The following is a 144,179-nucleotide window of genomic DNA, read 5'->3' on the forward strand; positions in this document are numbered from 1 at the left end:
CAAAACCCAGTGATCGTTAAGCTCGCGGAGACTCTTCACTTATCCCAGAAGGCACTGGGAATATGCAAATGATCTCCTCAAGACTCTTCCCCTGGTTTTCCGAGTTCCTCTTTTCAGCTGCAACTGCCAAAACCCAGTGATCGTTGAGCTCGCGGAGACTCTTCACTTATCCCAGAAGGCACTGGGAATATGCAAATGATCTCCTCAAGACTCTTCCCCTGGTTTTCCGATTTCCTCTTTTCAGCTGCAACGGCCAAAACCCAGTGATCGTTGAGCTCGCGGAGACTCTTCACTTATCCCAGAAGGCACTGGGAATATGCAAATGATCTCCTCAAGACTCTTCCCCTGGTTTTTTATACATATACATATGTAGTATGTATATATGTTGTATGAATGTTGTATATATGTAGCATGTATGTAGCATGTATGTAGTATGTATATATGTAGTATGTATGTTTGTATGTAGTATATATGTATGTTGTATGAATGTAGTATGTATACATGTAGTATGTATGTAGTATGTATATACAGTGGGGAAAAAAAGTATTTAGTCAGTCAGCAATAGTGCAAGTTCCACCACTTAAAAAAGATGAGAGGCGTCTGTAATTTACATCATAGGTAGACCTCAACTATGGGAGACAAACTGAGAAAAAAAAATCCAGAAAATCACATTGTCTGTTTTTTTTCATTTTATTTGCATATTATGGTGGAAAATAAGTATTTGGTCAGAAACAAAATTTCATCTCAATACTTTGTGATATATCCTTTGTTGGCAATGACAGAGGTCAAACGTTTTCTGTAAGTCTTCACAAGGTTGCCACACACTGTTGTTGGTATGTTGGCCCATTCCTCCATGCAGATCTCCTCTAGAGCAGTGATGTTTTTGGCTTTTCGCTTGGCAACACGGACTTTCAACTCCCTCCAAAGGTTTTCTATAGGGTTGAGATCTGGAGACTGGCTAGGCCACTCCAGGACCTTGAAATGCTTCTGATGAAGCCACTCCTTCGTTGCCCTGGCGGTGTGCTTTGGATCATTGTCATGTTGAAAGACCCAGCCACGTTTCATCTTCAATGCCCTTGCTGATGGAAGGAGGTTTGCACTCAAAATCTCACGATACATGGCCCCATTCATTCTTTCATGTACCCGGATCAGTCGTCCTGGCCCCTTTGCAGAGAAACAGCCCCAAAGCATGATGTTTCCACCACCATGCTTTACAGTAGCTATGGTGTTTGATGGATGCAACTCAGTATTCTTTTTCCTCCAAACACGACAAGTTGTGTTTCTACCAAACAGTTCCAGTTTGGTTTCATCAGACCATAGGACATTCTCCCAAAACTCCTCTGGACCATCCAAATGCTCTCTAGCAAACTTCAGACGGGCCCGGACATGTACAGGCTTAAGCAGTGGGACACGTCTGGCACTGCAGGATCTGAGTCCATGGTGGCGTAGTGTGTTACTTATGGTAGGCCTTGTTACATTGGTCCCAGCGCTCTGCAGTTCATTCACTAGGTCCCCCCGCGTGGTTCTGGGATTTTTGCTCACCGTTCTTGTGATCATTCTGACCCCACGGGGTGGGATTTTGCGTGGAGCCCCAGATCGAGGGAGATTATCAGTGGTCTTGTATGTCTTCCATTTTCTAATTATTGCTCCCACAGTTGATTTCTTCACTCCAAGCTGGTTGGCTATTGCAGATTCAGTCTTCCCAGCCTGGTGCAGGGCTACAATTTTGTTTCTGGTGTCCTTTGACAGCTCTTTGGTCTTCACCATAGTGGAGTTTGGAGTCAGACTGTTTGAGGGTGTGCACAGGTGTCTTTTTATACTGATAACAAGTTTAAACAGGTGCCATTACTACAGGTAATGAGTGGAGGAAAGAGGAGACTCTTAAAGAAGAAGTTACAGGTCTGTGAGAGCCAGAAATCTTGATTGCTTGTTTCTGACCAAATACTTATTTTCCACCATAATATGCAAATAAAATGAAAAAAAAAAAGACAATGTGATTTTCTGGATTTTTTTTTCTCAGTTTGTCTCCCATAGTTGAGGTCTACCTATGATGTAAATTACAGACGCCTCTCATCTTTTTAAGTGGTGGAACTTGCACTATTGCTGACTGACTAAATACTTTTTTTCCCCACTGTATGTAGTATGTATGTAGTATGTATGTAGTATGTATGTATGTAGTATATATGTAGCATGTATGTAGTATGTATATATGTAGTATGTATGTATGTAGTATGTATATATGTAGTATGTATGTAGCATGTATATATGTAGTATGTATATATGTAGTATATATGTAGTACGTATATATGTAGTATGTACAGTGGGTACGGAAAGTATTCAGACCCCATTAAATTGTTCACTCTTTGTTTCATTGCAGCCATTTGGTAAATTCAAAAAAGTTCATTTTTTTCTCATTAATGTACACTCTGCACCCCATCTTGATAGGAAAAAAAAAACAAATGTAGAAATTTTTGCAAATTTATTAAAAAAGAAAAACCAAAATATTACATGGTCATAAGTATTCAGACCCTTTGCTCAGACACTTATATTTAAGTCACATGCTGTCCATTTCCTTGTGATCCTCCTTGAGATGGTTCTACTCCTTCAGTGGAGTCCAGCTGTGTTTAATTAAACTGATAGGACTTGATTTGTAAAGGCACATACTTGTCTATATAAGGCCTCACAGTTCACAGTGCATGTCAGACCAAATGAGAATCATGAGGTCAAAGGAACTGGCCACGGGGCTCAGAGACTGAATTATGGCAAGGCACAGATCTGGCCAATGTTACAAAAGAATTTCTGCAGTACTCAAGGTTCCTAAAAGCACAGTGGCCTCCATAATCCTTAAATGGAAGAAGTTAGGGACCACCAGAAGTCTTCCTAGACCTGGCCGTCCAACAAACTGAGCAATTGTGAGAGAACAGCCTTGGTGAGAGAGGTAAAGAAGAACCTCAAGATCACTGTGGCTGAGCTCCACAGATGCAGTAGGGAGATGAGAGAAAGTTCCACAAAGTCAACTATCACTGCAGCCCTCCACCAGTTAGGTCTTTATGGCAGAGTGGCCTAACGGAACCCTCTTCTCAGTATATAAAAGCCCACTAAAAAACACATGAAGGACTCCCAGACTATGGCAAACAAGATTCTCTGTTCTGATGAGACGAAGATAGACCTTTTTGGTGATAATTCTAAGCGGTATGTGTGGAGAAAACCAGGCACTGCTCATCACCTGCCCAATACAATCCCAACATACAATCCCAACAGTGAAACATGGTGGTGGCAGCATCATGCTATGGGGGTGTTTTTCAACTGCAGGGACAGGTCGACTGGTTTCCATTCAAAGAAACATGAATGCGGCCAAGTACAGCAATATCCTGGATAAAAACCTCTTCCAGAGTGCTCTGGATCTGACTTGGCCGAAGGTTCACCTTCCAACAAGACAATGACCCTAAGCACACAGCTAAAATAGCAAAGGAGTGCCTTCAGAACAACTCTATGACCAATTCAAGACTGGTCCAGCCAGAGCCCTGACCTAAACCCAATTGAGCATCTCTGGAGAGATCTTAAAATGGCTGTCCACCAACGTACACCATCCAACCTGACGGAACTGGAAAGGATCTGCAAGTAAGAATGGCAGAGGATACCCAAATCCAGGTGTGAAAAACTTGTATCATTCCCAAGAAGAATCATGGCTGTACTAGCTCAAAAGGGTGCTTCTACTCAATACTAAGCACAGGGTCTGAATACTTATGACCATGTGATATTTCAGTTTTTCTTTTTTAATAAATTTGCAAAAATGTCTACATTTCTGGGTTTTTTCAATCAAGATGGGGTGCAGAGTGGTACATTAATGAGAAAAAAAATGAACTTTTTTGAATTTACCAAATGGCTACAATGAAACAAAGAGTGAAAAATTTAAAGGGGTCTGAATACTTTCCAAACCCACTGTATATATGTAGTATATATGTAGTATATATATGTAGTATGTATGTAGTATGTATGTATGGAGTATGTTTTGGGTTTTTTTACATTCAACACATTAGCCGGATGATGGGACTACTACTGTCCCATCATTGGCTAATGTGTCAATCACTGTCAGTGTAGCAGGCATCGCCCGATGGGACTTGTAGTCCCATCGGACGATGCCTGCACACACACAAGACCCCCGGCAGTCCCGTACAGACCACCGACAGCCGGCACAGGCCCCCGAGAGGCCCATACAGACCACCGGCAGCCGGCACAGGCCCCCCGAGAGGCCCATACAGACCACCGACAGCCGCACAGGCCCCCCGAGAGGCCCGTGCAGACCACCGAGAGGCCCATACAGACCCCGCCCGCACACACAGACCCGCACAGTGTCCGCCCACGCACCGCCCACACTCTTCCCCCCTCCCGAACAGGCTGTACAAGGCAAGAGAGGGTTTTTTTCACTTCCGATATTTCTGTCCCATTGACTTGAATGGGACTTCCGGGATCGGCGATACCCGATACTTTTTTTTTTTAGATCGGCCGATCCATTCCGATAAGATATTTTTCAGTATCGGCTGGTATCACTCAACACTAATCTAGATAAGTTCCTTGGGGGGGTCTAGGTTCCAAAATGGTGTCATTTGTGGGGGGTTTCCACTGTTTTGGCACATCAGGGGCTTTCCAAACGCGACATGGCGTCCGATCTCAATTCCAGCCAAAAAAGTCAAATGGCGCTGCTTCCCTTCTAAGGTCTACCTTGCGCCCAAATAGTCTTTTACACCCACATATGGGGTATCAGCGTACTCAGGACAAATTGCACAATAACTATTGGGGTCCTGTTACCTTTGGGAAAATAAAAATTGGGGGTGAAAAGATCATTTTTGTGGAAAAAATGATTTTTTAATTGTACGGCTGTACGTTTTAAACTTCTGTGAAGTCCCTGGGGGTTCAAAGTTCTCACCACATATCTAGATAAGTTCCTTGGGGGTCTACTTTCTAAAATGGGGTCACTTGTGCGGAGTTTCCACTGTTTAGGCACATCAAGGCCTCTCCAAACATGACACGGCGTCCGATCTGAATTCCAGCCAATTTTGCATTGAAAAAGTCAAACGGCGCTCCTTCCCTTCTGAGCTCTGCCATGCGCCGAAACAGTGGCTCCCCCCCCACATATCAGGTATCAGCGTACTCAGGACAACTTGCACAATAACTTTTGCAGTCCAATTTCTCCTGTTACCGTTGGTAAAATAAAAAACTTGGACATGAAGTAAATTTTTTTGTGAAAAAAAGTTAAATATTCATTTTTTTATGCAAATTGCCTCTTCAGAGAGGAAGAGGACTTGAACTCTATAGCGCCACATGTTGGTAGTAGCGATGCTACAAGTCACAATCAACCCTTTAACGAGTCTTGCAATATGACTTAGGGTACCGTTACACTAAGCGATGCACCAGCGATCCCGACAAAGATATGGATTGCTGGTGCATCGCTAAGTGGTCGCTCGTGAGCTGCCACACAGGTAGATCTCGCAGCGATGCAGCAGTGATGCAGTGGTCGCTACTTACCTGTCAGATGCGGCGATCCTGACGTCCTCCGCCCGCGTCAACGAGTCGATCGTCGGCGCCACAGGAAGCCCAGCAGGAAGCGCCTGATGAGAAATGGTCCAGGACGTTCTCGCACGATCAGCGACAGACAGCGGGGGAGCCGGTCGGAGGTAAGTATCACATGTAGCGATATCGCTAGCAATATCGCTGCTGCGTCACAAAACCAGTGACGTTACAGCGATATTGCTAGCGATATCGCTATGTGTAATGGGTCCTTTAGGATAAAGGGATGATTGTGACTTGTAGGATCGCTGCTATCAACAGGTGGTGCTATAGAGTTCAAGTCCTCTTCCTCTCTGAAGAGGCAATTTGCATATTATTTTCCCAGAGGAGCATTGCACGGCGAATAAGCCTCCTTACTTTGACAAGCCAGAGCTGGTATGTCACTCTCCAAAAGGAGAAACCTTACCCCCTTTTTTTTTTAAACATTCAAAAAATTCCTGTGAAGCACCTGAAGGGTTAATAAACTTCTTGAATGTGGTTTTGAAAACCTTGAGGGGTGCAATTGTCACTTTTGGGTATTTTCTAGCATATAGACCCCTCAAAGTGACTTCAAATGTGAGGTGGTCCCTAAAAATGGTGTTGTAAAAATGAGAAATCGCTGGTCAACTTTTAACCCTTATAACTTCCTAACAAAAAAAAAATTTTGGTTCCAAAATTGTGCTGATGTAAAGTAAACATGTGGGAAATGTTATTAAGTTTTTTTGTGTGCCATATCTCTGTGATTTAAGGGCATAAAAATTCAAAGTTGGAAAATTGCTAAATTTTCGCCAAATTTCCATTTTTTTCACAAGTTAACGCAAGTTATATGAATGAAATTTTACCACTAACGTGAAGTACAATATGTCACGAGAAAACATGTCAGAATCACCGGGATCCATGGGACCGTTCCAGAGTTATTACCTCATAAAGGGACAGTGGTAAGAATTGTAAAAATTGGTCCGGTCATTAATGTGCAAACCACTCTTGGGGGTAAAGTGGTTAATGACCAAGCCAATTTTTAGAATTCTGACCACTGTCACTTTATGAGGTTATAGCTCTAGAATGCTTTAACGAATCCCACTGATTCTGAGACTGTTTTTTCGTGACATATTGTACTTTGCTAGTGGTAAAATGTATTCGATATATTTGGGGGGGGGGGATGATAGGTTGGAGCTGCAGGACAGTGAAGCAGCTAGCTGGGTGACAGTTAAAAGGTGGGGTAGAAGGAAGAGAGCCAGGGAGGCTAGTCCTGATCTGGCACACCCCAATAAGTTTGCTAAGTTGGCAGATGAGGGGGGTGTCAGTACAGGGGTAGCACTGCTGCAGCAAGGCATGCCCTCTGAAAGCCGGAGGAGTGTCTGCTCTAGTAAGGGGGGAAATAGGAGAGCAGGGCAGGCCAGACAGGTGCTGGTAGTGGGGGACTCGATTACTGTCACGGCCACGTGTGTCTGGACGCAGCAGTTACCGCAAGGCGAACCCATACACACGTGACCCAGGATACAGCGCCTCCAGTGGGGCTAATTTAAATAATAAAACGTGCAGATGGATACGCCGCCTCCACCTGGCGAATTTAGGAATTACACGTTATACATATATTCTGGAAACCCCGCCTCCAGTAAGGCGAATTTAAATAATAAGGGGGACCTGTGTAACATTAACAATGGTGGGCCCTGCGATAGGGAATAGGGAAGTGGAGACCTCCTGAACTCCCCTGAGCCAGTGTCCTTGCACTCCTAACGTTCCCTATGCCGGTTCCACACCGGGAGCCGCACGCGTACCTTAAAACCCTTGCTCGCCCTGACCCTAAACCCTCACTAGGGAATTGGTCAGTGCGGAAACTAATCCCACCATTGCACTAAACACACATGAGGAAAGACGACAATACAGGGGAAACACCACTTAGCTTTGCTCTGTTGCGTACGCGCCTAGCAACAGAGCCCACCACCTGCGTGCATTTTCTCCTCCACCTGGATCCATCACCATAACAGGATCCTTCACCATAGTGCAGCCTTGGAGCAGAGTCCATCACCAATTGCAGCAGTCCAGTAACAGAGTCCCAAAGATGAGTCAGCCTCTGCCAAGAAGTCAAGCATGCTTGAGTCCAGCTGTTCGACAACATAGTCCCGCATGCTGAGTGTGACTCTCTTCATAGTCGCCACTCCACCAAGCCATGCAAGCACCTCCTGTGACAATAAACTGCGACTCCACCATGCCATGCCAGCCCTTCTTGCAGACCACATAGCTGCCACTCGTCCCCTCTGGCTGGGCCCCGCAGGACTCATGTTCAGCTCCATCTTCACCCAGGCTTGCTTTCAAAATGACACAATATCACCAGCAGTGATTGAACCCACCTGACACTCTTTTATAGAGCGTCACACCTGAATACTAATTACGTGCATATTAAACCTAAACTATCGTGTGATACCACTAACCACCACCGGGCAACTTAGAATGAATCACCACGTGTAGTAATTCTAATGGCCACCGGGGGCAATCACGTCACTTTGGCACCCAAAGGAAAAAAAGTTCAACTTATCCATTTAAACTGTCAGATCCAAAACTGGATCATGACAATTATTAGGGGAACAGATGGGGCAATCTGTCACAGGGATCGTCGAACAGTGTGCTGCCTACCTGGCGCTCGAATCCGACACATCCCTGATCGGGTTGCCAGATTACTGGGAGGGTCTGGTGAAGATCCAGCGGTCATGCTGCACATTGGCACAAATGACAAAGTTGGAGGTAGGTGGAATGTCCTTAAAGATGATTTCAGGGAATTAGGCTGTAAGCTTAAAGCAAGGACCTCCAAGGTGATGTTTTCGGAAATACCGTACTTCCTGTACCACGTGCCACACCAGAGAGGCAACGGGAGATTATGGAGGTTAATAAGTGGCTCAGGAATTGGTGTAGGAAGGAGAGGTTTGGGTTCCTGGAGAACTGGGCCGACTTCTCAGTTGGCTACAGGTTCTATGCTAGGGACGGACTGCACCTCAGTGGGGAGGGTGCAGCTGTGCTGGGGGAGAAAATGGCTAGAAGGTTGGAGGAGTGTTTAAACTAGGGACTGGGGGGAGGGTATTCCTTTTATAGGAGGGGAAGACAGTGCAGATAGAGACCTGGGGTGGGGTTAGAACAGTTAATAATTTAAGAAAGACTAGAGGTACAGAGAGATACATAAAGTGCATGTATACTAATGCCAGAAGCCTCGCCAACAAAATGGAGGAATTAGAATTAATTTTATTGGAACATAATTATGACATGGTGGGGATATCGGAGACATGGCTGGACGAGAGCCATGACTAGGCTGTTAATTTACAGGGCTATAGTCTGTTCATAAATGACCGTACAAATAAGCGAGGGTGTGATGTACTGTGTACAATTCATATGGCATCTTGTGCTTGGGTGCGAGGAAAAACACAGGAGACACAGGTGTGATTAGAAAGGACTTGTATTACTTCATACAAGTAGCCAAAAGGGTTCACACAGTTTGCAGATACAGAGGCAGGAGACACAGCAGGCCAGAGTAAACATTAAGCACAGCAGAACTTCCACAACAGGTTCATGGTCTCTCTCTGTTACTTCCATTGCAACTGTGGATTTATCAGGCAGCAGGTTTCCAGTGTCCACAAGTGTTCAAAAGTTCCTCAGCAGGAGATGGCTGGAGTACCAAGTCCAAGACTTCCAGGAGCAGGTCACAGGGTAACTGCAGACTTGATTCTGAAGCACTGATTGCTCAACTGAGGCTGCAGAGGCAAGAGGGAGAGAATCAGGGCGGGAACATGAAAGCTGGAAACTCCATATTAACTGAGGGCAAGATAGCTGCAGCAGGACAGAAAGCAAAATGGCCGACGGAAAAAACTGAATTTCAAAAAACATGACAAAAAAGACTGAGAACCTTACATTACTCCCCCCTTAGGGACAGCCTCCGGATTACCTCAGACCAGGCTTGACTGGGTACCTCTGATGAAACTGGCGGAGTAAGCGAGGAGCATTAATGTTGTTGACTGGTTCCCATGAGTTGTCCTCCACTGGGTAGCCCTGCCATTTAATCAAGTATTGTAACTGATTTCTGTACAACCTGGAATCTAGAATTCTTTCCACCACAAATTCTTCCTGACCATCGACCAGCACTGGGTCAGGGCGAGGAGAAGAACGTGGAGGAAACGTGTTAGGTGTTGCAGCCTTTAGTAGGGAAACATGAAAGACAGGGTGGATTCTCATAGTTCTGAGCAGTTGAAGATGACAAGCAACGGCACTTATGATTTTACTGATCTTGTAGGGTCCAATGTACTTATGTCCCAATTTAGATGATGGAATTTTTAAGTTAAGATTTCTGGTTGACAGCCAGACCAAGTCTCCTACCTTGAAAGCTGGTGCAGGTTTACGAAATTTATCTGCTGCTTTCTTATACCTTCGCTGAACCAATTCCAGATTTTCCTTTAGAAGAGCAATATTCTTTTGTAAAGACGTGATTCTTTCAGCCACTGCCGGCAAAGTTGTATCTATTGGAAATCGAGGAAGAATGTTAGGATGGTAGCCTAGATTGGCGTAAAAAGGAGACTGCTTAGTGGAGGTGCTCTGAGAGTTGTTATAGGAGAACCCAGCCAGTGGAAGTAGATCCACCCAGTCATCCTGTAGATGACTGATAAAACAACGGAGATACTGCTCCAGGGTCTGATTGGTCCGTTCTGTCTGTCCATTAGTCTGGGGATGAAAAGCAGAAGAAATGTTTACTTTAATATCAAATGCGGCAAAGAAATTCTGCCAAAACCTTGACGTGAATTGCACCCCTCGATCCAAAATGACCTCATCCGGTAGTCCATGCAAGTGAAACACATTCTGAATCATCAAATCTGATGTCTGTTTTGCAGTGGGTAAGCCGACACAGGGAATAAAATGAGCTGCCTTTGTTAACCGATCCACCACCACTAGAATGGTGTTCTTCCCTTGAGAGGTTGGTAACTCCACAATGAAATCCATAGAAATGGATCCCCACGGGCAGGATGGGAAGTGGTTGCAATAGACCCATTGGCGAGGAGCGTGATGTTTTGTATCTTGCACAGATTTCACATGAAGTGACATAGTTTAAAACATCCTTTCTGTAAGTGGGCCACCAAAAGAAACGAGAAAGAAATTCTTGTGTCTTTAGAACTCCTCTATGCCCAGCTACCTTAGAATCGTGGATGAGTTGCAATACTCTCAATCTGACTGTTTCGGGTATATACAAGCATTGTCCCTTTATCCACACACCATTCTTAGGCCTCTTTCACACATCAGGTTTTCGCCGTCAGGCGCGATCCGGCGCTTTTGACAGAAACCGGATCCGGCGAAATGCAATGCCGGATCCGGTTTCCCCCCCATTGACTTGAATTTGCGCCGGATCACGCCGGATGGCCATGCGTTTCATCCGGTTTTCGCCGGATCCGGCAATGTGTCGCGATCCGGCGTCTGGAAAAAACGGCTACTGTAACGTTTTTTGTCTCTGGCAAAAAAGCCGGACACGCCGGATCCGGCGCGTCCGGCTTTTTCACACAATGAAACCAATTTTTTTGGTCTGAGCATGCTCAGTAGCTCTGCCCACAAGACATATATAAAAGCAAGACAGTGGGACCCACAGCCAGACCCAACATGCCACCCAAGAAAGCAACCAAGCGCAGCAGGAGAAGGCAGGAGACCACTGCAGCACCATCAGCACCACCACCACCCCAAATGGAGCAGCAAATGGAACATGCTGAGGAGGGGAGGCCAGCAGCAGATGAGAGACGGTAATTATCAAATCCCCCATTCCTCCAAACTAGGGCTATTGAATATCAAGATATTCATTGGCCCTTTGTTTCTCTTTATTCAACAGCCGCCCAATAGATGCAGCAGCAGCAGCAATGGCAGCAGCTGGAACACCACCCACAGGCATGGAGTGTGGCCACCAGGAAGACAGCACATCATCTTCTGGGAGCCCTCCCTCGCATCGTCAGCGTTTGACGGTAAGTTTTTATTTCCAAAATCCATCATCTCTGTAATATATGTCTATTCATTGCCTTTTATTTCAAAACAGGATTCCCAAGATGAAGAGGAGCTCCCAGAAGAAGAAGGAAGGGGTGGACAGACACTTGGAGTGGGCTCACAATTGGTAAGTTTTTTGCATCAAACACAACATCACACTACACACAACACATAGAAAACAATGTTCTGCAGACCACACACAGCAAACAAATGCCTACATCCAAAGACATAACATTTTTTGTTTTCTTCTCTAGTCTTCCCAATCTGGTGCTCGGCCAAGAGGTCCTCGCAGTGCCTCCCAGGGTCGTCGGCGACAGCAACGCGGCGGTCACCAGCGTGTAAGTATAAATATTTTTGCTTTGTTTTTTTGCACTTTTTATTTCATTTCTTTTGTGGAGGCTAATTCTGTTATTTTTGTCTTTTTCTTTAACAGCCTTCACAGCGTGCTCCCGACTCTGACGGTGAGGATGGAGGACTCGATGTGGACCACCTCATCGATCTCGTCAGAGAAAGGGAGCCGCTCTGGAATATGGCTGACCGCCGCCATGCTGACCTTATCGTTACCCGACGACTCTGGGAGGAAATCTGTTCGCTCCTTGTGGGCCGCTGGGAGGACCTCGATGTTCGGGCCCAGATTAAAGAGCGTAAGTATATACAGTACCGGTTGCTTGATGTAAACCAGTGTTTCCCGAACTCCAGTCCTCGTGGTCCCCACGGATCATGTGTTCAGGATTTCTATTTACTATGGAAATCCTGAAAACATGACCCCTGGGGACCATGAGGACTGGAGTTTGGGAAACACTGATGTTGTATACTAACCACTCCTTTCTCGTTTCAGGGAACAGAATTGTGAATCGGTGGCGGTCTGTGAGGGATCGTTTCAAGAAGGAGTTCAATAAAGAGATGCGGGCCCCGAGTGGATCTGGAGGACGCAGGAGCAAGTACAAGTACGCACAAGCCCTGTCGTTCCTCCGGGAAACAATGGTCACTAGAAGGTAAATATTACACACCACATGTGAAAAAAAATGTTAGATGTAACTTTTTTTTTTTTCAGCCAGGGCCATACCATGTCAGTATTTTAATTGTTTTTTTTTCTCTTTATTCCACAGCACGGTGAGCAGCACTCGGGAGCCTGCACGATTGGACCCTTCTGAGGCGATCCCTGAGGAGACCGGCACCGAGGGACACTTCGACCGCCCCGGTACATCTGCACCTTCCCAGCCTTCCCACACATTCGACCCATCTGTCCCATCCACCAGCACAGGAGCATCGTGGCCGCCTACATTACATGAAGCTGCTGGTGAGGAGATCGCTTTCCCTTTACCCCACCCTTCTGCCCCTGCCACCTCTAGTACACCTGCGGGTACTGGGCGGCAGCGGCAGAGGGGTCAGGAAAAGAGTTATGCGCCAGAGTTCTTGCATCTGAATGCATCTTTCCAGAACTGTCTAAAAGTCTTGTCAGAGCAAATCTCCGCAGGCTTTCAGCAGATCAACTCCAGCATTCTGGAGGTGAAGACACTTCTGCAAACCATGCATTCAGAAGCAAGATCTTCGCCAAACCACACCTTTTTCAGGTCTGTTGTGGAGCGCATGGCAACACTATCTCCTACCCAGCAGATGCATGTAATGCATTCGTGCCACGGTGCTCTACAGCAGGTTACATCCCAACCTCCACCTCCCACCACTGTAGTTCCTCCACCTGCACCCCCTCCAGCCACTTTCCATCCTCCCCCTCCTATTACATCTGCACCCCCTCCAGCCACTTTCCATCCTCCCCCTCCTATTACATCTGCACCCCCTCCAGCCACTTTCCATCTTCCCCCTCCTATTACATCTGCACCCCCTCCAGCCACTTTCCATCCTCCCCCTCCTATTACATACCAGCAACCTCACCAGTACCAGCAACCTTCCCAGTACCAGCAACCTCCCCATTACCAGACATCTCCCCACTTCCAGCAACCTGCCCCGTACCAAACTCCTTCCCCGTACCAAACTCCTTCCCCGTACCAAACTCCTTCCCCATACAACTTTCCATCAACATCATCTGCTCCTACAGTCCCTGCCCAACCCTCCACTCCACCGCCCACCACCTCTTCTGCCTCCCACATGTCCACCCATTCTGTAGCTTTTTCCACACCATCACCTCTAACTGTTCCTTCCCCACCATGATCCCAGTCCTCTCTCCACACTCCCATTGTCTTAGTGTCCCGCAGCCCCTCCAGCAGTATTTCCACCCCACACTACACCGAGTTATAATGTTTTTTTTGTAATAAAAATGCCCATTTGGTTGGTTTCAAACCTTTATTAAAAAAGTTTTTTTAACTTTAAAAACAGTTTACACAAAAAACAATATTTTAAATAAAAGTTAAATTATTGTTTACACTGGTTGTCTGTCATTTCTTTCTGCGGCGAAATATGTTTAAAAAAAAGGTTAAATACAGGGTATTTAAAAGGTAAAAAGGTATTCAAAACCAGGTATATAACTGTGGGTAAATTTTAGCTTTTTGCCACAGTTGTGTTCCTGGTTGTGTTTGAAGCAAAGTATTTCACCTGAAAAGTTGTGTTTATTGTTGGTGATTTCCTAACAATGAACACAACTTTTGTTAAAAGGTGAAATACTTTGCATAAAACACAACCAAGGAACACACCTGTGGCCTAAAGCTAAAAATAGTAAGACCATGACAAGATAGCCAACTTTGGTTGGCAAAGGTATATACTGTTGGTACAGAAGGTACACAAGTTTGGTTAGGGCACAAATCTTTCACACTCTGTCATCCTGCCAGTGTACTCTGCCTTGAGGTGACATAAAGTATAGTGCAAAATTGTCCCTCATTACTGAAACCGTCACAGAACTTCTAGTGGTAATATTTCCAATGACAACATCCATCTTCGCCAGTAACTTGCTCTTCTCTCCAACCTGCACTTTCTCCTCTACAACCTGTCAAAGAAGGGCTGTAGGAACATGCTATATATAGTTTTCCAGTAGCCAATCCCGTTCGGAAGGCCACAAGGGTCAATTTTAAAAACCAGATCCGGCGTAATCCGTCGAAAAACGGATGAACCGGATGAGACGGATCCGGTTTTGTCTGTCAAGAACAAGACGGATCTGGCAGAAAACCGGATCCGGCACATCAGGTTTTACAAAACATTTGCCGGATCCGGCATTCCGGCACGACGCCGGATCGCGCCTGACGCCGAAAACCTGATGTGTGAAAGTAGCCTTAAAGACGAGACTTACGTCCCTTGGAGGTTGTGCCAACAAACAATCCGAATGGTATGCTTCCGTGATGTCCTTAAGTAGGTCTTGATTATGAATCACTCCCAGGAAGAATAGTCTTAGGAGGAGTTAGTGGATGGGTCTCTGTTGAATGAATCCTAGAGAGTGCATCATTCTTTCCATTGCGCGATCCTGGCCTATAAGAAATTACAAAATTAAATTGGTTTAGGAAGAGATTCCAACGAACCTGGCGAGGAGTCAGGCACTTAGCCGACCTTATAAATTCAAGGTTGCGATGGTCTGTCAAGATGACTATTTGCTGTGCAGCTCCCTGCAGAAGGTGTCTCCGTTCCTTGAAGGCAGCAATAATAGCCAGCAATTTTTTAGTGCTCACATCGTAGTTCATCTCAGCCGAAGACAACTGCTGGGAAAAGAAAGCCCAAGGATGCAAGACATTCTTCTCACCTGTTCTCTGAGAGAGTATAGCTCCGACGGCACAGTCTGAAGCATCCACCTCTATTATGAAGGCAAGTTCAGGGTTGGGATGCACTAGGATAGGTGCCGTGGTAAATTTATCCTTTAGACGGGAAAATGCTTCTTGGGCTTGAGGGGTCCAGGAGAACCTAGACTCTTTCCGGGTAAGTTGTGTGATAGGTGACACTACCTCAGAGAAATTCCTAATAAAACGTCTATAGAAATTGGCAAACCCAATGAAGCGCTGCACCTCCTTCACATTCCTAGGAACTGGCCAATCTTTTATGGCTTGGGTCTTGCTTCCATCCATACTAATTCCTTGTGTAGACATTACATACCCCAGAAATTGAATTTCAGTCCTATGGAATTCACACTTTTCAAGTTTGATGTAAAGATGGTTCTGTCTTAGGCATTCTAAGACCATTCTCACATGTCCATGATGTTCCTCTGTGGAGTTAGAAAAAAATTAAATCATCATCCAGATAAATCACCACAAACGTATCTAGGAGATCCCTGAAGATGTCATTCACCAAGTGTTGGAAAGTGACTGGGGCGTTACACATACGAAATGGCATGACTAGATATTGAAAGTGTCCGTAGCGTGACCTGTTCGCAGTCTTCCATTCATCCTCAGGTCTAATATGGACCAAGTTATAGGCCCCACGGAGATCTAGTTTAGAGAAAATTTTGGCATGCCTCACTCTCTCCAATAACTCCGGGATCAAATGCAATGGATAATGGTTTCTAACAGTAACCTTATTGAGCTCCCGATAGTCTATGCAGGGTCTCAGAGAACCATCCTTCTTCTTCACAAAGAAGATGTTTGCACCTACAGGAGATGAAGAGTGGCGTATGAAGCCCTTGGCTAGATTTTCATCTATATAGTCCTTCAAAGCTTTTAGCTCTGGCCCCGCCACGCGGTAGATCTTACCAAAAGGGATCTCTGCTCCAGGCAATAATTCAATTGGACAATCATATGGACGGTGAGGGGGAAGCTGGTCAGTGTTCTTCTTGTCACACACATCCGCATAGTCCTGGTATACAGCTGGTAGTTCCGGGACTTCCGGGAGTTCCTTTAGGAACAGAGCAAGCTGAAACTTCTGGACTCATCTGTTTCTCCAGAAAGTGTAGTTCCTTGGTCTCCCAATTAATTGTAGGGTTCTGAGCCTGCAGCCATGGTAGCCCTAGAATAATGGGAAAGTGGGGAGAAGAAATAAGCATAAAAGACAGTTTTTCCTGATGATCTTTACCCATAAAGACCTTCAAAGGTTCCGTTTCCTGATCCACTGGTCCAGAGGTCAGCAGGGAGCCATCCACGGTCTCCATCTGTACTGGAGTAGTCTTCTTCACTGAACGTACCCCATGTTTCAGAGCAAAGGAGATATCCATAAAATTGCCGCTTGCCCCTGAGTCGATCATAGCAGAGCTAGACACCCAGACAGAGTCAACCAAGAGTTTGATGGAAAGGAAGCAATGAGAATTGTTCTTCTTACAGCTCAGCTGGGACACCACTGAGGAAACTTGAAAAATTGCAGCATTGACACAGTCATCAGCCTCAGAACTAACGAAGTTTAAGTCTGAGAAATCAATATCTATAGCTGCAGATCTCTCTGGAGCCTGAGGCTCGGACATGACAGACCTCCTCTCGCAACACACACAGTGAGTGACTGCCGCAGTAGTCTTACGAGAGTGGCTGGGGCAGTTTATAATGAAGTGCCCTGACTTACCGCAGTAGAAACATAGATTTTCTTTTAGGCGATGTTCTTTGCGTGCATCACTAACCCGTTGTTGTACCGAGTCCACCTGCATGGGTTCAGGTTCTGGTTCCCGTGTGATCCTACTCAAAGGTTCCTTAGCTGGGGAGGAAGGTAGGAAGAAGTTACTGCGATTACTTTCGAACCATCTCTCCTGTCGGAGTTCAGTAAGACGAGCATCGATACGGATGCAGTAGTTAATAAAGTCACCTAACACAGTGGGAGGGTCTGCACGAGCAAGTTCATCCTTTATCAGAGGAGACAACCCTTTCTGAAAAATAGATTTTTTGGCGGAAGTGTCCCAAGTGGTATCGAGAGCCCATCTCCTGAAATCCAAGGCATATTCAGCTACTGAGCGCTTACCCTGGCGCAAGGTTAACATGGCTGCTTCAGCTGTTTCACTTCGGTTGGGGTCATCAAACACCTGCTCCACGGCTGAAATGAAAGCATCAAGGTGATTCAAACATTCATCCTCAGTTTCAATCAGAGGGTTTGCCCACATCAGAGCCTTGTTGGTAAGCAGCATGATTATAGTAAGTACTTTGGATCGTTCAGTGTGAAATTGTGAAGCATGTGCAGAGAAAGACAGGTTGCATTGGTTATTAAATCCCCTGAATTTTTCACGTTCACCGCCAAAATGAAAAGGGGGTAAATTGGGGATCCCAGAACTCGGGGTTATGGCCGGAGCCTGGACTCGTTCCTCTAAAGCCTCAATCCTGACTCGTAACTCCTGAGTAGTTTGTCCAAAAGCCTGAAAATTGCGATTAGTAAGTTCCTGCAGGTTTGCAAAGCGGGTTTTTAAAGTCTGTATATCTGCAAGGATTGTATCAGTCACTCCGCACAACTCCTTGATGCGAGCCTCCATCTTCCAGATCCTTTAAGGCAAAAGTACTGGAAAGGAAAAAAAAAAGCTCACAATAGTGTTTACCTGTGGTAACACTCCAGAGTAAAAAGAAGGGAATGTGCTCACCTGTAATGGTTGTGAGAAGTCACAACCACTGTCATCACAGAAGATATAAACAGATATCTGAAATCCAAGGTCAGGGCAGACACGGCCTTCCCAGACCCAGCAGACACCAACGTTGGCTTCAGAATCTTGTGATGTACTGTTTACAATTCATATGGCATGTTGTGCTTGGGTGCGAGGAAAAAGACAGGAGACACAGGTGTGATTACAAAAGACTTGTATTACTTCATACAAGTAGCCAAAAGGGTTCACACAGTTTGCAGATACAGAGGCAGGAGACACAGCAGGCCAGAGTAAACATTAAACACAGCAGAACTTCCACAACAGGTTCATGGTCTCTCTCTGTTACTTCCCTTGCAACTGTGGATTTATCAGGCAGCAGGTTTCCAGTGTCCACAAGTGTTCAAAAGTTCCTCAGCAGGAGATGGCTGGAGTACGAAGTCCAAGACTTCCAGGAGCAGGTCAAAGGGTAACTGCAGACTTGATTCTGAAGCACTGATTGCTCAAATGAGGCTGCTTAAAAGGCAAGAAGGAGCGAATCAGGGCGGGAACATGAAAGCTGGAATCTCCATATTAACTGAGGGCAAGATAGCTGCAGCAGGACAGAAAGCAAAATGGCCGACGGAAAAAAATGAATTTCAAAAACATGACAAAAAAGACTGAGAACCTTACAGAGGGGGAGGTGTGTGTTTATATGTAAAATCATCCTTAAAACCCATCCTGCGTGATAATATATATGAATCTAATGAAAATGTAGAGTCCCTGTGGGTGGAGATAAAGGGAGGGGGAAAAAATAGTAAATTACTGATAGGGGTTTGTTATAAGTCTCCAAAAATAACGGAAGCAACGGAGAATATCCTCATAAAGCAAATAGATGAAGCAGCGACTCAAGGAGAAGTCATTATTATGGGGGACTTCAACTACCCTGAAATACATTGGGGAACCGAAACCTGCAGTTCCAGCAAAGGTAATGGGTTTTTGACAACTATGAGAGACAATTACCTTTCACAACTGGTTCAGGACCCAACAAGAGGGGGGGCACATGCACATTGCACAAAAAAGAAATAAAAATTTGACATGTAATTGAAAACTGCATGCATCTTGAAAAAATTGTATCTATGTGAATTTTACTGTTGTGAATGGTTGCAACATTGAGATCTGTTATGTTTCTCTTCTATTTCAGAAGTTTGCTTCATTTTTTCATGGATAATAACAAGGGAATAATGAATAAAAATTAAGAAATAAAAAAAGATAAAATATTATCGCCTTCAGTAGTATTTTATCTTAATGAATCAAATTGTTATATTTAATTGTGATTGTTAGTTTTCTCTCTATTTGTTTTATATTTGTTTTAATTATTTAACCGGATAGAGTATATAAGATCTACCCATGGACAAAGCTGCGTATCATGATTAAGAGTGCTTAGCCACTCAAAACGCATAGACCGATCGCATGCCTTGTAACTCATGCTGGCTTTTAAACCTCATTTCTATTGAGTGAATAAAGAATATTTTTCACTACATCGTGGAGCTGGACAAAGTTTTTTCTCATTGCCTTGGATTGTGCGCTTTGACACAGCGGTCTCATGCTCCGATGTTGGAATGCTATGTCTGGTGAGCTGGATTTGTATCCTGGGCACTGCTAGACCTAATATTAACCGACAGGCCAGACCGCATATCAAATGTAAGGGTTGAGGGTCACTTGGATAATGGTGATCACAAAATAATAAGTTTTCATGTATCCTTTAATAAGATGTGTAGTAGAGGGGTTACAAGGACACTAAACTTCAGGAAGGCAAATTTCCAACGGATGAGAGATGATCTTGGTGCAATTACATAGTAACATAGTTATTAAGGTTGAAGGGAGACTTTAAGTCCATCTAGTTCAACCCATATCCTATCCTAACTTGCCCTAACATGTTGATCCAGAGGAAGGCAAAAAAAAACCATGTGGCAACAGTAAGCTTCACATTGGGGAAAAAAATTCCTTCCCGACTCCACATACGGCAATCAGACTAGCTCCCTGGATCAACGCAATATTAAGGAGACTAGTGTATATACCCTGTAATATTATACTTTTCAAGAAAGGCATCCAGTCCCTTCTTAAATTTTAGTAGTGAATCAATCATTACAACATCATATGGCAGAGAGTTCCATAGTCTCACTGCTCTTACAGTAAAGAATCCGCGTCTGTGAGTATGCTTAAACCTTCTTTCCTCCAGACGTAGAGGATGCCCCCTTGTCCCCGTCACAGGTCTAAGAGTATCAAGTAGTTCACACAGAAACCTGTGAAAGAAAAAATACTGCAGATCTGGTGTTAGATCCAGGTCCGCCTCCTACAGACACTACACTGTAGCATACACCCCAGATACTTGGGGTGTATGCTACAGAGGAGGCGCCAGTCTTCTCACTCCACCTGCACAGCGCCAGCCCCCCATCGACAGCAGCACACACCCCACGGCCACCTGCGTCCCCCAATTAACTGGGACGATATCCTGAGACATAAAAATACACAAAGAAAATGGGAGACGTTTATTAGCATCCTGAATGGAACCTGTGCACAATATATACCGTATGGGAATAAACATACTAGAAATAGGAGGAAGCCACTATGGTTAAATAGAGCTGTAAGGGGCGCAATAAGTGACAAAAAGAAAGCATTTAGAGAATTAAAGCAAGTAGGTAGTGATGAGGCATTAAATAAATGCAGAAAATTAAATTCTGTAAAAAGTAAATCAAGACAGTAAAGACTGAGACAGAGAGACTCATTGCCAGAGAAAGTAAAAATAATCCCAAAATATTCTTTAACTACATAAATAGTAAGAAACTAAAAAATGATAGTGTTGGCCCCCTTAAAAATAGTCTGGGTGAAATGGTGGATGAGGATGAGGAAAAAGCCAATATGCTAAATGACTTTTTTTCAACAGTATTTACACAAGAAAATCCCATGACGGATAACATGATCAGTGATAAAAATTCTCCATTAAATGTCACCTGCTTAACCCAGCAGGAAGTACGGCGTCTAAAAATCACTAAATTTGACAAATCCCCGGGCCCAGATGGGATACACCCCCAAGTACTGCAGGAATTAAGTACAGTCATAGACCATTATTTTTAATCTTTAAAGATTTCATATTAACAGGGTCTGTACCACAGGACTGGCGTATGGCAAATGTGGTGCCAATATTCAAAAAGGGGACTAAAACTGAACTTGGAAATTATATGCCAGTTAGCTTAACCTCAACTGTGGGTAAAATCCTGGAAGGTTTTCTAAGAGATACTATACTGGAGTATCTGAAGAATAACCTCATGACCCAATATATCAGCATTGGTTTACGAGGGACCTTTCTTGTCAGACTAATCTGATAAGTTTTTATGAAGAGGTAAGTTCCTGATTGGACCAAGGGAATGAAGTGGACATGGTGTACATGGACTTTTCAAAAGCTTTTGCTCCGGTACCACACAAAAGGTTGATACATAAAATGAGAACAATGGGGATAGGGGAAAATATGTGTAAGTGGGTTAAGAGCTGGCTCGGGGATAGGAAACAAAGGGTGGTTATTAATGGAGCACACTCAGACTGGGTCATGGTTAGCAGTGGGGTACCACAGGGGTCCGTATTGGGCCCGCTTCTTTTTAACATATTTATTAATGACCTTGAAGGGGGCATAGAGAGTAGAATTTCAATATTTGCAGATGACACTAAACTCTGCAGGGTAATCAATACAGAGGAGGACAATTTTATATTACAGGAGGATTTATGTAAACTAGAAGCTTGGGCTGATAAATGGCAAATGAGCTTTAATGGGGATAAATGTAAGGTCATGCACTTGGGTAGAACAAACAAGATGTATAATTATGTGCTTAATTGTAAAACACTGGGCAAAACTGTCACTGAAAAAGACCTGGGTGTATGGGTGGACGACAAACTCACATTTAGTCGCCAGCGTCAGGCAGCTGCTGCAAAGGCAAATAAAATAATGGGATGCATTAAAAGAGGCATAGATGCTCATCAGAAGAACATAATTTTACCTCTATATAAGTTACTAGTGCGACCACACTTGGAATACTGTGTACAGTTCTGGTCTCCGGTGTATAAGAAAGACATAGCTGAATTGGAGCGGGTGCAGAGAAGAGCGACCAAGGTTATTAGAGAACTGGGGGGTCTGCAATACCAAGACAGGTTATTACATTTGGGGTTATTTAGTTTGGAAAATCGAAGGGTTCGGGGTGATCTTATTACAATGTATAAATATATGCGGGGACAATACAAAGACCTTTCTAATGATCTTTTTACTCTTAGATCTGTGACGGGGACAAGGGGGCATCCTCTACGTCTGGAGGAAAGAAGGTTTAAGCATACTCACAGACGCGGATTCTTTACTATAAGAGCAGTGAGACTATGGAACTCTCTGCCATATGATGTTGTAATGAGTGATTCCCTACTAAAATTTAAGAAGGGACTGGATGCCTTTCTTGAAAAGTATAATATTACAGGGTATATACACTAGTTTCCTTAAAATTTTCAAACTTTCCATTTTTGTACCCTTAAATCAGAGTGGTGTCACACAAAATAGTTAATAAATAACATTTCCCACATGTCCAGTTTACATCAGCACAATTTTGGAAACATAATTTTATTTTGTTAGGACGTTATAAGGTTTAAAATTTAACCAGCGATTTCTCATTTTTCAAACAAAATTTACAAAACCATTTTTTTTACGGACCACCTCACATTTGTAGTGAGCAAAAAGCAAAAATGCGATGACGCAGCTCAGGTCCTTGAGCGCGTCTATTAAGAACCCGGAAGTTCATACACAGACCACGCATCCTCCACTACAGCGGTGGGCACTAACACAAGTATTGTTCTATATGACAGCCCTTGCCATATATCACACAGCAGCAACTGTGAACCACTGTGATTTTTCCACACAGCGTTTTTCAACGGCAACGATAGCCACCATATATGGACACGCTGCCTGTAATCTTTCCTCCATACTCAGTAACCAGGTAATGTTGGACATATAGCTATATTGAGCACGTACAAACGCATGGATACACATTACTAGCCATCTTTCTTTCCCCACATCATTTTACAATAGCGACAATTATCGCTAATAAGGGACGCCCTTCATTGAATCATGACTCCTCTCTTAGCTTTCAGGTAATACTGGGCACAAGTTAAACTGATAGTATGTACGTATGGTATATATGGAGCACGAATGTACAAAACTTCCCACATACTTTTTACTTCACAGCGCTTTACTGTAGCGTCGTTAGTCACCATATGCTAATTATGCAAATTGTCTCTTCAGAGAGGAAGAGGACTAGAACTCTAGTGCCACCTATTGGAAGTAGCAATCCTAAAAGTCAATGTCAACCCTTTAACGAGCCTTGTTACATGACTTAGGATAAAAGCCAAGCCAGAATCTCAATTTGCAGACACTGTGTTTCGGGGCATGTAAGTCATGTAACAAGGCTCGTTAAAGGGTCGACATTGACTTTTAGGATTGCTACTTCCAATAGGTGGCACTAGAGTTCTAGTCCTCTTCCTCTCTGAAGAGACAATTTGCATAATTAGCATATTTCCCAGATGAGCATTGCGGCTTTAAGTCTCCTCATCTCGACTTGCTTAGGCTGGTTTCACATTAGTGTTTTATCGCGCAGCGTGTCGTGCGCTATCGGGCGTATGCACAATGCTCCCCTATCTTTAACATGGCGGGCACATGGTCTAGCGCTTGCACGCATTCATCAGCGTTTTCCTGCACTGCGCTTTTTCCAGGTGTGCGCCCAGACGCTACATGTTGCATTCTTTGTTCCGCCCAACTTCGTCAAAAAAGCGCATTTGCACGGAATGCGCCAAAAAATCACATTACAGTCTATGGGGTCGCTGGCGTGCACTTGGTAATACGCACGGCAGAGCTTTTGAGCGCGTGCGATTTTTGAGTAAACAATGTCTAGACACTTGTTTAAACCACCCCTACACAAGAAACATTGGGAGGAGTGTAGATAAAAGAAGGGGTCTGCACTGTCAGACCACTACTCTACAGACAGCCTGCAAGAGACCAGAGCCACAGTAGCGTAGCTACGGGGGGGGCAGAGGGGGCAGTTGCCCCGGGCCCCGTGCTCTGAGGGGGCCCACCCAGGCTACGCTGTTGTAACTGTGTCTGTGGCAGAGCAAGGAGAATCAATCATCTCCCTGCTCTGCCGCGCTATGTTTTCTCTGCCACAGGACCTGTGATGAGGTCACAGAAGGGGAGGAGTCGAGGTCACATGATCAGGGCCTCTCAGTGTATGCAGGACTCTGCCGTGCTGGATGAAGGGGAGTTTCTGTGTGAGGTCAGGAGGAGTTTTACAGGGTGGATGTAGCAGAGCCGTGTGTGTACGGGGTGCACGGAGCAGAGTCACGTGTGTACGAGGTGTACGGGGTGGAGCCGCATGTGTACGAGGCACAGAAAGCGGAACCGTGTGTGTATGAGGTGTGCGGAGCCATGCGTGTACAAGGTGTATGGTGGGGAGCATTCATACCTCCCAACCATCTCGATTTTGAGAGAGAGTCTGCCCTGGGCCGGAGCTTACTTTTCCCGCGGACACAGGAATGCACGGCAGAGCCCTGAGGAGCACTTTAAAATTTGCATGTGACGTTCCACCGGAAGTGACGTGCTGGAAGCTGACCGGAAATTAGGTAATTTCGGGAGGAGATTGTGACGGAACCGTGGAGGTACCTGAGGGAATGCTTCAGATCCATCACTGCATCCTCCGACAGCGCGGACAGCAGGATCGTCTTGGACTCGGAGATGTCAGCCATGTGAGCGGATCATGATATGTCCTGCACTGGGAGGCTAAGGTGGGCACTACAATGGGAGCCGGGCTGCTATAGTATATTTATAGAATCTTTCTTTCTCTCTTTGTTTCTTTCTCTCTCTCTGTTCTTTCTCTCTCTCTGTTCTTTCTCTCTCTCTGTTCTTTCTTTCTCTGTTCTTTCTTCCTCTCTGTTCTTTCTTTCCCCTCTTTCTTTCTCTCACTCTCTGTTCTTTCTTTCTTTCTAATCTTTCTCTCTCTCTAATCTTTCTTTCTCTCTTTAATCTTTCTTTCTCTCTCTCTCTGTTCTTTCTTTCTCTCTGTTCTTTCTTCTCTCTCTGTTCTTTTTTTATCTCTGTTCTTTCTTTCTTTATAATGTAGTCCCCTTCATATGGTATAATACAGCCCCCCCAAAGAATGTAATGCAGCCCCCCTCATAGGGTGTCATGCTGCCCTCCCTTATATGGGGTATCATGCTGCCGCCCCCCCTCCGTATGGGGTATCATAATCATGCAACCAGGACTCGCCATATAAATTTAGAAAAAAACACTATACTCACCTCTCCTCGCTCCCACGCTGATTTTGGTGGCGGCTCTGCTCTGATGTCAGGAGCTGCACTGCAGTCAGACCGGCACACAGCGGGGACGCGATGAAGTGATGTCATCGCGCACCCGCTGTGTGTCAGAGGAAGAGGGTAATGATGGGAGAGGGAGCGTCATGTGACACTCTCTCTTCCATTATTGCGGCGTGCACTGAGGGGCCACGCTGACGCCGCAATAATGGAATATATATATATTATTTTTGGCAACAGCACGGTCATCTGCTGAGGTTCTCTGGTTAGGGGCCCACTCAGAAGTTTCGCCCCCCCTGAACCAAAACCCTAGCTATGCCTCTGCAGAGCCATGTTTGGATCAGAGCTGCTTCATCAAGAATGTGAGTATTCTTAAATCTAATGTCTGCCTGTCCTTTCAAATGTATTATGTACTAATGCTTTGTATTTTTTTTAATTGCAGCATGTCTTCTGGATCGGAATACTCACCATCCCAGCAAGAACTGGCCCAAGCAGAGCGTGAGGTGAGTAAGCAGAGCGTGTGGTGAGTATCTTCCTGCCTTTGGGTAAGTATAGCTGCTGCCTCTACAAATGTGTAATAATTTGTGTTCTTTTTCAGACATCATCGGACATGGCAAGTGAGGCTGAACAGCAGGAGCAGCCAAGTCCCGGCGAGGAGACGGAATGTAAGTATATAGACTTGAATGTCTTTTTTTTTCTTTTTTTTAAATTTATGTTTTCTCTTCTTTTTTTCTGTCCTGTTTTTCATCCTCTATCTTTCTTCTTTTCTGTAGCTATTTCTATCTTTTTCATTCCCAAATATTACCAAGATTCTAATTTTTTTTTTTTCTAGGTTCCAAAACGGGATGAAGACAATATCTATCTGGACAATGACGCCCTGATCCTACTTTTCCAGGAGCATGTCCCGTTGTGGGATAGCCGTGACCAGCAGCACAAGGACCTTGTGGTGACCCGGAGGCTCTGGAATGAGGTGGCCGCAGTGATGATGGATGGCTGGGACAGCACCTCTCAAGATCAAAAAAGGCATTTAGTAAGTATTTCCATGCTCTATGATGCTGCAGTGACTATTGTCCCTGATGACACTGTTGTGTTTCCTGCTAGATTGCTGTATTGATATATAGAATATATCTAACAGGAAACACAATTGTGTTATCATGATCAACAATCAGTGCATTGTCCATTGAATTGTTTTGTGATGACGTATTGAATGGTGTGTGATGATACAAATTTTGCCATCAGTGCATTCTATATTGTTTTTTGTTTTTTTTTCAAACAGTGAGCAAAGTCCGAACACATTGGCGCTTGATGAAGAATCGCTTCAGCAGTGATGGTCGTGCTGAGGGACAGGTTCGTTCGCAGTGGTTCAGCGGCAAGGACCAAAAGAAAATACCGGTATCATTGGGAGTTGGCATTCCTAAGACCGGTCCTTGCCACCAGAGCGTAAGTATTTTCTTTTTCAAGTTTTATTTTAATCTGTTTCTATTCCACAGCTGTTGCTTCTTGTAATTGCATGATAGTAATGTTTTTCTTCTCTTTCCACAGCACCCTGCAACCTGTCCCTGGAGCGGTCCTTCATCGGACGACCTCGGACCCGTCCCAGCCATCCAACAGTCAGGAAGCAACTTGCAGGTCAGCAACACGGACAGCTGGTGACCAGGAAGCTGGTCAATCAGGTGTTCCCCTGTCCCAGGTCTCTGCCATTGGTTATGCGGGCACTTCCCGCCAGCGGAAGAGGGCCTCGGACAGGAATGTCTTGCCCGAGTTCATGCACTTGAGCGAGGCCTTTCATGCCAGCCTCAAGTCGCTGTCAGAGTGGAAAGCGGTTTTTCCCTCATGGAACGCAGTTTTAATCACATGAAACACCACTTCTGCTCTGTCGACCAGCGCCTTGACCGTCTGGAGGCCGACCTCAACAGACCAGCGCACCATTTTTTCAGTAAAATTGAACGGGGCATGGCGGAAACCTTAGTCCTGAGCAACAGCTGAATGTGTTGCAGGCCTGCAACACTGCTTACTTGCAGGCTATGCAGCAGAATCAGTATGTGCAGCAGTCAGTGGTGGCATTTCCACCTGTGCCACCACTGACTTGCTTCACCTCACTACTGACTTCTGCTGCATACCACTGCATGGCCACCTGCATTAAAAGCCAAGCTGGACTCCACTACACCATACCAATGTTGAGTGCTGCTGGACACTCCACCGCTGCCACCACTATGGCAAGCACTGCTCCTGTCTGGAGCACCACCGCCACCACCTCTCCTCCTGCTTGTAGCACCGCCACCACTCCACCTGCTCCACCTGCTTGGACCACGGCACAACCTGCTTGGACCACCACCACCGCACAACCTGCTTGGACCACCGACAACAATCCTCCTGCTCGGAGCACCGACAACACTCCTAGGAGCACCACCACCGCTCCACCTGCTTGGAGCACAGAAAACAATCCTCCTGCTAAGAGCACCGCCAACACTCCTCCTAGGAGCACCACCACCACCACCGCGATCCTGCTAGGAGCACCTCCAGCGCTCCTCCTCGGAGCACTGCCACCACTCCTCCTAGGAGCACCGCCACCACTCCTTCTAGGAGCACCGACAGCGCTCCTCCTGGTAGGAGCACCACCCCCCGCCACCACAGAGCATCATCAGCAGAGGGGTGATCCCCATTCCCTCTTTGTGCAAAATCAACCAAGTTCTACCTGGTTCAGCCGGTCAAAAAGGTCACACACTGTCAAAAGGTCCAGGCAGGAGACTCCAGGACAAAGAAAGAAGAAAATAACAAAAACTTTGTCTGTCCCTCCCCTCTCCTCCTACTGTGTCTGACCCTGCCTCCAGTTCCATCCCTGATCTCCCTTCCCCCACTACTTTCATCGCCCCTTCCCCTAGAATCCCTTTATCGCCTTCCAGCCGTTCCTCGTCTCTCCACACCCCCAGAGTAGCCCAATCTTCCCCAAATGTTGTTCTCAATAAAAATGTTTTTTTTTTAAATAAATGTGAAATTATGGTTTCCCCTAATACAATTTGATTAATGTGTCTTTCGCTGCCTACACACACGGAGCCGTACACACACTGCGCCGTACACTTTGCATTTTTGACACAACATAGCTCCATTACTGACACATGTTTCTTGTGTCAGTCAAGGAGATATGTGTTATCAAAAACACAAATATATGACTTGTATTTTCACCACCAGTCTTTTCAGTCTGCTAATATTGCACAGACTGAATGGAGGATGGTGTTGAGTGCAAGGCATATCTATTGTTACCTTGCCAGGTATCAGAAAAAGTTAATTGAGGATGGTGTGCTTTTACCATCATCATTTAACTATTTGTGACACAAGGCCAGGGGATTCTAGATATACCTTGTAATTAAACACATCCTCTATTCAGTGTGTGGTTAATAAACTGAGGAGATGATGGGGAAAATACACGTCATATCTACAATACCCTGGCCTCGTATCATAACTATTTATCACACCTGGCCAGGTGAATACACATATGAGTTAATGTGCAGCGTCGCTTCAGTCTGCATTATCTATTTCATGCAGAATGGAGCGATGCTGCAGTTTAACTTGTATGTGTATTCACCTGGCCATGTGTGATTATTTTCTGAAGTTAGGATGCATTATTTTGGGCATCCTCACTTCAGCATGACACCAGGCCTGGGTATTGTAGAAGCTGTATAACCTTTATTATCTCTCCAGTCTGCGTTCAAACTCAAGCCACAGTGGTGATCCTACAAATAATATTTAGAGTCACATGGTCAGGTGTCATAAAGAGTGACGGATGCTAGTTCATCCCCAAATCACTATTTGTAACATGAGGCCAGGTGACACAAATATTAGTTGTATTATCTCCACCATCACTGTAGATTGAACACAAACTGTAGAGATGATAAAGGTCATACAACTTGTGTGTGTGTGTGTATGTATAGTCACCTGGTCAGGAGTACTAGTAAATTAATGATGCATAAAACACAGCATCATGAATTCACTGGTACACCTGGCCAGATGATTATTGTATTGGAGTGTAAAAACACAGTGCACTCGGTACAGGTATCAAAACAGGTTTTTTATTAACATACACACAAGGAAAATGTTTACACCATTTGATCTTGCCATTTCACCTGTCCTACATCTGAGATGAAGTAAGCTGCAAATTGGTTCCTCATTTGGCCAACTTCAACAGATGACCTGAGAGGGTGCTGAGTGAATTCAGGCAATGGGTTAGGAGCTGCATCATCGAGTTCAAAGGTCGGGTACTCTTTAGCCATCACAAAATTATGCAGAACCACACACGCCTTCACCACCTCATCCACAGTTTCCAGTTTCAGATTAATGGCTGTGCTGAGAATGCGCCATCTGGAGACAAGTATACCAAAGGCACACTACAGTTCTTCTGGCACTGGTCAGTCTGTAATTGAAGATTTTTTTGGTGTGGTCCAAATCCCGGCTGGAGTATGGTTTCATCAGGTTTTGGCACATTTGAAATGCCTCATCCCCAACCATTACAAATGGCAGTGGCGGACCTTTGGTGTGGGGAAGAGGCCATGGCATGGGGAAATTGAAATGGTTGCCATACAACCTCCAGCCCATGTCCGAGTTCTTAAAAGCCTGGGAGTTATTCCCACGGCCAAATGCCCCAATGTCCACTGCAACAAACATACAGTCTGCATCCGCAATGGCCATGAGTACTTTAGAAAAGTACTTTTTGTAGTTATAGTACTCAGAACCAGTTCTTTCCATCAACCGCTCCCAAACAGTTGGGGAAATTGCAGACTGTCCAGAATTTTTCTGCTATTTCCATCCACTTTTCGGCGGTGGGCAGGGGCATAAATTCAGGACAGAGAATGCTCCACAAAGCCCGGCAGGTGTCCGCAACAATTCCCGACAAGGTGGATATTCCAATCCGGTACTGGAAGTGGAGTGAAGAGAGGCTCTCTCCAGTAGCCAGGAATCTGGGAAGCCGAGAGAGAGCAAAAATTAATATTTATGTATATGGTTTTTTAAACCCCCCCCCAAAAAAAAAATACATGGCATAAAAATAATTCTGCAGACTTTTGTTTACTACATGGCATAAAAATAATTCTGCACGTTTTTGTTTACTACATGGCAGAACAATAATTCAGCCAGCTTTGGAATAGTACATGTCAGAACAAAAAATTATGCAGGCATTGGTTTTGCAATACGTACCGTAATGTGACCAGGAGCCGTTCCTCCAGAGTAATCGCACGACGGAGCTGTGTGTCCTGTCTCCGGATGGATTGTTGAACACGAGCAAGTAAATCCCTGAAGCTTTGTTGGGACATGTGGGTATAATCAGTAAATTTCTCCGGGTTTGCCTGGAGCTCGCTGTAGAGGGTGTGGTACGCTCCACGGCTCTCCCGGAGTTCAATAATTAGATGTATCCACAAACGCCGCCGCGGCCGTCTTCGCTGTCTCTCTCTCTCCCTTTGTTGATGGCAAGCAACTGCATAAGCCTGAGCCATCGCGATGTCCAGATCCAAGTTGTGAAGTGAAAACTCTTCCAGCGCAGATCAATGTTGACAAGAGAAAAAGCAAGCAAATGTGATGAATTCGGCTGTAAACAGGGTCTATATAAAGTATTCCCATAACACACGCCCACTGATGTCTCATTGGTGGAGTCTGTTGCAAGAATTTTTCAAGGATTTTTCTCCTGTGAAATGTGACAACCCACGCGCATAAAAACACTAACGCATGGATAAACGCTTGAAATCGCATACAAACGCTTTTTTGTCGTCATGCGCACGCTGATGCGACAAAATATCACAGCGTTTACAAGTGTTTGCAAGAGTTTTTTTCATGCGTCTTATGTGCGCTGGAAATGCTGCGCAAAACAGCGCAAATGTGAACTTAGCCATAGCATGTCATTCTCCGCAAGGAGAAATGATACTTCTTGGATATCAGTCAGACGCCTCTCTCACAGCCAAACCAGATCTCACACTTTCCACCGACGAGGGGCAGTACCCCGAAACAAAGTGTCTGCAAATTAAGATTCTGGCTTGGCTTTTATCCTAAGTCATGTAACAAGGCTCGTTAAAGGGTCAACATTGACTTTTAGGATTGCTACTTCCAATAGGTGGCGCTAGAGTTCTAGTCCTCTTCCTCTCTGAAGAGACAATTTGCATAATTAGCATATTTCCCAGAGGAGCATTCATTCAGGACACAACTGACCTATTGAATAAACTAGCAGCAATAGGTCCTCTACCAGAAGGAACCATCCTGGCCACCATGGATGTGGAATCTTTCTACTCTAATATCCCACACCAAGATGGATTAAATGCCTGCAAATTCTTCATGGAAAACACAGGGACTGATGCTGATGCTGTGGTGAAACTTCATCCTCACCCTCACCTCACCTTCTAAAATTCATCCTCACCCACAATTACTTTGAATTTGACAACAAGATCTATCTACAGGAGACTGGCACAGCTATGGGAAGTAAAATGGCTCCACAGTATGCAAATCTGTTCATGGCAAAGCTTGAAAGCGACTTTTTGTCCTCAGGCCCCTGGCCTACTACCGCTTCATTGATGATATTTTAATCATCTGGACGGAGTCTGAGCAACAGCTAAAGATGTTCCACGAAGAGTTTAATCAATTTCATCCCACCATCAATTTAACACTCAACTACTCCAGCACTGAGATTAACTTTTTGGACACCATCATTAGGTTAAAAATCAATGAAATAGAGACATCCCTGTATCAGAAGCCAATCGACCGTCCAACATACCTTAAATGGGACAGTTTACATCCAAAACACATAAAGAACTCTTATCTATAGCCAAGCCATCAGATACAATCGTATATGTTCCAACCCCATGGATAGAGACAAACACCTTGGTCGCCTCAAAAAGACCTTTTTGAATCAGGGCTACCATCCAAGAACAATTGAAAACCAAATTACAAGAGCCGCCAGAATGTCAAGGAATCACCTGCTACATTACAAAGCTAAAGAAGAAAATAACCAGGTGCCTCTAGTAGTCACCTACAACCCAAATCTGGAAGTGCTAAGGGGAGCTGCACGGAAATTACAACCTTTACTACAAAAAGATGCCCGATTACAATCCATTTTTCCAGATCCCCCACTACTGTGCTTTAGGCAGCCCCCAAATCTAAGAAGCATCATTGTCAGAAGCTCCCTGTCCTCTCCTACAGCTGGAGGAACCTTTCCTTGCAACCAGAAAAAATGTAAAACCTGTCCATTTATAATGACCACGGACACGATAAAGATCCCCAATTCACATCAGGACTACAAGATCCCAGATACTTTCAGCTGCATTACATCTAATGTGGTGTACTTAATTATTTGTACTAAATGTCCAACTGGGGGTCTCGATGTGGGGGAGACAGGGCAAAAGCTTAGAACAAGGATGAATGCTCATCGTCACACAATGAGAAAAAAGAATGGATCTACCTGTGGCAAAACATTTTTGTATGCCTGATCACAGCACCAGGGATATGAAATTACTGGTATTGAAAGGTAACTTCACATCTCAGAGAGAGAGAAGAGTCTGTGAGTATAAATTTATGACGACCTTTGACACGCTCAATGCTGGAATGAATGTGTCGCATGGATTTGTCTTTTTACATCAATTAAGGAATTTGCTCCAAAGACCTTGTGGGGGCATCACAACACATTAGGAGACCCCAATCAGAGGACAATAAAACATCCTGACTCCTTAACTATGAACTGGTCCAATATTTATGTTTCTCCCTCTCCCATAATCATAATTCTGCTTCACGTCACTTGTCTCATCTATTGCATTTTTTCTGTGCTGTATTGTGCATAAATATGTGACTCTTCAGATTTTGTATTAGTCTATGCCTGATGAAGAGACCTGAGTAGTCTCGAAAGCTTGCAATGTGTTACCATCTTTTCAGTTAGCTATTAAAAGGTATCAACCACTGAGGACTCTCAATTATGAATATTTTTCTGTCTACTGGCTAACACGGTACAAAGATATACATCTTTCCTGTATCAGATCCTACTGAACCAGGTGCCACTTGGAATTTCTCTTACTTTAAAATCACTGAGAATCACCCATATCTTTTATAGTCATATTGATTAAGTAGTATCATGAGCACTGCTGTCTGTATACTTCTTTCCTTAATAATACTATATACTCATACTCCCATCTTCTATGGACCAAAATGCTCACGTTGTGAAAAGATTCTCCGCAGCAGCAATATTGATATGTTTCCTTATGACAGCGTGTTATTTAATGTGTTTGTCTTATACAAAAAATGCATCGTATGACCTGTTTTTCATTTCACTTTATTTATTATTGTATTTTTATCTAGTATATTGTAGTAAAATACCAAGCAATACTCTGATGAATGTCCAGTGTAGGACCGAAAACGTTCAGTAATTTCTTTTTTTTGTCTGGATGCAAAATAAATGGAATTTTCTCTTTTTTCACCAATTTGAGTGCCAAGTTCTTTTTTGCTTATATTACGGGTTGGATACCCTACTTGAGCACCATCCACAAGCTAATTTGTTGAGTGCCTTGTTGTTTTCTATTTTTTTCACATTTGAAGTGAGTTTGGGGGGTCAATATAACAGAAAATACCTAAAAGTGACACCATTCTAAAAACTGCACTCCTCAAGGTGCTCAAAACCACATTCAAGAAGTTTATTAACCCTTCAGGTGCTTCACGAGAATTAAACCAATGTTGAAGGAAAAACTAAACATTTTACTTTTTCACAAAAAATTTACATTGGAACCTTTTTTTTTTTAAATGTAAATTTTTATTGGATTTTTTCACTTAACATTAACAATAATAGCAAAAGCAACAAAAGTTAGATAGATTTCCTGCTCTAGTTCAGAGTAGCCGGGGGTAGCCTCAAGTACTGGAGAGGAGGCAGAAGTCCTGTCAAGCGTGGCTGATTGAGTCGCGAAGTAGAGTCTCTCAGCCATCCTGAACAGTGGAGTGCAGTGTTGTGCCTACAGCAGCAGCCAGTGAGCAGGGTCACTGGGGTTCCTTCAGTTAGAGACTGGGAGCTGAAGGATTAGGGAGGCTAACGGAAGAGCCTCAGAAGTCAAATCAGCTAGACGCAGAGAGCTGAAGTGACAGCAATGCCAGTCTGTGGAAACCAGCCCGTGTCTGGAATAGATCAAGCCAGGGAGACCAGTGGGTGAGCCCCCTGTGGAAGTGACAGCTGGAATGCGGGAGCTGTGTTAAGAGTCTAGTGAGCCACAAGCCTAAGAGACGTGCAGGAGCAACAGTGCTGTAAAGGGGTGAACTTTAACGGACTAGACAGGTACCTTCGTGGGCTGAAATCGGTCACAGGAAGAAGGGTCGAAGTGCCGTGTTCACCATGTTCCTTGTGGCGTGCTCTCTTGTTTGTGTGTTCCCACTGTGTGTAACAGAAGAGAAGTAGTGTGCTGCTGTAGATGAAGATGTATTACTGGTACCGTGAAAAGAGTCCTGAAGCTGTTGTGGACGTGCTGTGCCCTGAAGAGAATAAAGTTTAACTGTTTAAGTTGTTTCCAGCCTCTGTCTGCAGTCATTTGAGTCTCAAAGGTGAACAGCATACTGGAGATGGAACAGCCTCCAGCACAGTGAGTACCGTAGCGACCGAGGAGGCTACCCCCCGGCGGCCGTGGTATCACACAATTTGGAGACAACCCAGATTATTTTTAAGATTCTCCGTTAAGTACCACTTTGTCAAAGTGAATGGTATAACGATTTTCTGTGTCATTTCTTCATTACAGAATTTACCAATAAATTGTTTCCACTTCAGTAAAAACTTCCCAGCTAATGTCTCTTTATTTAATAATGCGTCACCCTGTTCTATTAACAGATTGTAATGCAACTGGGTCATCAAATCAGAGAGCGACGGAACAGAGGAGCAGAGCCAATTCTTGAGAATCAGTTTCTTAGCCAAAATCAAAACAGTATGTATAGGTTTTGGAAATTTCTTTTCCTTACCAGCCTCCACTCTCGATTCATCCCAGAAAAGTAGAATTGCTGTCATTAGAGTCAACGGTTTTATGTAATTCCACAGTTTTGATATTAACCCTGATATTGAGTCCCAAAAAGGGTTGATGTAAGGGCATGACCACTATCCATGGGATAAGTCTGATTTTGAGAGTTGACATCTGGGACATGCAGTGAGTTTATCAGAGTTAGGATCTGGTCTATGGATATTAAATGCGTATATAGCTCCATGCATTATTTTGAATTGAGTCTCCCTCCAGGATTCACTTATTATATGTTTCCTAAAAGTGGAGCATCCTTTCCTAATCCTCGGGGGAGCATCAACGTCACCCAGCTGTGATCTCCAGTATTTATAAAAGGTATCTGGGTGGGGGGGTGATAAAATTCAATTGCATTGCAGAGTAAATTATAGATATCGAAGGAGTACCACCTGAATATTGAATTTGGCTATCCAACTCATTGTGACTTGACTCAAAAGTGACATCTTGCAGATTTGATATTATCGAGATTTTGATCTGTCTACAGTCATGGCCAAAAGTTTTGAGAATGACACAAATATTAAATTTTACAAAGTCTACAGCTTCATTTTCTCTAATGGCAATTTGCATATACTCCAGAATGTTATAAAGAGTGATCAGCTTAACAGCAATTACTTGCAAAGTCAATATTTGCCTAGAAAATGAACTTTATCCCCCAAAACACATTTCAACATCATTGCAGCCCTGCATTAAAAGGACCAGCTAACATCGTTTCAGTGATTGCTCCATTAACACAGGTGTGGGTGTTGATGAGGACAGGGCTGGAGATCAATCTGTCATGATTAAGTAAGAATGACACCAGTGGACACTTTAAAAGGAGGCTGGTGCTTGGCATCATTGTTTCTCTTCTGTTAACCATGGTTATCTCTACAGAAGCACGTGCAGTCATCATTGCACTGCACAAAAATGGCCTAACAGGGAAGAGTATCGCAGCTAGAAAGATTGCACCTCAGTCAACAATCTATCGCATCATCAAGAACTTCAAGGAGAGAGGTTCCCTTGTTGCCAAAAAGGCTCCAGGGCGCCCAAGAAAGACCAGCAAGCGCCAGGACCGTCTCTTTAAAGTGTTTCAGCTGCGGGATTGGCTACCAGCAGTGCAGAGCTTGCTCAGGAATGGCAGCAGGCAGGTGTGAGTGCATCTGCAGGCACTGTGAGGCGGAGACTCTTGGAGCAAGGCCTGGTCTCAAGGAGGGCAGCAAAGAAGACACTTCTCTCCAGGAAAAACATCATGGACAGACTGATATTCTGCAAGAGGTACAGGGAGTGGACTGCTGAGGACTGGGGTAAAGTCATTTTCTCTGATGAATCCCCTTTTCGATTGTTTGGGACATCTGGAAAACGGCTTATTCGGAGAAGACCAGGTGAGCGCTACCACCAGTCTTGTCTCATGCCAACTGTCAAGCATCCTGAAACCATTCATGTGTGGAGTTGCTTCTCAGCCAAGGGAATGGGCTCTCTCTGTCTTGCCTAAAAACACAGCCATGAATAAAGAATGGTACCAGAATGTCCTCCAAGAGCAACTTCTCCCAACCGTCCAAGAGCAGTTTGGCGATCAACAATGCCTTTTTCAACATGATGGAGCACCTTGCCATAAAGCAAAGGTGATAACTAAATGGCTCAGGGAACAAAACAGAGATTTTGGGACCATGGCCTGGAAACTCCCCAGATCTTAATCCCATTGAGAACTTGTGGTCAATCATCAAGAGACGGGTGGACAAACAAAAACCTTCAAATTCAGACAAAATAAAAGCATTGATTTTGCAAGAATGGACTGCTATCAGTCAGGATTTGATCCAGAAGTTGATTGAGAGCATGCCAGGGAGAATTGCTGAGGTCCTGAAGAAGGGTCAACACTGCAAATATTGACTTGCTGCATTAACTCATTCTAACTGTCAATATAACCTTTTGTTACTCATAATATGATTGCAATTATATTTCTGTATGTGATAAAAACATCTGACAAACACACATAAAAACCAGAGGCCAGCAGATCATGTGAAAATATAATATTTGTGTCATTCTCAAAACTTTTGGCCATGACTGTATATTGAAAGGAGTGCGAAGGATGGAGTTGAAATTTTTCAAGCGTTTCTGCACAGGTTAGCCATCTGGATGCCGAGTGGTGGAGAAGGTGTGAAATATTAGATATGCCCCTTTGTTGCCATGCCATATACAATTTGTTTTTCATACCCTGAGGGAATTCAGGGTTGGCCCACAGTGTTAAATATTTGGAAACTTTAAATGAGAGGCTATATCCTTTTCGCACTGCCTTCCTCGCCTATGTCGTGTCACTAAAAGTAGCTGAGTGTTTTATGACCGGAGGTAGGGACGAAATACGGGCATGTAGTATCACTTTCAGGTCTAGGGGATAGGCATAATCTGATTCAAGGGTGGAGTTAGCATACGAATGTCTGTTATGCAACCAATCTATGGCATATCTCATAAGACAAGCTACTGTAGATTGTAAGTTCTGATGCTAGGGAAATTTAAACCACCTTCCTGCTTAGAGGACACTAACTTTGTCAGGCTGAATCTAGGGCGTTTTTCCTCCAGATAAATTGGGTAAATTGTTCATTGAGAAAATTAATGTCAGGTTGTTTTTGTAAGAGAGGTTTTGTTTGGAGTGGATACAGCAACTTGGCCATGCTGACCATTTTGATAAGATGAGCTCTTCCCATGAGCGTAAGGCCTGTTTTACACTTCAGTTTTTTGTGTCAGTTAAAATCCGCCAAAAAGGTGGAAAAGTGGATCCGTTCCTAACTGATGTGAACGGATCTGTTTTTTTGACGGATCCGCTGCCCGGGAAGGAGAGAGAGAATTTTTTTTTCCTTCTCTGGCCGCCAGAAATGATTTCAGGGTTACATTTCCTCCTGACTTCATTCCTCCGGGCATGCGCTGTATAAAAATGCGGATCCTGCGCTACAAAAAACGTTACATGGTCCGTCCAGGCATCTCGGCGGACGCAAAAAAAATTGACGGATCCGCAAAAAAAACGGATCCAACGGATGGCCATCCGTCAAGATCCGCCAGTAATGCAAGTCAATGGGGGAAAAAACGGATCCGCCTAAAAAAATGGCGGATTTTTGCAAAAACGGCGGATTTTGACTGATGGTCAAAAACGGAAGTGTGAAACAGGCCTAAGTGGGAGATCCTGCCATCCTTTCAGTTGGTTTGTTATTTTATTTATCAAAGGGGGGTAGTTTAATGTATATAAAGATGACGGTATCTGGCCAATTTTGATTCCTAGATAGGTAATATGAGCAGAAGTAATGGATATGCCTCCCAAAGGAGACAGCCTTACCAATTTTTTTATATTTTCACAAGGGTATCAATAGAAAATGGAACACAAAATTTATTGTGCAATTGCTCCTGAGTACGCCGATACCCCATATGTGGGGAAAATCAACTGTTTGGGTGCATGGCAGAGCTCAGAAGGGAGGGAGCACCGTTTGACTTTTTGAATGCAAAATTGGCTGAAGTCAATGGTGGCGCCATGTCGTGTTTAGAGACCCTGGTGTACTTAACTTAAACAGTGGAACCTGTTATGAATGGGTCACCGAGGAGGAAAAAATAAACAACAAGCTAAGTCTCAGAAAACCAGAGAAGTTGGTAACAATGCAGATTGCAGATCCCTGAACTTAACCGCACAACTAGCAGTAGTCGTGGAGCGTTCCTACGATGTTCCTAGACGCCTCGTCACAACCGGAGAGCTACATAAGCCTAAAGCAGGAAAAGAGGAAAACTAACTGCCCCAGAGCAGACCCCAAAGGAAAGACAGCCCCCCACATGTATTGACGGTGAAATAAGATGAAATTACAAACAAAGGCAGGAAAATAGGCCGAGCAAACGATGGGGCCCGGCTAACTAAACAGGACAGGAAAGGAAAGACACTGTCTGTAATCTGCCAAAAAAACCTACAAAAATATTGTCCAACACTTCTGTTAACAAAATTAACCCTGAAGTCACTAGACTTCTACACCTATAGCAGCACTCTGAAATATTCTGAGACAGTGCAAAAAGAGGCCAATCCAATAAGGGACAAAAAGCAGCTTGGCAAATACTGATACATAGGAGTGGAAATTCAGCATAGCCCCAGCAGGGGCAGGCTGACCACACAAGAAACTGAACTGACCAACAAGCGCAAGTGTGAACAATAGCAAAAAACAAGCTTAACTTGAGAAGACTGGAAGAGAGCTGAAGTCCAGGACCTGAGAAGCAGACTGAATCACCAGCACTAGGATAGGGCGTCGGCTGTCTTATATCCAGTCTGATACTCCAGAGATCCAATCGTTATCTTCCTCATCAGGTGGCAGATAACTACCACTTAAACCAACCTCACTACCTCCTGTCACCACCAGAGGCAGAACGGGAGGGGAACTCTCAACTGGTGGAGCCGAAAATGAGTTCATAACAGGAACCCCCCAATTCTAACTCCAACCCTATCCCCAACACACCCCTAACGCTAATCCCAACACTAACCATAACCCCAACCCTATTCCCAACACACCCCTAACCCTAATCCCAACCCTAACACACCCCTAACCCTAATCCCAACCCTAACCATAATCCCAACCATAACCACAACCCTAACTTTAGCCCCAACCCTAACTTTAGCCCAACCCTAACCCTAGACACATCCCTAACCGTAGCCCATCCCCAACCTTAACTTTAGCCCAAACCTAACCCTAACTTTAGCCCAACTCTAACCTTAGTGGAAAAATGGAAATAAATGCATTTTTTTAATTTTATTATTTTTACCTAAGGGAGTGATAAAGGGGGGGTTTATTTACTATTTTTTTTACTTTGATCACTGTGATAGGGTCTATCACAATGATCAAATGAACCAATAGGAAAAATTTCCTATTGTTGCCGGGTGCCGGCCAGCAGATCTCGGCGGGAGCACTGTGCATGCGCCCATTTTCTTCCTGGAAGAAAACGTCAGCGGCCCGGAGACTTCACAGGAGGGGGGGGGTTGCAAGGATTCCGGAGGTACCCTTTGACTACATTTCTTTCTCTTCTGATCTGCGATCACATCAGAGGAGAGAGAATTTAAATGGCAAATCTGACTTTTTTTTGCGGTCGCTGTTAATTTGTTAATAACGGCGACTGCAACACTGGGGTCAGTAAAAACTGACCCGATTCATGTCCTCTGGGGATCTCATCTACCCCCGGTAGCTGAGACTCCGGAGAAATTCCGACCTTGGGGGGCGCTATACACTTTTTTCTCAGCGCTGTTAAAAAAACGGCACTGAGGCATAAGTACCCTTAACTGCGCTAAAAGGCGTATTAGCGGACTTTAAAGGGTTAAAGTTGCAGACATGAGTTTTACGTGGACATCTATAGAGTGGGTTGGAAGGTGTACACCACATCTCGACCTGCAGAGCTGACACTGGCATGTGTTGACAGGACCTGTGTGATGTCAGTGATGTTTATCAGTCACATGGTCTAGGTTGTAAAGCTGGACTTGGGAGACAGTCTGTGTTGTGTCCAGGAGGAGCTGAGGACTTTGTGTTACCTGCGGGTGAATCCTGCAGGGAAAGGACTCTTTTGGATTTTATATTTGCTCAAACCAGCAGGTGATTTACCGCAACAAGCATTTCTGTGTCTACCTTTGCAAGCAAGCGAGTCAACCCCTCACAATAGTATGAAGGTCCCCAAATATATATGGTATGGTGGCTCCAGTTCCACCCTACATATATAGTATGATGGCTCCACAGCCCGCACATATAAAAAATTACGAAATTTATACTCACCTTATCCTGATTCCCGGAACACTGTGGCAAAAACCTATGCTTTTTCATCATACCATCGAACAAAAAGTGGAATAAAACGTTATTGAAAAGTCGATTGTAAATGAAAATGGTATATCTGAAAACATCATCTTGTCCTGCAAAAATCATGCCACCATACAGCTACATCAGTGGAAAAATAAAAAAAGTTATAGCTCCCAGAATATAGCAATGCAAAAAGAATAAAAAATTTTTTTTATAAAATTGTTTCTATTGTGTAAAAGTGGCAAAACATTAAAAAAATTACTTAAATGTGGTATCGCTGTAATCATACATACGTGAAAAACAAAGCTGGCTTTTCACTTTTACCAAATGGTGAACGGCATAAAAAGACAATTCCCGAAATGCTGTTTTTTGTTCATTTTGCCTCCCAGAAATTGGAATAGAAAGAGATCAAAGAATTTTTTGGGACCGAAAATGATGCCAATAAAAGCAGGGCTGTGGAGTCGGTAAGCCACAGTTGCGACTCCGACTCCGACTCCTGGATTTTATCAGGCTCCGACTCCGACTCCGGCTCCGACTCCTTCATAAATGGCCAATTCATAACAACAAATTTACTGTTATAAAATATTAAACATCGTGCTTATTCAGTTTCTCACCATCATATAAGTAATCAGACCACTTAGAGCAAAAACTACATTTATTAGAATACAATTAGAATATAGCAAATAACTTTTATAAACTTTTATAAACTGTAAGTAAATATGCAATAAACACTTTTATGCAGTTAATAAGAAGAAATCTATAAATTTGTCCTCAGAAAAAGTATTGCCTCTGTCAGATCCTCCTTCATGGATGCCCTCAAATCTGATCTAATTATTTTGAGAGCAGAGAACAACCTCTCTACACTAACTTGTGTTGGTGGCAAAGCAGTAACCACTCGGGCAACATCTCTGACAATGTCAGGATACAGAGGAATCGCTTGTTGCACTGTTATTTTTGATGAACGGTCAAATTTCTCAATTTCTTTTAGTGCACATGAAAAATTCTGCTGAAATGTACTGGCTGTGTTCCTTGATGGGGATGACTCTTCTTCTATGCGGGAACGCTTTGCATGGTCCTTGTGATCCAAATATTTTTCTAAATTAAATTCTTCATCAGTTGATGATGAGGGTGAAGATGTTGCAGGACGACCAAATTCTTCTTGTTCCTCCTGACTGTTCTGCAACCCTTTCATCCTTACTGCTATTTGAAACAGAGCTTCTTTTCCTTTACTTAGCTGTTGATCATCTAGAAGAATCCGATGCATTGGGTCTACATAAACAGCTGCCAAAGGAATGTTATTTTGTAATAGTAGCTCCTCTCTCCGTTTCATTGATGTAGCAATGCCACTTGCAATTAACCCTCCTCTTTGGGACAGGCGAAACATCAGGTTCTTCCACTCCTTTAAGAAAATACCTGGAGTTAAGTCCTCTGCTTGTAATTTTTTAGTCACTGTAAATGGGTGCTCCAGCAATTTTTCCAGCTCAGTCACCTGATTCCACTGACTTTCATTTAGCGTCAGTTGAGGGTTAGCCATGTCTACAAGAAAGGTTTTCAGTTCAACCAAGCGCTGAATCATTAAGTAAGTACTGCCCCATCGTGTGGCTTGATCAATAATTGCCCCTTTTCCAGCACGTCTATTCAAAATTGAGTCAACTTTAGGGGTTCTGGCAACAGTAGCCAATTTTCTCACCTTGCCAATCAGTGCAGCAGCATGTCCTTCTTATAGCCAGCTGTAGCGTATGCACAACACAGCGCATGTGATGAATGAAAGAACATATTGACACAGTTTCAACAAGATCATCTAAACTATCATGTTGCTGTTCATCTGAAGCAACTTCAGTTTGCTCCTCAGTTACAATACTGTGTTCCTCTATTTCAAACATTTCTGTGTCTGTGGACCCAGAATGTTCTTCTAGCTGCTGGTCACCATCATTACTCTCATTCATTAGCTTAATAGTACTTATCATATTTGAAGCATTGTCAGTTACGACAGAAAGAACTTGCTCTTTTTTAAGTTCATAGTCTTGCAGAACCTTTTCCACCAAGACCTGGAGAAACTCACTGGTGTGATGAGCTTTGGTGTCTTTTACTGCCAATGTCTTGGTAACTATTTCATTTTTGTCACAAACAAATCGGACATTGATGGCAAAATAGTTCACTCTGTGACGTGTGCAGGCATCCATTTTAAGAAACAGAAAGCGTCCCTTGAGAGTTTTTTTAAGTTCTTCCTTTTGTTTAAAAGCTTCTTCGATTACTAATTTTCTAATACTCTCTCTCTCCAGAGAAACACCAAGCTTGCGGGCCATTTCCCCATTCAGACACATAAAAGCTGGTCGTGAAAATAATGAAATAGGCACACTATCCTTTACAACAAGCTCTATGATCTGTTTTTTAAATGTATCTACTGTCATTGTCACAGTAACTTTGTCACTGACAAAATATCTTGCAACTGATGGCTGCAAAGTTCTCTGCTCCTTTGTTTGGCTGGAAGAGCTGGGCACTGGTTCATTGGTTTGGATGCAGTCTTTCTCATCCACTGCTTTCAGTACTTCTGGATGAAAGTGCTGTAAATGTCTCTTTAGATTAGAAGCTCTGGTAGGAGCATTTTTATCTTTGCCTGAATATGCACTCATCTTGGCTTCACAGCATTTGTTTTCATCTGGATCATTTGTCATACACTGACAGACATAATGTTTTCTATCTTGAGTGATGGTGAAATGTTCAAATACAGCTGATTTAATGTGATGCTTCTTTGACATTCTCAGGTTTTTAATTCTGCATTCACAATCCAAATGACAATTGTTTTTCCTAAAAACAATTGTACAAAATTATTGCCAGGTCGTACAACTGATATAGTGGTCTGTAATACTGTTATTATTCCTCATGTACTCACAGTTAACTGATGCAAAGTTTGTTGAAAGGATAATACTTCTTACAGTCTTCCTCTTCTGAGTAGCAGGCAGCTGTGAGATGCTTGGAAGACACACACCTAGTATGATCTAGTCTAGAGGAGGAGCTTTACTACTAAGAATTTGCAACACATTTTCACTTTCAGTTTCATACATTGTAAGAAGGGGGGTTGGGGCAGCCTGAGGTTAACCAAGTATAAGATTAGATAAGGGCAGTGGAGAACAGTGACACACAAGAAGTAAGAAATGTCTCTATCTCCAGCAGAACTGCTTATCACTGTTGTTCATAGTTTGATAGAACATATATATTTGAGTAACATTTATACAATTCATATGAAAGTTCAATTATGAAATATTAATACATTTTTTTTAAAGCTGGAGTCGGAGTCGGTACATTTCTACCGACTCCGACTCCGACTCCAACCAAAACTAACTCCGACTCCGACTCCACAGCCCTGAATAAAAGTGTCAACTCATCCCACAAAAAAAAAATTCTCACATGACTCTGTTGGCAGAAATATAGAAAAAATATGGCTCTGAAAATATGGTGATACAAAAAAATACATTTTTAGTGTGTGACAGCAGCGAAACATTAGCAAACTACGCTATATATCTCTTGTAGATAGCTGTAATAGCACTGACCCAAAGAATAATGTCGTCTAATCAGTTAAAAAAGTGAAAACGAGAAAGGCGTAAAAAATAAATAAAACCAATTCTTGACCTGCTGCTGATTTGTTCATTCTGTCTCCCAAAGATCTTAGTAAGACTCCGCTCACATTTACCATGCACTCTCCACTGAGCACTTACATGGGGTTTCCGTGTAATTCTCTAAAATATGTGATTCAAACGGAACCCCCGGCGGAAAATTCCCTATAATGAGGAAGATGGAGACACTGTGGACTCCGTCAGGCCTATGATCCAGCAATGTCCGTATTTTTAACTGGGCACTGCAATGTGTGGGCACTGCAATGTACGAGCACAAAAAATGTTCTGGGACACTGCAATGTACAGGGCACAACAAGGTATGGGCACTACAATTTATGGACAATACAATGGCAAGTTTGCAATTTTCACTCAGCAACATCTACTGCCGCTTGTTTCTGGAAAATACCTATGGAGTCAAAATAGTCACTACATCTGTAGATAAATTCCCTGAAAGGTGTAATTTCAAAATTGGTGTCACTTGAGGGGGAATTCTGCTCTTCTGGCACTTAAAGGTTCTGTATATGAAGTCCGCAAACTATTCTATGGCCATATTCACACATTCAGTATTTTGTCAGTATTTTACCTCAGTATTTGTGAGCCAAAACTGGAAATGGGTGATAAATTCAGAAGTGGTGACGTGTTTCTATTATTATACTATTGCTCTGATTGTTCCTCTCCTGGTTTTGGCTTACAAATAATGAGGTAAAAAACTCACCAAATACTGAACGTGTGAACGTGGCCTATGACAGTTTCTTCTCCAATAGTCAAATAGCGCTCCTTCCCTCCCGAGTCTCGCCGTGTGAATAAGCAGTACTGTACAGTCACATATCAAGTATTGCCATGTGCAGCAGAAATTGTACAACAAATTTTAGTGCCATTTTTACCCATTTCATGATGTGAAAATGTAAAATCGGGCTAAAACAAAATTTTTGTGGCAAAAATGTAATTATTCTTTCTTAACCTCCCAATGGTATAAAATACTGTGACACGCCCATGGTGTCAATATGATCACTGCACCCAATGTTAGGGCTGGCGGAACGCACCAAATTATAAAATAATAGTAGGTGCGTTTGCCGCCCGGGGTCCACCGTGCAGAGGTGGTACGCTGCTGCTAAGTAATGGCGGACGCCCTATATGGCGGTATAACACACGCGGGATAAATGTCACCCAGTGTGCGCTGGGCGGACTCTGTTACCTCACAGAGCCGCACTATTGCTTTTACACAAATGCCGATCTTGTTCACACTCGCAGCGCTTGGGGAGATGAACGTTCGGTATATGGTCACAGAACTCTGGCCACAGGACATAGGACCAGCGTCCCTCTAGACCTACTGAGCGTGTGGTGTCGCAGCTGCGAACGCCGCTAACTGAAGGTGACTGCCGCGGAGCGACAGTGCTAGGCGTGGTACGATGGTGCCCAATGGCAGGCGACACCATCGGACACTAGTGCTAGGAAGTGACGAGCACTTGTGGCCTATGGCTAGCCACTGACTGGCGCTGACTCTGAAACTAGTTCCCTAACCACATACGTAATAGCCAAGGGAGGGGAATCTTAATGAGTCATTCACCTGGTACATGCATCCGTCATCATCCACACATATAACAACAAGAGTCTATACTAGCGCATGGCCGAACGGCCATGCGGACCTTTTATAGCCGTGCGCTTCCGGGACCTTCCTGATGCTCCAGATGGACCAATCGAAACAGGAGAAGGACCTGAGCATGTGACTTCCGATCCCCAATGGGAGATCGTCTCATGAGCATGCTCAGTGTGGAGAAGGAAAGACAGCCTCTGGAGTCTTTTTCTGCTGGCCATGCTGCATTGCCATAACTGAACCGGAGGTGGCAGTAGCAACTGAACCCACAATGCTGGTGTGGGCTGAACGCCAGGATCGTGAAGTCTGCTGAGCAGACTCCACTGTGGCCGGAGAGGAATGGGAGACCGAAGGTGGCAAGGCTCAGGATTCCCGCTGTGCAGCACCCGGAGCCTAACACCCTTATCTGAATTCATTAAGAAGTGTAGTTTGTAAAATGAGATCACGTATGGGTTTTTTTTCTTTTGCTGTTCTGGCACCTCAGGGGATCTGTAAGTGTGACAAAAGCACCAGCACACTATAACAGCAAAATGTGCTATATAATATGGCACTTCTTCACTTTTGAGATTTGCATTGTGCCTCAAAAGTAGTTTTTGACCACTACATAAGGCGTATTGGAGCACTCAGGAGAAATTGTGTAGCAAATTGTACTGTTGATTTTCTCCTTTTATCCCTTTTCAAAATTGAAAACTTGGGGCCAAAGAAACATTTTTAGAGTAAAAAATGGTAATTTTCCATTGACTCAATGTTATGCAATTCTGTGAATTGCCTGAGGGTTAAAAATGCTCACTGCACCCCTAGATAAAATCCTAAACAGGTGTAGTTTCCAAAATGAGGTCACTTGTAGTGGTTTCTGTTGTTTTGGCATGTCAGGGGCTCACTGAATGTGATATGGCATCTGCAATCTATTCCAGCCAAAATTGTTCTTCAAAATTCAATTGGCGTTCCTTCCCTTCCGATGCCTGCTGTGCACCCACACAGTAGTTTTCCACCACAAATAGGGCATCAGTGTACTCAGGAGAACAGGAGAAATTGCACAACAAATGGTATTGTCCATGTTCTCCTATTATTATTATTTATTTATATAGCGCCATTAATTCCATGGTGCTGTACATGAGAAGGGGGGTTACATACAAAGTTATAAATATCGTTAACAGTAAACTAATTTACAATTACAGACTGTTACAGAGGGGAGAGGACCCTGTCCTTGCGGACTTACATTCTATGGGATAGCGGGGAAGAGACAGAAGGATCCAAGGGTGGTGGATTATCGGACGTGTTGAGGCATGGAAATCCAGAGGCTAGGGGATGTTCGGGAGAAATCTTGGAGGCGGTTGTGCGAGGAAAGAATACGTGTGGAGGAGAGTAGGAGGTCTTGGGAGGATCGAAGATTACGTGAGGGAAGATATTGGGAGATTAGTTCAGAGATATAGGAAGGGGAAAGGTTGTGGATGGCTTTGTAGGTCAGTGTTAGTAGTTTGAACTGGATTCGTTGGGGAATTGGGAGCCAGTGGAGGGATTTGCAGAGGGGAGAGACAGGGGAGTAGCGAGGAGAGAGGTGGATTAGTCGGGCAGCAGAGTTGAGGAAAGACTGGAGTGGTGCAAGAAAGTTAGCAGGGAGGCCACAGAGGAGAGTGTTGCAGTAGTCAAGGCGGGTGAATGAAAAATTTGGGGCTGAAGCAATGAACACTTGCGAAATCACCGCACGCAAAGGGGGGTGGCGCTTTGGGCGGAGCGGGCTTTCCGCTGTGTCTAGAGAGCCGGCAATCCAGACCGTGGAAACATACCCTTATAAAATTAAAGGGAATCTGTCACCTATTTTTCGTATATAAGCTGCAGCCACCGCCATCAGGGGCTTATCTATAGCATTCTATAATGCTATGGATAAGCCCCGATGTAACCTGAAAGATAAGAAAAACGAGTTAGATTATACTCAACCAGGGGCGGTCTGGCGCCTCCCATCTTCATGTGATAACGTCCTCTTCCTTGCTGCCTGTCGCGGCTCCTGCGCAGGTGTACTTTATCTGCCCTGTTGAGGGCAGAGTACTGCAGTGCGCAGGCGCTGGACCTCTCTGACCTTTCCCGGCGTCTGCGCATTTCAGTACTCTGCTCTGCCTCAACAGGGCAGATAAAGTACACCTGTGCAGGAGCCGCGACAGGCAGCAAGGAAGAGGACGTCATCGCATGAAGATGGGAGGCGCCGGACTGCCCCCGGTGAGTATAATCTAACTTGTCTTTCTTCTCTTTCAGGTTACATCGGGGGCTTATCTACAGCATTACAGAATGCTGTAGATAAGCCCCTGATGGCGGTGCCAGCAGCTCACATACGAAAAAATAGGTGACAGATTCCCTTTAAGTTAATTATCACTCTTAGGCAGGGGTCACACTTGCGAGTGTGATGCGAATCTCTCGCTTTAATACCCGACACTGCCGCAGGCACTCATGGCTGGAGTGTGCGGCTGCATGTATTTCTGCCGGTCTGAATGCCAGCGGCAGTGCCGGGTATTGAAGCGCGAGTTTCTCGCATTACACTCGCAAGTGTGACCCCCGGCCTTAGAAACTGAGAAGCAAAAATCGAAAACAAAGTGGGACCCACTGGGACTCTGTCACCTGAGGGCCACATAAACCTGTCAGCATTGACATACAAGCAGTATGCCCGCCGCACACATCAGATGGCTAGGCGGTCAGTGGGCCAGCACCCATCTTGGCCGATTGCTCCTGTGCACTCTATGAGGTAATGTCTGGTGGCAGCTTATTTTCGGGAGCACAAAGCTGTTACAGGCAGTCTGAAATTGGACATCTACCCAGATAATTAGTTGTCTGGGGTCTTCATACACATTAACTGTAGGCCAAATGGCCCAAACTCGTCGACAACAGCAGGAGTCACCAACATTGGTTTTAGTCTAATGATGTTTTTTTCATAAAGACCGTCAAGGAAATGACAAGAAAAAAAGCGCCTGACACAACGTCAGTGAAGAGCGCAGAGCAGATGGTCGGGCTGTTCCCATGACAACCACTGTGCGGCGCTGTTCTAGTGATGCGTATTGGTGATAGCGGGAGAGCGAGGGCATCCCGCGCTGTGTAGGAGGCTCCGCCCCGTGCGCTGCCTCACCTGTGTGTACACGCCTCTATCCCCCTCACTGACAGACGCGGCCATGTAGCGTCTCTCAGTAACACACACGGCTTTTATTTCCCCTCATGCCATAGACGTGTCGCCCATACCGCAGTACTGCGTACGTGTCTCGTTACATAACCCACAGTGGAGGCGCTGGGCTGAGAACCATTCTCCACACTTCGGTTTGTTTACTAGGGCAGGACAGCGGCTCCCGCCCCTCCTCCGGGTGGAGTCCTCCAGTCCACACACCATGACAGGCTGGAGAATGGGGTGAGCTTGGGTAAGCGGACACAGGGCGGGCCCGCACCTGCCCCTCGGGATAAAACTGGCTGAGAGGATGTCTGCCGTGCCGGAGGAGCACGGACCGGGGACACGGCTCATCATCTACACGCTGCAGCCGGAGGAGTCATGGCGAGTCTGGGCAAGAAGTCCATCATCTTCGGGGCGGTCGGCCTGCTGCTGGTGACGTTCGGGGTAGTGCTGGTGTTTGTCGTCCCTGTTATCATGAAGCAACAAGTGGAGAAGGTATGTGTGGGGGACACGCGTGGGGCTGACGTGTGTGTGTGGGGGCGCGCGTGGGGGGCTTGCCTCGCTCCATGTAAACCCAAGCTGACTGAGGCGACCCCGGCATCCTCTGGCCGGATCCACGTCTCCCGAGCGGCGCACAATGGCGCTTCTGTTCCAGGAGGGTCGCACTGGACAAATTGGGACTTAAGTTTTGTAACTCTAAAAAGTTAGTGCTCAATTCATTATTGCATTTGTGCGTCGGGTTTTTGGCGTTCTTGCAGTTTTTATTTATTTTTTTACAGTCCCTATCTGCCAACTTGTCACTGATGTCAAACACTTTGAGAAGTTGCCAAATATGTGTACAACCTGCAGTTCATAAAAATTTTGTAACCTTGAGGCTGAGTGTAGACGGAGTTTTGAGCCCTGCGGATTTTTCTGTGCAGAATGGAAGAAAACCGCAGGTCAAATGACCTGCATTTTTCCTGCGGATTTCTTCCATTTTTCACGCGGTTTTTGTGCGGTTTTCCATTGCGGGTTTCACCCTGCGGATTTGGTGACAGGGGAGATAGAAAACCGCACAAAAGAAGTAACATGCTGCGGATTTTGTACCGCAGGAAAACCGCTTGGAAAAATCCGCAGCGTCTGCACAGTGGTTTTTTTTTTTTTTTCCATTCATTTTAAAGGTACTGTACATCACAATGCGGATATGCAACGTTTCTGCGCGGTAAAATCCGCACAAAAACCGCATGAAAAATGGAAGAAATCCGCAGGAAAAATGCAGGTCATTTGACCTGCGGTTTTCTTCCATTCTGCACGGAAAAATCCGCAGGGCTCAAAACTCCGTCTGCACTCAGCCTTAGGCTGTGTGCCCATGTTGCAACAAAACGCATCCTGTGCAATCCTATGGGATTCTGCAGCATGCCCATCAATTTTGCGGAATTGTGGCGATTCCGCCACCATAGGATTGCATTGAAACGCGCACTTTATGCATATGGCTATGCCCACCATGCGTAAAGTGAGCGCTTCATGTGCGGATGGTACCCAGGGTCTGGAGGAGAGGACCTTGGGTACCATATTCCTGTAAAGAATAGAATTAAAATAAAAGGGATATAATCCCCTTCTGATGGCCCCCGGAGCCCTCAGCGGCGCTGTCGGCAAGTTCCGTTCCCAGGCGTTCTTTGCGAGAATGATCTCTGATGTAGCGGTCACGCGACTGCAATGTCACAAAGGTCATTCTTGCAAAGCACGCCTGGGAACGGAACTTGCTGGCAGAGCCGTTGAGGACCGGGATCGCTGCTGAGTAGATCCCTATTATTTATTTTTTATTTTTAACATTTTATTCTAATGATGCTGCATCAATAGTAAAAAGTTGGTCACACTTGTCAAGCACTGTGCCTGACAAGTGTGACCAACCAGTCAATCACTTTTCCAAGCGATGCTTCAAGCGATGTGTTTTGTGGGAAACCGCAAGCGAATTCCGCATGCGCTTAACGCGCGGTGGGGAGTTGTGGAAATGCTGCGGACAGTTCTACAGCATTTCTGCCACGTAGGCACATAGCCTGAGGCTACGTTCCCACTATCCGGAAGTAGCAGCACTTTGGACGTAGTGTATTTTTGGTGCGTCCAAACTGGTGTTCTATGAGCGCAGGTGAATCCGCATGTGTTCACTGAACCGTGTGGCTTTACTGCATCCAATACGTTCCACTGATTCAATTTCTGTTGCGGAGACTCTAGAGATGTACATGCTGCAGGACCGAAAGACGCACTGCATGTCAGTGTCTGGGGGTGATCGGCAGGTGCACATACACAGGTTGCGGGCGCAATCAGCAATTGATGCATATTTATGCAGCGTCAAACCTGCAGCGGCCAAATGTTACAGCATCGTGGATGGGATTTCTAGAAATCACATGTCCACTATGCGTGTATGTGCTCAGGCGAATCAACCACAAACGCTGACATGCAGAGCGTTTTTCGGGACCGCAGCATATCAATATCTCTAGTGTCTCCACAGCAGAAATTTAATCAATGTAATATATTGAATGCAGTAAATCCCCACAGTTCAGTGAACACATGAGGCTTTACCTGCGTTCATAGAATGCAGCAAAAATACTACGCTGCGTCCAAAGCGCTGCTACTTCCAGGATTCTGCTGCGGTTCCGCAGCGGATTTGGCCCCTGCGGATCCGCAGCAGTTTTTGCTGCGGTGTACAGTAGCTTTATAACCTATGGAAAAAAAAAAACGCAGTGTGGATTTTTCCGCTTGGATTTGCTGCGGTTTCAAAACCGCAGAAAGAATTGACATGTCAATTCTTTCTGCGGATTCCGCTGCAGTTTGCCATCTCCTCCATTGTGGAGATGAAAAACCGCAGGGCAAAACCGCAGGTCTTTTGACTTGCGGATTTTACAAAATCAGTGCGGCCAAATCCGCACCCCAATCCGCAGCGTGTGCACATACCCTTAGTGTTTTCACGCTGTGGTCCCAGCAAGGTCTACCAAAGAAAGTGGGTGAAGCGTGGGCAAGATGAGGCTTGGGTAATGCTTGTCTAATTCCTGACACGACGTGGCGTAGCTTACTCCACCGTATCCCTTTGTTAAGACTGACATGTATAACGCCTATCTTAATGAACCGGTCCCTATCATTGTGGTTTTTAGTTTGCCAGAATGAGCAGGGTTGGGGTGTTTCCAGATGTTTAGTCTGATTCATCCTTTGCAATTTGCCTCCCCAACTCATGAGTGATTTTTTTTTTTTGTGCTTTTTCCGCGTGCCTAAAATTTTAAAGCAAATTTTCCGACACTTCAGTAGAACATGTGATAGAAATGAGTTTATTTATATATTTTTTGCTTAAGATTTATGGTCCGCTTGCTCCACTTTGACTGATTTGGCACAAAAAAAGTGAATACCACAAGATAAAAATAAAACTATGTAATCGGGCACTTAGTTAAGTGGTTTAAAGGAAGAGTACACTCTTGGGGCCTTGTGGTATGTGAATTTTCTTCTGACTTAATACTCACTGAGCAATGTACAATCTGAATAAATGCTTACTGCAGGATATCAGACTCTTATCGCTGTTCTTCTATTCCTGTTAATGGTGTTCAGCATCAGATAAATGTTGCTGTGGCTTTATAATTCCCGACTGATTATAGTGAAAAAGAACACAAAGTCCATCAAACTTCTGTACAACTAAAATACTCCACATCATGCAGCACAGAACATGATGGCATCCACACAGTAACATCAATCCACTGACCTGTCTCGGAGGGTAAATGATGGGTTGATCACACCTGGTCAAAGTCATTAATTCACACAGCAGGAAAACATAAATGGTTAAAGTGTGAGGCTATGTTCCCACGTGCGTAATTGTCGCGGAAATTTCAGCGGCAATTCCGCAACTCCCTGCCGTGGGAAATCCGCATGCGTAACTTCCGCGAAAAACTAGCGTAGTGTAATTAGCTTGCAGAATACTAGCGTTTTCCAAGCGCTCTGTAGCATCACTTGGAAAACTGATTGACAGGTTGGTCACACTCGTCAAACATAGTGTTTGACAAGTGTGACCAACTTTTTACTATTGAGGCTGCCTATGCGGCATCAATAGTAAAAGATATAATGTTAAAAATAAGAAATCGTGATATTCTCACCTTCTGGCGGCCCCTGCAGCGTTCCCGAGCCTCGGCGATGCTCCCAGCAAGTCCCGTTCCCAGCGATGCCTTGCGACAATGACCCCAGATGACGTAGCATCTCGGAGACTGCTATGTCTTCAAAGGTCATTGTTGCAAGGCATCACTGGGAACGGGAGCATCGCTGATGCCTGGGGACGCCGGAAGGTGAGAAAGTCACGATTTTTTTTTTTTTTATTCTTTTACAGGGATATGGTACCCAGGGCCTGGAGGACAGTCTCCTCTCCTCCAGACCGTGGGTACCATCCGCACACTTTCCGCTTACTTTGTGCATAGTGGGCATAGCCACATGTGGAAAGTAATCGGAACAATGCATTCCTATGTGAGCAGAATCCCCGCGATTCCACAAAAAGAATGAGCCTGCTGCGTATTTTTCCACTATGCGATTATGCTGCATTAGCACAGCATGTGCAGAATGTCATTGAACTCGATGGGTTGCTTATTTTATGTGGAAAAAACGCAAAATCCGCGGGAATTCCGGACGGGTGCACATAGCCTTAGACTTGTGTCCCTTGCATGTCTCCGTTGACGTTTGGTGGTCCGAATGTTTAAATTTGGTGTTTTTAATTTTTTTTTTTTTTTGGACACAAATCTAGTTTCCAGCACTGTCCCTTAGGCCACATTCAGACGTCCAAGAAACTCTTTCTGAGCACAGGCTAGATTCGGCTGAGTCTGTCAGGAGACCTGCGGCTAGTCCTTGGATTGTGTTCTGTGATTTAACCAATTTTCTTAGACATCTGAGCCATTATTTTCAAGTATGACTGGTGACAAGCTGGAATCTGGTTTTGCCACCACCTCTTTGGACCATCCACAAAATTTAATTGGGTGGTCTTCTTGCCTACCCATATAGCTTGCTATAGGAACTTTTTCTTGCAGAGCTAGAAGCTGTACAGATAATGCTTGGATCGGTTGTTGACCGTTCCTGTTTTTCCCCTTGAATATTTATGAAGAATAAAAACTGTTTGCTGCTATTCACTTTGTGAATGAACTTTGTACAGATGGGACAGTTTTTTCTAGTATATTTACACCAACTGATTTTTGTAAATTTCTACCCATCATTATCCGTTTAATAGACTGAACTTCAGATGTGTACTGATCTGTAATGGATCATTCGTTGTGCATAGGCTTCCATTGTTCTCGGTAGCACAGGTTCTGTTTACACAACTCGTTGCGCTGCTGAAAACTGCTATCTGTTGTACAAACCAAAAGATCATTTCACACAACAGTGTAGTGATCTGCAACCTTTTTAGACTCCACTGTTCTGATATGAGCATTTGTATGAATGCTCGTTCACGGCAATCGTGCAGTGTAAATGATCTTGACACCCAGTTGCCAATGTATTCTTGCATCTCTAGGAAGAATAAGACTTTGCACACATTGCGGCTTTTTATGCGTTTCCGCAGCGTTTTTGGACTCTCGGAATTGCATCAAATCCGCAGTGTAGTGCACCACCAGTGTTAGGCAATTGGAAATTGAGAATTGGTGTGCACATACTGCAGAAAAATAAGCACGGATTTGCAGCGTTTTATTTTCCGCAGCATGTCAATTCTTTATGCAGATCTGCAGCGTTCGTGCACCCATTGCCTACCATTGAGTCAGGCAAAACCACCGGTTTAACAAGATCTGCGGAGTTGCGTGCGAAAAACGCTGCAGAACGGGAGGAGGAAGAGTGTGGGCGGAGACTGTGTGCGGAGAAGATGTGCGGGTGTCTGGGTGTGTCTATATGTAGGTAGGCATTGTCCCATGGGACTACTAGTCCCGTCCAGCTATGCCTGCTACAGTGACAGCTAGCCAATGATGGGACAGTAGTAGCCCCATCATCTGGCTACGGTGTTCAATTTTGTGAGTGTGTTTAAAAAAAAAATAAAAAAAAAAAATGCTCAGCTACTTACTGGTAGCGGTGTTTTTCAGGCGCCCATGACAGCACCACGAGAGAGTGGATCTGCCCTTCAGGGACAGGAAACCTACAGACATAAAAAGGCGGCCTTCTCTCCCGCTTCAGTTGGATTACAGAGCATGAGAGGACCTCCCTGGTTAGTAGCAACTTAAATATGTACAGTCAACTACATGTCTCTACCACTGTGACTAATTTTTTAAATAAAGTAAAGGTGCTGACCCAATATGTGAAAGCAGAGGGAGGGAATGTGAAGGTGCTGTCATGGGCTCCTAAAAAACACCGCTACTGGTAAGTAGCTGAGCATTTATTCAGTCGCCATGACAGCACCACGAGAGATTTACAGAGATGTAGAGAACTCTAGGGAGGGATAGCTGCCTCAAGCACCTTTCTCCTGAACGTGAGGTCGGCGGACCCACCTAAATCTAATCTATAGTGGTTGAAAAAAGTTGATGGAGAGGACCATGTGGCCGCCTTACATATGTCCTCGATGGATACTTCCGATCTCTCTGCCCAGGATGTTGCCATGGCACGAGTAGAGTGCGCTCTTATGCCTTCTGGAATCTCCAGCCCACCTACTGTATAAGTAAAAGAGATAGCATCCCTAATCCACTTAGCTAGGGTGTTCTTGGACACCTGTGACGCCAAGGCAGCGGCCTGAGGCGCCCGACCGCATCATCAATCCGCGCCTGCCCGCAGTCAGCCTCCTCCTGAAGCGGAAGTGGGCACCGCCGAGCGGAGGGGACAGAGCCCACGCCCCCCCCCCCCCCCCCCCCCCCGGGGTCCGGCGAGGAGAAGAGAGGGAACCGGGCCCAATTACCCGGTACTGGCGCTGGCTCCCTGTAGTGGACACTCCCCCTGGAGGCCACCTACAGTCACACCGCCTGCACCGACAGTTCCCCTGACGTGCGGCGCTGCCACGGCCCTGGTCAGGCCGAGGCAGGGGACCCCTGCTGACTGAGTCAGCCGCCAGGCCTGGGACTTCCGTGATCCTGGAATGCTCCATTGCTATGAGGTATGTCTGCAGGCATCCCCTGTCAGGGACAGGAAACCAACTGAAGTGGGAGAGAGGGCCGCCCTTCTTATGTCTGTAGGTTTCCTGTCCATGAAGGGCGGATCTTAGAGATGCGCCATTTCTGGGGCGGCTGTGAGCTGGTGTTTATGGGGGGGGTCAATATCCATGGCCCCTTCCTAGGCTATTAATATCAGCCCACAGCTGTCTGCATAGCCTTTTCTGACTGTTAATCATAGGGGGACCCCATGTCGTTTTTGTGGGGTCTCCCTATTTTAATAGCCAGTAAAGACTAAATATACAGCTGCGAGCTGATATTTATAGCCTAGGAAGATCCATGGGTATTAACCCCTTCCCAGGCTATAAACATCGGCCCCCAGTCGCCTGCTTTCCCTCTCTGGCGCAGAAAATTGCACTAGAGCCCACGCCCCCCCAATTTAACCCCTTCACGACCAATGACTCCACATTGGCACCAGTTTTCATGACGCCTATCTGACCAGTGACGCCTATGTGGCGTCATGACTTTAAAGCCCCCCCTGCGGGTTGGCTGACCTAGGTCACTGAAAGGTCACCCGAAAGGTCCATTAGGGTTAGGGATGTGTTGGGGTTAGGGTTGAAGTTAGAATTGAGGGGTTTCCACTGTTTAGGCACATCAGGGGGTCTCCAAACGCGACATAGTGAAACCATTGATTCCAGCCAATTTTGCGTTCAAAAAGTCAAACGGTGCTCCCTCCCTTCCAAGCCCGACGTGTGCCCAAACAGTGGCTTACCCCAACATATGGGGTATCGGCGTACTCAGGAAAAATTGCACAACAACTTTGGGGGTCTAATTTTCTCCTGTTACCCTTGGGAAAATAAAAAAAATTGGGGGGCTAAAAAATTTATTTTTGTGGAAAAATTTTTTTTTTTTTAATTTTCATGTCTCTGCATTATAAACTTCTGTGAAGCACTTGGGGGTTCAAAGTGCTCCCCAGGCATCTAGAGAAGTTCCTTGGGAGGTCTAATTTCCAAAATGGGGTCACTTTTGGGGGGGGGGGGGGTGGTGTTTCTATTGTTTAGGCACATCAGGGACTCTGCAAACGTAACGACGACCGCAGACCATTCCATCAAAGTCTGCATTTCAAAACGTCACTACTTCCATTCCGAGCCCTTCGTGTGCCCAAACAATGGTTTTCCCCCCCCATATATGGGGTACCAGCGAACTCGGGACAAACTGGGCAACACCTTTTGGGGTCTAATTTATCCTGCTACCCTTGTGAAAATAAAAAATTGCTGGCTAAAAATTTTTTTTTTTTTGGGGGGGGGGGGGGGAATTTTTAATTTTTGCAGCTCTGTTATAAACTTTTGTGAAGCACTTGGGGGTTCAAAGTGGTCACTACACGTCTAGATAAGTTCCATAAGGGGTCTAGTTTCCAAAATGGGGTCACTTGTGGGGGAGCTCCAATGTTTAGGCACACAAGGGCTCTCCAAACGCGACCTGGTGTCTGATAACGATTGGAGCCAATTTTCCATTCAAAAAGTCAAATGGTGCTCCTTCCCTTCCGGGCCTTGCTGTGCGCCCAAACAGTGGTTTATGACCACATATGGTTGTTGGAAAAATTTAAAATGTCCATTTTTTTTTTTTTTTTTTTTTTTTTTTTTTTTTTTTTTTTTTCTTTCCACGTTGCTTTAGTTCCTGTGAAACATCTGAAGGGTTAATAATCTTCTTGAATGTAGTTTTGAGTAGCTTGAGGGGTGCAGTTTTTAGAATGGTGTCACTTTTGGGTATTTTCTGCCATATAGATCCCTCAATGTGACTTCAAATGTGAGGTGGTCCCTAAACAAACAAAAAAAAAAAAAAAAAAAAATGGTTTTGTAATTTTTGTTGTAAAAATGATAAGTCGCTGGTCAACTTTTAACCCTTATAACTTCCCAACAAAAAAAAATATTTTGTTTCCAAAATTGTGCTTATGTAAAGTAGACATGTGGGAAATGTTATTTATTAACTATTTTGTGTCACATAACTTTCTGGTTTAACAGAATAAAACATTTGAAAATTGCAAAAATTTTCGCCAAATTTCTTTTTTTTTTTTTTCACAAATAAACGCAAAAATTATCGGCCTAACATGAAGCCCAATATGTCACGAAAAAACATTCTCAGAATCGCTAGGATCCGTTGAAGCGTTCCTGAGTTATTACCTCATTGCGGGACACTGGTCAGAATTGCAAAAAATGGCCTGGTCATTAAGGTCAAAATAGGCTTGGTCATGAAGGGGTTAAAAAAAATTTGGCAGATATATTGCGTTTAAGGCCGGGGTCACACTTGCGAGAAACTCTTGTGAGTTTTGCACCTCAATACCTGGCACTGCTGCCGTCACTCGGGACCTGAGTATTTCTATGCAGCTGAACGCTCCGGTCTGAGTGCTGGCGGCAGTGACGGGTACTGAGGTGCGAGACTCATGCGAGTTTCTTGCAAGTGTGACCCCCCCCGGCCTAAAGCAGATTTTATGTGTCTTTAACTCTTTATGTACCATTTTATTATGTTTATTACTAAACATCGGGCTAGGGGTGTGTGTGAACATTATTCTTCAATGATGTGTGTAAAAGAAGAGGTTGGACAAAGAAATTACATCGCAACCCTTTATGCAAATCTGCATAAAAAGTGCGGATTTTTAACTGCGTTTTCTGCCAAGAGATGCAGAGTCTGTGCAGAAAATTCCACAGGCAAATCCGCAACGTGTGTACATACCCTTAGAGGGACCGCACAATGCAGAGCTGTACTACAAAAATAATTCTGCGGCCTAATATATCATGGGGAAAGAGGGAGAAGAGTAGTGTAACTAAAATATATGTTTTATTAATAATTGGCTAAATGGTTATATAAAATAAAGATTTCATTCTCAGTAAATTGAGTATATACTGAATCGCTGTTGCATTCTGTGAGCCACTAAAGTCCTAAGTGCAGTTTACAGTGTATTGTTAATATATTAGACTCTAGGCAATGTCCCTCAGTTTATTAAATTGGTTAGTGCTATGAGAGCTGGTTATATCTACAGATGAGGGTTAGTAATATGAGGGTAAGTCAACACAAGTAAACTGTAGTAGTGGGTAGAGAGATACAAAATTTAACGTACTTGTGTGCCTGACACAGCAGGACACCTTATTCGAGGGGGCAGTCAGTGTTGGCAAGCAATCAATTAGCAGAGAGATCAGCTATTGTGAGGGACTCTATACTTCTGCTGGGTCAGGTGTGATATGCAGAACACCTCAATCATTTGGAACACTGAAGCGGTGTGTGTACACATAAAGCCTCCGTCTCATATAGCGAGATCGCTAGTGTCACCGATTTTTGTGACGCAACAACGGTGTCGCCTGCGATCTTGCTACATGTGACGCAGCAGCGAATGCCCCCCCCCCCCCCCACTGCTGGATATCGCTGATCGTGCAGGAATGTCCTTTGCCATTTTTGTCCTCGGCGTCCCACTGGCCAGCACGCATCACTGTGTTTGATCGCTGGATCGTTGCTGAGTCGCTGAAGAGATCTGCCTGTTTGGCAGCTTACTAGCGATCATTTAGCGACGCACCAGCGATCCCTACCAGACCGTATCGTTGTTGGGATAGCTGGTGTGTCGCTAAGTGAAACGGGACCCTAAGATATCAGAAGTGAGGGCAATGCAGCACTGACTCCTGCTTAATCCCCTGTGCCCAGGATCAGGAACGTCTTTGGGTTTGACACTGTATTTATGTAGCATCAGACCCGCATCGGCCTGCTGTTACAGCATAGTGGATGGGATGTCTAGAAATCAGGGCTGTGGAGTCGGAGTCGGAGCTCATTTTGGTGGAGTCGGAGTCGGTATAAAATGGACCGACTCCGACTCCTAAAATATATAATAAATTGGGTACAGTAATTCAATGCAGGATGTGCTGAATATTTTTTCATAGGAGTTTGGGAAAGTTATGAAATGTCCTATAAATGGCTGTTCTATTCCTGATCTAAGGCTACATTCACACACAGCGTTTTTCCTGTGTTTTTTGAGGATACGTTTTTCAGCTGCAAAAGCTGATCATCTTTTTAAAAAACCGCATCACCTGGAAGGTTTTTGAGCTCATAGATAATGTTTTCAATAGCAAAAGCAGATTAGAAATCTGTTCTATATATCCATTTATCCATATCTGTCTATCCATATCGTATCTGTACCAAAAAGAATGAAAACCGGGTAGTACACCAATATATATTCTGTTCTATCTAAATATCTTGATTATTGGATCATAAAAATGATTAAATGTCTGAGGTTCACATTGTACTACAATAAATTTTTCACTTAAATATAAGCAATATGTGTGGGAGTCGGAGTCGTGGAGTCGGAGTCTGTGTAAGGGAAATTGAGGAGTCGGAGTCGCAGGTTTGGCTTACCGACTCCACAGCCCTGCTAGAAATACCATGTCAACTAATCCATGCATAGTTGCCTGCAGATCACCCTCGGACACTGACATGTATGCGTCTATCCAGACTGCAGCATGTTAATTTCTCTTGTGGAGATGCTAATCTCCACATCAGAAATTACATCAAGGCTGGGTGCAAACAATCCAGAAGTAGCGGCGCTTTGGACGCAGTGTATGACAGACATTGGCTAGAATCTAATATCAGTATTAATTCCCTCTAGTTCACAGCATGCAACAGTAATTCAACATATACTCAATAATTTATTGGGTATAGAAGAACTTTATTTTATAAATATTTAGCCAATATATTTTATTCACACTACTAGTCTCCCTCCCACATGATACAGTTGTGGCCAAAAGTATTGACACCCCTGCAATTCTGTCAGATAATACTCAGTTTCTTCCTGAAAATGATTACAAACACAAATTCTTTGGTATTATTATCTTCATTTAATTTGTCTTAAATGAAAGAACACAAAAGCGAATGAAGCAAAACATTGATCATTTCACACAACTCCAAAAAATGGGCCAGACAAAAGTATTGGCACCCTCAGCCTAATACTTGGTTGCACAACCATAGCCAAAATAACTGCGACCAACCGCTTCCGGTAACCATCAATGAGTTTCTTACAATGCTTTGCTGGAATTTTAGACCATTCTTCTTTGGCAAACTGCTCCAGGTCCCTGATATTAGAAGGGTGCCTTCTCCAAACTACCATTTTTAGATCTCTCCACAGGTGTTCTATGGGTTTCAGGTCTGGACTCATTGCTGGCCACCTTAGAAGTCTCCAGTGCTTTCTCTCAAACCATTTTCTAGTGCTTTTTGAAGTGTGTTTTGGGTCATTGTCCTGCTAGAAGACCCATGAACTCTGAAACCCAATGCAAGTCAATGGAGAAGCAAAGTCGGCAGGGAGTGGAAGGCAGTAAACACACCTACATGCCGGACTGCTTTTTTAAAGTGCGTGAAAACTCTATCTATCTCTCTATCTCTCGCTCAGTGGCTGAAAAGAGTCACGTGCAAGCTTTCTGGGAAATAGACTTTGGCGCTCTTTTGCCGACCACATGGCCGACTTCATGATGTGGTTGGGTTTCGGTCGGCGAAACGCGACTTTACCATAAGTCGGCGACATGAATCTGGCTGACCTGTTTCGCTCAACTCTAATGGTGACCTTGCCATTATGCTACTGCTGTATTGAACAAGGTAGAGGGCCTGTTGCAGAGTAGGGGTTGTGAGGATAGGCATATGTCTTGTGGATGATGAGTATGACCTTGCATCAGCAGGTCTACAGTGGCTCTTAGGGTGCCGTTTCACTTAGCGACGCACCAGCGATCCCGACAACGATACGACCTGGTAAGGATCGCTGGTGCGTCACTAAGTGGTCGCTAGTAAGCTGTCAAACAGGCAGATCTCTTCAGTAACGCAGCAACGATCCAGCGGTCGTTTGTGCCTTGTCACACAGCAGCTTTTGTGAACTATTCCAGTCTGCGTCGCCAACGAGGTCGCTCGTCGGGTCAAACACAGCGATGCGAGCTGGCCAGCAGGGGACACAGACTATGAAAAAAATAGCCCAGGACACGTGAGCATGATCAGCGATATCTGGGGGGGGGGGGGGCGGCTAAAGCTATTAATTTTGGCACACAGGTGAGTGTTCAAATGGTCATACCTGTATGCCTCATAGCTGCAGTCTTATTGTTGAGAAATAATCTTTAAATCCTTTATGTTAATGAGTTCTTCCAGACTCTGGTGCATGGGGTGCCTAAAAGAAAACTCCTTCCTCTGGCGTTCATTTGTGTACCACCCCCTCCCCATCTGTGTCACAGTGCCCTGTGACTAATGATGCCAATGCCCATAGAAGGATGGAAAAGGTAAGTATAACTGTACTGTTAAAGGTCATGTGCTTCTGAGGCCACCAGTACATGTCACGGGGGTGACAGATCTCTTTAAGCAAAGATCTGCTGTTGTATGAGTTGGGCATTTGCCAATCAATAATGAAAAGCAAAAAATTAACTGCATGATGTTCTTGTGATGGTTCCTATTTAAAAGACGTAATTTTTAATAATTTGTAACACGACTCTACAGGTAAAAACAAAATTTTTCCTCAGGGCTGTCACCAGGATTCTCAGGTCCCCATGATGGCAAAATTTGTGGGCAACCTTGAGACTCCACCCTTTGAATCTTCCACAGTCCCACTGCCCACTCTTGGTAAAACTCTATTTCTCACCTCTTCCTCATACATTAACAGTTTACATCGAACAGCATATCGCATACATAGCCATCAGTTTTTGTTTTGGTCAAAAGATTTTTAATTTTTTAAAAAAATTTTTTTAAGCCGTCTCCATGACAAGGTAAACTCTTTAGGCCGGGCCCTACTCTTAATTTATTAAACATTTCTTAAAATATCTAATACTTTCTTATTTTGGAATTATTTTTTTTTTTTTTTTTTTTTAGCTAGTTTTCTTTAACGCAATATGTCACATACCTTTTTTTATTTTACCTTTAATATTCAGCTGAATGTTTCTGTGCATGGGGCACTCGAGAGACTTGCTGAATGCCCACTGCACACATGAGATGGGTGTCTACATAGGAGCACTTGGCTCTGCCAAGCATTCATGTGTTTATGAAAAGAAGGCCACTCTAGCATTGTCTTCACGCCTCTGAAAACATAAGGAATGGGGTGTTGAAATTCCAGCTGACTGAACCTCTGATCTGTCAGGGAAGAGTCGGGAGCCCCTCATGCATATACAGTTGTGGCCAAAAGTATTGACACCCCTGCAATTCTGTCATCTTCCTGAAAATGATTGCAAACACAAATTCTTTGGTATTATTATCTTCATTTAAATTGTCTTAAATGAAAAAACACAAAAGAGAAAGAAGCAAAACATTGATCATTTCACACAAAACTCCAAAAATGGGCCAGACAAAAGTATTGGCACCCTCAGTCTAATACTTGGTTGCCCAACCTTTAGCCAAAATAACTGCGACCAACAGCTTCTGGTAACCATCAATGAGTTTCTTACAATGCTCTGCTGGAATTTTAGACCATTCTTCTTTGGCAAACTGTTCCAGGTCCCTGATATTTGAAGGGTGCTTTCTCCAAACTGCCATTTTTAGATCTCTCCACAGGTGTTCTATGGGATTCAGGTCTGGACTCATTGCTGGCCACCTTAGAAATCTCCAGTGCTTTCTCTAAAACCATTTTCTAGTGCTTTTTGAAGTGTGTTTTGGGTCATTGTCCTGCTGGAAGACCCATGACCTCTGAGGGAGACCCAGCTTTCCCACACTGGGCCCTACATTATACTGCAAAATTTGTTGGTAGTCTTCAGACTTCATAATGCCATGCACACGGTCAAGCAGTCCAGTGCCAGAGGCAGCAAAGCAATCCCAAAACATCAGGGAACCTCCTCCATGTTTGACTGTAGGGACCGTGTTTTTTTTTTTTCTTTGAATGCCTTTTTTTTTTTTTTTTTTTTTCTTCTCCTGTAAACTCTATGTTGATGCCTCAGCCCAAAATGCTCTACTTTTGTCTCATCTGACCAGAGAACATTCTTCCAAAACGTTTTAGGCTTTTTCAGGTAAGTTTTGGCAAACTCCAGCCTGGCTTTTTTTATGTCTTGGGGTAAGAAGTGGGGGTCTTCCTGGGTCTCCTACCATACAGTCCCTTTTCATTCAGATGCCGACGGATAGTACGGGTTGACACTGTTGTACCCTTGGACTGCAGGGCAGCTTGAACTTGTTTGGATGTTATTCGAGGTTCTTTATCCAACATCTGCACAATCTTGCGTTGAAATCTCTTGCAATTTTTCTTTTCCGTCCACATCTAGGGAGGTTAACCACAGTGCCATGGGCTTTAAACTTCTTGATGACACTGCGCACGGTAGACACAGGAACATTCAGGTCTTTGGAGATGGACTTGTAGCCTTGAGATTGCTCATGCTTCCTCACAATTTGGTTTCTCAAGTCCTCAGACAGTTCTTTGGTCTTCTTTCTTTTCTCCATGCTCAATGTGGTACACACAAGGACAGAGGTTGAGTCAACTTTAATCCATGTCAACTGGCTGCAAGTGTGATTTAGTTATTGCCAACACCTGTTAGGTGGCACAGGTAAGTTACAGGTGCGGTTATTACACAAATTAGAGAAGCATCACATGATTTTTTTTCGGACAGTGCCAATACTTTTGTCCACCCTACTCTTTTTTGTGTAGAATTATATCCAATTTGGCTTTAGGACAATTTTTTTAGTGTTTTTATCATTTAAGACAAATTAAATGGAGATAATACCAAAGAATTTGTGTTTGCAATCCTTCTTTTTAGGAAGAAACTGAGTATTATCTGACAGAATTGCAGGGGTGTCAATACTTTTAGCCACAACTGTAGATGGTTGGTCAGTGCCATGTAGATATGCACTTTCAACTAATGTGAATAGGAACCTGGAGGGGTTTGTGCACCATTTAGGTTAAAATAAACTAGTAACTGAGGTTCAGATCCATGAGAGAACGGAGAGCAAACAGAATTGATTATACAAACACTATTATCCAAAGCCACCATGTGTAGTTACAGCAGTTTGTGCAGTGTGATATTGTATTATGAAAATGTGAGTTGCTGTACATCCTATTCTTCCATCGTATGACATGGTAATGTATACAGATATTGCACACCCTTGGGCGATCACACCATAATGGTACGATGCAGCGTCACCAAGCTTTTTACATAATCAGAATTTAAAACAGGTTTGTGATGGTGTAATAACTTTACACCTTGTCATGATACATTACCAACTCTTGGGAAAATCTCAGACTAATACTTGGATATTAGTTTAATCACATGTCTAGTAGTAATAAAACCTTCTGAAATTGCTGTGGTAATGTCCAACTTGCACTGGAGGAGTGTACAACAGCTTTAGAAGAAAACTTAAGCCTGCCAATAATGAGGTCAGACACTGAAACTCCTGCAAAGGCCGAATCATCAGTGTGAAATTTTAGTCATTGGGGTGTGGTGATGCGTTTTGAGAGAAAACAAATGTAAAACCTCCTACCTAGTATGAGTAAGTCTCTCTTGTATATCTCTTGTATGGGAGATGCACCCTGGTGTGCATATATAGGAATGGAGGGAGAGGCAAAAAAATGTTATGGGTCTTTCTTCCATTGTGCCCTAATAGAGTGCTCCCATTACTTTAAAAGGTTAAATGCTCTTCGGTGTGTAAGGGTATTTAGAAATTGAGGACTCCTTTCTTGCTGCTTCTGAAGGTTGAGGTGCAGCTGGTTTTAACGAAAAGCTTCTCTAAAACAACCAAGGTAATGTCAAGGACCTTAAATGGGGTTAAAGCAAGAAGAGTAATAACTTTTAACTTTCCAGAAAAAAATGATGGTGCTCAAGATATGAATGTTACCAAATTCCTACATCTTGCAGGCTGACTACAGAAAATGTTCCAACTTGCCCTATCTGTTTTTACTTTGCCAAAGGCAAATTTTGCGAAAGTATCTCATTTCACTTTAAGTGTATGCATCTTGCACACATACAGCCTTGTATTGCACTGTCCTGGAAACTGAGGTCTGCAACCTCTGGTCCAGTTCTGTTCACTATTCTATGTGCCAAAGTTTAAATAAACATCTGACCTAAATGCTTTTGACCTTGTGTGGTTTTTTTTTTTTTTTTTTTTGAAACTTTCAAAAGGCATGTGATGTATGTTTAACAAGCTATTAATTGGGATAATCTGTGTCCTGTGAATCTGTTTTCATATTGATAAATTATGTGACTTCATGTCAACTTTTGGTGTTCCTCTAAGCCTATGTTCCATGATGAATGTTGCACTACTTGCATTTGTGTGCTAGTTGGTGTGCGTAGATTTATTTATTTATTTTTTCCTCTCTGCGTAATACATCCTCTTTAATTTGAGCATGGGAAAGGGTGCAAATAACCAATGAAGACTAGTGAGAGCCTGCTAAATATTTTATCGGTTGTTAGCCAGAGATGCCCAAGACTTTTGTATTCAATGAAAATTGAATGATAATGCACAAGGAATGTCATGCTGGAAGCTAAAATTCTTTTGCTGTTTCAGCAGGTACAGAATAGCTCAATTCAACCCTGCCCCTCCAAATGCTGAACATTTCTGACCTTTACTAGCCTTCGGCAGTAAGATTTTGGTGTCTAGGGTATAATACTCCCTATTTTTGTCTTTTCCAGTAGAGGTGCTAAATAATTATTTTTTAGTAAAATCATCTTTAGCCCCTTCACGACCTTTGGCGCCACATAGGCGTCATGAAAAGTCGTGCCAAAACGACCCATGACGTCTGTGGCGTCATGTATTGATTTCCCCCCTGCTGGTCGGGTGACCGGGGTCACTGAAAGGTCACCCGACCCGCACACAGAGGACGGGGCGTGGCTTAGCCCCCACGCGCCTACGATCGCTCTGTTTGGCTGTTAAAAGTGAAACTGCCAGTCAAAGCGATTATAATACTTCATCAATGAAATATTACAAATCCAGCCATGGCTGATGCTGAAATGGCATCGGGCATGGCTGGAGACACTGAACCGACCCCCCCCCCCCCAAACTGACTGACAGCGCCGATCGGCCGCCACCATCTGACGGCGCCGGTCGGCAGCCGCTGTCAAAAATCTGCTTCCCCCCCCCCCCCCCCCCCCCCTGCCCTCCGATCACCCCCTCTCACCCTGCATGGTGGCTCCGAAGTCCCTGTGGCCGTCCCAATCTGCCGCCATCCCGGATGATGGGTGCTGCCATCTTGGAAAATGGCGGGTGCATGCGCAGTGCACCCGCCGGGAATCTGCGACCTGCAGATTGTTTCATTTATTTTGATCACTTTTGCAGTGATAAAAATAAAAAAGATAAATCACTGCCACCCCCATAGGACATTTAATAAAATAAAGAAAATATATATTTTTTTATTTTTCCGTTAGGAATTGGGGCTAGGGTTATGATTAGGGGTGTGTTGGGGTTAGGGTTGGAGTTAGAGTTGAGGGGTTTCCACTGTTTAGGCACATCACGGGGTCTCCAAACGCGACATGGCGCCACCATTTATTTCAGCCAATTTTGCATTCAAAAAGTTAAACAGTGCTCCCTTCAATTCATGCCCCGACGTGCGCCCAAACAGGTGTGGGTGTTTTTTTTTTTTTTTTTTTTTTTTTTTTTTTTTGATCACTGTGAAAGTTTATCACAGAGATCAAAATGAGTGAATCTGCAGTGTTGCAGATTCCGGCGGGCGCATGCGCCTGACATCATTTTTCCAATATGGCGGCGCCCATGATCCGGGACGGCCAGAGGGACATACTAGGTACCGGGGGGTGGGCAGATCGCCGCTGTCATTAGGTGGCGGGAGGAAGATCACCCCCGTTAGCCGTTGTGGGGAGGGGGGGTCGGATCGGTGTCTCCAGCCATGTGCGATGCTACTGCAGCATCGGCCATGGCTGGATTGTAATATTTAATCAAATTTCATTGATGAAATATTAGTCGCTCTGATTGGCTGCCTGTGTAGTACAAAGCCCCCTGTACCTGCAGGTCGGGTGACCGTTCACTGACTCCGGTCACCCGACCCGCAGGGGGGGCTTTCAAGTCATGACACAGCATATGCGTCATTGGTCGGATTGGCACAGACTTTCATGACGCATATGCTATGTCACTGGTCGGTAAGGGGTTAATTATAGAAATGTCATTTCACAGGTGGGTGTATATACTATAATTTTATTACTGTAAATATTTTTTTCCAGTGGTAGAATTAATGGCTCGACATTGTACTTGTCAAGATGGAGGAAGGCCTGTGAGCAGGTCTTTCCTTGGTTTTTCTGGCTTGGAGCAGAAAGATGAGTGCTTGCAGTCCTTCCCCAAAGCACGAGAATGTTATTCACTGAAAACTTCTAAAGATGAGTACAAAAGAACCACAAGACAGATTTCTTCACCCCAGGTAGCATTTTAATCAACTTAACACTGCCTGGCTGTCAGTAATTTACTTAGCAAAATCCTGCTGACAAGTCTCTTTAAAGGAACTGTTGGCACTGAATTACTGTTAAAATCAAGTACAAGTGTTCAGTGCACCCTTGGGGTGGCTACTGATTTAAATGCACCTTCCCACCTGCTTGTTTTCCATCCATAACCCACAGAGTAGAAGCCAATTTTCTCCATAGGGAAAAAAATTCCTTTCCCTAAGCTGGGTCAACCAACTACCTATAATATTCTGTTATTCGTAACCTTCTATACTGTTACTCACAAGAAAAGTATCCATTCCTTTCTTAAATTCATTCAGTGAGTTGGCCATCACCACTTCCTCAGGAAGAGAATTCCAGAGCCTCACTGCTCTTACCGTGAAGAACCCTCTTCTATGCTGGTGCAGAAATTGTCTTTCCTCCAAATGAAGAGAATGCCCCCTTGTTCTTGTCACAGTTCATTGGAGAGATCTCTGTATTGCCTTCTGATATACTTGTACATATATATATATTAGGTCTCCCCTAAGTCTTCTCTTTTGTAGAGTAAATAGACCTAATTTTGATAACCTTTGTGGGTATTGTAGTGCACCAACTCCATTTTTCATTTTAGTAGCCCACCTTTGAACCCTTTCAAGTTCAGTAATGTCTTTCTTGAGCACCGGCGTCCAAAATTGCACACAATACTCCAAGTGTGGTCTGACGAGTGATTTGTACAGAGGGAGAATTATGTTTTCATCTCGTGTCCCCAGACCTCTTCTAATGCATCCCATGACCCTATTTGCTTTGGTGGCAGCTGCCTGACACTGGGCACTCCAATTTAGCTTCTTATTGACTAAGATGCCTAAGTCTTTTTCCATGTCTGATTTCCCCAGCAGTTTCTCATTTAGTAAGTAATTGTAGCATCTGTTCTCCTTCCCATGTTCATAACCTTACACTTATCTGTGTTAAACCTCATTTGCCATTTTTCAGCCCAATTCTTCAATTTATTCAAATCTGTCTGTAGTTGCAAACTGTCCTCCTTTGTGTTAACTACCTTACATAGTTCTGTATCATCTGCAAATACTGATATTTTACTGTGTAAGCCATCCACTAGATCATTAATAAATATATTAAATAGTAGGGGGCCCAATACAGAACCCTGTGGTACCCCACTAGTAACCCTGGCCCAATCTGAGTATGCCCCATTAATAACCACTCTTTGTTTTCTATCACTAAGCCAGCTACCTACCCATCTACACACATTTTCCCCTAGCCCAAGCTTTCTCATCCTACTTACCAATCTTTTATGTGGGACAGTGTCAAATGCTTTAGAGAAGTCGAGATAAATGACATCCAATGATTCTCCTTGGTCCATTTGAGAGCTTACATCCTCATAGAAGCTGATCAGGTTAGTTTGACAGGAGCGATCCTTCATAAATCTATGTTAATATGGAGTTAAACATTAACATTGAGATATTCCATAATGGTATCCCTTAGAAACCCTTCAAAAATTTTACCCACAACAGATGTTAAGCTTACCTGCCTATAGTTTCCAGGTTCCCTTTTACACCCCTTTTTGAACATTGGTACCACATTTGCTTGCCGCCAATCAAAAGGAACCCACCCTGTTTTCTATAGAGTCTTTAAATATAAGGAATAGAGGCCTGTCTATCACATTACTTAACTCCCTTAATATCCGAGGGTGAATGCCATCAGGGCCTGGTGATTTGTCAATTTTAATCTTACTAAGGCGGCTCTGCACTTCTTCCTGGGTTAGGCAGGTAATACTTAATGGGGAGTTTACATTATCACTCTGCATTTTCCCCTGGCAAATCCTTTTCCTGTGTGAACACTGTTGAGAAAAAAGTATTTAAAACATTTGCTTTTCCCACATCGCTCTCTATAATTTCACCCTCATTGTTCTTTAAAGGGGAGACACCATCAATTTTAATCACTTTACTATTTATATAATTAAAGAATAGTTTGGTGTTTGTTTTACTTTCCTTAGCAATGAGTCTGTTTCCACTTTTGCTAAATGTATTTGTGTAAAAAAAACATTTTATATTTTTCTCTAACTTTTTAATGCTTCTTCATTGCCTTCTTGTTTTAGCTTCTTAAATGCCTTGTTCTTGTTATTTATTGCTCTTTTTACATCCTTATTGAGCCACATTGGTGTTCTCCTGTTCCTAGCCCTTTTATTTCTGTACGGTATAGCTAGCTCGCAGTGGGTGTGTAAAACTGATTTAAATATTTCCTATTTTTGAGGACATTGTCCCAATCAATTCGGCGAAGGTCCTCTCTAAGCTGAACAAACTTTGCTTTCCTGAAATTCAGCGTTTTTGTAACTCCCTTCCAGGGTACCTTACTGAAGGACAAGTGGAATTGTATTATATTGTGGTCACTGTTCCCAAGGTGCCCATCGACTCGTACTTCTGTTATTCTATCTGGCCTGTTGCTTAAAAATAAGTCCAGAAGGGCTGTCCCTCTAGTTGGGCCCTGCACAAGTTGTGACAGATAATTATCCTTGGTCACTGACAGAAATTTGGTTTCCTTTCTGAGATACGCAGGTTTCAGTTTCCCAGTCTGTGTCGGGGTAGTTGAAGTCCCCCATAATAATCACCTCATTGTGATTTGCTGCTTTGTCTGTTTGTTTCAATAATACATTTTCAATGGTTTCTGTTATATTTGGTGGCTTTTAACAAACCCCTATGAGGATTTTATTACTTTTCCATCCTTGTTTCTCCACCCATAGAGACTCCACCTCTTCATTTCCCTCTTGTATATCTTTTAGTGTGGACTTTATATATACAGACTCCACCCCCTTTCCTTTACAATCCCTCCTAAGCAAATCATATCCTTGCAAGTTAGCTGCCCAGTCATAGCTGTCGTCTAACCATGTCTCAGTTATTCCTACTATGTCATATTTTTCCTCATACATTACCAACTCCAGATCTTGAATCTTATTGGTCAGGCTTCTTGCGTTGGTCAGCATGCAGGAAAGAAGTTTTGCTTCCTTCTGAGTACCCTGTCTTGGGTCCTCTTTACCACATCTAGTATCCTTGATTAGTTTGTCCTTCTGCTGCATGTTCTCGTCTGCTGTTTTTCCTCCCATCCCCTCTTCTTCTAGTTTAAAGCCCTCCTGATGAGTGTGGCAAGTCGTCTGGTGAATGTGTGTATCCCATCTCTTGCGAGAAGTCCTTCGTAGAGGTAATTCACGCCATGGTCCAAGAATCCAAATCCTTGCTGCCTGCACCACCGTCGTAGCCAGTTGTTCACCTATTGTATCCTATTCCATCTTCTGATGCCATGACCATCGACTAGGAGGATTGATGAGGAAACAACCTGTACGTTCCGTTCCTTTATTCTCTTCCCCAGAATTTCAAAGTCTTCGCAGATAGTTGGTAGGTCATTTCTTGCCGTGTCGTTTGTGCCTACATGTATCAGTAGGAAAGGGTAGTCGTCCTTGGATTTGAGGATAGTTGGTATCCTGTTGGCCACATCCTTTATTTTTGCTCCTGGGAGGCAGCATACTTCTCGTGCGGTTATGTCCGGCCTGCAGATAGTTGCCTCCGTGCCTCTTAGTAGTGAGTCGCCCATAACTACCACTCTTCTTTTCTTTGTTGCTCGTGAGTGTTTTTGAGTCATTTGTTTCCGCTTTTGTTGACAGAGTAACTTCTTTTGTTAAGGGGGTTTTACACTAAGCAATATCGCTAAAACGTCACCGGTTTTGTGACGTTATAGCGATATTGCTAGCGATATCGCTATGTGTGATACTTACCTCCGACCGGCTCCCCCGCTGTCCATCGCTGATCGCGCGAGAATGTCCGGCTCCATTTCTCGTCGGGCGCTTCCTGCTGTGACGTCCAGCGACGCGTGGAGGCAGGACGCAGGATCGCTGTGTGTGAATGGTAAGTATCGTGCGCTGCGTCGCTGCTGCATCGCTGTGAGATCTTTCTGTATGAAAGCTCACTAGCGATCATTTAGCGATGCACCAGCGATCCTGACCGGGTTGGATCGCTGGTGCATCGCTAAATGTAAAAGGGCCTTTAATGTGTCTTCTCTTGTAGATACGGTATCATCCTGAGCTGTGCCATTTTCGTTCTCCAGCATGAGGGCTTCATATTGGTTACTAAGCTGTGTGGGTGGTGATGACCACTTGATGCGTTTGCTTCTTCTCGTCACATGGCTCCACTTTTCAGCCTCCGTTTGTGCTCTGAAGCTTTTCTCACTTTCTGTATCCTGAATGGTTGCTTCTGCTTCATCCAAGAAGTCCTTATGTTCTTTAATTACCTTCAATGTTGCTTTTCTTTCTTCCAGTCCCTGCACCCCTGCACCTTTTCCTCTAAGAGGGCAACAAGTTTGCACTTCTGAAAGGTAAAGTTGAGTTTTTGGGCCGGAATATCCGTAAACATGTAGCATATGTTGCAGGTGACCATGTGGATTTTCGTCTCTTCCATAGTGCTATTGCTGATGCAGTCTATGATGAGTGGAAACTCGCGCGCCATCAGGCACGTGGTTTTGCGTTGTCCTCAAACAGCGAGACCCAGCAAGTCCCAGCGATCGATCAGCTTAAGGAGACTCTTCTCCACTTCCCAGAATGCACCGGAAATATGCAGATGAGCTTCCTGCTTCTCCAATCCGCGAGAGGATTGCTCAAGCGCTTACCGGAGGGCCCAGGGGATCGGGAGGCCAGTCCAAACCTTCCCCCCTGTCAAGACGCCCGGGGCCGAAACTTCCCGGTGGGGAGTCCCTCTGCCCCAAAGGCCAGGAGCAGGACGACGCTCCTGGAGGGAGCAGCTCCTCCTGGTGGGAGGCTCACGGCTCCAGTCAGTGGCAGTCGAAGGCCGGTCCCCCGCAGGCAGCTGGCTGTGCAGGCGCCGGCGTCACAAGCAGAGCGCAATCAGAGGCGCAGGTGGGGCTAGCGTCCGGGCAGGAAGCAGAAGCAGCCAGTGCAATTCCTGGCCTATCGCGAGAAGACGCGTGTCACTGCCGGTGACGTCACGCGCCGGGTTTGAAACACAGCGTGCGCTCCAGAAGCTCAGCGTCTCCCTGGAATCGTCAAGGCAGTAATGGAGGCAGAGGCTCCGGCGACTGGAGGGGTAAGTGCGCCTGGCGCAGACCACCCTCCCCAGAGCCATCCCCGCAGCCAGGATGACTGACCTGACTATCCCTATCTTAATAGGATAAGGGAACCCCAGCAGCCCCCCCCCCCCCCCCCCCCCGACAGTGACTAAAGACCCCGCCAAGGCCACATCCAAGTCGGTGAGATGCCCTGTATGCGGGGTGAAGCTGCCAGGCACCCATAGCAAAACCCTCTGTGGACCCTGCACATCAAGGGTCATAAGAGATGAGCAGCCATCCCTCCTCTCTGAGATGAGATCCCTGATACGGGAGGAAGTCCAAGCCTCCAGAAACAGCCTCGCACGGCAGCAGTCCCCCAGTCCAGGGTCAAGCCGCAAGTGTCCGAGGTGGGAGGCAGAGCCAGTTTCTGAAGCAAGCTCTATCGAAGGGCCAGACTTCCAGGACTCGGATCCAGAGGAGGGAGAGATCCCGTCGGACAGGCAGGACCAAGGCAGTAAATGCCTGTTCAGGCAAGAGGACACGAACGAGTTGGTCCAGGAGGTGAGGAAAACTATGCAGATCGAGGAAGCTTCTAAGTCGCAATCCAGACAGGACCTGATGTTCGGAGGACTGGTGGCTAGGAGACACATCCCTGTAAGCGAACACCTCAAAACGATGGTCCTAGAGGAGTGGAAGGAGGCGGATAGTCGACTACCTTTTGACCCCGAGGAAACACGATTGTGGGAGGAAATTCCTAAAATCGATGTTCCTGTAGCTAAGGTCACCAAAAAGACCGCCATCCCGTTTGAGGACTCATCAAGTCTCCGGGACCTGATGGACAGGAAGGCGGACGTTCTATTAAAGAGTACATGGGAGACGGTGGCAGCCCTCATTAGGGCTAACATAGCAGCCACCTTGGTGGCCAGGTCCATGTTTTTATGGATGGGGCAGTTGGAGGAGCACCTAACCAACAAGACCCCTAGATCTGAGATCCTAGCATCCCTCCCCTCATGAAATCGGCCACGGCGTTCCTGTCTGATACGTCAGCCGAATCAGTAAGGTTTGCAGCCAGGAACAGCTTTCTAATGCAGCTCGGAGAGCGGTCTGGCTTAAATTCTGGTCGGGGGATAACGCTTCTAAGGCGAAGCTATGCTCCATCCCCTTTTCGGGCCAAAGGGTGTTTGGACCAGCCCTAGATAGCATTTTAGAGCTAGTGTCCAACAAAAATAAAGGTTTCCCAGAGGAAAAACCTAACCGGTCCCTTCTCTAGGAGACAGACCGACTTTAGGAGCCAGGGTAGGTCCAATAGAAGCTTCCCACAGCCAGGGTGGGAGAAGCAAGGGCTCCCTTCCTGTCAACCTCCAGATCTAGGAGGCAATGAAGCCATAGGTATCGGGGGGGGGGGGGGGGAAGACTTCGCCACTTCGCAGTAAATTGGGCCCAGGTTACCCACAACCAGTGGGTCCTCAGAACCATTGCGGAGGGCTACAAGCATAGAATTTTGCTCCCCTCCCCCCGACAGATATATTGCCCCCACGTAGTCCTGGTGGACTCCGCCATGTGGACGGACCTACAGGACAGGCTCAGGTCAGAGGTTATAGTAACAGTTCCTCTGACAGAGAGGGGAAAGGGACACTACTCCTCCCTGTTCTCGGCGAGGCCTGAACTATTATAAACTTAAAACTTCTGAATGCCTGGGTCGGGTACAAGAGGTTCCGGATGGTATCGATTTCGGTCGGCAATACATCTAATAGACAAGGATCCTGTCATGTGTACCCTCAACTTAGAGTGCGTACTATCAGGTCCCTATCCATCCCTCATCCCAGAGACTTCTAAGATTCGCAGTCAGACTACCAACCCGGACCTGCCACTTCCAGTTCCAATGCCTTCCTGAATATTCACAAAGCTGGTAGCGGAGGTAGTGGCTTACCTGAGAAGTCAGGGTATTGTGATCATACCATACTAGACTATTTCCTCCTGGTGGCAGGATCCGAAAAAGAGCTCATTCGAGACCGGAACTGAACGGTTACCGTAATGGAGTTCCTCGGCTGGGTGATCAACTGGCAGAAGTCAGACCTGATACCAGAAAGCAGGAAGGTCTTCCTGGGAGTTCTCCTAGACTCAGGAGGCAGGATATCCCTGCTACCAAGAGAGAAGCAAGACTATTCAAAACAGAGCCGAGGACCTCTTGAAGCACCGCTCCTCCATAAGGGGGGGCAATGGAGGTTTTGGGCCTAATGATGGCTTGCATTCCGTGCGTCAGATGGGCCCAGTTCCATTCGAGACCCTTACAAAAGCAAATCCTCACAATATGGGATAGGCGTCAGGCTTCACTCGACAAACCCATAAGACTGCCAGGACCGGTGAAAAAGTCACTACGGTGGTGGACACAGCCGAGGAACCTGAAGGTGGGCGTACTATGGACAACTTATCCATACGTGGTAGTCACCACAGATGCCAGTACGTGGGGATGGGGAGCCCACGTAGAAGGGAAGATGGCCCGTAGACATCAGAAACAGATCCTCCAACTTCAGGGAACTCTATGTTGTCTGGGAAAACCTGCGGCGGAACCGGTCAGTCCTAAAAACCGACATGTCCGACAATGTAACAGCAGTTTCATTCCTGAAGCACCAGGGAGGCCCCAGGCATCGACCACTCCAAGCCCTAGCAGGACGAATATTCACCTGGGCAGAGGGAACTGCCCTCTTAGTAACAGCAATCCACCTGGAGGGTTCCCAGAATGTGGTAGCAGACTACCTAAGCAGACAGCAGGTCTGCTCGACAGAGTGGGAACTGAGCAAAGATTTTCCATCAACTGTGTCAGCATTGGGGGACCCCCAGAATAGACCTATTCGCAAATGGAAAAAACTGAGGTCTCCGATTCTACTCCCTGAACCTGGCGGACCACTCGGAAGGCGTAGACGCCCTGAGCCAGGCCTGGGAAGAACCCCTCTTGCGCGTTCCCACCACTGGCACTCATACCGGCGGTACTCAGGAAAATCCCAGAGGACCGCGAGAAGGTGATGATGATGATCGTTCCATACTGGCTGAGAAGCTGGTTTCCCCTACTAGGGGCCATGGCAGTGGAAAGCCCAGTCGAGCTACCTCTGAAGACGTCATCCACCAGGGCCCGATCCGCCACCCGAATCCAGCAAGACTCCACCTCTCGGCTTGGATCTTGAAAGGGACATCCTGAAGGCAAAAGGCTTGTCATATCTACCCTACAGACCAGCAGGAAACCGGTTACATCCGCAATTTACCGGAAAATATGGAAGAGATTGTCTGGTCAGTGGCAGGTCCGGCCTCGTGGCAGGTACCCCTGACCTCCCTAGTGTCCTAGACTTCCTACAGTCGGGGTATAATAAAGGCCTTAAGCCCAGCACTTTAAAGGTCCAAATTTCGGCCTTGAGCTCCTTCTTTGATTACCCTTTAGCTACTCATCCTTGGGTAGTAAGATTCATAAGGGCCACGCAACGTTTTCACCCCAGGATTAGGCAGCTCACCCCGCCTTGGGACCTTAGCCTAGTCCTCAGATCCCTATGTAGAGATCCCTACATCCCCAGTGAAGGCATGACCATCTCAACTCTCACTTACAAAACGGCCTTCCTTTCCTTGTAGCCATTACCACGGCCAAGAGAATAGGGGAAGTCCAGACCCTGTCCACCAAAGATCCATATCTCCAGATCAGAGAGGATCATATAATCTTGAGATTAGATCAGGCATTTATCCCAAAGGTAGTCTCTTACCAAAATATAAACCAAGAGATGGTGTTACCATCCTTCTGTGACAATCCCTGTAATGAAAAGGAACAGCGTCTCCACTCACTGGATGTGAGCTGTGCAGTTATAAACTATTTAGAGGCCACCAACAGTTGGCGTATTGACTCAAATCTGTTCACCCTTTTTGGGGGGTAAGAACAAGGGGAGAAAAACCTCTAAGGCATCCATCGCAAAATGGATTACTTCAGTTATCTCAGACGCCTACCAATCGGAAGGCACCAACCTGCCAGATGCTTTAAAGGCCCACTCTACAAGGGCAGTATCGGCCTCTTGGGCCAAACGAGCGGGCGCCTCGGTTGATCAGATCTGTAGAGCAGCAACCTGGGCCAGTCTTAATACATTCTGTAAGCACTACAAGCTTGATGTGCTATCGGGTCAACAGACCGCATTTGGGAGACAGGTTCTCCAGGCGGTAATCCCACCCTGAGGAGGTGCTTTGGTACTCTCCATGGTGCTGTCAGGTGGATGTCCTGGAAAATGGGTATTAGCCCTACCGGTAATGATGTTTCCAGGAGTCCATCCTGACAGCACGGGTAGTTCCCTCCTTGTTCATGTTATGTCAAATGCTGTAATATGATTGTATCATTAAAGTGTTATTGCATTATCCACGCTGTGGTACTTGTTAAATCACTGAGGGAAAGGGTGGGACGGGACCTTTTAACCTCTCGTGTGCTTTCCTGTCCCTGTAAGGAGGAGGAGGACGTCCTCCATGGTGCTGTCAGGATGGACTCCTGGAAACATTACCGGTAGGTCTAATACCTATTTTTGATGTACATGTAGGTAGTGTATATGACTTTGATGCGGGCTTGCATGCTGAGCCGGCATCTTTCACTGCACATGATGGCTGATTTTTATCAGCCATCATGTGCCTTTAGGGAATCTGTCAGTAGGATCAACCTTCTTTTGCCTGTATGGGTACATAGGAAGCTGAAAAAATCTGCAATCTGATGTCTTATTCCAGAGAAATCTGTTTTTACTTGTATGTAAATGAGCTCTTCCGGGCTATGAGGAGGATGTTGCCTTGAAGATTATGCCTCCTGGGTTCAAATCCCACAAAGGACAACATCTGCAAGGAGTTTGTATGTTCTCCCTGTGTTTGCATGGGTTTTCTCTGGGTACTCAGGTTTAATCCCACAATTTAGATTGTGAGCCCCATCGGGGAGAGTGTCAATGTCTGTAAAGCGCTGTGAAATTAATGGCGCTATATGATTGAGTAAAATAAATAAATTTTTTGCCAGCGCTGTATATATTTAAGAGACCACTGCAAAATTTCAATTTGTCTGAGTTTTCTCTTTAGATATATTTGAGTAAAATGTAAACATTGCTTTTATTCTATGAACCACTGACAACATGTCTTCGCATTTCTAAGCACTAAATTTTGTATTTATTTTCAGAAAATGAGAAATGGTAAAAATAACAAAAAATGCAGTGCTTGCAGACCTCAAATAATGCTAAGAAAACAAGTTCATAATCATTTAGAAACAACCATGCTAATGTTTTAACTCGGGAAGAGTTTGGATATCAGTATTTTGTGGAATAACCATGTGTTTTAATCACAGCTTTCATGTGTCTTGGCATGCTTTCCACCAGTCTTTCACACTGCTTTTGGGTGATCTTATGCCACTCCTTGTACAAAAATGTAAGAAGTTCTTCTTTGATGGCTTGTGACTATTCATCTTCCTCTTGATTACATTGCAGAGGTTTTCAATGGGGCTCAGGTCTTGAGATTGGGCTGGCCACGACAGGGATTTAATGTGGTGGTCCTTCTTCCACACATTGATTGACATAGCAGTGTGGCATGGCGCATTGTCCTGCTGGAAAAATCAGTCCTCAGAGTTAGGGGAACATTGCCTGAGCAGAATAACCTTGTATGCGGCTTGATTCATATGTCCTTCACTAAGATTAACCTGCCCAATTCCAGCCTTTCTGAAGCATCACTGATCCTCCACCAAATTTCACAGTGGGTGCAAGACACTGTGCCTTGTACGTCTCTCCAGGTCTCAGTTTTAACCATTAGACCAGGTGTTGGGTAAAGCTGAAAATTAGACTCGTCAGAAGATTACCTTACTCCAGTCCTCTATGTTCCAATCCTTATGGTCTTTGGCAAACTTCAGCCTGGCTCACCTTTTGCTTCTCTTTGAAAGGCTTATATCTAGCTTTACACAACTTGAGCCCTGCCTCTAGTCCGTCGTGACTAGAGTTGCTCCTGTGAGGCATGATGTCAAGGGAAAGGGAGGAGCCTCATGGATTACACTGCTGTGATAATAACAGGAAGTTGCTGTGCACGTGTGAGGTGGGGAAAAACGAGGAGTGAGGTGCTGCTGCAGTATGAGGCTGTGTATAAGGCCACATTCAGGATTTGGTCAGTATTTTACCTCAGTATTTTATAAGCCAAAACCACGAGTGTGAGAAAAATACACAAGTGGATATATGATGTGAAATGTTTTTTTTATGCAATATAATTTGTTATAACGAAAACATTTAGTTACTATGCCCGGGCAACGCTGGGCATTTCAGCTAGTTTTAAATAAAAGGGAGTTACCAGTGAGAGTCAAGTAACTAGCACAGAACATGAGAATTTAGCTTTGTCTCTTTACAAACACACTTGAAGAGATCATTTACATGAAATGACAAATCCTCTTTTTTATTAACAAGGCATCTGATATGAGGCACAGAGTGTGTGGGTTTTTTTTTTTTTTTTTTTTTTTTCTTCCTTTCTCTCTCCAGCGTTCTGTATCCTGTGTACCCATGTTGATAGTTTAGGTAAAACATGGTGACCGCCTCGCTTGCAGCTGTTAACCTGTTAAGTGCCACTGTCAATCTCTGGCATTTAACACGTGCCAGCAAGGGGGGCGTGTCATTTCATGTGTCTGTGTGCCCTTGACTCTATCATAGGATGCAGATGGGATGTGATGGGTGGGGGGGGGGGTCTGCTGAAAACCCCGTGCTGGTCAGTATAATCCTCCTGTGAAAGCCTGTGTCTTGCTGGTGTTCATAGATCATGATTATCACTATACATAGCAGATCTGGTGCACTGCTATTTATAGCACTTGCAATAAAGCAAAAGGTATTTAAAAATTTAAACTGCTTCAAATTGCCCCCCCCCCCCTTTTGTCCCATTAAAACAAAAAAAAAAAAAAAAAAAATCTGCGGGTTTGATTTCTCATTACATGGTTTACTGGATTTTTTTATTTTTTTTTATTAGATAGGACTAATGGTACCAAATGTGCATTTTTTTTTTTTTTTTAACCGGGTTTGAGAGTCTCCAACAGCCTCTAAAGGAGCCTGTGGTTAGGTCAGTAAAAAGACATTTTGGTGGTCACTCAGATATGATGGAATAGTACCTCCCCAATGTGTGAAAATGTAGCAGCTGTACACTATAGCTGACACCCTGCTTCTGCTGCCTCAGCAGTGATCAGTGTTGGCTCTGACTATGGCAGTTTAGCCCATTTGAACCCTGAGATTGTGTGGTCCTGAAGATCACCATGGTAATCAAAGACCAGGTAATGGCAGCAGGGTCAGCCCCATATAGTGGACTGTTTAGATGTTTGCAACATTCTATTGGTTAAAATACAACTATTCACCTTTCTAATTTTGTTTTTAATTCTTGAAAATTAGCTTTGAATATGTTGGGGTGCTTTTTTTTTTTTTGGCATACTTGATTGGTCTCTTGTACATGCTGAAAGTTTTAGTTTTGGAAAGTCCTATTCAATACAATCCAGTTTTGGCACAAAAAAAAGTAGATGGGTGAAAAACGCTGAAGGTGACATGCTCTATGTCCAAAAAAAAAAAAATGTGTGAATAAGATTTCTGAAATCTCATAGGCTTTTTGCTGGTACTGTAAAATTGCTGAAAATTTTCATAAAAAAACCTCCTAGTTGGCCTTAATGCCACAAAGTGACATGTCAGATTGAGAAAATGTGGCCCTGTCACTAAGGGGTTAATGATGCAACTCCCCATATGAATTTTCAGCGCTGATGGCTACCAATAACCTTTCTAAAGAATTGAAGCACCACTCCTTCTTGTGGTTTCTTCAAACTAAATGTGTGAGTGAGGAATCTGTTTTTGTCCACATGCAGTGTATTTCTTGATACCGATTGACGTGTCCAGCGAGTTCCCATCTGTGCAGATCTTGATTTGTGAGTCTTGTAAAGTTGACGTATTAAAATGCCCATGTAGACTGCTGTCGTGGTGTGTGTGGGTTTTTTTTTTTTTTTTTTTTGTGTGTGGGTCACCTCCTCCGTGTAATCCTACAATGTAAGCTGGAATATCCGATGACCTACATTCTGCAGTTGATTGGTTCTGTTGTCAGAACCAATTATGGTCAGCTGTATTATTTTGGTGCTTCTTACGAGCTGGAACCATGAGGTAGAAGACCAATTTCTACCCAACCTGCCTGACCTTCAGAGATGCTGATAAAGAGAAATGTTTGTTTTTTCACCACACAATCTTTTGCACAAGGCTGGTCTACAGTTTAGCAAATCCATATCTGTCATGGTGGGTTATGCTTTTTCTTGACCAATTTCTTAAATGTACATTTATTAAACTGTTAGGATTTTTTTTATTTTTTTTTATAAGTTCTACCACGTGCTTAATTCTTTGTAAGAAGCTGTGAATGCAGGTTATTGTTCGATTTGGCTAGGTCCCCTGTTCTCATCCATGTTTTTTGCTAAAGATAAATGGGTTTACCTAGGTTCATAAAATCATGGGCTAGTCTAGAGCATAGGTTAAAACATGGACTTGGTTTAGTAAAGCCCCCACAGACTTCAGACAGAGGGAGATATATTGATAAGGCGGGTAAGGATGGAGAAAATTTACAATTGTCAACTGAAGTATGTTATGGCTGTGATCCAGATTTTCTTGGTATGTATGAGCAAATGCAAAGACATCTAGGCAAATTTCAAAAATACATAAAGATGACCTGGTTATGAGCATGGCACTGCTTCAGCTAATTAACTGTCTGCAGTGTTATCACATCTGTACTGGCAGTGATTGGCTACAGTAGTCCACATTGCCTCAGTTTCTGCTCCAGAGAGGACATGTTAATCTGTGAAGAATCAGTTTGGGAGTGGAGGGTAATTGGCAGGGTATTACTGCTAGCTCCTGTTAATCGAGCTTCCTTTTTGATTGGCTTAAAATTAATTGTTTTGTGTGTTTGTAATATGCTCTCCCTGTGAGCTTCTGCACTGTTGCATAGATGCCACACTTGGAGATGTAACCAGCTCTTTTCTGATTCTGATCGGATTCCCGTGACAATCAGGAAGAACAAAAAGTAGAAACGATTAACAAAACGCGTAGTATATTACAAAACAGCACAGATTGTCTGACCTTTTGAAATCAATTTATTTATTTTTTTTTTCTCCTCCAAGAATTCTGATGAAATGGGGGCCCATCTGAACACCAGTGAAATGTCCTGTAGTTTACTTGTAGATCTACTGCTTGGAGGGCATGTCTATGCGATTTGCTGCCAAACTAACTCTTCTAAGCTACATGGCTCACGAACTTTTGGGCCTTATTTCCTCCCAATTCTTCCTGGGTTTTGGTAGATGCTGCAATGTGCACACCTAGTAATAGCACTATCCTTGGATGACCAGAAACGGAGAAGGAAAATTTTACAAGGTAAGTTAGTGAAGAAATCTATTATGCATGTAGTCCCAAGTGACAGACAGGTAAATGGAAATTATTTCTGTCACAGAAATTTCTGCAAAAAGTCTGTTTCTGCAGTCTTTACCTTTTGATATATGGAAGCTCTATTTGCTTGATGTATATTAATTGATGTAAGGAAGTTGCTCCTCGGACCTTGTGAGGTTTGGTTCTGTGTTGTGATGCCCCCAATCGGAGGACAATAAAACATTCACTCCTTATCTACGAACTGTTCCAATAATCATGGACACAAGTGTTTATCACGCTCCCATAATGACAGTTCTGTGTTGTGTATAAATGTGATTCTTCAGATGTTGTATTAGTCTAGCTTGATGAAGAGACCTGAGTAGTTTCGAAAGCTTGCAATTTGTTACCATCTTTTCAGTTAGCCATTAAAAGGTATCAACCACTGAGGACTCTCAAATCTAAATATTTTTCTATCTACTAGCTAACATGGTACAAAGATATACCGCGTTTTACAGATTAGAAGCATTTTTTTTTTTTTTTTTCCCCCAAAATTTTTTTTGGGGAAATGGGGGTGCGTCTTATAACGCGTATATACCTTACCGGTACCGTTGCAGGCTGGGATGAGGGGGGGGGGGGGGGGTCTCTGGCGATGCGAGTTGCTTTGCCGACATTTTGTGAAAGGTCAGAGCCCCCCGCAGTTCCGTAGTTTCCTGTGCAGTGAACGCCGGGGAGGGGGTGGATCATGTGCAGATGGACATCTCGGGAGATGAGATTTCGGCAGCCGTTTTCCTGCAGTCCACCGCACATGAAACCACGGAATTGCGGGGGGGGCTCTGGCCTTTCACAAAATATCGGCAGAGACCCCCGCAGCAACGGACACCTGCAGCAGTGCATTGCACATCGGACACCCCACTCCTGCCTCCTCCCCTGGGACTCGGCTTCACCACAGCCACCACCCCTTGTAAGCAATAAGACGCACCGATTACAAGATGCACCACCATATTTAAAAAAAATATTTTTTTCCTATTTTTCGCCTCAAAATTTGGGGTGCATTTTATAATCCGAAAAATACGGTATATCTTTCCTGTATCAAGTTAAAATATTGCATTTGAGGTCTCTCTCCCTGTCTGGCTGTTGGTACCCAGCAATAATTAGTCTACAATTAGTCTAACACCCCCCCCCCCCCCCCCCAATCTTTTCAACGTATAACAGTAATGTCAGAGTTTTATTTCTTGGTCACTGCATTTTCTGTAGACCTGTAATCCAGCTCTTGTAGCCAAAGCTTTATTAAGAGATTTTTACATGATTGTGTCTTATGAAAATAATGTAGGTGTAGCAATCTTCTGCATGATACTATAACTGACCGAGTTGAAGCATTACTCGTGCCCAGTATGCCTCAAAGCTTGCTGACATGTTTGGTTACTAGATTTCCAATGACTTATTATTGTATGGGTACAACTGAAATATGTTGCGACTTCGTATTTGCAAACTTTTGACTGATCAACTATTCCAGAGCTACAAACCTCATCATTCCGTAGCTGCATGCGGCTGTTTTATACTAACATAACTGATGTAGTAAAGCATAAATGCTCCTCTACCCAAGCTTTAGTACTGTGTTCAGACATATTGGTCATCAGGCTATTATATTGAGGTGCATCTCCCACGTCCTTCACCTTGCCTCTGGTACGATGGCTTGGAAAGGCTGCTGGTGGTTGTGTGGTATTGCACAATATGTAGTGGGGTGGGTGTGTGTGTTTGGTTCCCCCCCATTACATGTTTCAGCAGCATAAAGGTCAGCCCTTTTATTGCAAATATGAATTTTTTTTTTTTTTTTTTTTTTTTGCTCTTGTGTATCCTTATTGCTACATTGTGTCTCAATGTGTTTGGAATATGAGCTGAAGAAAGCCTCATATTTCTAGCTAGTGCAGATGAGTCCTTGCAAAGACTTCAGTTACCAGAAGATAAAGATTGACAATGTCAAAGCAATATTTATATTCACTAGGTTGGAAACGTAACATGGCCGGAGGCTTTGGTAAGGAGCATGTACAGCCCAGAGATGGGGTGATTACAGGTATGTGAACACTGCTACTTAGACTAATTTTAGGCTTGACATTCAAGGAATTTGTAGTAAGATCTATAAAATCGATATACAGGCGTACACTATATAGGTTTGACAGATGCTTACAGAAACCTCATTTGGTAATGGAAACTTTTTAAAATTTTTGCATAAAGGTCTGTCAACACTGATCTTGGAGGGACCCTACTGATCATTAAAGGCGGCTGCCTCTTTAGTGTATACTGACCTATAGGACAAATGATGTTTTGGCCAAATCCGTTCAATATAAAGCCGCCTAATTCTTGCCATATATGTATGAAGATCAGTGAACAAACGTCAAGAAAAGATTACTCTGCCTACCCGTGATCACCCAACTGTGATTTATATATTCAAAAAAAATAAAGGGAACATTATTCCATTTGCAACAGGCTTTGTGTTCCATTATTTTTATTTTATTAGAAATACAGTATAGATATGATACACACATACAGAATGCAGTCACTTGGGCTGTTATGTTAATTTAGGTTAGGAGACTGACATTCAGTCCAGGGAAAGCTGGAATAAGGGTATGATTCCACAGGGCGTATTCCTTTAGTATTTACTGCGGATTGGACACTGTTGCATACAGCTGCAGCGTCCAGATGTTACAGCACAATGGAGGGGATTTTATGAAATCTCATCTCCACTATGCGTGCAAACACGAGTAACCGGACATGCGCCGTGTCTTTCTAAACCGCCTCATGTCTATTTATTTTACGCTCAGTCTCCGCAAGATATATAACAGTCTATGAATAGGATGCGGAGCTGGGTATCCGCTGTGTCCAAAGAGCTGCCAATATGCCCTGTGGACACATGCCCTAAGTGAGTTCAGCCTGAAACTGCGATTGTGTGGATGAGTGTTTGTGGTTCTCGCATGGATTTGAGTTGAGTTTGGTCCTGCAAGAAAAAAAAAAATGGACCAGATTAAAGCATGCACTGAATTTTTTCATATTAGGTGTGCATGTCTGTTAAAAAAAAAAAAAAAAAAGCCCCATTGACATGTATGTATGCTGTCCAGAAAGCACATTGAGGATGCCCAAGCACTGTGCTAGCTTTTCTCTTCAGTGTCCTAAACTAATGGAGTGGCTGGGCCAATGTGTGACCTGCCACCTCATTCCGCTTCTTGTCAGTGTTTTTGTGGCTAGGACTGAATGGGGGACAAAAGTTCTGACAATCTGCAGAAGTTCCAGCAATGGGTAACTAATGGGAATTTTTTTTTTTCTTTTTCAAGGCACATAAAGTTGAGAAGCCTCCTTAAAATGTAATTGGTTAAAGTAATTTTAAGAAGGGTTGGTCTTAATTTTTTTTTTTTTGGAGTTCCCCATCCCTTTATGCATCAAATGAAGTGCACACAGCCATGCACATACTAGTTTGCTTAAACCCACTAGCCTACATATCTTAACCACAAATTATTGTGTGGACAAACAAAAAAAGAAACACTCAAACGTGCACTGTGCTTTCTTCTGAGAAGCCACGTAATTGCTATGTTTGTTGCATATACGGTAACTTGACTGACTTTAGGCCTGTGGATCAGAACCATCTTGTGCTCCTCCTGAGTGTTCCTGCAGAAGGGTAATTTAAGCAAGACCTCTATACTAGAGAATGCGCTTGGGCTCATGCCCACCAGTGTAGTATATACTTTATACGCTTACACCGCTTGTTAGCATTTGGCAGTGACTGCAGACTCTTGTAGCAAGACTAGACAACATCCGCTAGCAGCAGAGTAAACAATTGTCATTCCTGGTATACTGCGCATCAGGGACATACATTTGCAATGGTATGTGTGTATATATGTAACCAACACTCCCCTAGCCCTAATGGGGGAAAAAGAAAATAAATACTTTTTTTAAATTTTATTATTTTTCCTTAACTAAGGGGGTGTTTGATTTACTATTTATGGCGGGTTTTTATGTTTGGCAGCTGTCACACGCTAAAAGACTTTTTATTGTAAAAATAGTTTTTGCATCACCACATTTTGAGAGCTATAATTTTTCCATATTTTGACCCACCGAGTCATGTGAGGTCTTATTTATTGTGGGACGAGTTGACTTTTTTATTGGTACCATTTTCAGGCATGTGACACTTTTTGATTGATTTTTATTCAGATTTTTGGGACGCAGAATGAACTAAAAACCAGCATTTTGATGAATTTCTTTTGGGGGGTGCGTTTACACCATTCCGTGTGTGGTAAAATTGATAACGCTGTTTTATTCTTCGGGTCAGAACGATTATAGCGATGCCTCATTTGTGGTTTTTTTTTTTTTTTTTTTTTTTTGATACTTTTGGCATGCTTCAATAGCCAAAAAAAAATAGAAGCTGCCATAGCTTGATCGGCTCTGTTACATAAAGGCGATGCTCAGATCCCCTCTATGTAGCAGAATTGCAGCATTGCTATGAGCGCCAACCATAGGGTGGTGCTCATAGCAATCCAGCATCAACAACCATAGAGTTCTCAAGGAGACCTCTGGTTGTTATGCTGACAAACCCCCCCCCCCCCATCCCAATCACGTGACGGGGGTCAGCGGTGCGCATATTTCCGGCCTGATGGCTGGAAGCGCACGTTAAATGCGGCTGTCAGTTTGACAGCGCCATTTAACTAGTGAATAGACGTGGATGGATCGCAATTCCACCCACGCCTATTGCGGGCACATGTCAGCTTTTCAGAACAGCTGACATGTCCGGGTTTGATGCAGGCTCACTGCGAGAGCCCACATCAAAGCGGGGGTGCTGCCATCGGACGTACTATCCCGTCCGATGGCAGTAAGGAGTTAAAAAAAAAAAAAAAAAAAACAAACTATGAACAAATTCCTATGCACTGCTTGTATCTTATTTTGAAGTAAACAAAGCCAGGAACAAATACAATATTTAAATGAAGAACAAGTAAAGTTAAATCGACAAACTTGCCAGTATTTCAATGGGAACTATGGGCCTGCTTTTGGCTAATGAGATGGTCAATGTCCGGTTTTCTGTCACTCGTAAGTGAAGCAATTTTTCTCTTTCTTGATATCCTTGTTTCCTAGGGATTCCAAATTGCTATTGGTAAAATACCAACATGTATACAGCACTACAAAAACAGTATACCGGCAATAAAATTGCCCATACAGACTGCACTGCCCATCAAAGCAGCCTTGACAGTCAATATCATTTCAGCCTCACCAGTGCCCATATTAGTGGAACTCCGCTTTTACCTCAGGCTGGTGTGATGCGAGAGTCCCCAATAGGCAGGTAAATGTCTCCAATAGGCATGATCGACCGGATCCGGTGTTAAAAAAAAAAAAAAAAAAAAAAAAAAAAAAACAAACAAAAAAACTTGCACATGTCCCCCACTGCTCTGAAGAGGCGCCCGCTCGACTCTGTCTTCTTGTACAGGCGGCGTGTCTCTGTTGCGTACTGAGGGTCGCAAGTCTTTCGGAGTGGCAGCGCATCGTCGTTCCACCTGTTATTACAAGTCCCGCTGACATTGAACTGTAGTGAAGGTCAATGTTGGCCGGGGCCAGTGTAGCTGAGGTAGGAGGAACAGCTGCTCGGGGCTCTTTGAGACGGGCCGGATAAATGTCCTCGGCAGGCCGCATGTGGCCCGTGGGCCATAGTTTGAGGACCCCTGTTATAAGGCTTTCATAATTCAGAGCACATTACTTCTTCAGTGGTAATTTCTGCAGAGCGGTTTACCCCACTTTTAAAAAAAGAAAAAAAGAACTTTTGGTGAAGCAGATGACTGATAAAATCTGCATGCTAAGAATATTTTGCATTAAAAAAAACAAAAAGCAAATAACAATTTGAGCATAGAGGTCACAGCATACTGATGAGCATGACTAATGACTAGTCACAACTTCCTCTTATTAAATCCTGGTTTCATAATGCTAGAATGCTAGAAAAAGCAAGATGGCAAATGTATAAGGGTTCAATTATTCCAAATATTCAGACAAAAAATCAATTAGAAATGTGACCAATACAATAGTGCCTCAAAATCCAGAAACCTCTTGTCTGTTCAAAAATTTAATTTTTCTTTGTATATTAAGTATTGCACCCCAGTTTGCCTGTGTACTGTCCCTGGGGTTTTTTTTTTTTTTTTATTTTTTTTTCCCACGGACACCTCAGTTTGGTGCTATTCATCCTTTCAGATTTGTTATTTGGCGAAATCTGTCATCATGACATGTTAAACTAAAGGCATGGCTATAGTAGTGCTGTTTATACAGATTCAATAAATGTAGAAATCCTCTTCCTGATTGCTCTTTAATTCATATTGAAAGTTTGGGTGTAATGACCTCTTGCCGCATATGGGTGGGACTGTGAGTAGGATCTTTGCCCCGCCAGTCCGCCTACCTCGTTAAAGTTTCTGCCACAGGCGACACTTACGCACATTCATTTCCTGGCAGTCTTTAATACAATGGCTGAACATGCACAGGCTGACCTCTGACGGTCTTCAGTAAAATGGTTGCACCGGTTTAGCAGAGCTCTCAATCTGTGCATCTGCCGCTACCAGCGCCATTTAACTGTAGTCTTTCGGCTGTCTTATCTGCAGCAAGGTCTATACTAACATAAATGAGGCACATACAGACATCCGAGGCTGGCACAGAGCCAAAGACCCTACCCACAGTCCTGCCTTTTTGTACCAAAAGGTTATTAAGCTCAACTTTAGTGTAGAAATCCACCTCCTGGTTGTTCTTTAATCCACATTTATCTATTGACTCTGTAGAACAGCGCCATTGTGGTAATTGTGTTTTAACATTCTAAATTGTGGTGATGGGTTCTCCTTAAGCCTCTACAAGGGCTCAAATCCCTTTGAGAGCTTGCTTGAGGCTTGTTTTCCTAACAACATCTATCAGTCGCAGAGAATCGGGTCGTCCCTGTACACATGACATGGTTGAGTAGTCCCACTAAAATTGGTCTGTTTAATCAACTCCTCTCTTGGCAAAGATTCCCTAGGGTTATTGTCAAACTATTTGGCTTGACTCCTTTTAAAGGATCATCACCTATCCCTAGAATAGGGGATAACTTGCTTATTGCTGGGGTCTGACTACTGAGACCTCCAGAAACTGAGGCTCACAAAGCCAAGCATTTTCAGAATGTCCCCATAGACTATGAATGGAGCTGAAATTCACATTCAAGACTTGATTTGGCAGAACAAGGGTGAAGGGAGTAAGGTGGTGAGAATTATGAACCACTAGCGATCAAGTATAAGGGATAACTGTATATTCTGGAAATAAATCTTCAGTCAATTCTAAGCAAGAAAATTGGAGCACATCCCACTTCTGTTGGGAGTGAACATATTGTCCCATAATAAATGCTCATGGTTGAGGTCCACTGGAGTGTGTGTGTGTGTGTGTGTGTGTGTGTGTGGTGTTTCCCCCCCCCCCCTTGTGCTGACGGTATCAGTTGTCTTTGACCTGAAAAATTCAGCAGTCAGCTGTAATGTTTCAGGGTCTTGTTTGCTACTCTTGGCTGGTGCTCATACTTGTGCAATCTCTGCATGTTGACATTTCAAGAAAATGGTTAGAAGGGGAGGGTGACTATTTTATTTTTTTTTTCCCTCATATCTTTTCTGACTTAATTGATTTGCAGATTCATGTATTAATCCACCCAGAGCCTCTCACACTTGATTGCCTCTGTGTGAGTAAAAAAAAAAAAAAGTATCACAGTTGGAAAATGTAACTGCAGCAAACTTTGCAAGTGGTACTACTGTGCTTTGTTCCTTGCAGATTTTGGTATGAAATTTCATGTGGCATTGAAGAAAGCTATGAAACATCCTATATCTGATATATTGCAGTAGAAATGTAAACCACATGCCTTCTACAGAAATTGCATGTGACAGGATTCTGCTCCGTATTTGCATATCTTACAATTTGCATTGCAAGTACTCAACATGTCAAGCATAATCTGAATGCGTACTGTAAAGTGTACTTGGTGAATGGGGTTCTTTTACTTCGCATTAGCTAAAGCCAAGGTATTTAAAGGGAATCTGTCACCCCTTTTTTCGAGTTACCGACATCAAGGGCTTATCTACAGCATTCTGTTCTGTAATGCTGTAGATAAGCCCCCAATGTAACCTGAAAGAAGAAAAACAAGTTAGATTATACTCACCCCGAGTACGGTCCGATGGGTGTCACGGTCCGATGCCTCCCATCTTCATAGGATGACGTCCTCTTTACTTCCCGTTGTGGCTCCTGCGCAGGCTCACTGTTCTGCCCTGTTGAGGGCAGAGCAGAGTCCTGCAGTGTGCAGGCGCCGGACCTCTCCCGACACCTGCGCACTGCAGGACTCTGCCCTCAACAGGGGCAGAGCAGTGCGCCTGCGCAGGAGCCACGACAGGAAGGAAAGAGGACAGCATCATATGAAGTTGGGAGGCACCGGACCGTGACACCCATCGGACTGCCCCCAAAGGTGAGTATAATCTAACTTTTTTTTTTTCTTCTCTTTCAAGTTACATCGGGGGCTTAGCTACAGCATTACAGAATGCTGTTGGTAAGCCCCTGATGTCAGTGCCGGCGGCTCATATTCGAAAAAAGTGGTGACAGATTCCCTTTAACCCCTTAGTGATGGGGCCAATTTTTTAAATTCTGACCAATGTCACTTTATGTGGTAATAACACTGGAACGCTTCAACAAAGCCCATTGATTTTGAGATTTGTTTTTTCTTCGTGGCACATTATAATTTATGATAATGGTAAATTTAGTTTTTATTTTGTGTTTACGTAGAAAAAATATCAGAAACTTGACAAAAATGTAAAAAAAATTGCAATTTTCAAACTGAGTGATTATCCCTTTTAATCCAGATAGTCATTCCACAGAAAAACATTAATAAATAACATTTCCCACATGTGTGCCTTACATCAGCACCATTTTTAAAATGCTAATTTATTTTGTTAGCCTTTTAGGAAGTTTTAAAATGTAGCAGTAGTTTTTCATTTTTTCAAGGAAATTTACAATATGTTTTTTTTAGGGACCTATCCAGGTTTGAAGTGACTTTGGGGGTGCTTTATATTGTAAAACCCCAAACGTGATGCCATTTTAAAAACAGCACCCCCTGACATATTGAAAACCGCTATCAGGTAGTTTATTAACCCTTCAAATGATTTTCAGCAATTAATGCAAAGTGGTATAGCCAGAATGAAAAAGCGTTTCTTTACCACCTAAATGTCACTAACTTCTGAGCTGACCGCTATAGCTGGAAGACTCTAAGGCCGCTATTTGGCCATAAACTGCTATGGCAAAAATCAGGACCACACAATCATAGTCTGTGTGTCAATAAGATTAAAGCGGAAGCCCCCACAATCTATTTACCATTTATTTCTGAATTTCCCCATCGTGGGATGATTAAAGGACTATCTTATTTGATGTAGTCACTTTTGACAGCAGCAGCTAAGGGGTTAAACGGATATGGACGGTGACAACTATGATCGTTTGTGATACAGCAAGTTGTCAGCTATAGTGTACAGCTGACAGCTGCTGGATTGTCACCTGTATGGGGATGCTATTCTCTTATATCTCAGGTCAGTAAAAAGACGTATTGGCTGTCATTAAGGGGTTAAATGTAAACCTCTGGTTTGGGAGGAGGTGGCAATGGAGACCTTCCTTTTAGCTCTTCACCAATCCTGATAACAGGTGTTTTGACTTCATTCCTGCCAAATGTACTCTTGACAATTAGTAATTAAGACTCCCCTCTCATTCACTAATTTCTGTGGAATTACTTGACCTTCTAACCTGTATTGGAGGGCCTGTGAGCTCTTGGGCAGTTTAAATTCACATGAATAATATATTTCTATAGCGCCAACATTCTGCAGCACTTTACGTACCATTCAGAGTGGACATGTACTGACAATCAGACATTTAGAGTAATAATAATCTTTATATTCTGCAGTGCTTTACAGTTTAACAGTTTCAAAACACAAGCCATATGTAACAACGTTAACAATACAATAATTAAAGCAAAATAAGACGAAATAAGACCCTGCTCGTGAGAGCTTACAATCTACCATGAGGTGAGGGAGATACAAGGTACAGGTGTGTATTTACAATTGTATATTTACAATGAGGGTCCAGCCATATTGACGGAGTGAAGGATGGATATACACATAGAATGACTTTGATTAGTGAACGTGATAAGCCGCTCTGAACAAGTGTTTTGAGGGAGCGCCTAAAACTATGCAAATTGTGGTTAGTCCTAATTTCTTGGGGTAGAGCATTCCAGAGGATAGGAGCAGCACGGGAGAATTCTTGGAGTCGGGAGTGGGAGGTACGCATTAGTACAGAGGTTAGTCGAAAGTCGTTTGCAGAGCGCAGCGATCAGCTAGGCTGATGGACAGAAATGAGGGAGGAGATGTAGGGGGGGGTGCAGCACCGTGGAGAGCTTTGTGGGTGAGAACAAGTACTTTGAATTGGATCCTATAATGAATGGGCAGCCAGTGTAATGACTGACGAAGAGAGGACACGTCCGAGTACTGATTAGCAAAATGGACAACCCTGGCTGCTGCATTAAGTATGGACTGGAGAGGGGATAGTCGAGTGACGGGGAGGCCAATTAATAGAGCGTTGCAGTAATCCAAGCGGGAGTGGATCAATGCTACAGTGAGGGTTTTTGTTTCCATGGTGAGAAAAGGGCGGATTCTAGAGATGTTCTCTAGGTGTAAGCGGCAAGAGTGGGCAAGAGATTGACAACAATCTCGCCTTCACATCCCATATACAAAGATAACGCCTAGACAGCGCGCCTGTTGCCGGGGTGTTATTGTAGTACCACACACGGAGAGGGAAATGTCCGATTTAGGGAAGTTAGTAGATGGCGGGAGCAGAAGAAGTTCAGTTTTGGAGAGGTTGAGTTTCAGATAGAGAGTGGACATGATATTGGACACTGCGGACAGACCGTCACTGGCGTTCTGTAGTACAGAGGGGGTAAGGTCGGGGAATGACGTGTATAGGTGTCATCAGCATAAAGATGGTACTGAAAGCCAAATCTGCTGATGGTCTGTCCAATTGGGGCTGTGTAGAGAGAAGAGAAGGGGGCCAAGGACTGAGCCCTGAGGTACCCCGACAGCAAGAGGAAGAGGAGATGAAGTGGAGCCAGAGAATAAAACACTGAAGGAGCGGTCAGAGATTGGAAGAGAACCAGGGGAGAGCTGTGTCCTTAATACCTAGTGACTGGAGCCTAGAGAGTAGGAGATGGTGGTCAACAGTATCAAAAGCTGCAGATAGGTCAAGAAGAATGAGCAGAGAGTGGTCACCGTTACGGTTAGCTGTCAGAAGGTCATTGGTCACTTTGCTGAGTGCAGTTTCAGTCGAATGTAGGGGGCGGATGCCGGACTGTGAAGGGTCTAGAAGGGAGTGAGTGGAGAGGTAACGGGTAAGGCGGGAGTAAACTAGGCGCTCAAAGTTTGGAGATAAAGGGGAGATTGGAGACTGGTCTGTAGTTGTTTGTGCAGGATGGGTCGAGAGCGGGTTTCTTTAGTAATGGAGTAATGATGGCGTGTTTGAAGGAGGATGGGAAAATGCCCGAGGAGAGTGAGAAATTAAAGATTGTAGTTAGGTGGGTTGTGAGGACTGGAGGAGATGTGAGGGAATGGGGTCGGTAGTGCATGTAGTCGGACGAGAAGAAGAGGAGTCTGGAGACTTCTTTTTCTGTGATGGGATCAAATGTGGAAAGTGAGCCAGGGGAGATGCAGAAAGGGATGGGAGTCACATCACTTGGTCGTTGGGAGCAGATTTCCTGATGGATATTATCTATTTTTTCTGTAAAGTGGGAGGCCAGGTCATCAGCACAAATATCTGTGACAGCGGCTTGTGCTTTTGGCCTGAGGAGGGAGTGAAAAGTGTCAAAGTTTGTTGGGGTTGTTGGCTAGTGAGGAAATCAGGGTGGTGAAGTAGGTCTGTTTGGCGAGGTGAAGGGCAGCGTTATAAGTTCTTAACATAAATCTGAAGTGGATGAAGTCTTCTGGTGTGCGGGTTTAACACAATTCAACAGATATCAAAAGGAATAAGGGCCCTGCTCACAAGCTAACAATCTATGAGGCAGTGGTGTAAGTACAAAAGGTAAATGGTAAGTGCTTGTCTTGTGTGGTCCAGTCCTCCATGTAATACAGTATTTAAATAATGCTGGATGAACCTGTCACCAGCCAGAATGTGTACAGATAGAGTGCTATTATGTGTATGGAGGGTTTGTACACAGATGATGCGAGGGATCAGATTTGGAGGAAAATGTTTTAAAGGGAAAACTGGAATATTTAAACAAGTGAGGGGATAGGCTAGTCTCAACAAATCTTTAGGCCACACTCAAACCTGTGGGTATTGAGAAGTAATTGAATTGCCCGAGGTAGAGCATTTTGAGAATTGATGCAGCACACTAGAATGCGTGGAGACAAGAGTGGGAGGTTTGGATTATGGCGGATGTTAGTCTTGGGTCATTGGCAGAATGGAGGGCACGAGTAGGATGGTTCAGAACTGTAAAGCGCTATGTGGGAGAGTAATAGGTTTATATTGAACTCTGTAGTGCATTGGCAACGATTCACATGATTGGCACAGGCTGGAGGTGTCAGTGGTTGGACAGGAATATGATCCTGGGTGCTGCATTCAGGACTATTTGGAGAGGAGTTTTGTAAAGGGGAGACTGATATTATTTTTTTTTTTTTTTGTTTTTTTTTTATAGGGTTGCAATATTTGAAACGAGAGTGACTATAAAAACCCTTACTGTTGCTCTTTTAACCCCTTAACGACCAGGGGTATTTTTGGTTTTGCATTTTCATTTTTCCCTCCCCTTCTTTCCAGAGCCATAACTTTTTTTTTTTATTTTTTTTATTTTTCCATCTATATGGCCATGTGAGGGCTTATTTTTTGCGGGACGAGTTGTACTTTTAAATGACACCATTGGTTTTACCATGTCGTGTACTCGAAAACGGGAAAAAAATTCCAAGTGCGGTGAAATTGCAAAAAAAGTGCAATCCCACACTTGTTTTTTGCTTGGCTTTTTTGCTAGGTTCACTAGATGCTAAATCTGACCTGCCAATATGATTCTCCAGGTCATTACGAGTTCATAGACACCAAACATGTTTATGTCCTCTTTTATTTAAGTGTTGAAAGAAAATGCCAAAGTTTGCTAACAAAAAAAAATTAATTTGCGCAATTTTTTGAGACCCGTAGCGTCTCCATTTTTCATGATCTGCGATCGGGGGAGGGCTTTTTTTCCGTGTCGGGATGACGTTTTTAATGATACTTTTGATCGCCCGTTATTGCATTTTAATGCAATGTCTTGACGACCAAAAAAAGTAACTCTGGCGTTTTGAATCTTTTTCTCGCTACGTCGTTTAGCGATCGGGTTAATGTGTTTTTTTTTTTTTTTTTTTTAATTGATCGGGCGATTCTGAACGCGGCGATACCTAATGTGTGTGTGTGTGGGGGACTTTTTTTTTAACTGTTTTATTTTGATTGGGGCGAAAGGGGGGTGATTTGAACTTTTAGGTTTTCTTTTAATTTTTTTTTTTATTTAAAATTTTTTTTTCACTTTTAGCCGGAAATGCTATTTAAATGCCCGCTGTCAGCTTTGACAGCGGGATTTAACTAGTTAATAGGTGCGGACGGCGATTCCGCTTGCGCCTATTGCGGGCACATGTCAGCTGTTCAGAACAGCTGATATGTCCCGGCTTTGATGCGGGCTCCGCGCCGGAGCCCTCATCAAAGCAGGGGAGGTGTCTGATGACGGACTGTGTCCGTCATTGGACATTAAAGGGTTAAAGGTAAAGTAAAATTCTAGAGATGATCAGATATAGGGAGCAGGGCCTGCTCCAGGTTTTTGTGGGCCCCTTTTAACACCTACCATGATACATGATGCAGAGGAAATATAGATATAGTACAATACCAAAGATTTAACTTGCTACTTGCATTACGTAAGTGATATCTATTGTAAATTCTACAACGGCTCAGAAACTTGCTAATTCTCATTGCATGCGCTGGGGATTCAAAAGTGTTCGTTTTAGACCGGACAGTATAGTTTTTCATATACAGTACAATGGGCCCCATATAATGCTCCATATAGAATTTTTTTTATTTTATTTATTTTTTTTAATCAAATGTTCCTTGCCAGTTTTCTCCCACACTTCTTCCTTCCACTCAACTTTCCATTAATATGCTTGGATACAGCACTCTGAACAGCCTTCTTGCTGCTTTGGCAATGGACCTTTTGTGGCTTACCCTCCTTGTGGACTGTGTCAATGACTGCCTTCTGTCAAGTCAGCAGTCTTCCCCATCATTGTGGAGCCTACTGAAACAGACTAAGGGCCATTTTAAATGCTTAGGAATCCTTTGCTGGTTTTTTTTGTTAATCTAATTTACTGAGATAATGACTTTTGGGCTTTCATTAGCTGTAAGTCATAATCCTCAGCATTAACAGAAATAAACACTTGAAATAGATCACTCTGTAATGACTCTATAATATGAGTCTCCCTTTTTTTTTGTATTAAGAACTGAAATAAATTAACTTTTTAATATTCTAGTTTTGTGAGAATCACATGCATAACGTTAGGACGTGGCTATAATAGGTTGTTTTACAAAAAAAGTTGGGTTAAATTTTTATACACCAAGTCAGAAGAAAAAAAGTGGCTACTAAAAATGCAAACCCCCCCCAAAAAAATATGTAATTGTCATTTAGGGGTTAAGATTCCGGCTATGGCATGTGAGCTGAGGGCGCAGCGCTGCTGGTAGTGAGTCTGAATTGTCACAGCTTACCATTAAATGACGACTGGCTTCTAATTGGTCCTTATGACTGTGGTATGACACAGAAATGTATCTCTCGCCAATAGCGTTGTGTACCCAGCAGATCAGCTGGTTGCTGGCACGCTACTAATGAAAACTATAGTTCCATTGTCCTTTTCTAAAAGGCAAAGTGCTGCTACACCTTTTCAGAATAAATCTTTGCCTTATTAACTTAATACGTGTCTGAAAAATCAACAACAAAATTTACACCTGTATTCTATACAATGTTCCCTACGGAAATGACTTGATGCCTGAGCAGTCTCTTCTCCAGTGCACCATTCATTTTACTGTAGCCTTTGGTTGATGGGTGCTTAGAAGTGTGTGTGTGTGAGGTTTTTTTTTTTTTTTTTTTTGTCTATCTCCCCCCCCCACTCCGCCTTCTTTTAACAGGTTGTATTATCTAGAAAGATGGGCATTGTTAAGAGTTAAGGGTCTCAAACTAAAGCACAGATGAATCGAAGGACAATTCCAACACAAATTCATTCTAATTTCTCTAGAAACTATAGGGTTATGTGCAACACTAAAATCACATTAGATATTGCATATAATGATTTCCAATGGTGTCACACTTCAACAATCGCAAAGGTTTCAAAATCTGTTGTATTTTTGTATCTTTTTACGAGTAGCACCTAGAACATCCAGATGCCTGTTAGATCTCATAGACCATTAGATCTAACAATTTGTCATTTAATACATTAATACGATAAGCATTTGAAGGTAACCTGACTGGTAATACATGCTACTCAATCTGCAGGCAGCATATGTCACATGCAGGCTTTATTACAGCTATACCTTTGGAATCCTGCAGCATTTCAGACAAAAAACATATTTTATTATGCTTTGCTTATGTAGCGCCATCTTATGACGCAGCACTTTACAGACATTATCATTGCTGTCCCCAATGAGACTCACAATGTAAGTTCCTTATCAATGACTTTGGAGTGTGGGAGGAAACCCACGCAAACGCGGGGAGAACATGGACTCCTTGCAGATATTGTCCAGGACCTCAGCGCTGCAAGACTGCAGTGCTAACCACCGAGCCACCGTACTGCCCATACATTTTAAAAGCTGCCGAGGACTGAGCCGCGTTGAAGACTAGTCTGACAAGTGGGTCCCAAATGGCTTCTGCCCAGGATTTGCTTGTCTGATTAGTCTCATGTGGCGTTTTTTATTTTTCCTTTGAAATGCTGCAGCTTTTCAGAGGAAGAGAAAAGAGTTAGTTTGATACATGATGCCTGATCCATCAGCAAAAATTGGGGGTCCATGGTAAAGTTGCTATTTCTAAGTGGAAAAACAAAACCAAACCCTATCACCTGCTGGTGCGATTCCAAATTACTGCTATTCCCCTCTGATATCCCGGCATCACTTAACCCCGCTGGAAGAGCGAGACAGGACACTAGGACTGTTACTGTCCAAGTCTGTATCAAAGCTCTGCACTACTTATTGTCTATCTTTGGGCTTCCTATGCATAAAATAAACTAGTGGGTCATACAGACTTCCACTTCATTCTTTAACTTGGTCTTGCAGAGCTTTTCAATAACTGTGGGATTTTGGCACTGGGATGGGACCAGACCTCTAATTGTCATCTATTCCTGTCTAACCCCAATAAGTCTTTGTCAGCGGTATTTCACAAATGTTTTAAAAGCTACATTATGACAGATATTGTAAGACTTTATTATGCTGAAAACCTTCATCAACCGAATGGAAAGTATTCTGAAGGAATATACGGTAGCTGGACACTGCGTTGGAACAAAATTAAGTTTTGAGAATCCTGATTTGTATGGCATTATTCCATCACATTATTCCAACATCACATCCACATGTATTGTAATGTAGTCAGTGGCAGATTAGATTCTGGGAAACAAATCTCTCAGCCACATCCCATTGACTGGAGAACAAATTGCAAGTGTCACTATATCTAGAAGAAGGCTGCCACATTTTCTGATCTTTCTTATCCCTTGTAAGTAATGTGATAGAATGTGTGTGTGTGTGTATATACATATATATATATATATATATTTTCTTCTTTTCTTTGCAGAATGTTCGTATAGATCCCAGCAGTGGCTTTGCTTATGAAATGTGGAGGGATCTGCCAGTGCCATTCTTCTTTTCCATCTACTTTTTTGAAGTAATGAATCCTAAGGAAATTCTCTTGGGAGAGAAGCCAAGGGTTGAGGAACGTGGACCTTATGTTTATAGGTACAGAAGGTGTTGTGGTGTGTTTTTTTTTTTTTTTTTTTTTTTTTTTTCCAATAAATTTCCAACGTTCATGATCAGTAATGTTTAAGCAGGGCAGCTGCGAATACTTCAGACCTAGTATATAGTCTGTATCCCTGCCCTACACACAGTATCTTTCTGTCTGTAGCTGGATACTGTGGAATTTGTAACATATTAGCTGCTCTGATGTATCCGCAGCTTGTGTCCTGGTGTCAGTCAGGTGTGCTGGAGTTTATTAGCAAAATATTTAGAATGGAGTCCTCAGTGGTTGATACCTTTTAATGGCTAAATGAAAAGATAACAAATTGCAAGCTTTTAAGACAACTCGTGTCTCTATCAGGCTAGACTAATACAAAATGTTAAGAATCACATTTATACACAGTAGAGCAATAATGCAGTAGAGAAGACCGTTCTGTTACACGTTACTAATCTTGGGAGAGGGAGAAACAGTTGTGGCTGTAAATATTTGACAGTTTCACCCTCCTTATGAACTGTTCCTTGTCTTGTGATTGAGGTCTGGTCCATGGTCCTGATACCTCCACAAGGTCAGAGGAGAAAATTCCTTAACTGATGTAAAAAGACATAAATCCATGCGATACATTCATTCCTGCACTGAGTGTGTCAAAGGTTGTCCTAAGTTTATACTCCCAGATTCTTCTGTCTCTCTGAGACTTGAAAAATAGAAATCAACATGGCAATCAACAAAAAAGACTTTTGGATGGTGCTCAAGTAGGGTATCTAACCCGTAATCTAAGCACAAGTTTTCAATACAGGTAATTTCATGTCCATGATGCTGTGATCTGGGATACAAAAAATATTCTGTGAGTTAATTTGCATCATTCCAAGGTTAAGTACTTTACAATACCAGGCTGGGAAGGGCTGCTCCCCTACAATCTTAAATAGACTTGAGTACATGCTCTGAAAATTGGTTGGGTATGGAATCTAGCCCTATATCTGAGTATTTGGGTGGCCGACCATATGGTTTGGCCTCGGTGACCACCTATTTATACTGACATACTCTGAATGATGAACCGCATCCACTCCCTCCCTACATGCATGTTGTTCCCCGTTTTTAAGAGGGTGTCGTGGGGTTAGAAGGGAGGGGGGGGGGGGTGAAGACACTGGCTTGGAGCTCAAGATGTACTGCCTCCTATGAGATCTGATGGACACAAGCGGGGCTCAGGGTTCGCATTACATCTAGCAGTAAATGCAATTATTTAAAGATTTTTTTTATTTTTTTTTTATCTTGATTGCTCAAATTCTTGCTTGGGGAGGGAAATGATTATAAAGCTCAGGTAACGCTTTTGAAATTAATGTGTGTGTGTGTGTGTGTGTGTGTGTGTGGTCAGCTCTGTAGATACTTTTTAGCACTCTGCCTTTTGGTGGGGAGTCGTATTAGAAATAGTTGGTTTATGTTGCAGAGCACACGTGGTAGAGAACTAGTTGGCATGGGGTTACAGGTAAGAGCTAGTTAGTACAATGCAATCCTAATCTAACCATACCTGCAAATTCAGTGTAAAGATGCATTTATTTTAGTATGCTGTTGGTGAGTAGCCTTTACACAATGAAATGCATATCTGTAATGTCTTTCTTTACAGTGAGCGCAAACAGAAGACAAACATAACCTTTCATGAAAATGGGACAGTGTCCTTTGTGGAACTGAGAACATTTCACTTTAATCCTGAAAAGTCTGTTGGAAGTGAAGATGAATATGTTGTGGTTCCAAATATTCTTGTTATGGTAATTTTTATTCGGAGCTTTTAATTCAGTAAACTTCATATTCACATTTTTATAGCGTGTTTACTACAGTACATACTTTGGGTTTTTGTGTGTACTCGGGGAAAGAGCCTTCTCCCTACCCTCAACCCCTCCTTCATCATTCTTGTATATCTTTTAGAAGAGACCTTTGCAGTGTTAACTACACCTTGCACACTTTATCAAGTTATCACTTTCAAAAAGCTATGGGGTCATCTTTCTATTTACATACTTTTTTTTTTTTTTTTCTTCTGTAGGTATCTTCATTGATGACGAGAGATATGTCCTTTGCAATTAAGTTTATGCTGAACACTGCATTTCTAATATACAACCAAGAGCCATTCATGAACCGGACTGTGAAGGAAATATTGTGGGGCTATAGTGACCCATTTCTGGATTTTATAAATACGATAATGCCTAATGCCTTGCCATTTAAAGGGAAGTTTGGCTTGTTTGCAGATGTAAGAATGATTATTATTTTATTTATTTTAATTAGTGTATTCAAATTATAGTCCCAGAGAGGTTCCCATGAAGAATGCTAACACATCATATTTTCTAATTACTGAACTCCCTGCCTCGCGCGCGCTCCCTGCCTCGCGCGCGCTCCCCCTCGGCAGGGAAGGAGGCTTCTGGGACTTTGAGATGCTTAGGATGTGCAGCCTCTTGAAAAAGACCTTCCACCTGATAGATGATATGACCTGAAAGGTCATTGAGTTAACCACAATTTTTTTTTTTTTTTTTTTCCCCTTGCAGTTCAATAACTCAGACACTGGAGTTTTTACAGTTAACACTGGGGAAGAAGATATCAGCAAGGTCCAAATGGTGGATACGTGGAATGGAGTCAAAGAGGTAATGAAATATGTTCAAATCTGTACTGTACATACTGTGGCAATCTGTTTTCCTCCAATACAATAGCTTTTCCTGTACCTTGCGTAACTGCAGCAGCATATTGTGTGGCATCGTGTAGCGCTTTTCATTTGCATCACAGCAATCCCAAATGACTTTTTCTAACTAATTTCCTTTTATGCACACAGTAAAATATATTGTATATTGTTGAAATCAGATTATGAAATATCTAGTGGAGTCCAATCCTGTTTTTAAATGTTTTTTTGTGATCTTACACCAATATTTACACGATTGTATATGATTTTAGGTTGCTTACTGGCATTCTGAGCAGGCAAATATGATCAATGGAACTGCAGGTCAGATGTGGCCCCCATTTCGGACTCCTTCCCAACCATTAGAATTTTACAGTCCAGATGCTTGCCGGTGAGTGTGGCTTGTATATAGAGGGAAATGCTCTGCAGCATCTTCTGTAGCTTTCACTTGATAGTGTAGTTCTGAGAATGAGGACATCTGGCCTTGAGGCGGCTAGTGTATCAACTGCGACCTCTAAATGGACATCTCAATGTTGGCGTGAAGGCTCTTTTTGTGCGTAGTTTCATATACTTTCAAATGTGGAAGATTTGAGACATGACAAGCTTTAGTGCTTAATAAAAGGCCACAAAATAGTTTGTGTTTATTATTTTTTCTTTCCCCTTTTCTCAGTGTTAGTACATTAACACAAACAGTAGACTTAATGTTTCCCAAAACTGGCTCCTAGACTGGAATATTTCACAACTTTCTGTCAAAATCTAGATTTGGGTTCACCAGCCTGCAACTATCTGTCTTCATGGTTTGTCTCCGTGTTTCACATTGCTGCTGAAAGGGCAAACTGTTAAGTTGCATCAATCGCTGAGACACGATGCTTGCTGTTGGCTGGATACGCAATTGTGAAAGCTGATTTCTGCTAGTGGTGGTTATGTTGTGCTGTAAGAGTTATGAGCTGTAAACATTTAAATATTTTGTATAAATAACAGATCCATGACACTGGTATACGAAAAAGAAGAATCCTTTCGAGGTATTCCGACCTATCGATACAGTGCTCCAGACTATCTATTTGCAAATGGAACGGACTATCCTCCAAATGAAGGGTTTTGCCCGTGTCTTGCATCTGGAGTGATGAACGTTAGTTCATGTCGGTTTAGTATGTATATATCACTTTTTTATTTTTTACTTCTACCTTTTATTTTACGTGTTAAAGATCTTTGATCACTTTTTTCCTTTTATCAATTTGAAAACTCTGAAGCTTCTGACTCTAATCTTTTAAATGTAAATTCAGTAAAGCGCCAACTTCAGATGAAGACATGCAAAGCTTGTTTGCTTTTTTTTTATATGAAACTGCCAATAGAAACCCTGTAAAATTGTCACAGAATGTCATATTGCTGCTCTACCAATGCTACTAGGGGAGTTTATGCCTGTAGGTGGCACAGATATTTCAGCATTGGCAGTGCTTGCTGCTACATAATTTCCTGAAACTTAAAAACGTTATGAACTGGTTGACAAGTCGGCCTCCATGCATAATCCACTAGATTAGAAACCGTTGCTGGACATTGACGGCTAACTGCACACAATCCAGGCATAGCCATCCTTAAGACCCCCCCCGAAAAAAGTGTTAATATTAACCACGTTGGTACGCTCTGCCTGCATCGCTTTAAAGTTACTCTAGTGATCGTTTTTCCACTTGGGATATGTGTGTGGCAGTGAGTAAATTGCTTTTTTTGAAGTTGTGTATGAGGATGGCCACATTTCCTTTTGAATCTAATACTATATTGTTTATTTTCTCCCCTAGATGCTCCACTCTTCATGTCGTTTCCCCATTTTTACAAGGCTGATCCAGGATTTTCCGACGCTGTGAGCGGTTTACATCCTAGTGAACAGTTGCACTCTCTCTTCTTAGACCTTCATCCTGTAAGTGTGTGTCTCGAAATGTCATCATAATGGTCCTGTTTGTTTGGATGAACCATCTCCAGAGAACATTCTCTCATAAGAATACATGTTTACATCTGTCAGGCTGCCCTGTTTATACTAGATTGGTGGTCAATTCTACTTAGTTCGTCAGATCCACCCGGCATTTATCTCGTGATTATGACCAGTTATCCTCCTTCCTTATTTAGGCTAATGGTATGCTGAAGCTTCATATGTTGCTTTTCAATTTAAAGGAAACCTGGCAGCTGATTCATGCTGCCTGATCTACAGGCAGCCTGTAGAAGACACTAATGCATCCCTGGAGTGATGGGTCTCTCCCCATGCACACACTGCAGGGGAGAGGTGGCCAGGAACCAGTCTTTCCAAATAGTCTTCTGTGCAGCTTGATCCCTGTTGGCTTTTTAAAACTTGTATTCCCCCTGAAATGCAGCTTTTTGGAGAAAACTATACTCGGCTGAAATTGTCCAGTCAACATCTGATACACACTACCCAAGCCCTGGATAGTGTGTATCAGCTGTCACATTCCCTTTAGTCATTAATATCCACACACCATGTATGGCTAAGGCTGGCTTCACATTTGCGTATGGAGGGTCTGCGGCCATCTGCGGAATTCATTCGTGAAGCTCCGCCCACGGCTGCACCTCCTCCGGTCAGCTCCGCCCACTTCTGCATGCGGTCTGCGTACCCCATCTTTAACATTGGGGTGCGAAGGTCGTGCGGATGTCTCCGCATGCGTCGTTTTGACAATGCGGCGAACCACATCAAACTCATCATGTTGGAATTTTATGCGGGCGACACATCATCAAAACTATGCATGCAGAGGCATCCACATACAGTGGGGAAAAAAAGTATTTAGTCAGTCAGCAATATTGCAAGTTCCACCACTTAAAAAGATGAGAGGCGTCTGTAATTTACATCATAGGTAGACCTCAACTATGGGAGACAAACTGAGAAAAAAAAAACCAGAAAATCACATTGTCTGTTTTTTTTTTTTTTCATTTTATTTGCATATTATGGTGGAAAATAAGTATTTGGTCAGAAACAAAATTTCATCTCAATACTTTGTGATATATCCTTTGTTGGCAATGACAGAGGTCAAACGTTTTCTGTAAGTCTTCACAAGGTTGCCACACACTGTTGTTGGTATGTTGGCCCATTCCTCCATGCAGATCTCCTCTAGAGCAGTGATGTTTTTGGCTTTTCGCTTGGCAACACGGACTTTCAACTCCCTCCAAAGGTTTTCTATAGGGTTGAGATCTGGAGACTGGCTAGGCCACTCCAGGACCTTGAAATGCTTCTTACGAAGCCACTCCTTCGTTGCCCTGGCGGTGTGCTTTGGATCATTGTCATGTTGAAAGACCCAGCCACGTTTCATCTTCAATGCCCTTGCTGATGGAAGGAGGTTTGCACTCAAAATCTCACGATACATGGCCCCATTCATTCTTTCATGTACCCGGATCAGTCGTCCTGGCCCCTTTGCAGAGAAACAGCCCCAAAGCATGATGTTTCCACCACCATGCTTTACAGTAGGTATGGTGTTTGATGGATGCAACTCAGTATTCTTTTTCCTCCAAACACGACAAGTTGTGTTTCTACCAAACAGTTCCAGTTTGGTTTCATCAGACCATAGGACATTCTCCCAAAACTCCTCTGAATCATCCAAATGCTCTCTAGCAAACTTCAGACGGGCCCGGACATGTACAGGCTTAAGCAGTGGGACACGTCTGGCACTGCAGGATCTGAGTCCATGGTGGCGTAGTGTGTTACTTATGGTAGGCCTTGTTACATTGGTCCCAGCTCTCTGCAGTTCATTCACTAGGTTCCCCCGCGTGGTTCTGGGATTTTTTGCTCACCGTGCTTGTGATCATTCTGACCCCACGGGGTGGGATTTTGCGTGGAGCACCAGATCGAGGGAGATTATCAGTGGTCTTTTATGTCTTCCATTTTCTAATTATTGCTCCCACAGTTGATTTCTTCACTCCAAGCTGGTTGGCTATTGCAGATTCAGTCTTCCCAGCCTGGTGCAGGGCTACAATTTTGTTTCTGGTGTCCTTTGACAGCTCTTTGGTCTTCACCATATTGGAGTTTGGAGTCAGACTGTTTGAGGGTGTGCACAGGTGTCTTTTTATACTGATAACAAGTTTAAACAGGTGCCATTACTACAGGTAATGAGTGGAGGAAAGAGGAGACTCTTAAAGAAGAAGTTACAGGTCTGTGAGAGCCAGAAATCTTGATTGCTTGTTTCTGACCAAATACTTATTTTCCACCATAATATGCAAATAAAATGAAAAAAAAAACAGACAATGTGATTTTCTGGATTTTTTTTTTCTCAGTTTGTCTCCCATAGTTGAGGTCTACCTATGCTGTAAATTACAGACGCCTCTCATCTTTTTAAGTGGTGGAACTTGCACTATTGCTGACTGACTAAATACTTTTTTTCCCCACTGTACATCCGCACGACCTGCGTACCCAATGCTAAAGATGGGGTACGCAGGCCGCATGCAGAAGTGTGCGGCCGTAGGCGGAACTGACTGGAGGAGGTGCAGCCGTGGGCGGCGCTTCAGAGGAAGGCTGCAGATCCTCCATACGCAAATGTGAACCTAGCCTAAGACCTGCACAAAATGAGTAGAATTCACCTACTGCAAAACCATGATGAGAAGACTGGAGCAAATCCTTACATTAACATGCTGAATTGTATAAGCACTTCTTCCTGTTGAGATTTGCTGTAAGCAGCTCGTGAGATTAAGACTTTCTGTGGCAGGGAAATGGTATAATCTCCAGGCACCACATTATTCTGCTGTTCCTTCGAGGGCTGGTTATGTTACACAATAGAAACATTCTATTGACTGCAGTTCAGCATTGAGAACTGCAGCCTCTGTTGGCAAAGGGGATTCCATAGTAGTAAATAGAATCCATTCAGAACATCTGGAAATGCTCTCTGAGAACGCAGTGGCACAAGCAAAGTTTTCTAGGTGGAGTAAATCTCGTGGGACAACTGAGCGTCTCTGTGGCTCTGTCAAAGAACTGTTTCTTCTAATTCTGAATGGCGAGGCGGTCTGGGGGAATTTACCGTAGGATGGGTTTGCATAAGGCATTGCTTTCCTTAATGGTGTTTTGGGCTGTATTCGGCAGAGCATAAAGATTTCACACAGAGTTGAAAGAAGAAAATAAGATTCTTGGAATGTCTCAGTTTAGTCCCCTTAAGAGCTTGTTCACAGGTTTTGTTTTTTTTGTTTTTTCGCCAAAGAAACTCTCTTAACAATACCGTTCACATACTTGCGTTTTCTTCTGCCTTCAGTGTCAAAAGTGCATATTTTAAGCAGTGATTTTGCTGCTGATAATACTGAATGTGTGTTCATATCCAAACAGGTTAATCCAGGATAACCTTTCTTGAATATTTCCCAGACTTGCATAGTTTATAAATAAGTTCTAAAATAAATCCTGCTATACTCCTTGACTGCTGCTGCCCTTGGTCTCTGCAGTGATGACATAATTCCTACAGACTGTCAATTGTGGGTTCAGTGATTTTCCCTTCCCAATGACAGCACCGCACATGAGAGAAGGTACCCGCCCCCAGGAAACAGGAAACCTGTAGCAGAGACCTAAGAAGAGGGGCGGCACCTCTCCCCTCAGTTTTGGTTTCCTGTTTCGTGCGGGCAGGTGCCTGGGGCAGAGCGGTACCTTGGAGGGATCCCCCTCTGATGATCCGGTCGGGAGGCCGAGGTCCGGGGGGAGAGAGCGGCAGGGGGCGCGGTCGCGCGCGCCTGTCAGCCCAGCTTGTGGGCGCTGAAAATGGCGCCCTCCTCCTGTGACTCCCCGGCGGCCGCTCCAGTGGGAGGCAGGGCCGGGGGAGGCGTGGCCACCATGACGCTGGCGCCGATTGAGTGGCGACGGCTTCCGGAGTCGCACCGGAAGTGACGTCGCACGCCGGGGGAGCGGTGTACTGGGTACTTCCGGGCGGGAGCAGTCCCAGAAGCGCGCACCGCTCCTCCATAAGAAGGGAGTCGCGGCAGACGCCACTTGTCCCAGAGAGGCTGCACACAGGCTCCACGTATAGCCAGCAGCAGAACGAAATGGATCCTGAAGTTGGAGAGCAAGTCCAGGAGGAAAAGCTACCAGCTGCCGGGGTACCCAGAGGGCTGGGTGAGTGCCTTTGTAAGGCAGCACAATATATTAACAAAGGCCCTGTGTATGTTTTCTGTAGGGAAAGGCCACATCCAAACAAAAGAACAAAGAATGTGCGTTATGTAAAAAGGCCCTAGCTAAAACGTATGACAAGCGACTCTGTCGCTCGTGCATTAAAAAGACAGTGGCCGAAGAGTCACCATCCCTGCTCCAAAGCATTAAAGCTATGATCCGGGATCAAGTAAAGTCGACGGTGAAAGAGGAAATAAAAGAGCAGGCCACACATAGCACCGATATAACGCCTGCCTCACCCCCGCCCCCACTGCCTCCCACAGAGATAACTACTGATATTGAGTCTGAGGAAGAGCAAGGGGAGATAGGGGCCTCGGATTCAGACCTAGACTCCTCGGACGAGGAAAAGGGGCGTCCATATTTTCTATCTGAGGACATTGGGAAATTGATAAAACTTGTAAGGTCCACAATGGGACTTGAGACACCAAAAGAGCCTAAATCAATTCAAGATGCTATGTTTAGCAATCTTGAGGGGAAAAAGCGATTAGTTTTTCCCTTCCATGATAGCCTGCTAAATTTAATCGAGAGAGTGGAAAAAACCCAACAAAAAAATGTCCATACCGCAGGCGCTCAAACGAAAATACCCGTTTGATGAGGAGGTATGTGATAAATGGGAAAAGGCACCCAGACTAGATGCCGCTATTGCTAGTACATCCAAAGGGATAGCATTGCCATTTGAAGATATGGGCGCCCTGAAAGACCCCCTTGACAAGAAAGCAGATGCTTTTCTAAAAGCTGCTTGGGAAGCATCAGCTTGGTCATTTAAACCAGGGGTGGCTGCCACTTGTACGGCACGTGCTATGGTCAGGTGGTTAGACGAATTAAGTGACCAAATTAAGAATAAATGCCAAAGAGAGACACTGCTGGAGGCAATACCTTTCCTACAGAAAGCAGCAGGATTCCTGGCTGACGCCGCAGTAGATTCCGTCCGAGGTGCTGCCCGTGCATGCGCCCTTTCTAATTCAGGCCGCAGAGCACTTTGGTTAAAAAACTGGTCTGCAGATTTCCAGTCAAAGGTTAAACTCTGTGCCGTCCCCTGTGAGGGCCAATACTTATTTGGAAAAGCACTGGACGAAATTTTGGAAAAAGCATGAGATAAGAAAAAACTGTTTCCAACCCCCTTCCCTAGGCGTCGGTGGACTGAGGCTCACTCGTCCTTTCGTGGAACAGGGAATAGAGGGAGCCGAGGGCGGCCAGACGATAGATCCACGCGGGGTAGGCCCTGGAGGGGAAGGAAGGAGAGAGGTTTCCTCTTTAGTAGAACCACCCCGAGACCCGATACCAAGCAATGACGCCAGGGCGGTTGGGGGAAGGCTTCGATTCTTTGTCCATCAGTGGGTAGCATTGCCCACCTCAAAGTTGGTAACCAACCTGTTGGCCGAGGGCCTACGACTCAGTTTTCTAACCCTTCCTCCTCAGAGACTAAAAGTGACCCGGGTAGCCAAGAATAATCAGGCTACATTAGAAAAGGAGATCCAGCTCCTCATTCAAAAAGAAGTACTTATAAAAGTACCATCTCATCAGAAAGGGAAAGGGTTTTACAGTACTCTGTTCCTCACACCAGAACCAGATGGGTCACTAAGAACAATATTCAATCTCAAAGCCCTGAACCAATACATCAGAACAGAAAAATTCAAAATGGAGACCTTGGGGTCAGCAGTAAAACTACTCGACCCAGGTTGCTACATGGCAGTAATAGATCTTACCGATGCCTATTACCATGTCCCAATATGGGAAGAACACCAACAATATCTGAGACTGGTAGTAGAGAGTGCTCAAATCCCCACTCATCTACAGTACTGGTGCCTACCCTTCGGGGTATCAGTAGCCCCGCGTATATTTACGAAAATCATCGGGGAAGTAGCGTCCTTTATAAAAAGGGAAAATATCCTGTTAGTACCTTATCTGGACTATTTCCTGGTTATAGCAAACAGCAGGGAAAACTGTGAAAATGCGGTTACAAGGGTCCTGGAGATATTAACCAGGTTAGGCTGGATGATCAATCTGAAAAAGTCCAAATTAACTCCAGTACAGTCACAAGAATTCCTGGGAATTCAGTTGGACTCATTAAAACAGTGCAGCCTTCCAGGAAGGAAAATTGGAGCTATCCACAAAAAAATACAACGGATACAGTCTGTTCAAGCCATACCAGTAAGAGAGGCAATGTCGCTCCTGGGCACGTTAACGGCGACAATTTCAGCGGTCCGGTGGGCACAAAGCCATACGGGAGAACTACAATGGCAGATCCTGTCCGAGCAGGAGAAGAGTCCTTCCAATCTAGATCGGGAGATTATACTCTCCCCTCAAGTGCAGGAGTCCCTAAAATGGTGGCTGAGCACCGAAAATCTAAACAGAGCAGTGCCCTGGACGACTCAAAACTCGGTGGTATTGACCACGGATGCAAGTCCGAGTGGTTGGGGGCACACATAGGGAAACAAACCCTACAGTGCCAGTGGGAACCCGGAATGAGGGAGGCATCCTCAAATCTAAAAGAACTGGCAGCCGTAAGGCGAGCCCTTCCCCTGGTAAAGCGAAAAGTACAAGGGAAACACGTCACCATATTATCCGACAACAGCACGGTCATAGCATACATAAACAGACAAGGGGGTACAAGGTCGGCAACCCTTATGGCAGAGGCCAGGGAATTATTCGCTTGGGCAGAAAACAATATTCTATCCTTATCGGGTACACATTTAAAGGGGGCAGACAATTATCTGGCCGATTATTTAAGCCGTCATGTACTACACCAGGGAGAATGGTCCCTAAGTCAAAAAATATTTGGGGAAATCTGCGCTGCCTGGGGCACACCAGAAGTAGACTTGTTTGCCACCAGGGAAAATCGGAAAGTGGACAGGTTCTACTCCCTAAATCCAAGAGAGCGGCCAGAGGGGGTGGATTCGCTACTACACCGGTGGAAATTTCACCTGGCATATGCGTTCTCCCCCCCGTTGGCATTGATTCCAGTAGTCTTAAAAAAGATCCGGCAGGAAAAAGCTCGAATAATCCTGATTGCGCCCTTCTGGCCGAAAAGGGCATGGTTCACATGGCGGCTCAGACGCATGTCTATCTCGGACCCATGGATCCTCCCAGATACCCCGAATCCGCTATACCAGGGCCCAGTGGAACACCCCAGAGTTCACGGGCTGCACCTCACTGCGTGGAACTTGAGAGGGGACTCCTTCTAGCAAAAGGGTTCTCAGTCCTGTTAGTAACCACCCTGCTCGCTAGCAGGAAGGAGGTAACTTCACAAAAATACCAAACAATTTGGGAAAAATTCTTAAAGTTCACGGGCCGGCAATTGACTAGAACAGCCCAGAAAATACCAATAAAGGAGATCCTAGAGTTCCTCCAGAAAGGGCTGGAAAAAGGACTATCCACAAGCACCTTAAAAGTGCAGGTATCGGCCCTGGGTGCATTGTTTGATCAAAAACTGGCAGATCACCCATGGATCTATAGATTCATTCGGGCCTCCTTCACATCCAGGCCCACAAAATTAACACCTAAGGTAGCTCCCTGGGATCTAAATTTAGTATTAAGGGCACTGACAGCATCTCCATTCGAACCGATTGCTTCCATCCCAATAAAGGCGCTGACACTAAAAACCGTACTCCTGGTGGCCCTAACCTCAGCTCGTCGTGTTTGCGAGCTGCAGGCGATATCTGTAAATCCACCATATACCACCTTTTTGGATGATAGAGTGATCATAAAAACTGATCCAGCCTTCCTACCAAAGGTAAATTCCAAATTCCACAGGGAGCAGGAGATAATTTTGCCCTCGTTTTGTTCGAAACCCAAATCCCAGGGAGAGGAAACCTTCCATTGTTTAGATGTCAGATGTTGCCTGCTTCAATATATAGAAGCCTCAAAACCATGGCGACAGTCTTCAGCCCTTTTTGTCTCCTTTCAGGGGACAAACAGGGGTAAAAAAGCTTCAAAGTCAACGATTGCACGATGGCTTCGTATGGGTATTGCACTAGCTTACTCTTCTTCAAACCAGACTCCCCCACTGGGTGTAACAGCTCACTCTACAAGAGCCATAGCCACGTCCTGGGCTGAAAGGGCAAATGCTTCAGTTGAGCAGATCTGTAAGGCAGCAGTATGGTCATCACCATCCACTTTCTTCCGACACTATAGACTAGACCTAGGGCCCTCAAATCTGGCCTTTGGGAGAAAAGTGTTGTCTGCTGTTGTCCCACCCTAGGAGTCTATTCTATCTTTCCTCTCGTGCGGTGCTGTCATGGGGAAGGGAAAAAATAATTACTTACCGGTAATTTGATTTTCCAGAGCCATGACAGCACCGCATTGTTCCCGCCCTATCTTGGTGATGGTTGTGTGGTGCACCAGAGGTTTTTAATTAATTATATCTGGATGTGTAGATATATGTATATAGAAATGGATTTAAAGGAAAAGGGGAATATTAGTAGCGCTGTCATATAACATGTATGTAAACTAATAAGGCGGTTACCTTGCATACTCAAACAAACTGAGGGGAGAGGTGCCGCCCCCCTTCTTATGTCTCTGCTACAGGTTTCCTGGGGGCGGGTACCTTCTCTCATGTGCGGTGCGGTCATGGCTCTGGAAAATCAAATTACCGGTAAGTAATTATCATTTTTTGTCTACATAAGAGCGGTGATCTGTGACTCCAGCCATTCCATGCTGTAGTGTTTTGATGTTTCCACTTCAGGCATGCCCCAAAGTCAAGAGATGGGGACATCGATTAGTAAAGCTGATTTTGCTTTAGAGCGTGGGGTGTTTCTTTTTTGTTTTTATCACTGGGGAAGTGCCACTGATCTCTAATATTAAACTCACCAGCTGCCGTCTTCAACTCTTCCTGGCTCTGATCTGGTCACAATCTGCCATCTTGTGACTGCACCTTCTGACTGACCAGATGATGGCAGTAAGTCACAATTTCTCAATAGCAATCGAATAGCCTTGGTCTGACTCTCAGAGATGCACTGAGAAGTGACTTCTGACTTGCCCGGTACTTTTAGCCTGCTTTTACACGTGCCGCTTTTTTTGGGAAATGGAATTTGGTGGGGGGGGGGGGAGGGGAGAAACAGCATTCCGCAAAACCGAAAGTGACAGTGCGCCACAGAAACAAACGTCCGTTTCCGCATGCCGTATAAAAGATCAAGCAAGCTCAATCTTTTATCATGGCCGCAAAAAGCGGCCGTCCGGCGGACTATGGAATTTTTGGGGCCGCAAAATCAGCCCGCAAAACAAGGTAAGTGTAAAACCAGCCTAAGCTGGACAAAACTGGAAAGTAAATGGATTTTCCAGGAATAAACTCCAAGAATAAGTTATCTAAATGTTCTGCATGAGAAGATATAATTTTACACATGCCATGTAATATTGTAACACATGAGGAATATTTGCCTCTGTTTCCTTAAATGAAGTGTCGAAAAAAACTCTGATCGTGGTAGTTTTGCCGAATTGCTAATGCTCTTTCGGCATCTATTTTGATTTTGTTAAGATTAAATTAAATTTATCAACTTGACTTATTTTTCAGAATAAAACAGATGTGATATATTTTAAGCAAATGACCAAAGACCTAAACCTGCAAGCTTTCTAAGCCCTCGTATATAAGTCTGAGCAGGCATTTACGTGTTTTGGGAATCTTCTATTCCATAGTACAAGGATTTCATAATGCTGAAACATGAGAAGTCATTTAGATAAGAGGCTCTTAAAGCCATAAATTCATTAGGCTTTGCTATCATATAGTGATAAATGGCTAACCTAGACTATATACATGTTTTGCTAATCTGTGTCAAATATAACCTTCTGTTTCTATTTGTTCACTTATTTTCTGGCTTTTACTATGCCATTAAACTTTGGTACTGCAAGTAATGAGTAAATCATAAGGCATTATAATAATAAAAGGAATTATAATTTGAAAATTATGCAATAAAGGTTTTTTCTATTTAGTGTATATCTGCGCTATGCATTTTTATAAGGAATCTGCACGCTTTCGCCCTTGCCGAAGTGGATGTGTAATTGAGCTGGAGTGACAGGCTTCAGATCTACACTGTGCACAATTGGCTTTTTTTTTTTTTTTTTTTTTTTTTTTTGTTATTGAACATCTACATTGCTGTTGATCAATCTAAAAGGCTAATAAACCTGAATAATTAAAAATGTAAGTGATGTTTTGTCTCTTAGGAGGGCAGCTATTATTGTGCATAATTATGGAACTAAATGAAAGATGTAAATGTTTCTCCATTTTAACATGAGCATAGTCAAACAACTCAATGTTCAAAAATGTTTGACATTTCAAAAGAATATCTGTGACCAATATAGCCCCTGCCTTTTTTTATTTCCCCATAATGGTCATAAGTCTTCCATCCATGGAGTGTTAGTTTTCTTAATCTGTTGACTATTTTACTTTCATAGTGGAGCCAACCACAGCCTCCCAGACTCTGTTCAGACTACACATTTTTCCTTCACTGTAAATCTTCTGTTTTAGAAGGACCCTCAAGTTCACAATAGGGTTTGGATCAGTTGAGGAAGGGACCATGTTGTCATCCTTTCATCTTTTAAGGCCTTTACTTGCAGCCAATCAGTGGAGACTTCAAAGCATGTGATGGAGCATTGTCCTTTATAAATATTATCATGGTTTTCTTGAAAGATGCAGACCTTTCCTGCACCACCGCTTGTAGAGGGGGTCTTCTATAAATTGGCAGTTGGTTTGATCTGATTTTGTGTCCATCTTCATCCTAAAAAGGTCACACTTGCTCACTTTTATTAATACCAGCCCATTGCAGTACTCTACCTTGCTGGAAACCTCCATCTGGTCCGTCGAGTCACTCTCCTCATCAGTCCATAATACCTTTTTGAAAAATTTTGTCTTCAGATATTTCTTGGCCCAGTCTTGATGTTTCTTCTGTGTCTTGTGCAGTGGTGGTCTGGATTCAGTCTCCCTTACCTCGACCATGTCTCTGAGCGCTGATCACATTGTACGTCTGGGCACTCCAGGGAGGCTGCTATTTTGGAATATGACAGCACTGGAGGATAATCCTAATTACTTCACATTTTTATACTTCCCAAACCGTCAGCAGTTAATGTGCCTCTTTTTTGTTTTGTTTTTTTTATTGCCTCAATTTACATGAGGGAAACAAGCTGCCTTATAATTCTGCACACTTTGATAAAGGGTTTTGTATGCTCAGGCCTTACCCTCCCTCGTTACACAAATACACATCACTTGATATGTTTTGTTAACCAATTATCATTCACGTTTATACAGCTTTGAGTAGGAAAATATGATGATATGCTCAAAATGCACACTCATGTCCAGTTTAACAGGTGTATAGCCTCATTCAAACTGATTTCTCAGTAACTGAGGAACAGACTGGCCATGTAATGGTATTGATGAACCTGTCCTTGAAAGGGTTACTTGCGCATATAAATAGTTTGGGATGTGAAATACTGCTGGCTAATTCTGTTAAAGGCTGTGGTTTAAAAATACTCTACTATTCTAATACTACAGAGTAATATTTTCTACAGTCAGAACGTGGACTGTACTCAGACCATGAATTTGGTCAAGAACATGGAGAAAGTTTTAATATATCAAGTGAGTCTGTATAACTTATCCGAACATTGTAAATCCTCACGGGCAATAATTTTAGATGTAAGAAATGGCTTTTGGATCAATGCTCCCTAATGTAATACCACAGTTGATAAAACTGGTAATCCCTCTTTATGCGCTATAGATTAATATAATTTATTTCTATAGCACCAACATATTCCGCAGCACTTTACATTTTAGAGGGGATTCGTACAGACAATAAGACATCACAGAAAAACGATCACATTTATTAACAGATACCAAGAGGAATGAGGGTCCTGCTCGCAAGCTTACTATCTGACTGGATAGGGAGACACAAAAGGTGAATGGTAACAATTGCTTTAATTGTATTGTTCAACCATCAGTGTAATAATTGGGGTGTTCACGTACTGCTGCATGAATCAGTAACCAACCAGTATGTGTAAAAGTACAGACACACAGGGCTATTAAATGCATAAAAGGTGTGCGAATAGATGTTACAAGGATCGTGGTTTTGAAGAAAATTTTATATGTGCAAAACAGGGCTAGTTCGACAAGTATGGTGGTAGGCCAGTCCGAAGAAATGTGTTTTTAGGGCACACTTAATCTTTGGGTATTGGTGATTAATTGAATTGTCCTTGGTAATTCATTCCAAAGAATTGGCGCAGCACTTGAAAAGTCTTGGAAACTGGAGTGGGAGGTTTGGATTATTGAGAATCAGTGGTTAATAGTACTGGCCATAGCAAAAATTTAAACCAATTTCCGTTTTATACTGATGTGCACAATTTTATAGCAGTGACGTTTCAAGTACACCAGATCCCAGTGCTCAATAATGATGCTCTGTATTTCTTCTTTATGCATTGCTAAATCTTCATGTTAATACAATCGGCAGAGCTTGGTCTACCATGTGTATCATCAGCCTGCTCTACAACTTTAATGTCCATATGCTCAGATCCAAACCATGACAATTCGATCTCGCTGTATTGACACTTGCTATTGACATGGGTGTTTTGTTTTCTTTATCGCCTTATTGGGGGACACAGAATACCATGGGTGTATGCTGCTGCTGCTAGGAGGCTGACACTATGCAAAAACAAGAAAATTAGCTCCTCCCCGGCAGTATACACCCACCGACAGGCACCAAGCACCTCAGTTTGTGCTTAGTGTCTGTAGGAGGCGGACTGGGATCTCCCCAGATCCGCAGTATTAATCCAATTTTTCCTTTCAGGGTTTAGTTTGAACTTTTTAATCCTTTCTTCTTATATCTTTTAGGGTTTTTTCCGTTGGGAAACAGGGTATACTTATCACCCTGATTTCCTATATCATGCGGCTGAGCGAGCAGTGTGGTGTCACCCACATCGCAACTCTCAGTACCGCAGGCAGGACTTTTTCCCTATCACCTTCTGGTGATAAGGGTTGTGGACAGGTGGCTGGTCCTTGCCGAATCCCCCTCCTCACCCCTCTCTCGGGACAGGGCTGAGAGGAAGACGGCGATCGCAGGTGGTTCAAGCCGTCTTCTGCAGGATGCGGGTACAGAGGACTCCCTTCCCCCCCAGCGGCCTGCCGTTTCCCCGTGGGCCCCTGTGGTCATCCTCTTCAGGGACGTCAGGTAAGTGCCTGTACGTTCCCTCCGGCCCCGCATAGGCTTCAGTGCATGGGAGAAGTTGGACCTTGGGATTACATGTCCACAGTTTTTGAATCTCCCGCCCTTTCTGCCTGCCGCGCGCTCACACAGCTGTTTGCGTCCCTTCCCTTCCCCTTTTCTAGTCAGGGAGACTCTGGGGATCCCTTCACTCACCGCAGCAGCGTCGCAAGCAGGGGACCGCTTCATATTACTTCCTGAGCGCGGTATGTCGGGGTAGGCATGGGGCTGTGGCGCCGTCACTTTTACTTTCACTTTCCCCTCAGCGCGGGGAATTTCTCTGCTCCCTCCTCCCTTCCGGAGTGCGCTCTTTTCAGCGCGCCTTTTCTAGCCCATCACAGGGCTTCTTTCTCTTTGACATGCCAGCCTCCCCTTTCTGCCATGCCCTCTCCGTCGCCGTTAGCCAATCACGGCGCAGCCGCTAAGCTCCGCCCCCTTCTTCCAGCACAAGGATTTCCTGGGTTTTCACTACCTTCCTGCGCTGCTTGGGGGACACTTCGGCGTTTCTTCTGCTGCTCGCACAGAATCTCGGTAGGCTCGGCTCTGGGACAGGGATTAGCTCTCCTCGGCAGTTATTCCCTAATTTCTGCGGCCATTCAGTGCAGTTCACTTATGCCCAACCCTTCAGGGGATCTCTGCTTCAGGCCCACCGCTACCTATTACGCCTGTGCGCGCTGTAAAAAGAAGTGGGCGTCGGGTCAGTCGTCCCCATTCTGCCCCCCCTGCAGTCCTTCCATTATGTCAGCATCTCAGGAACGCACAGAGTCCCGGGCAGAGGGCGCTCTTCCCTCCTCTCTCCCCCCGGAGTGGGCCGTTACAATGTCACAGTCTGTTTCTGACTTGACAAAAGTATCACAGTCGCTGGTCCAGGTCTTAGAACGATTACCTCAGCTATCCTCAGCCATCTCTGCCCCGACCACCTCTCGGGGTGAGTCGTCCGCACCTGACCGCGACCTTCAGAGAGACAGACGGGAAAGGACTTCTAGGAAGCGGGCTCTGTCTACTTCGTCTTCGAGCTCGCAGGGCCCTTCCGCTCCCAGGCCTCCGTCTCCTTCCTCGGATGACAGCCTTCAGTCAGATGATGATTCTCATTCGGAAGCTAGCTCAGAGGGGAACAGCGTTTCTAAAACGCGGGACATGGTCGATAGTCTTATTGCAGCTATCTTCCAAACACAAACTTAAACAGGATGAGGCTCCAACTCAGGAAAGCTCGGTTCTCCTTAGACGAGCCAGACCTCCGTCCCGAACCTTTCCGAATCACAACGATTTCAATACTACCTTATCCAAACACTGGGAGCGCCCTGAGCAACGTTTCTCAGGCCGCAAGTATTTGGACGTTCTGTACCCCTTTGACGCAGATCTGCTCTCAAAGTGGTCCAAGGCTCCAGAGGTAGATCCTCCAGTATCCCGGATAGCCTCTAAAACGGTGCTCTCTCTGCCAGACGGGGCATCGCTCAAAGATCCTACTGACAGGCAGATTGAATCTCTGGCTAGGTCTATCTTTGAGGCATCTGGCGCCTCTCTCTGCCCTATTTTCGCATCCGCTTGGGTGGCGAAGGTCATTTCCGCTTGGGCAAAAATTCTTCGCAGAGGCATCTTAGCTTCAGCTCCTCGAGACAAATTGGCAGATCTTGCAGATCAGATTAACCAGGCGGGAAAATACCTTTTGGCCGCTTCCTTGGACGCGTCCGGCTGCGTAGCAAGGGCTAACGGCAACATAGTAGCTGTACGCCGAGTCCTTTGGCTAAAGTCATGGAATGCGGACACTACTTCGAAAAAGTCGCTTACCAATCTGCCATTCCATGGCTCTAGGCTCTTTGGAGCAAAGCTGGATCAGATAATTTCCGATGCCACTGGAGGTAAAAGTACTTCGCTTCCCCAGTCTCGACCAAAACGTCCCTTCAACAAAAGGGGGTTTCGACCATTCAGGCCCTTTCGTCCCTTCTCTGCCATGGAGAGAGCCACTCAACAGGATCGGCCGCCTGCCACCAGGGAGCGGGATCAGAGGAAACCTTCCTACAAACCCGCTCCTCGCTGGAGATCTAGAGGACAATATTCCAGATCTGCAGGAGCCAATTCTGGCAGATTTTCGTCTAAGTGACGGGTCACCCCCACCTGGAATTTCTTCCAGGGTGGGCGGCAGACTTTTCTTTTTCGCGGATGCTTGGCTGTCCGTTGTAGACGACGCTTGGGTCAGAGAACTCGTCGCATCCGGTTACAAAATCGAATTTGCTTCACTCCCGAACAGACGGTTTTTCCGGTCTCGGCCTCCGCATCAGTGGGCCCAGGTTCCGGGTTTTCTGCAGGCCATTTCCTCCCTTCTTTCCGCCGGAGTCATTGTTCCCGTTCCCTCAAACGAACGGTTTTCCGGGTTCTACTCCAATCTCTTTGTAGTCCCGAAGAAAGACGGCTCTCTTCGTCCTATTCTGGACCTCAAATTGCTCAATCGCCACGTGAAGATTCTTCATTTCAGGATGGAGTCTCTTCGTTCGGTGATTGCTTCCATGGAGCCCGGGGAATTTCTCTGCTCGGTGGACATTCGGGATGCCTATCTGCACATTCCAATATGTGTGCAACATCAGAAGTATCTTCGATTTGCGTTTCAGGGAGACCACTTTCAGTTCACAGCTCTCCCTTTCGGCCTCGCTTCAGCGCCCCGGGTTTTCACGAAGGTGATGGCGACCGTCATGGCTATCCTTCGCTCCAGAGGGATCCTCATCATCCCTTATCTAGACTATCTTTTGATCAAGGGTTCGTCTCGCCAGGACTGTCTCCGGAGCCTTCAGATAACCCTGGACACTCTCAGGCGCCTAGGTTGGCTGGTCAACAAGGAGAAGTCCATTCTGATCCCCACCCAGCGTCTGACTTTTCTGGGTATGGAATTCGACACGGAGCTAGCCCGTGTTTTTCTTCCAAAGGAAAAATTTACAACTCTGTCCAAGGGCATCAGAACTCTCAAGAGGCCTGCTCCCATTCCCATTCGGTTCTGCATGAAGGTCCTGGGGAAGATGGTGGCCTCCATGGAAGCAGTGCCCTTTGCGCAGTTTCACCTTCGCCCCCTCCAGCTGTTTCTGCTTTCAGCCTGGGACAAGACCACGAGGTCCTTGGACCGTCCTATTCGGCTTCCTCTCAGAGTGAGGCAGTCTCTCACTTGGTGGCTACGGCCAGCGTCAGTTCTCCAAGGGAGGTCCTTCCTTCCGCCTCAGTGGCGAATCATCACCACCGATGCGAGCCTTCTAGGATGGGGAGCCGTGTTCCATCAGAAAGCGGCCCGAGGCCGCTGGAAGCCACAGGAGTCTCTCCTTTCAATCAATCTTTTGGAGATCAGGGAAATTTTCCTGGCCCTTCTTCACTGGCAGCCCCTCCTCTCCGGCAAGCCGGTCCGTATTCAGTCGGACAACGCCACGGCCGTGGCGTACATAAACCATCAGGGGGGCACGCGCAGCAAACAAGTAATGTCAGAAGTGGCCAAGATACTACGCTGGGCAGAACGTTACGTTCCGACACTCTCCGCCGTCCATATTCCAGGGGTGGAAAATTGGGCAGCCGACTTTCTGAGTCGCCAGGGCCTAGCGTCCGGCGAATGGTCCCTGCACCCCGCGGTTTTCTCTCAGATATGCGACCGTTGGGGCACCCCGGATGTCGATCTCATGGCATCTCGGATGAACCACAAGGTGCCGCAGTTCGTAGCCAGGTCCAGGGACCCTCTAGCCGTCGCATGCGACGCACTGGTGACTCCGTGGTCCCAGTTTCAACTTCCGTATCTGTTCCCGCCTCTGGCATTGATCCCTGGGGTGGTCAAAAAGATAAAATCGGAAGGCGTACCAGTGATTCTAGTCGCTCCAGATTGGCCAAGACGGCCTTGGAGCGCGGAACTGGTCAACATGCTCGCGGACGTTCCCTGGAGGCTTCCGGACCGTCCAGACCTTCTCTCGCAAGGCCCCCTTTACCACGAGAATTCTCAGTCTCTGAATTTGACGGCATGGCCGTTGAGACCGCAATTCTGAAGGAATCAGGTCTGTCCAGTCAGGTTATTCAAACTATGATCAGAGCCAGGAAACCAGCCTCTTCCCGCATTTACTATAGGTACTGGAAGGCTTTTTTCCGTTGGTGCGATGATAAAAGTCTTCCCGATGTCTTTTTCTATCCCGTCTGTCCTGGGGTTTCTTCAGGCTGGGTTAGACGCGGGTCTGTCCCTCAGTACGCTCAAGGGCCAGGTTTCCGCTCTCTCTATCCTCTTCCAAAGAGAGCTAGCTTCTCTACCACAGGTCAAGACCTTTCTACAAGGGGTTTCCCACGTGGCTCCTCCTCATCGTTCGCCAATAGACCCGTGGGATCTCAACCTCGTCCTTAGTGCGCTCCAGAAGGCGCCGTTCGAGCCTCTGCAGGACATTCCTTTGTCCCTTCTCTCTTGGAAGGTCACCTTTTTGATCGCCATTTCATCCATCAGAAGAGTTTCTGAATTGGCGGCCTTGTCATGTCGTTCTCCTTACCTCATTCTCCATCAGGACAAAGCCGTCCTCAGGCCCGTTCCTTCTTTTCTTCCAAAGGTAGTTTCCGCTTTCCATATCAATGAGGATATCGTCCTTCCTTTTTGTCCGGCTCCATCTCATCCTCTTGAGAAGTCTCTCCACAAACTAGACGTAGTTAGAGCCCTGTGTGTCTATCTTGCCAGGACCTCTTCCTTTCGTCTGTCCGATTCCTTGCTGATCATTTCTGAAGGTCGCCAGAAGGGCCTTCCGGCTTCCAAATCCACGATCGCTCGCTGGATTCGTTCTACCATTCTGGAAGCGTATCGTCTTCAGGAAAAGCGGCCCCCTCCGGGAGTAAGAGCTCATTCCACACGGGCTGTGGCGGCTTCGTGGGCTGCTCGTCGCCAGGCCTCGGCCATGCAAATTTGCAAGGCTGCAAACTGGTCATCTTTGCACACCTTCACGAGGTTCTACAGGGTTCATACCCAGGCTTCGTCTGATGCTGTGGTTGGTAGGAAGGTTCTGCAGGCGGCGGTGGCTCACCGGCCGACCTGAGCCTTTCGGTTACTTTCGTTCCTTTTTGCTGTTCCCACCCTTGGGACTGCTTTGGGACGTCCCATGGTATTCTGTGTCCCCCAATAAGGCGATAAAGAAAGATGGATTTTTGGTTCTTACCGTAAAATCTCTTTCTTGGAGCCTTCATTGGGGGACACAGCACCCTCCCTGTTTAAGTTGTACCGTGTTGGGTTTTAGAGTCCCTTGTTGGGTTGGTACATATGTTCGAGTTTTTCTCGTTGCTTCTCCTACTGCTTTTTCACCAACTGAGGTGCTTGGTGCCTGTCGGTGGGTGTATACTGCCGGGGAGGAGTTAATTTTCTTGTTTTTGCATAGTGTCAGCCTCCTAGCAGCAGCATACACCCGTGGTATTCTGTGTCCCCCAATGAAGGCTCCAAGAAAGAGATTTTACGGTAAGAACCAAAAATCCATCTTTTTTGGGGGGTTTCTTTGGATGGCATTAATGTAACATGAAATCTGATATTAGAGTTTCTGGAGCCCTGCTGCCATCATTGACTTTGTGCTGAGATGGTTGCCATGAGCTCTCCATGTATGGAGATATACCTGAAGGCCTAAAGGCTGTCTGCCTTTTCATATTAATAAAAGGAAGGCAATCTAGCAATGCATAATCGCTAGACAAAGACGAAACCTAGAGAATTACCTACTCAGATCTGTTGCCTTTTATAGATGAAGTAGAGATGTTTCCTAAGGGAGTGAAGTGGTTACAGGTTCACTTACTTTTGTATAATTTTGAAGTAATTATACAGCTAGATTCTGACTGGTTAATACCACACTATCCCAATATCACGCATGCCTTTTACCTAATGAATTCTGGGTTTTCACCTCTGCAGTCTAGCACCAGAGTACACTATTCAGGCATATCTAAATTGGTAGCTGCGTGGTGCAAATGGCATGTAGTAGTCATACCATACCTGTGTGAAGGGGGATACTAGTGCTTTGCTGTCAAGTTTTTCAAGTTCCTAACCTATTAAGTAAACTTGAAAGTAGCTGAAAAATGGCCACTTCGCAGTATGTGAAAAATAGCAGCATCTAAACCAAAACCTTCAAATTCCTGGAGCTCTTTGCGTTCCCCTTCCATTATGAAGTTGTGAATTGCTGATCTAAAATAAATTGCGCCTACATCTGACAAGTTATTGGACAGTATGTTTCCACTAACCAGAAATGTGATGGGTCTCTAAAGCTCTTGAGACGTGAAGGAATCTGTATTGAGCATGTTGCTGTTTAAGCAGATAAGCAGAACTCCCATATACAGCATTGTAGATCTGCCTGTTTGTAACCAGCGGGCCTTTGTGACAATGCATGTTATTTAACCTTATACAGAAAAATATGTACAGTCTAAACTAAAGGGAACACTTAAACCACACCATGTGTAACTCCAAGTCAATCACACTTCTGTGAAATAAACCTGTCCAGTTATGAAGCAACAGACTGAATCAATTTCTCCTGCTGTTGTGCATATGGAATAAACAGGTAGAAATGATAGCAAGACCAGAAGTGGTTCTGAAGGGGGTGACCAAACCATTTATCTGTTCTCATCCTGTTTTGGTCACTTTTGCATTTTGTCATTGATGTCACCCTTAGAGGTACTGTACAGTGAGGTGGGATGGCACAACAACGTGAGCTGTGGCAAGAAGGGTAGCGATGTCTGTCAGCACAGTGTCTAGAGCATGGAGCAGATGCCAGGAGACGTGTAGGAGGGCAACAAGCCAGCAGCAGAACCGCTACCTCCTTTGTGCAATGAAGAGCAGTGCCAGAGCCCTGCAAAATGTCAATCAGCATGCCACTAACATCCATGTGTCTGCTAAAACTGTCAGAAGCCAACTCCTTGAGGGTGGTATGAGGACCTGACATTCACAAGTGGGTGTTGTGCTTGCAACCCATCACTGTGCAGAGCAATTGGCATTTGCCAGAGAACACAAAGATTGGTGGATTTTGACTTTGGTGCCCTGTACTCTTCCACATATGAGTGGGATTGCTCTGAGCACATGGGACAGACATGAGAGAGTCAGGAGACTCCATGCATGACTGGTTTGACAGTGGGTTAGTAATGGTGTTGGGAGGTATTTCTTTGGAAGGTTGCACAGCCCTCCATGTGCTAGCCAGGGCTAGGTGCCTGTTGTGAGTTCGTTTTCCCCTTCACCATTGAGGTCTGATGAACTCCCTCTTCTGGTGAAGGAAGGTAGTGAGGCTGATAACAAAGCACCTGAGCAGAATGATGACTGGGTGACTGGAATTGCTGACTGGATATAAGGCAGCTGACGCCCTTCTGCCTTGCGGGTGATTTCTCTGAGGGATTCTTGGAGACCAGTCTGATTCCTGCTCCTCAAAAGCTAAGTTTTCTGCTCTTCTTTTTGCATTTGTGTTTTGGTTTTGTTTTGCCTTGTTTTTCTGGATTTCTGCCTTTCCCTGCTGGGTGAGCTGAATTCCTTTTTGCTCTGTCTTCAGAAAATACCTGAGTACTGATATAGTCTTTTTGAAGCCTAGCGTCTTCAGGGCCTTTTTCCCTATCAGTCTGTTGGCTCTTGTTTTGAGAGGGTTTTGGCGGATTGCAGAAAGCAGCTTTCCTGTCCTATTTAGTTAGCTTGGGCCCCATCATTTGCTCAGCCTATCTTTCTATCTGTGTAAGTGTTTTTTTTCATCTTGCTTCACCGTCATATGTTGGGGGCTGCCTATTGCTTTGGGGTCTGCTCTGGGGCAGTTTAGATTTCCCTTTCTGTCTTAAGGCTATGTAGTTCTCCGGCTGTGGTCTAGGGCACCGTAGGAACCCCCCCACGGCTACTGCTAGTTGTTGTTAGGTTCAGGAGTCTGCAATCCGATAGCTGCCAACTTCTCTGGTTTTCTGGACTTGGCTAGTATTTCTGTTTTTGCCTCCTACGGTGACTCATTCATAACAGGTGCCCTGACTGCCATTGGGTACTTCGATGAGATCATCAGACCCATTGTGAAACCATATTCAGGTGCAGTGTGCCTGGATTCCTTCTGATGCATGACAATGCTAGGCCTCATGTGGCTGAAGTGTTAGCAGTTCCTGCATTTCAAAGACATTGATGCTATGCACTGGCCTGCCCTTTCACCAGACCTGAATCTGTTTGAGAACATCTGGGATATCATGTCTTTCCATCCACCAATGCCACCTTGCACCACACACTCTCCAGGACTTTTTTAATGCTACAATCCAAGTCTGGGAGGAGATCCCTCAGGAGAACATCTGCTGCCTCATCAGGATCATGCCTAGGCATTGTAGGGAGGTCATACAGGCACATGGAGGCCCCACACACTACTGAGCATCATTTCCATGTCTTGAGGAATTTCCACTAAAGTTAGATCAGCCTGTAACTTTAATTTCCACTTTGACTTTGCGTTTCATTCAATATGCAGACCTTCATGGGTTGTTAATTTCTTGATTTTCATTGATCCTTTTTTTTTTTTTTTCGTTCTCAACGCCTTCCACTATATAACGAATAGATTTGCAGCTGGAGTATTTCATCCAGTGATTTCTAGGATTGTGTTATCTTTAGTGTTATACAGTCATATGTTAACGTTTGGGCACCCCTATTAATGTTTAACCTTTTTTCTTTATAACAATTTTGTTTTTTGCAACGGCTATTTCAATTTCATATATCTAATAACTGATGGACTCAGTTATATTTCTGGATTCAAATGACGTTTATTGTACTAACAGAAAATGTGCAATCTGCATTTTTACAAAATTTGACCGTATGGGCACCTCAACATAAAAGTGACATTAATATTTCGTAGATCCTCCTTTTGCAAAAATAACAGCCTCTAGTCGCTTTCTGTAGCTATTAATGAGTTCCTGGATGAAGGTATTTGTGACCATTCCTGTTTACAAAGCAATTCCAGTTCAGTTAAGTTTGGTCGCCGAGCATGGACAGCCCGCTTCAAATCATCCCACAGATGTTCAATGATTGTCTGGGGACTGGGATGGCCATTCCAGAACATTGTAATTGTTCCTCTGCATGAATGCCTGAGTAGATTTGGAGCGGTGTTTTGGATCATTGTCTTGCTGAAATATCCATCTCCTGCGTAACTTCAACTTCGTCACTGATTCTTGCACATTATTGTCAAGAATCTGCTGATACTGAGTTGAATCCATGCGACCCTCAACTTTAACAAGATCGCGGGGCTGGCATTGGCCACACAGCCCCAAAGCAAGATGGAACCTCTACCAAATTTTACTGTGGGTAGCAAGTGTTTTTCTTGGAATGCTGTGTTTTTTAGCATCCATGCATAACGCCTTTTTGTATGACCAAACAACTCAATCTTTGTTTCATCAGTCCACAGGACCTTCTTCCAAAATGTAACTGGCTTGTCCAAATGTGCTTTTGCATACCTCAGGTGACTCTGTTTGTGGCGTGCTTGCAGAAACGGCTTCTTTCGCATCACTCTCCCATACAGCTTCTCCTTGTGCAAAGTGCGCTGTATTGTTGACCGATGCACAGTGACACCATCTGCAGCAAGATGATGCTGCAGGTCTTTGGAGGTGGTCTGTGAATTGTCCTTGACTGTTCTCACCATTTTTCTTCTCTGCCTTTCTGATATTTTTCTTGGCCTGCCACTTCGGGGCTTAACAAGAATCATAGAATCGTAGAGTTGGAAGGGACCTCCTGGGCCATCTGGTCCAACCCCCTGCTCAAAGCAGGATTCGCTAAATCATCCCAGTCAGATGTCTGTCCAGCCTCTGCTTGAAGACTTCCATTGAAGGAGAACTCGCCACTTCTTGTGGCAGTTTGTTCCACTCATTGATCACTCTGTCAAAAAGTTTTTTCTAATATCTAATCTGTCTCTCCTCCCATTCAGTTTCATCCCATTGCTTCTAGTCTTTCCTTGTGCAAATGAGAATAAAGATGATCCTTCTACAATGTGACAGCCCTTTAGATATTTGTAGACAGCTATTAAGTCTCCTCTCAGTCTTCTCTTTTGCAAACTAAACAATCCCAAATCCTGCAACCTATCCTCATAAGACAGGGTTTGCAGACCGGTCACCATTCTAGTTGCTCTTTTCTGAACTTGCTCCAGTTTGATGTCTTTTTTAAAATGTGGTGCCCAAAACTGGACACAATATTCCAGATGAGGTCTGACCAAAGAGGAGTAGAGAGAAATAATGACTTCACGTGATCTAGACTGTATGATTCTGTTAATACATCCTAGAATTGCATTTGCCTTTTTTGCTGCTGCATCACACTGTTGACTCGTATTCAGTCTGTGATCTATTAGTATACCCAAGTCTTTTTCACATGTGCTGTTGCTTAGCCCTATTCCTCCCATTCTGTATATGCTTTTTTCATTTTTATTGCCCTGATGTAGTACTTTGCATTTTTCCCTGTTAAAAACCATTCTGTTAGTTGCTGCCCACTTCTCCAGTTTATTTATATCTTTTTGAATCCTCTGTCTCTCTTCTCTAGTATTAGCTATCCCTCATAGCTTTGTGTCATCAGCAAATTTAATAAGTTTACCCTCAATTCCTTCATCTAAATCGTTGATAAAGATGTTGAACAATACAGGGCCCAGGACAGAGCCCTGTGGTACCCCACTTGAGACCTTCTTCCAACTGGATGTGCAGCCATTTACGACCACTCTTTGGGTCCGATCACTAAGCCAGTTATGAATCCACCAGACAGTTGCCTTGTCCATTCCATACTTAGTCATTTTTTCAATTAAGATTGTATGAGATACTTTGTCAAATGCTTTGCTGAAGTCAAGATATACTATATCTACAGCATTTCCTTGATCCACCCAATCAGTGATTCCATCATGGAAGGAAATTAAGTTAGTCTGACATGACTTATTAGTTACAAACCCATGCTGACTCTGTTTAATCACTTCATTCTTATCTAGGTACTGACATACATGTTTAATAATTTGTTCAAAGATCTTTCCTGGTATAGAAGTCAGACTCACAGGCCTATAGTTGCCTGGGTCCACCTTCTTCCCCTTTTTGAAGATAGGAACAACATTTGCTCTTCTTCAGTCTTCTGTGACTTCTCCTGTTCTCCAAGAATTTTCAAAGATTATGGAGAGGGGTTCAAAAATTTCTTCTGCTATCTCCTTCAGTACTCTGGGGTGTAATTCATCTGGACCTGGAGACTTGAATTCATTTAGGTTGGCTAAGTGTTTCCTCACTATCTTTCTGTTTAGATATCCTGGATTCTTCTATTCCCTTAATAGGACAGTGAAGAACAGTTGATGTTACATTTCCTTTCAGAGAGAAAACAGATGCAAAATAGGAATTTAAAAGTTCGGCCTTCTCAACATCCTGTCTTACCATTTCATCATTTTCATCCTGTAAAAATCCTATAGCCTCTTTGACTTTTCTCTTACTTTTGACATATCCCCAAAATCCTTTATTATTGCTTTTGACATCTCTTGCAAGCCTCAATTCATTGTCAGCTTTAGTTAATCTGATTTGTGCCCTGCAGGTTCTGCAGACAGCATTATATTCTTCTTTAGATATGCCTCCCTCTTTCCATTTTTCTTTTTTAGCATGTGCTTAAGTTCTGTGTTCATCCATCCTGGCTTCCTTAAATGCTTCCTATTCTTCCCTCTTTTCGGAATTGTTAATTGTGCTTTGAGAATTTCATTTTTCAAGATTTCCCCTCCTTCCTGGACATTTTTGTCTTTAAGGATATCCAGCCATTGGATCCCTCCAATTCTCTTTCTGAATCCCTTAAAATCTGCCTTTCTGAAATCTAACCTTGACATCTGAGTCTTCACAGGTCTTCCTCCTCTAGTTATCCAAAATTCTAAAATGGCATGGTCGCTACCTCCTAGGGTCCCAGCCACTTTTACCTCCTCAACCATTTCCTCCCTGTTTATAAGTATTAGATCCAAGGTAGCAGTTCCCCTTGTTTTCTCCCCTACCTTTTGGAAGATAAAGTGTCAGCAAGAGAGGATAAGAATTTCCTTGACCTGTTAGTTTTGCCTGAGAGAGATTCCCAACAAATGTCTGAATAGTTGAAATCTCCCATGACAACTATGTCATATTTTTTGGAGAACTTGGCCATTTGATGCATAAAAAGTTAATCCATATCTTCAGCTTGCACAGGTGGCCTGTATTAAATGCCTACAATGGTGTCCTTTCCATTGTTCTGTCCTTGTATTCTTACCCAAACAGTTTCCACAGAAGTCCCAGTCTCTGAAGCTTCAATCTCTGTGCAGATAATACGCGTTTCTAACATACAATGCGACACCTCTTCCTCGTTTATCAAGTCTGTTTCTTGCAAATAAGTTTTATCCTTCTAGGTCTTGTATTCCAATCATGTGAATCGTCCCACCAAGTTTCAATGATTCCAATGACATCATATTTCTTTTCCTGCGTTAGTAGTTCCAATTCTCCTTGTTTGTTGCCCATGCTTTGTGCATTAGTATAGAAACATTTTAGTTTGTGATTGGTTTCTCTTTCTCCAATATTTTTATTAATTAGATTCTTTTGTCTTTGTTCTTCCTTTCCACTTCTAATAGCAGAGTTCTCAATAGCATTTGTCAGGTGTATGGCTTTTTCTGGTCTTTTGCTTCCCTTCCCATGTTGTGCTAGTTTAAAGCTCTCCTTACAAGTGTAGCAAGGCGACTTCCAAATACATGTTTTCCAGTCTTCGTAAAGACTGTACCTGTGTTCTTCCATTTCCTTACTATGTTCCTCACAGTGGAAACTGACAGGTTAAATCTGAGACAACTTTTTGTATCCTTCCCCTGAAAAGCTATGTTGAATAATCTTTGTTTTCAGATCATTTTGAGAGTTGTTTTGAGGAGCCCATGATGCCACTCTTCATAGGAGAACTACTTGCAAATGGCCACCTTAAATACCTTTTCTTATGATTTGCTACACCTGGCTATGAAGTTCAAAGCTCAATGAGGTTACAAAACCAATTTAGTGCTTCAGGAAGTCAGTAAAAAGTAGTTAGGAGTGTTCAAATCAAGAAAATGATAAGGGTGCCCATACTTTTGCACCGGTCAAATTTAGTTTAAATGCAGATTGCACATTTTCTGTTCAATAAACATCATTTGAATCCAGAAATATAACTGAATCCATCAGTTATTAGATATATGAAACTGAAATAGCTGTTGCAAAAACCAAAATTGTTATAAAAAAAAAAAAAAGTTAACATTAATAGGGGTGCCCAAACTTTAACATATGACTGTATACACTACATCCCAAGTTAAAGGAAAACTTCATTAGATTCATGCTGTGAGATAAGCAGCCACGTATGTCTTTCTCTCATGCACTACAGTGTTTCAGAGAAGCTAGTTTGAATGGTCAGCCCGGGACCACACCGTCCCTGGCTGCCAAATTTTCGAATGCTGCAGTGTTTTTAGAGGAAGACAGACATACTAACTTCAGTTGCTCAGCTAGACAGATTCCTGCTGCATGTGTTTTGTGCAGATTAGTGGCAGACATGTTTCTACAGTGGTCTTTAAAGTTGTGTTTTTTTTTTTTTTTGTTTTTTTTTTTTTCTTCTTTCTACCCCTTACCAAAGTGTCTTGCTGTAAATGTTCAGCCTGCTGATGCAATAGTGGCATTTATAATGCAACTAGACAACACAAATGTGGTAACTGTCTGAAATCTGTGTGGACATATAGGGTAGAAATATGGACTAACAGAATTGCTCAACAAATGTGGCTCTCTGCATCCAGCAGTGTGAAGTAGGGACTCTGTAAAGTCTGATCAAAGCAGTGACGTGCGGTGCCTTTACGTCCATAAAAATATCATCTTTATGCCAGCTTTATCATGTCAGTCTGCCGCTCCTGCAGTCACAATAAATTTCTCTGGGGTTGTAAATGAAAGTGCTGATGATAATCAGTGGGAGATATTTTCTCTTGCAGTAATTGCTCATATTTACCTGAACTTTATCAACTTCTGATCCCTGCTCAGATCAGAACGATATTTCCAAAGTATGTAAACCACCCATCAAGTCTAGAAAGTTCATGGAGTTTTATCGGTTGCTTAGCCAATGAGGCAAATTTGCTAAATACGCCTCCAAATGGGAAATTGTGACAGTACTTCTGTAGAATTTGCAATAGATTCTTAAGTGTTGCTTTGGCTCCCTCTGCAGGCACTTAAGGGGTTCTGCAGGTCCCATTCAATAAATAACAAGGTAACTAAGCTTCACATGTATCTTTTATAACCAAGTCATCGCATTAAAATCTCCCATTGCTTGTTCATATAGGTGTTTCGAAGAACTGTCAGGCTATATTTAGTCTTCTGCCCACCCCACCTTCCACCACCCACTGGACAGCAAAGTGAATTTCCCAAAGAAATGAATGGGAAGAGTTTTTGAAGCTTTAAATATTGTTGGGAGGGGGGGGGGGGGCGTCTGCTCTCAAAAATCCAGACACTTCTTTACTTAGTGACTAGAGTAGCCATAAAATTAATTTTCACTTTCTGAAATGAAATCCTCCCTATTTGCCACTTCTATAAAAGCAATAATGAATCAAAAAGTTGAATCGTAAGAGTGTTGACTTGTTATAAATGTTCTGTGACCTGATTCAGTATGGTACTAAAGTAATTGGCATTTTACCAAAAGCTATAACGTTGTTAATCATTTACATCCAAAACTGTGTCTGCCTTATGCAAATGTTTTATCCTTTAGTAGGATTTAGAATTGGGTAACCTAGAGTAAACACAGATTTGCTCAATCTCCACCCCACCTACATATTCCTAGGTGTGTTTTTTTTTTTTTTTTTTATGGGAAACTAAGACTTTAGATTTTGAGCGGAAATTTTGATCTCCTGTCATTAAGTGCAGTATTTATCACTCAGCTCCCTGGCCAAACATAGACTTGTGTGTCTATAAATTTATTTATAGACACACAATAAAATATATATATATATATATATATATATATATATATATATATATATATATATATATATATATATATAAAAAAAACCTGCTTGCAAAGCCTTCAATACTTATACAATTGACATGGAAAGCTTAAACATTGAATTAGTTTGTAACTTAAAATTTTTAGACCCATTGAACATAAGTGGGTTGTCCCATTACACTTTCCAAATGGTGGGCTTTCTTTTATGATAAAGGCCATTTATTTATTTATTTATTTTTGCTGATGTCCATTTGTGCTTCATGTATCTGAATCTGGTTCTTTTGTATATAATTTTATTTATAATGGTTCTTCTACATTTCTTGCAGCCATGCCATATAACTAAGGGGGCCAATTGCAGAAAAATATATTAAAAAAAAATAAATAAATTCCCAACTGACCTTTTTCTCTCACCCATGACAGCACCACGGAGAGAGGGGGGTCCGCCCATCAAGGACAGGAACCTACAGATAAAAAGGCAGCACCTCTCCTACGCCCCCAGTTGGGTTCCTGTCCTTGACAGGGGACCCATGGAACTAAAAGCAGCGGCAGCAGCTTACCGCGAAGAGGAGTCCAGGGCCGCACTGTTCGCAGTCCGGCAGCGGTTAGGACCCTGTCGCGGCGGTGTCTGTTCCTGAAGCCGCCACCGCTGCAGCTGATGGGCTGTTCAGGGTGAGCGGGCGGGGGAGGACCGAGCCACTGCTCTGGAGAGGAGAATGGGGGCTGGGAGACGCGGGCAGCGCCGGGGTACAGAGCTGTACCAAGATGGCGCTGCCCCGGGAAAAAGACTACTTCCGGGTCCCCGCTGTCAGCGCATGCGCAGTGCTTGCTAACCGGGGGCACAGCGGTGCAGGCTGGGAGAAGCAGGTGACGTCATCACCGGGAAATTTAAAAAGGGAAAGCTGGAGCTGCTCCATGCTGGAAGCGTCCTGTGAACATGGAGGACAGCGACCAGCGTGAGCAGCAGCCAATACAGCAGCCTAAACAGCAGCAGCAACATAGGCAACACCACCATCGCCAGCAAAAAGATAAGGATGGGCGGGAGAGCCGGTCCAGTAGTCGCTCCACGCAGCAGAGCAAATCGACTGCAAGGAGCAAGTCACCTGCCGTGGATCGCCTAGTGAGGGATTTGAATCCACCTCCAGAACCGGTACCTGCAACCGCGCGTAGGGGGTAAGTGTTCTACATGAATGTTCCCCATTGTAATAGACTTCTTTCCCTTATTAGGGAAAGAAGAGAGAAAAAAAACGAACAGGGAATGCCCCACCTGTAAAAGCCCGTTACCAGCTTCCTGGGATAAAAAAAACTATGCGACTCCTGCATACAGGATGTTCTCTGTGACGAAACCCCGGATTACGCCTCAGATCTAAGAGCAGTAATCCGTTCGGAGTTTCAGAATGCCCTTTCATCCATAAAACGGGAAGGGAAGAAAGAGGGACACTGTAATAGAATCCCAGTCGGAGGGCTCATCAGGGGAAGTTACCTCCCATACTTCAAACACCGACTCGTCATCCTCTGATGAGGAAACAGAGGGTCGCCATTGTTTCCCCCTGGATGAGGTTGATGCATTAGTAAAGGCAGTAAGGTCCACCATGGGGGTGGAAGATCCCCGGCCTGATAGATCAGTCCAGGACATATTGTTCGGGGGACTGGGCCAAAAGAGACGGAGAGTGTTTACATTAAATGAGAATGTACAGGGCCTCATAAACACAGAATGAGAGAGACCAGATAGGAATGAACTCCACGGTTCCCACTCTTAAAAGGAAATACCCGTTTGATGAGGAAGCATCCACGTCCTGGGATACAGCCCCCCAAGCTAGATGTGGCGGTCGCCAAGGCTTCAAAGAAATTTGCACTCCCCTTTGAGGATATGGGTACTCTGAAGGACCCATTAGACAAAAAGGCGGATACCCTACTCAAGGGCACCTGGGAATTGGCAGGAGGTAATATTAGGCCAGCGGTAGCGGCAACCTGTACCTCCAGAGCCCTCATGGTGTGGGTAGACCGACTAGAGAAGCAGCTAAGGGAAGGTACACCCAGGGAAAAGATCCCAGAATCCATTCCTATGATAAGGCGTGCAGCGGCCTTCTTAACCTTACCGAGGAGTCAGCTGTCATCCAAAACGGCAGCCCTGTCGAACGCAGCCCGAAGAATGCTGTGGCTAAAATGTTGGCCCGGAGATTTACAAACTAAAATGAAATTATGCGCCATCCCTTGTGAAGGGAAATTCCTGCTTGGAGAGACTTTGGATGACATCCTTGAAAAGGCGGGGGACAAAAAGAAAGGATTCCCAAATCTAGGCCCGATAGGCCCCACAGGCTTTAAATGGTCCTGTCGTAACAAAAAATTCTTTCAGAGGAGACCCCCCGAGAGAACAGAAATGGGACGACAGAAGGAGGGACAGGGGGTTCTTTAGTAATTCGTCCCGGGACAAAAAGCCCTCTAAGTGACTGTTTGCCCAGGGTGGGAGGGAGGCTAAGCTTTTTTTTTTCTCCCAGCCTGGAAGAAAATATCGAACAACCCTTGGTTGCTAAATCTGATAAGATCAGGGTTAAGGATAGACTTTTTTTCTCTCTCTCTCTCTCTCTCTCTCTCTCTCTCTCTCTCTCTCTCTCTCTCTCTCTCTCTCTCTCTCTCTCTCTCTCTCTCTCTCTCTCTCTCTCTCTCTCTCTCTCTCCTCAAAAACATTTAGTGACCCCACTAAGATCATCAAAAAAAAACCAAGAAGCCCTCGAAAAAGAGGTCCTAAGCCTGTTGAACAAAAAGGTCCTCCAGGAGGTTCCCACGCGGGAGAAAGGCAGAGGATTCTACTCGCCTCTTCCTAATAACCAAACCGGACGGTACCTTCCGGACAATTATAAATTTAAAAAGACTGAACGATTACGTCAAAAACGAAAAATTCAAAATGGAGTCTATCAAGTCGACCATCAAAATTCTCTGTCCACATTGCTTTATGGTGGTATTAGACCTCAGCGATGCCTACTATCATGTCCCCATCCACAAAGACTCCAGACAATACCTCAGACTGGCGGTCTCTATAGCAGCTGAAATAAGGGAATTCCAGTACAGGGCCCTGCCATTTGGGATCTCTGTAGCCCCGAGAGTCTTCACGAAACTAGTGGCAGAGATGATGGCTCACCTAAGAGAACAAGATGTTCAAATAGTCCCATATCTGGACGACTTTTTAATAGCGAGCAACTCAGCCCAAAGATGCAGGGAACAGAGGGACAGAGTGATAGGCACTCTAAAAAACCTTGGATGGCTCCTAAACCTAAAAAAATCAAGGCTGGAGCCCAGGAAAGTCCAGGAGTTCCTAGGCCTGACACTAAATTCAAACACCCAGGAGTGTTACCTGCCAGACCACAAAAAGGAGAGGATCGCTCACATGGTAGCAAGAGCAACGCAGAACCCTTCCATGACACTAAGAAAAGCAATGTCTCTGTTAGGGTCCCTCTCCGCATGTTTGCTGGCGATCCAGTGGGCGCAGATACACACGAGACAGCTCCAGTGGGATGTGTTGAGCAACCAGTTGGTATTAGGAGGTCACTTGGAAGGCTATGTTACACTAAACTCAGAAACTATTCGTTCCCTAGCTTGGCGGGGGAATAGAGACAACCTGTCCAAAGAGATTCCCTGGGTGATAAAAATCACACACACAAACACCACAGATGCCAGTCTCGCGGGATGGGGAGCACAGAGCAACAGGGTGGCTCGGGGAATGGGGAGGTCAGGAACTAAAAGCCTCCTCAAACCAAAAAGAACTGCTGGCAGTAGGCTACGCCCTAAAACACTTTTTACCAGTATTAAGGGGCCATCATGTCCGCATATTCTCGGACAATCGAGTGACGGTGGCCTACATAAACCACCAGGGGGAACCAAGTCCAGAACACTATTGAACACATCCTCCGAAATATTCATGATAACCGAGGAAAACCTACTATCCCTATCGGCACTACACATATGGGGAGCAGAGAACCAGACAGCAGACTTTCTAAGTCGCACCCAGCTACATCAAGGGGAGTGGGTTCTAAAATAGTCCATTTTTCGGAAGATCGTAAAAATGTGGGGGACCCCGGACATAGACTTGTTTGCCGACCACAAAAACAAAAAAGTGGAAGCATTTTGTTCACTAGATCCCAAGGGGAATCCTCGGACCCTGGATGCGTTTATGCTTCCGTGGACACAGGGCCTAATGTATCCCTTTCCGCCGCCCATTCTCATCCCGTCAGTAATAAGGAAAGTCAGGGAAGACAGGGCAAGAATAATATTGATAGCCCCCTTTTGGCCAAAAAGAACTTTGGTTTTCATGGCTGAGGAAGATGTCAGTAACTGACCCCTAGGTTCTACCAGATCTCCCCGACCTTCTGTCTCAAGGTCCCGTGCTACACCCTCGAGCAGTGAACCTCCATTTAACAGCATGGAATTTGAAAGGGCACTGCTGAGGGGGAAAGGGTTCTCAAAATCTGGTTTCCACGCTACAAAAAAGTAGGAAACGATCACAACCAGGGCCTATGGTAGAACTTGGAGGAAATTTCTATCCAGCTCTGGGGCAAGGGTTCAGGATGGAATGCAAATTGATAAAATCCTTGAATTCCTGCAAAAGGGGTTAGAACAGGGGCTGGCGACTAATACACTGAAGGTACAGGTAGCGGCACTAGGCGCCCTTTATAATCAGGATGTGGCAGGCGACCCTTGGGTAACACTTTGAGGGCCGCAGCCAGGTCCAGACCAATAACCACCCAGAAGATACCATCATGGGATCTAAACCTAGTATTGTCTTCCCTAACAGGACCCCCATTCGAGCCCATTCAGTCAGCTCCCCTGAAAACCTTATCATTAAAAACGATACTATTAGTGGCCCTAACATCCGCTCGCAGAGTGAGTGACATTCAAGCCTTGTCAGCGATACCCCCATTCACTAAAATCCTGGACGATAGTCATATTAAGACCTGACCCAGCATACCTACCCAAGGTGTCAACACACTTTCATAGGTCACAAGAGGTAGTCCTTCCTTCCTTCTGCCCAAACCCTAGGAATAGGGGAGAGAAAAAATTTCACACTCTAGATGTGGAGAGGTGCCTAGTTCAGTACCTAGAGGCCACCAAGGGATGTAGGAAGGAAGGGTCTCTCTTTGTGTGTTTCCAGGGACCTCGGAAGGGGCTCAAGGCATCCAAGAGTACCTTAGCAAGGTGGATAAGGGATGCGATTGCCCTGGTGTACTCATCCAGTGGGAATGCCATCCCGGAGGGTTTAAAAGCCCACTCTACAAGAGCAATGGCGACCTCATGGGCAGAAAGATCAGAGGTATCAATAGAGCAGATCTGTAAGGCGGCCACCTGGTCAACACCACCTACCTTTTTCAAGCACTATCGTCTAGATCTAGCCTCTATGTCTGACCTGACCTTCGGGAGAAGGGTCCTTTAGGCGGTGGTCCCTCCCTAAGCTACCAATCTGAAACTCTCTCTGTGGTGCTGTCATGGGTGAGAGAGAATTGCTTAGTTACTCACCGATAACGGTGTTTCTCGGAACCCATGAAAGCACCCGCTTATTCCCCCCCCCTTTCACGTGTGCGGTGAGCAAGGTTTAATGTGTGTAGAGTTTTTTTGTTAGACACGGGGCTTCTCTGATGCTCTTTAACCAACTGGGGGCGGAGGAGAGGTGCCGCCTTTTTATCTGTAGGTTCCTGTCCTTGATGGGCGGACCCCCTCTTTCCGTGGTGCTGTCATGGGTTCCGAGAAACACCGTTATCGGTCAGTAACTAAGCTATTCATACACATAAGTGTCACTAACCTTTTTATAAGATACTTTGTTCATTATATAAAATTAATTGTCTAATTTGCTAAAGTAAATATTAATAGATGGTTATGGCAGCTGGCACATCTTCATAAGAAATTAAAGCTGGTTTACATGAAATGGTCTACTCTGTTCAGTCGCCATAATGAATGTATTCTGTAAAATAGAATGAGTCCATTGATATTGTTAATCAAGCTACAAACTGGCTCATGCTGGCTTAGTTTTCTGAACAAAACCCAAGCCCTTAAGATAATCTCATTTCTGTCTGTTACATGGAAAGATTTTAGGGGAACTTGTTCTGCATGTGCTTGTAGGGAATTATCTGTAACCTCTTCGCTGTCATGCAGGATATGGAGGGACTGATTGTAATCCTGCTAAGGGCAAGCCTGTATATGTACTGCTGATAAAATGATGCCAATTCATCAATGCCATATGTCAGTGTTCACACAATTATTCCTGAATTGTTCTGTTTGGAAGATCTTATGGTTATGAACTTGTTAATCTAACTATATTGTCACTTAAAAAGTTGGATTTTTACTTTCCTGAGAATGTGATTTGCTTTAAAATCTGTTAATTTTATGCAAATTCATTTATCTCACAGAAGTTTCTGGTCTCGCTATACTGGGATTTTTTTTTTTTTCTATTCCAAAGCTATCTACAGTCATGGCCAAAAGTTTTGAGAATGACACAAATATTATATTTTCCCTTCACCCATGACAGCACCACCTGAGAGAGGGATCCGCCCCGCCAGGACTGGAACCTACTGAGACATAAGGGGCGGCACCTCTCCCCCGCTTCAGTTGGGTTCCTGTCCTGGAAGGAATCCCACTGTGGCGGTGCCTGTCATGTGCGAAGAAAAAGATAAGACCCAGGCCCGTCCCGGCGCGGGAAGAACAGGTAGCTTACCTGTAGCGCCGGCCGTCGGGTCCTGGAAGCGCAGTCCCCGGGGTCCCTGGGGCTCCGGGTTCGTGCGGGCGTGGATGGGATTCCGGTGGCTCCGGGAAGCCCCCACCGCGCCGCCCTCCCCTCGCGCACGCCGCATCTCGATCCCCGTGGTAGGGGAGAGACGCTGGCGTCTTCCGGCCGCTGACGTCAGCGGCGCTTGGAATGCTGGGTGCGCCGGCTGACGTCAGCAGAAGGCGACGGTGTAATGGCGCTGGGTGCGACGCCGGCCGGCTTCTGAAGCGCTGAGCCGGCGGTCGCAGGGGGGAGGGGAGGAAGACGCTCACCAGGCGGAGGCATGCAATTTAAAAGGAGGAAGACAGCTGTAGATCGGCGGTGCAAAATGGAGTCCGAGCAGGAACGTTCAGCGTCCCTGCCTCCCTCACAGCCCTCTGGCAGGAAGCATGGAAGCCATTCAAGCAGCAGTCGCCCCAGCCGCAGGTCGGGGCACTCCTCAAAGTCCAAAGAGCGCGGGTCAGTTGCTCCGATGCAGCCTCCAAGTCCGGTACCCTTGATTACGGGTGGTGAGTGATCTTCGTGAATGTTAACAGTATATTAATAGGTATTTTCTATTGTATGCTTCACCCTGTAGGAAAGGCCCAGAAAAGCGGGAAGCAAGAAGAAGAATAGGGATTGTGCTATATGTAAATCTCCCCTAGCAAGAGACTGGCAAAAAGATCTCTGTGCTTCGTGCATTCAGCGGACTATGGCGGAGGAAGCGCCTAGTTTCGCAGCCAATCTAATATCTGCCCTCAGGTCAGAAATGGAAGGCTCAATTAAGTCCTTATTGAAAAAAGGGAAAAAAAGCAGGAAGGATTTCCCTAGTTCCCCCTCAGATTCCGCGTCAGTATCATCTCAGGTGGAAAAATCATCCTCCTCAGACTCCTCAGATAGTGACACAGGGGGGAAGCCATGTTTCCCTGTAGAAGATACAGATGCCCTCCTAAAGGCCATTAGAACCACAATGGGCCTACAGGAAGAAAGGGCGGCTAAAACTCTAGAGGACGTCATGTTTGGGGGGCTTCAGGAGAGGAAAAAACGAACCTTTCCAGTAAACGCGAAAATCCAGGCGCTTATTGAGAAGGAGTGGAAAAAGCCTGAAAAATCGGGGGCCCTTCCATCCGCCTCTAAGAGACGATACCCCTTTGAATACAAGGATACGGAGGTATGGGACAAAGTCCCAAAAATAGATGCAGCGGTGTCCAGATCTTCCAAAAGGTCGGCCCTGCCCTTGGAAGATGCAGGGGTTCTTAGAGACCCGCTGGACAAAAAAGCGGACTCATATTTGAGGCACGCATGGGAAGCGACAGCAGGAGGTCTAAAGCCGGCGATAGCGGGCACCTGCACGACACGCTCCCTTATGATCTGGCTGCAGCAGTTAGAAGAGAAGCTGGCGTCAAGGGTCCCAAGAGAGAAGATCTTATCAGACATGTATCTCTTGCACGGGGCAGCGGCTTTTTTGGCAGATACCTCGGTGGACTCTATGCGATTGACAGCCAGAGCAGCGTCACTATCAAATACTGCTAGACGCGCGTTATGGCTTAAGGGCTGTCCGGGTGACCTTCAGTCCAAGGCCAAATTGTGCTCTCTCCCCTGCGATGGTCGATTCCTGTTCGGCAAGAACTTGGACGATATTCTGGAGAAAGCAGGCGATAAGAAAAAGGCTTCCCCAGATTCCCTATGGATCAGAGGAGACAGCCCTTTCGGAGGGGGAGATTCAATAGAGGGCGTCCTCCCGCTGACAGGAGAAGATGGGAGGATAAAAGAAAGAAAGAGAATCAGGGTTTATGTTTGGTGGAGGCACCTCCACCTCAAAAAAGTCACCACAATGACGCCGGTATTCCAGTAGGAGGGAGATTGGCACTCTTTTTCCAGGCCTCCTCCAATACCTGGATTCTGAGCATCCTAAAAGAAGGCCTGAAAATCCCCTTTATTCGTCAGCCAAAACCCGTGGTCGTCATCACACCTATCAGGAAGATGACCGAAGAACAACTGGCCTTAGAAACAGAAATCCTGAGCCTGATAGACGAGCGGGTACTGTCCGAGGTGCCACGCTTACAGGAAGGAAAGGGGTTTTATTCACCCTTTTTTCTAATAAAAAAACCAGATCAGTCGTTCAGGACAATCATAAATCTCAGACGCCTCAATCTTTGGATAAGGAACCCGACCTTCAAGATGGAATCAGTGACTACGGCAGTAAAGCTGCTACATCAAGATTGCTTCATGGCCGTAGTCGATTTAAAGGATGCGTATTATCACATCCCTATCCATCCAGATTACCAGAAATACCTGAGGGTAGCGCTTTATATTCAGGGCACACTAAGGCACTTTCAGTTCAGGGCTCTTCCGTTTGGCATATCCATAGCCCCGAGGGTCTTCACCAAGGTCATAGCGGAAGTGACAGCCTTTCTCCGGATTCACGATACGGTCATAATACCATACCTGGACGATTTCCTTATAGTGGGCAGTTCAGAGGACCACTGTACAGCACAGTTGACTCAGGTGATCAACACCTTGCAAGAATTAGGGTGGATAGTCAATTTCAAAAAATCAAAACTACAACCCCTAAAGAAACAGACCTTCCTAGGATTTATACTGGACTCAGAAAGGCAAGAGTGTCTGCTCCCAGAGTCCAAGATAGAGAAGGTACAAAATCTGGCCTTGGCGGGCCGAAACCAACCATGTATGACATTAAGAAAAGCAATGTCCCTACTAGGTACCCTAACATCCTGTATTCCGGCGGTCAGGTGGGCTCAGTTTCACACCCGGCAACTCCAGGGGGAGATACTAAGAGCACAAAGATCGCTAAGAGGGCGTTTGGAAGGGAAGCTGGAGCTTTCCTCAAAAACCAGAGACTCTCTCAACTGGTGGTTGAACGGGACAAATCTGACCTTAGGAATACCATGGGACAGACAGGCGACAGATATAATTTTAACAGATGCAAGCTCCTCGGGGTGGGGGGCACACCTAAGGGGCCTCATAGGTCAGGGTTCCTGGACACCTCAAGAAAGGAAGGCATCCTCCAACCTGAGAGAACTGTGGGCAGTGGGCAAGGCCCTAAGCCACTTCATTCCGCTACTCCAGGGTCGAGACGTACGCATCATGTCAGACAACAAGGTAGCAGTGGCATACATCAACCACCAAGGTGGGACAAAATCACACTCCTTAATGGAAGCAGCAACAGACATTCTGAACAGTGCAGAGGAACACCTACACTCCGTGACAGCCCTACACATAAAAGGGGCAGAAAACATAGAGGCAGATTTCCTGAGTCGCAATACCCTGAGGCAAGGAGAATGGGCGCTAAACCGGTCCATTTTTCAAAAGATAATTCAGCTTTGGGGGAACCGGTGATAGACCTCTTTGCAAACAAGCACAACAGGCAAACAGAAAGGTTCTGCTCTCTAAACCCGAGGGAAAATCCATGGGCAGTGGACTCGTTGCACATCCAGTGGAACTTCAGACTGGCTTGCGCGTTCCCCCCAGTAGCTCTGATCCCAACTGTGGTAAGAAAAATCAGAAACGATCAAGCCAGGGTGATTCTAATAGCTCCATTCTGGCCAAAAAGGCCCTGGTTTGCTCTGCTACGGAAGATGTCCCTCTCCGATCCATGGGTTCTGCCAGAAATCCCGGACCTACTAGCTCAGGGTCCAATATTGCACGCTCAGGTCAAAGGATTCCATCTGACGGCGTGGAATTTGAAAGGTCGCTTTTAATGGATAGGGGGTTCTCCCCTGGGCTGGTGGCCACTCTGCTAAAAAGCAGGAAACCGATGACTACTAACATCTACGGCAGAACATGGGATAAGTTCCTACAGTTCTTGGGTAAGCCGTTAGGAAAAGAACCCCCGATTAGGGCCATCCTAGAGTTCTTACAATCTGGGTTGCAGATGGGGTTAGCAGTAAACACACTTAAGGTTCAGGTGTCGGCACTAGGGGCGCTCTACAACTGCAAACTGGCATCAGATAGGTGGATAGCCAGATTTATTAAATCCTGCCATAGAGCTAAGCCTATTCCAATACCCAGAATAGCCCCCTGGGATTTAAACCTGGTGTTAGAAGCCCTTACAAAAGATCCGTATGAGCCATTACATCAGCTACCCCTAAAGTTCTTGACCCTAAAAACAATCCTGTTAGTAGCCCTCACATCAGCCCGCAGGATAAGCGACTTACAGGCTCTCTCAGTAAATCCTCCTTACACGCAAGTCTTTCAGGATAGGGTAGTTTTAAGAACAGACCCCAGTTATCTGCCCAAGGTAGTATCAGATTTCCATCGGGGTCAG

The 144,179-nt window shown here is 44.5% G+C and overlaps 1 protein-coding gene across 3 annotated transcripts; it reads left to right on the forward strand.

Moving 5' to 3' along the window:
- The first annotated feature begins 49,438 nt into the window (after positions 1-49,438).
- SCARB1 (scavenger receptor class B member 1) lies at positions 49,439-105,576 on the forward strand. 3 transcript variants are annotated; one of them, XM_073557094.1, is made up of 8 exons: positions 49,439-49,947; positions 100,157-100,317; positions 101,934-102,075; positions 102,348-102,551; positions 102,844-102,939; positions 103,244-103,359; positions 103,950-104,097; positions 104,762-105,576. In XM_073557094.1, the coding sequence occupies exons 1-8, from the start codon at positions 49,831-49,833 to the stop codon at positions 104,825-104,827; spliced, it is 1,050 nt and encodes a 349-aa protein (XP_073413195.1). In that variant the 5' UTR covers positions 49,439-49,830; the 3' UTR covers positions 104,828-105,576. The 3 variants fall into 3 exon arrangements, with proteins under 3 accessions (XP_073413195.1, XP_073413196.1, XP_073413194.1); XM_073557093.1 differs by having other exon boundaries at positions 49,445-49,947; positions 103,950-104,116; positions 104,762-105,565; XM_073557095.1 differs by lacking the exon at positions 103,950-104,097 and having other exon boundaries at positions 49,443-49,947; positions 104,762-104,919.
- Positions 105,577-144,179: the final 38,603 nt, after the last annotated feature.

This window comes from Dendrobates tinctorius, unplaced genomic scaffold, assembly GCF_039654945.1.
Source record: "Dendrobates tinctorius isolate UK_male_01 unplaced genomic scaffold, ASM3965494v1 ptg000243l, whole genome shotgun sequence".
Taxonomy (NCBI): domain Eukaryota; kingdom Metazoa; phylum Chordata; class Amphibia; order Anura; family Dendrobatidae; genus Dendrobates; species Dendrobates tinctorius.

What these genes read in the sequence shown, in the direction of transcription:
- SCARB1 (XM_073557093.1), top strand. Translation starts at nt 49,831, where the DNA reads ATGGCGAGTCTGGGCAAGAAGTCCATCATCTTCGGGGCGGTCGGCCTG. An exon ending in TGAAGCAACAAGTGGAGAAG is followed by an intron (nt 49,948 to 100,156) that starts GTATGTGTGGGG and finishes TTTTCTTTGCAG; the next exon opens with AATGTTCGTATAGATCCCAG. An exon ending in TTCCAAATATTCTTGTTATG is followed by an intron (nt 102,076 to 102,347) that starts GTAATTTTTATT and finishes TTTCTTCTGTAG; the next exon opens with GTATCTTCATTGATGACGAG.